At 41.6% G+C, this 127,995-nt stretch overlaps 5 protein-coding genes and 1 long non-coding RNA gene across 25 annotated transcripts; 5 read left to right on the top strand and 1 right to left on the bottom strand.

The window, feature by feature from the left end:
* The first annotated feature begins 14,016 nt into the window (after positions 1-14,016).
* LOC110530810 (ran-binding protein 3) lies at positions 14,017-40,170 on the top strand. 12 transcript variants are annotated; one of them, XM_036986553.2, is made up of 16 exons: positions 14,017-14,344; positions 23,477-23,535; positions 23,695-23,731; positions 24,872-24,955; positions 25,067-25,144; positions 26,296-26,361; positions 26,604-26,806; positions 27,003-27,092; positions 27,269-27,360; positions 27,759-27,834; positions 28,303-28,402; positions 28,541-28,665; positions 32,057-32,177; positions 34,931-35,073; positions 36,074-36,254; positions 39,407-40,170. In XM_036986553.2, the coding sequence occupies exons 1-16, from the start codon at positions 14,323-14,325 to the stop codon at positions 39,448-39,450; spliced, it is 1,521 nt and encodes a 506-aa protein (XP_036842448.1). In that variant the 5' UTR covers positions 14,017-14,322; the 3' UTR covers positions 39,451-40,170. The 12 variants fall into 12 exon arrangements, with proteins under 12 accessions (XP_036842448.1, XP_036842449.1, XP_036842452.1 ...); XM_036986554.2 differs by having other exon boundaries at positions 26,607-26,806; XM_036986557.2 differs by having other exon boundaries at positions 26,619-26,806.
* A 4,466-nt stretch (positions 40,171-44,636) lies between these two features.
* On the top strand, positions 44,637-72,099 carry LOC110530811 (uncharacterized). 3 transcript variants are annotated; one of them, XM_090182885.1, is made up of 12 exons: positions 44,637-45,087; positions 48,110-48,247; positions 48,623-48,760; positions 50,177-50,314; positions 52,525-52,662; positions 53,007-53,087; positions 53,334-53,975; positions 59,163-59,387; positions 59,866-59,908; positions 66,509-66,554; positions 67,942-68,161; positions 68,265-72,099. In XM_090182885.1, the coding sequence occupies exons 2-12, from the start codon at positions 48,182-48,184 to the stop codon at positions 69,903-69,905; spliced, it is 3,378 nt and encodes a 1,125-aa protein (XP_090039011.1). In that variant the 5' UTR covers positions 44,637-45,087; positions 48,110-48,181; the 3' UTR covers positions 69,906-72,099. The 3 variants fall into 3 exon arrangements, 2 of the variants coding, with proteins under 2 accessions (XP_090039011.1, XP_036842461.2); XM_036986566.2 differs by lacking the exon at positions 44,637-45,087 and adding an exon at positions 45,180-45,783; XR_016482689.1 differs by lacking the exons at positions 44,637-45,087; positions 66,509-66,554 and adding an exon at positions 45,180-45,783.
* A 2,213-nt stretch (positions 72,100-74,312) lies between these two features.
* Positions 74,313-81,628, top strand: LOC110530812 (uncharacterized). Of its 4 annotated transcripts, none has more exons than XM_021614088.3 (6): positions 74,313-74,792; positions 78,303-78,338; positions 78,602-78,635; positions 79,026-79,083; positions 79,245-79,446; positions 79,571-81,628. In XM_021614088.3, the coding sequence occupies exons 1-6, from the start codon at positions 74,439-74,441 to the stop codon at positions 80,678-80,680; spliced, it is 1,794 nt and encodes a 597-aa protein (XP_021469763.2). In that variant the 5' UTR covers positions 74,313-74,438; the 3' UTR covers positions 80,681-81,628. The 4 variants fall into 4 exon arrangements, with proteins under 4 accessions (XP_021469763.2, XP_090039013.1, XP_036842462.2 ...); XM_036986567.2 differs by lacking the exon at positions 74,313-74,792 and adding an exon at positions 75,225-75,716; XM_090182887.1 differs by lacking the exon at positions 79,026-79,083 and having other exon boundaries at positions 74,354-74,792.
* A 1,387-nt stretch (positions 81,629-83,015) lies between these two features.
* LOC149982170 (uncharacterized) lies at positions 83,016-85,742 on the bottom strand. The gene is made up of 2 exons (XR_016482690.1): positions 85,393-85,742; positions 83,016-83,786 (listed from the first exon to the last, which is right to left on the bottom strand). It is a non-coding gene; the product is annotated as an uncharacterized LOC149982170 (long non-coding RNA).
* An 8,812-nt stretch (positions 85,743-94,554) lies between these two features.
* Positions 94,555-107,720, top strand: LOC110530814 (uncharacterized). Of its 3 annotated transcripts, none has more exons than XM_090182888.1 (5): positions 94,555-95,022; positions 98,299-99,006; positions 99,206-99,520; positions 99,572-100,084; positions 100,451-107,720. In XM_090182888.1, the coding sequence occupies exons 1-5, from the start codon at positions 94,758-94,760 to the stop codon at positions 101,398-101,400; spliced, it is 2,751 nt and encodes a 916-aa protein (XP_090039014.1). In that variant the 5' UTR covers positions 94,555-94,757; the 3' UTR covers positions 101,401-107,720. The 3 variants fall into 3 exon arrangements, with proteins under 3 accessions (XP_090039014.1, XP_090039015.1, XP_021469768.3); XM_090182889.1 differs by having other exon boundaries at positions 99,674-100,084; XM_021614093.3 differs by having other exon boundaries at positions 99,206-100,084.
* An 8,309-nt stretch (positions 107,721-116,029) lies between these two features.
* lrrc42 (leucine rich repeat containing 42) lies at positions 116,030-121,315 on the top strand. Of its 2 annotated transcripts, none has more exons than XM_021614095.3 (7): positions 116,030-117,067; positions 117,249-117,380; positions 117,884-118,005; positions 118,272-118,357; positions 119,755-119,868; positions 120,318-120,402; positions 120,689-121,315. In XM_021614095.3, exons 1-7 carry the CDS (start codon positions 116,664-116,666, stop codon positions 121,036-121,038), a joined length of 1,293 nt encoding a protein of 430 aa, XP_021469770.3. In that variant the 5' UTR covers positions 116,030-116,663; the 3' UTR covers positions 121,039-121,315. The 2 variants fall into 2 exon arrangements, with proteins under 2 accessions (XP_021469770.3, XP_021469771.3); XM_021614096.3 differs by having other exon boundaries at positions 116,229-117,067; positions 117,887-118,005.
* Positions 121,316-127,995: the final 6,680 nt, after the last annotated feature.

Consider the following 127,995-nt stretch of genomic DNA (forward strand, 5'->3'; position numbering starts at 1 on the left):
TTTTTCCCCCCCCACCTTTCCTTTCCTTGTAAAATAAACAAAGATCTATTTTACAAGGGAGTCCTGCATATACACAATTTACAAAAACAACATAATACAAATATACAAAATACTATCCATAAGAAAGTATAGGTTGCTATAACATGCTACACAGATTTTTGTGCATTTCCACTGAGGATTTACCCCAGTGTTTTACCCAAAATACTTTTCTGAGCCGGCACCCGTGCCTCACTGGGGTAGGGCTCTGGAGGACCTGCTCTGACTTGAAGCCAAGGCAAAGCCCTGGGTATTTTTCAGCTGTCATTTTCATAACAATGGCTTTACTGTGAACTTTAACACCTTCTCACAAAGCAACAGTTTTTAGTTTATAGTGTCACACTCCTGATGGAAACACAATACATTTGCTCTATGCAGAAATCGACTCTGCCCTTTCCTGGTTGCTAAAATTATAATAGTTCACCTAATTTTCAGTTTATGTGACAAAACATAGCAAGCAAGTATAGTGTAGAAAAAACATTCCGAGGAGGCTGGTGGGAGGACCAATAGGAGGACGGGCTCATTGTAATAGCTGGAATGGAATAAATGGAACGGTATCAAACATATCAAACAAATGAATATCACGTTTGACTCCAATTACTCCATTCCAGCCTATATAAGGAGCCCATCCTCGTGTTGCTCCTCCCACCAGCCTCACCTGTAATCATTGTACATCTAAATGTCTGAAAAATATTTGTCCATAACCAAAAATGTAGTATTTCAGCTGTTTGAAGCTGGTGTACAAAACCGAAAATAAAAGACCCCAAAAACAAAACTTCAATAAAAATAAAAATAAACATTTATTTAACTAGGCAAGTCAGTTTTAAGAACAAATTCTTATTTTCAATGGGTTAACCCAAATAGGTTAACCCAAAAGCCACGTTGAGAAATAAGGTGATGAAAGAAATCAGACAGGCCAAGGCAAACTTTTTTATTAACATAATTGGTGAAGCAAAGGGAAATTCTAAATTGATCTGGGAGAATCTAAAAAAAGTTAACAGGGAAAGACCATAGTAAAACTACAAAAAGACTAGAAATCATGGTGAATAACAATCACAACACAGGATGCAGTCGAAATAGCAATAGCCTTCAATTCCTACTTTATTGACTCTGTCAGGGTACTGACACAGAACCACTCCACTGGATTCTTGGGCTCAGTGCTAGTGAATTACACTAAACCTGTCTTCATCATAAGGGAGGTTACTGAGTCAAAGGTGAACAAGGTGATTAGCTCACTAAAGAACTCTAAAGCCAAAGATGTGTTTTGGCTGGACTCACCTTTCTTTAAAAACTACAAAGAGTCACTCATTGGCCCCATTACTAAGGTCACCAACACATCTATTGGTCTCGGTGTGTTTCCAAGGGTATGGAAGTCGGCCAAAATAACGGCCATCTTTAAATCGGGTGACCCTGCTGACGTGAGTAACTACAGGTCCATTAGTACTACTACCTGTGGTGTCGAAGGTTGTTGAAAAGTGTGTAGCAGAACAACTGATTGCCCACCTCAACAACAGCCCCTTCACATTACACTCCATGCAGTTTGGCTTCAGAGCGAAACACTCCACAGAAATGGCCAACTGCTTTCTTCTGGAAAATGTGAAGTCCAAGATGGACAAAGGGGGCATTGTTAGGGCTGTGTTTCTGGACCTAAGGAAGGCTTTTGATACTGTTAACCATGAGATTCTCATCATAAAATTGTCCAAGTTCAACTTTCCCCCAATGCCTTGAGATGGATGAAATCATACCTTGAAGGCAGAACTCAGTGTGTCAGAGTGAGCAATGAATGAGCTGTCGCTCACTCTTAGCTATGATGTGGGCATGCCCCAAGGGTCAATACTGGGGCCCCTCCTGATCAGCCTGTACATTAATGATCTGCCTTCTGTCTGTACTGGGTCTGAAGTTCAAATGTATGCAGATGATACAGTGATATATGTGCATGCAAAGATCAAACAACAAGCTGCACAAGAACTTACTACTGTAATGGTCCAGGTTACAAAGTGGCTCAGTGACTCGTGTTTGCATCTCAATGTGAAAAAAACTGTCTGCATGTTCTTCACAAAGAGGGCAACAGATGCTACTGAGCCAGATGTCTATGTGTCAAGGAAGAAGCTCCAGGTGGTATCTGATTTTAAGTACCTTGGCATCATACTTGATTCCAACCTCTCTTTTAAAAAGCAGGTGAAAAAGGTAATTCAAATAACCAAATTCAACCTAGCTAATTTCCAATTTATATGAAATTGTTTGACTACAGAGGTAGCAAAACTGTACTTCAAATCTATGATACTCCACCACTTAACATACTGCTTGACTAGTTGGGCCCAAGCTTGCTATACAACATTAAAACCCATTCAGTCTATCTACAAACAGACTCTTAAAGTGCTTGATAGGAAGCCCAATAACCATCATCACTGTCACAATGGCCTGTCTCCCCCTCCACTCAGTGTTTTTGTTAAAGAGAAAACCCAAACATATGGCAGCAGATCCACAAGGTCTGCCATGAGGGTTGACGGCATAGTTCCCTTAAGGAAAAGCACCTTTAGTAAATCCGCTTTCTCTGTGAGAGCTTCCCATGTCTGGAATACACTGCCATCAGACACACATAACTGCAACACCTATCACACTTTCACAAAATGCTTGAAGACATGTCTACAGGTCAATCAGATTTGTGAACATAATCCCTAGCTGTGTATTGCCGCTTTCCATGTTGTCTGTAGTCTGTAGCTTGTGAGGTGTGGAAACACTTTGTTGCTTTTATGGATTTTGTCTTGTTGCTTTTTGTGCTATGTTGCTCTGTCTGCATGCTGTGTCTTGCTTGTCCTATGTTGCGCTGCGTGTGCTCACTGCTCAATGATTGTCTGTATTGTAATTGTTTTTAATAACCTGCCCTGCCCAGGGACTGCTGTTGAAAATTAGCCGGCTGGCTAAAACCCGGCACATTTACTGAAACGATGATTAATGTACACTGTCCCTGTAAAAATAAAATAAACTCACTCACTCACTCACTCACTCACTCACTCACAGCCTTGTTCAGGGGCAGAACGACAATTTTGCAACCTTTTGGTTACTAGTCCAACGCTCTAACCACTAGGCTAGCCGCCGCCCTAAATAACAATGACAGATCTATAACTCACATTTCTATGTGAATTTGTTTGTATATAAAACGCTGGCGACACCCTGGTGTGGGATGGAAGTCGGGATGGAAAAGCAGGAATACACAGATATGCCAGAATGTAGAAATATTGAATTACAATTTCTCTCTATAAACTCAACCTAATCTACTTTTAGAGTCATATAGGGATTTAGTGACAGGAATTACATATCGTTGTAAAGAGAGGTCTTGTGCTCACAAATAATTTTCCCTCTGGACATGTTCCGACAGTTGTGACATTCTCATACGTTAAGCAGAGCTATAGGTAGTGCACTTCATAGCGTTTAGGTTGGCATTTGAGACACACTCTATGAGTCTAACTCTGACATTAAAGAGCCTCTGTCAGCATGGCCTTAAATCATATCTTCTTCCATGTTTGGCCTCTCATCTCCTCTTTCCAGCTGAAATACGATTCTATTGGGATATAAACCTTTTAAAAAAAACACACAGATTTTTAGAAATTCTAACGTTAGACTTTAAAAAAAAGGCGCTATATAACGCTCCAGGATTCATTTTGTTCGTTTAAAAAAAAAATCTGAACATAAAACAACATTTATAAAGCAAACATTACCCCTCAGAAAGGATCTAGTGCAGCAAATACTTTGATAGTTTAAGCAAACTGCATGTTGCAGAACAGTGATTACATTTTTTTCAGAATATTGCACAAAAAAAAAAAAAAGATCTTAAGGGGGGGGGGCGACAAGCCACTGGTGGAGTTGAATACAAATACAAAAAAAAATACTTATTTTTTCCCTCAAACAATAGTTCTATACAAACATTTGTAAAATATAGAAAATTATTCATTTGAAAATCTCCAATTAAAACAACCATTCTTTAAGATCTTTCAGCACACTTTCCATTAGACAAAAATCTGGCGGATTTGAGGTTATGCGAAGTTGGCAAAAAATGTAATTTTTCTTATTCATTCCAGTGGTATACAAACTAGTAATTTTGTTTTCCCTCAGTTGCTTATGACTCTAAAACCTAATTAAAATAAACATATTTGAAACTAAATTAAAATCCTATCAGGGAGATGGAGTTGACAGTTTATGGATGTGACCAGGGTGATTTCAATATTGATTGTTTAAATCTATCAAAAGTTGTCACGACTTCTACCGAAGTCGAAGCCTCTCCTTGTTCGGGCGGTGCTCGGCGGTCAACGTCACCGTCTTCTAACCATCATTGATCCATTTTTCATCTTCCATTGGTTTTGTCTTGTCTTCCTACACACCTGGTTTCAATCCCATCAATTACCTGTTGTGTGTTTAACCCTCTGTTTCCCCTCATGTCTTTGTCAGAGATTGTTTGTTATTCAGTGTTGTGTTGGTTTTTGTATTGGTGTGTGACGGGTCCTCGTACCCACTATTATATTGTTACATTTAGTGTTTGGCGTATGTTTAGTTTATTGGTTATTAAATACTCCATTACACTCCGCTTGATTCTCCTGCGCCTGACTTCCCTGCCACCTATACACACGACTCTGACAAAAGTAGAGAACTTTTCAGACCATGAGTTGTCTTGTTGCACTACATGTAATGAGGACATTAATATTAATTTAAGATTTCAGACAAAACTGACGGAGTTCACCAAATTTACAGCCAATTTTTTTAATGGGAACCACCGTTTTGAGATAAATATTCTTTGAGTCAGCGAGACCTATTGCAAGAAACTAAATAAGATCCCGTTTTAATTAATATTAATTATTGCCAGGTTTTAGAATTATAAAACCTTTTGGGGAGAGTTTGTAATTGGGATCCTTTGCTCCAGACATTTCTGGGCATAAAGCCGACATGGAAATGAATAATGTTGAAAATATTTCCAAAATTCCAAAAGAGGGGCAACACCCTTGTCTCTCTAAACTTAATTTTTAAGATCAAATATTTCAACTAAAAATTGTTTTGTTGTTCAACTATAAAAAAATAAAGTTTCCCTGCCAGACAAGGATCGTTTTCATGAATCCCTGACCTATGTTGATGGGAAAGTGTCAGCCCTGAGTGGACGTGTCATCGGATAGCATTGTTCAGTGATGCTCAAGTCACTTTCACAACCAACACTATCACAATCGTGTCCCAAATAAGGCACCCTATTCCATATGGGCCCTGGCCAAAGTAATGAGCTACAAAAGGAATAGGGTGCATCCCATAACAGCCAAATGAGGCATGTCAACAGCCTGCCCTTTCTGTTTTGTTTGCCCTCAGGGTTATTTTTCTTGTCAGTGTTTTTTTGGTGTTATGGTCCTGCAAGTGAGGATATTATTACTACACTGTGGTCTCACTTTGTTGAACAAAACCTTCACACCCTTTTCTGTTTCCACCCAGCATGGCAGGAGAGGAGATAGCTTGAGAGTGAGTTGTTCAAATGTCAAGGAGATGTTATAAATATTTTCTTGCAAAAACAATAGTTCACATAAAATAAGATATATATCTGATTCTGTTGTGATTTACTCACATTGTTTCGGTCATTTTCTAAAAGTTTGACGCGACCCTCGCTGTCTTTTCCTTGTGAAATACAACAGTTTGCTTGTTTCATAATCACCTGCCATAGTTAAAACAGTCATCTGGGAACACATCCTAAACAGGGGACACAAAGTTGGCTAGAGTTGTCCCATTTCCTGGTAATGGTTTCATAGCTACTGATCCTGACAGATTAATGGCACTGAACTCTGAACAATAGCTGAGAAATACCTTGTCATAAAGTCTTAGAAAAAGATAATGGCACACTGCCAAGAGATCCTGGGTATGCATCCCAAATAGCACCCTATACCCTATGTAGTGCACTACTACCTATGGGCTCTGGTCAAAAGTAGTGCACTATATAGGGAATAGGGTGCTATTTGGGACACATCCCATGGATTCAGGTTGCATGAAAGAGACTATGTCTCTCTCCAACTTTCATAGTTTGTCATGTTGCATGCGTTTCGGGAAAAGCAATATCCAAAGCCATTAATCAGTGTTGCTGAATGAAAACTTTACTTTGGCACAGAGAGAAGCCTCAGTATAGGTTCACATACTGACCTGTATATTAAGGAACTGTCTAACACTCTTCCTGACATCAGTGAAGCATCAAGTATGGCCTTGAATTCACAAGAATGTCTGATGGACACTCCAAAGACATTGTGCAAAACAGAGTGAAATATGGACAAGTCACTAATATGAAGCTATTATTAATTAGAGCTTTAACCAACCATTTATAAATAAGATGTACCAAACATGGGAAAAACAAACATTTTGACGGTTATTGATGTACTGTTTGGATTCTCCCACTGAAAATGTCAAGACAGGCATGACCGATAACAGGAATACTTCCCCATCCCTACAGAATGTTTTTTTTAATGTTTGAGTCGTGCATCACACAATGTCAACAAACATTGTAAACCGCAAAAAAAACAGGAAGGTAAGCCTACTGTTTCCTGTTAGAGTATTTTCACGATTTGACTAGTGTTAATGCTATATAAGAGTATTTAACAACCACTGTGTTTACTGTGTGAGTAAGATATATGTATATATCAAATCAAATTTTTATTGTTCACATAAACATGTTTAGCAGATGTTATTGCGGGTGTAGCGAAATGCTTGTTGCAAAGTTTCCTAAGAACTAGAAGCAAGGCATCCCTCTCTGTCGGCACCATCTCAATGTTTTTTATAGTATATATGAGTTGGGGGAGGGGGAGGGGGCATGCATTTGGCTCTTAGATGTGCGTCTCTTGTCAGGTTTAGACTTACCATTGTTTATGGAGCAGCACACTTGAAAAGCTTCCATCTTCCTCCTCTTCTGTCTGCGATGAATGTGGAGTAGGCCTAGAGCAGTTAGCAGTGGGTGGGGGGACATGTATGGGCTTGGTAGTGCCTCAGGAAAATGTTGAACTCAGATTCTGTCTTGGTGTGTGAAAGACAAGAGCTCTCACGTGGTTATCTATAGCAGGGTTTCCCTAACTCTGTCCTGGGGCTCCAATTGTGCAAGTTCTCCCACTTAAAAAGATGAGAGAGGCCTGTAATTCAACTATGACAGACAAAATGACAGACGAAATGAGAATAAAAAAAATCCAGAAAATCACATTGTAGGATTTTTTAATGAATTTATTTGCAAATTATGGTGGAAAATAAGTATTTGGTCACCTACAAACAAGCAAAATTTCTGGCTCTCACAGACCTGTAACTTCTTCTTTAAGAGGCTCCTCTGTCCTCCACTCGTTACCTGTATTAATGGCACCTGTTTGAACTTGTTATCAGTATAAAAGACACCTGTCCACAACCTCAAACAGTCACACTCCAAACTCCACCATGGCCAAGACCAAAGAGCTGTCAAAGGAAACCAGAAACAAAATTGTAGACCTGCACCAGGCTGGGAAGACTGAATCTGCAATAGGTAAGCAGCTTGGTTTGAAGAAATCAACTGTGGGAGCAATTATTAGGAAATGGAAGACATACAAGACCACTGATAATCTCCCTCGATCTGGGACTCCACGCAAGATCTCACCTCGTGGGGTCAAAATGATCACAAGAACGGTGAGCAAAAATCCCAGAACCACACGGGGGGACCTAGTGAATGACCTGCAGAGAGCTGGGATCAAAGTAACAAAGCCTACCATCAGTAACACACTACGCCGCCAGGGACTCAAATCCTGCAGTGCCAGACGTGTCCCCCTGCTTAAGCCAGTACATGTCCAGGCCAGTCTGAAGTTTGCTAGAGAGCATTTGGATGATCCAGAAGAAGATTGGGAGAATGTCATATGGTCAGATGAAACCAAAATATAACTTTTTGGTAAAAACTCAACTCGTCGTGTTTGGAGGACAAAGAATGCTGAGTTGCATCCAAAGAACACCATACCTACTGTGAAGCATGGGGGTGGAAACATCATGCTTTGGGGCTGTTTTTCTGCAAAGGGACCAGGACGACTGATCCGTGTAAAGGAAAGAATAAATGGGGCCATGTATCGTGAGATTTTGAGTGAAAACCTCCTTCCATCAGCAAGGGCATTGAAGATGAAACGTGGCTGGGTCTTTCAGCATGACAATGATCCCAAACACACCGCCCGGGCAACGAAGGAGTGGCTTCGTAAGATGCATTTCAAGGTCCTGGAGTGGCCTAGCCAGTCTCCAGATCTCAACCCCATAGAAAATCTTTGGAGGGAGTTGAAAGTCCGTGTTGCCCAGCAACAGCCCCAAAACATCACTGCTCTAGAGGAGATCTGCATGGAGGAATGGGCCAAAATACCAGCAACAGTGTGTGAAAACCTTGTGAAGACTTTCAGAAAAGTCTGACCTCTGTCATTGCCAACAAAGGGTATATAACAAAGTATTGAGATAAACTTTTGTTATTGACCAAATACTTATTTTCCACCATAATTTGCAAATAAATTCATTAAAAATCCTCCAATGTGATTTTCTGGATTTTTTTCTCATTTTGTCTATCATAGTTGAAGTGTACCTATGATGAAAATTACAGGCCTCTCTCGTCTTTTTAAGTGGCTAAATACTTTTTTGCCCCACTGTATATGACTAGAAATACAAGAGCTCTTATGTGGTTGTCTATATGACTAGAAATACAAGAGCTCTTATGTGGTTATCTATATGACTAGAAATACAAGAGCTCTTATGGGGTTGTCTATATGACTAGAAATACAAGAGCTCTTATGTGGTTATCTATATGATTAGAAATACAAGAGCTCTTATGTGGTTATCTCTATGACTAGAAATACAAGAGCTCTTATGGGGTTGTCTATATGACTAGAAATACAAGAGCTCTTATGTGGTTATCTATATGACTAGAAATACAAGAGCTCTTATGTGGTTATCTATATGACTAGAAATACAAGAGCTCTTATGGGGTTGTCTATATGACTAGAAATACAAGAGCTCTTATGTGGTTATCTATATGACTAGAAATACAAGAGCTCTTATGGGGTTATCTATAGCCAGATTAGGATGAGGTATTTTCTTCAAATACATTTTCAAATGTGTCATAGCATGTTGAATTCCCTTGTACGCTACCCCATCTAGTGGTGGATCTGCAAGCAAGTTACACCTCTTAACCCAGTGCGCAGATCAAATCAATCTTCCACCTACCTATTGCGTCTTGAAACTTCTCTCTTCAAGCCCTCTTGGGCCAAGTTAACTTATTTTTAGATGAAGGAGAGGAGAGGAAGTTAGACCATTGTGATCATGTTGCACCATGAGCACTGGAGTACCATACACCCCCCACAGACCCAGGGGCAGTGGCAGTGGGGGTGGGGGTAGGGGAGAAGGCTCTGGGGACCCACAAAGCCTTAACCAACAATGCAGAAAAACAGAGTTAAGAAAATATTTACTCAATAAACTAAAGTAACACAATAGAATAACAATAACGAGGCTACAGTATATACAGGAGGTACAGGTACAGAATTGAGGTAATATGTACATGTAGGTAGGGGTAAAGGGGCAAAGCAGATGGCACCATTTTCTTGTTTTTAAAATGTATGGAGAGCCAGGGTCCACACTCCAACAATCAGACATTATTTACAAAAGATGCATTTGTGTTTAGTGAGACCGCCAGAGGCAGTAGGGATGACCATCTGTTCTCTTGATAAGTGCATGTTTTTGACCATTTTCATGCCCTGCGAAGCATTCAAAATGTAACGAGTACAATCGATTGTCAGAGAAAAAGTATGGAGTAAAAAGTACAATATTTTCTACAGGAATTTAGTGAAATAAAAGTAAAAGTTGTCAAAAATATAAATAGTAAAGTAAAGTACAGATACCCCCACAAATTACTTAAATAGTACTTTCATGTATTTTTACTTAAGTACTTCACACCACTGCCGCTAAACCCAGATGGGATGGCGTATCGCTGCAGAATGCTGTGGTAGCCATGTTGGTTAAGTGTGCCTTAAATTCTAAATCATCACAATCAGTGTCACAACCAAAGCACCCCCACACCATCACACCTCCTCCTCCATGCTTCACGTTGGGAACCACAAAGACACGGCGGTTGGAAGCAAAATTCTCAAATTTGGACTCGTCAGACCAAAGGAGAGAATTCTACTGGTCTAATGTCAATTGCTAATGTTTCTTGGCCCAAGCAACTATTCTTCTTATTGGTGTCCTTTAGTAGTGGTTAATTTGCAGCAATTCAACCATGAAGGCCTGATTCACGCAGTCTCCTCTGAACAGTTGATGTTGAGATGTGTCTGTTACTTGAGCTCTGTGAAGCATTTATTTGGCCAGATAACTCTAATGAACTTATTCTCTGCAGCAAAGGTAACTCTGAGTCTTCCTTTCCTGTGGCAGTCCTCATGAGAGCCAGTTTCATCATAGCGCTTGATGGTTTTTGCGACTGCACTTAAAGAAACTTTCAAAGTTCTTAAGATTTTATGGATTGACTGACCTTGTCTTATTTTACCCTATTTGGTAAAATACCAAGTCCATAATAACGCAGAAAAGCTCAAATAAGCAAAGAGAAATGACAGTCCATCATTACTTTAAGACATGAAGGTCAGTCAATCTGGAACATTTCAAGAACTTTGAAAGTTTCTTCAAGTGAAGTCGCAAAAACCATCAAGCACTATGATGAAACTGGCTCTCATGAGGAAAGGAAAACCCAGAGATGCCTCTGCTGCAGAGGACAAAATCATTGGAATAACTGCACTTCAAATTGCATCCCAAATCAAGTACAATGTGTCTGTTCAAGTAACAGACACATCTCAACATCAATTGTTCAGAGGAGACTGCGTGAATCAAGCCTTCCTGGTCGAATCGCTGCAAACGAACTACTACTAAAGGACACCAATAAGAAGAAGAGACTTGCTTGGGCCAAGAAACACGAGCAATGGACATTAGACTGGTGGAAATCTGTCATTTGGTCTGATGAGTCCAAATTTCTTCTTTGTGAGACGCAGAGTAGGCGAATTGATGATCTCTGCATGTGTAGTTCCCAACATGAAGCATAGAGGAGGAGGTGTGGGGGTGCTTTGCTGGTGACACTGTCTGTGATATATTTAGAATTCAAGACACACTTAACCAGCATGGCTACCACAACATTCTGCAGCAATACACCATCCCATTTGGTTTGCACTTAGTGGGACTATCATTTGTTTTTCAACAGGTCAATTACCTAACACACCTCCAGGCTGTGTAAGGGCTATTTGACCAAGGAGAGTGATGGAGTGCTACATCAGATGTCCTGGCCTCCACAATCACCCGACCTCTACCCAATTGAAATGGTTTGGAGGAGTTGGACCGCGGAGTGAAGAAAAAGCAGCCAACAAGTGTTCAGCATATGTGGGAACTCCCTCAAGACTGTTGGAAAAGCATTCCAGGTGTAGCTGGTTGAGAGAATGCCAAGCATGTTCAAAGCTGTCATCAAGGCAAACGGTGGCTACTTTGAAGAATATAAAATATATTTTGATTTGTTTAACACTTTTTTTTAGTTACTACGTGATTCCATGTGTTATTTCGTAGTTTTGATGTCGTTACTATTATTCTACAATAAAGAAAATAGTAAAAATAAAGAAAAACCCTTGAATGAGTAGGTGCCCAAACTTTTGACTGGTACTGCATGTATGTGTATATATACAGTTGAAGTCGGAAGTTTACATACACTTCGGTTGGAGTCATTAAAACTCATTTTTCAACCACTCCACAAATGTCTTATTAACAAACTATAGTTTTGGCAAGTCGGTTAGGACATCTACTTCGTGCATGACACAAGTCATTTTCCCAACAATTGTTTACAGACAGATTATTTCACTTTATAATTCACTGTATCACAATTCCAATGGGTCAGAAGTTTACATACACTAAGTTGACTCTGCCTTTAAACAGCTTGGAAAATTCCAGAAAATTAAGCTTTAGAAGCTTCTGATAGGCGAATTGACATCATTTGAGTCAATTGGAGGTGTACCTGTGGATCTATTTCAAGACCTACCTTCAAACTCAGTGCCTCTTTGCTTGACATCATGGCAAAATCAAAAGAAATCAGCCAAGACCTCAGAATTTATTTTTAGACCCCCACAAGTCTGGTTCATCCTTGGGAGCAATTTCCAAATGCCTACCACGTTCATCTGTCCAAACGATAGTATGCTAGTATAAACACCATGGGACCACGCAGCCGTCATACCGCTCAGAAAGGAGACGAGTTCTGTCTCCTAGAGATGAACATACTTTGGTGCGAAATGTGCAAATCATTCCCAGAACAACAGCAAAGGACCTTGTGAAGATGCTGGAGGAAACAGGTGCAAAAGTATCTATATCCACAGTAAAACGAGTACTATATCGACATAACCTGAATGAACGATCAACAAGGAAGAAGCCACGGCTCCAAAAACGCCATTAAAAAAAGACAGACTACGGTTTGCAACTGCACATGGGGACAAATGTTTTGGAGAAATGTCCTCTGGTCTGATGAAACAAAAATATAACTTTTTGGCCATAATGACCATCGTTATGTTTGGAGGGGAGGCTTGCAAGCCGAAGAACACCATCCCAACCGTGAAGCATGGGGGTGGCAGCATTATGATGTGGGGGTGCTTTGCTGCAGGAGGGACTGGTGCACTTCACAAAATAGATTGCATCATGAGGAGGAAAATTATGTGGATATATTGAAGCAACATCTTAAGACATCAGTCAGGAAGTTAAAGCTTGGTCGCAAATGGGTCTTCCAAATGGACAATGTCCCCAAGCATATTTCCAAAGTTGTGTCAAAATGGCTTAAAGACAACAAAGTCAAGGTATTGGAGTGGTCATCACAAAGCCCTGACCTCAATCCTTTAGAAAATGTGTGGGCAGAACTGAAAAAGCTTGTGCGAATAAAAAGGCCTAGATACCAGACTCAGTTACACCAGCTCTGTCAGGAGGAATGAGGCCTAGATACCTGACTCAGTTACACCAGCTCTGTCAGGAGGAATGAGGCCTACAAACCTGACTCAGTTACACCAGCTCTGTCAGGAGGAATGGGGCCTACATACCTGACTCAGTTACACCAGCTCTGTCAGGAGGAATGGGGCCTACATACCTGACTCAGTTACACCAGCTCTGTCAGGAGGAATGAGGCCTAGATACCTGACTCAGTTACACCAGCTCTGTCAGGAGGAATGAGGCCTACAAACCTGACTCAGTTACACCAGCTCTGTCAGGAGGAATGAGGCCTACAAACCTGACTCAGTTACACCAGCTCTGTCAGGAGGAATGAGGCCTACATACCTGACTCAGTTACACCAGCTCTGTCAGGAGGAATGGGGCCTACATACCTGACTCAGTTACACCAGCTCTGTCAGGAGGAATGGGGCCTACATACCTGACTCAGTTACACCAGCTCTGTCAGGAGGAATGGGGCCTACATACCTGACTCAGTTACACCAGCTCTGTCAGGAGGAATGGGCCACAATTCACCCAATTTATCGTGGGAAGCTTAATAAATGTATTTGACTAAGGTGTATGTAAACTTCAGACTTCAACTGTGTGTGTGTATATATATATATATATATATATATATATATATATATATATATATATATATATATATATACGTGTGTGTGTGTGTGTGTGTGTGTATGTACTGCTTGACTACAACAATCTTGGTTTACGAACAATCAACCACTCTACTAATTGAGTTCAGCCCCAGTAGACTGCCAGAAAATTAGCTTTAAAAATTCAAAATACTCTCTGCCCATGGCAATTTGCGTAGAATAGCTGGAAACTAGCTTAAAAACAGCAACATTTTCTCTCATCCTACAATTCTACACATTTTGCCATTAGGCTTTTTATCCCCCCCCCCCCTCAAAAAAATGTCCTTTGTCAGACCTTGAGGGGGCCCCGCAAAACCATGAGATTTCTGAATTGAAACCCAAAGTTTGTTTCACTCAGTTTCTCTCCTAGAGTTGATGGCCTTAGCTTAGCGGTATATCTCCTATTACCTTGGTCACAAATTGATTAAGCGACTTTGGATGGTGCTCTCTCTCTCTGAAAATAACACTTTTGAATTGCTGCTAATGATAGACAAATCACACGTTAATATTTTAAGATATTGATTATGTTATACGTTTCCATTACAAATTCTACTGGTTATCGATATTGAGTGATTTTTGTCTATTTCTGAGAGATTTGTTTCTGTCTGCCTACACGTATTTTGCGTGGTGGATTGTGGGTGTTGAGCAAAGAAGGAAAATGGCGGACTTGGCAAATGAAGGTGAGCAGTGGCCGTGTGAGGAAACGAAACCGTTTGATTATCTACATTACGTTTTAATTATAGTTAAATTACTGTGTGCTAAAAATAGTGATTCGTAGCCTTTCAAGAGAACAGTTGAACGAAAAAAAAAAAAAAAAAGTCAACTCCGGTTGCAAAAACAAAAGAAAACGTTAGCTTTCAGAGCAAGCGTCTCTTTTTAGGCGGGGATGGGACGCTGGCTAACGTTAGCTAGGTAATCAGAAATTATGGTACCATTAACTACGTGTTAGTAAAGTGTTTGTATTTATATATAATCAATTAGTAATGTACGTTAATGCATGTTTGCTTCCTACCTAGCTATGTGGGTTGCTTATTTGTGGTTGTCACATCTGACGTTACTGTCAAACTAGCTAACAATTTCATCAGCTAGCCAACGTTAGCCGGCGAAATGACTCGCTACTCCTTGGCGGGGGCTATGGCTAACTTTAGCAAGAGTGTTATTTGTCAAGGACAGTTAACTAACCAGTAAAACCCCGAATTCTTGAAAGGTTAGCCAACTATCTGTCAACACCCCACTTGCCAGCAATTTTAATGAATGTTGCACATTCGGAACCGGAGAGGACTAGGTAGCTAGTACAATAACTAACAAGTCTGAACCTTATTCTTACGCCAAATCCAGTTATCTAGTTAGAAACGCTTCGTGGCTTGTAAATTCACTGAGTTGTCTGTAACTGTATTTATATTAGTAGCCTATATGATGTAACTAGCTTACTAATTTGTTTTGCTGTATCTGATTGGGAGGTAGGCTAGTGGCTATGTCGTGGTAGGAACGTTAAGGCTGCTGCACAGACGCAATGAAGACTAGTTAAAGATGCACTATGCAGAAATCGCTCCGCCATTTCCCGGTTGCAAAAATTCTAATAGTTCGCCTAATTTAAGTTTGTGACAAAGCAAGCAAGTGTAGACAATCATTGTACCATCTAGACTGCTCATAAGTATTTTACATAGCCAAAAAATATAGTATTTTCAAATGTTTGAAGCTGGTGTAAACCGAAAAGTAAAATATACTTAAAAGAACTGGAAGCATAGAAATAATGCACATTGAAGCTTTCAATTAAAAATGATGGATCTATAGCATGCATTGCTATGTGAATTTGTCTGTCGCCCAAAAAGTTACATATTGTAGCTTTAACTGAAGTGTTTTGTTCACTTTTCCGTGATGGCAGCCTCCCGAAATCAACATCCGACATTCCAATAAAAAATAAATTATACAGTGCCTTTGGAAAGTATTCAGACCCCTTGACTTTTTCCACATTGTTAGGTTACAATAAAATAAAATGTCTACAAGTTTGGCACACCTGTATTTGGTGCGTTTCTCCCATTCTTCTCTGCAGATCCTTTTAAGTTCTGTCAGGTTGAATGGGGAGCGTTGCTTCACAGCTATTTTCAGGTCTCTCCAGAGATGTTCGATCAAGTTCAAGTCTGGCCTCTGGCTGGGCCACTCAAGGACATTCAAAGACTTGTCCCGAAGCCACTCCTGCGGTGTCTTGGTTGTGGGCATATGGGTTGTTGTCCTGTTGGAAGGTGAACCTTCGCTCCAGTCTGAGATCCTGGGCACTCTGGAGCAGGTTTTCATCAGTATTTTGCTCTGTTCATCTTTGCCTTGATCCAGACTAGTCTCCCAGTCCCTGCTGCTGAAACACACACACACCATTATGCTGCCACCACTATGCTTCACCGTAAGGATGGTGCCATGCTTCCTCCAGAATGTGACAATTGGCATTCAGGCCAGAGAGTTCAATCTTGGATTCATCAGACCAGAGAATCTTGTTTCTCATGGTCTGAGAGTCTTTAGGGGCCTTTTGGTAAACTCCAAGTGGGCTGTCATGTGCTTTTTTACTGAAGAGTGGTGTCGGTCTGACCACTCTACGATAAAGACCTGATTGGTGGAGTGCTGCAGAGATGGTTGTCCTTCTGGAAGGTTCTCCCATCTCCACAGATGGACTGTAGAACTTTGTCCGGGTGACCGTCGGGTTTCTGGTCACCTCCATGACCAAGGCCCTTCTCCCCCGATTGCTCAGTTTGGCCAGGCGGCCAGCTCTAGGAAGAGTCTTGGTGGTTCCAAACTTCTTCCATTTAAGAATGATTGAGGCCACTGTGTTCTTAAAGACCTTCAATGCTGCAGAAATGTTTTGGTACCCTTCCCCAGATCTGTGCCTTGACACAATCCTGTCTCGGAGCTCTACGGACAATTCCTTCGACCTCGTGGCTTGGTTTTTGCTCTGACATACACTGTCAACTGTGGGACCTTTTTATATAGACAGGTATGTGCCTTTCCAAATCATGTCCAATCAATTGAATTAACCATAGGTGGTCTCCAATCAAGTTGTAGTGATATCTCAAGGATGAACTTGAGCTCAATATCGAGTCTCATAGCAACAAAAAAATATAGCATGGGGTCTGAATACTTACGCAAATAAGATATTTCTGTTTTTTTCTTGTTAATACTTTTGCAAACATTTCTAAAAACCTGTTTTCACTTTGTCATTATGGGGTTATTGTGTGTTGATTTGCTGATTTGTTACAGCCCTAATCCATTTAAGGATGGGGCTGTAACGTAACAAAAAGTGTAAAAAAGAGATCTGAGTACTTTCCGAAGGCACTGTGTATTCCTTCTACAAGTTCTCATCTAACCAACAATGTGTGAGGTATTTCAAGTTTCCGTGTGGCCTTTGAATCTTGTTAGTTTTGGTTTGAACCTCTCTACACCCCAAATATTTCCCCCCTCTGTTCTATTGATTTCACCGTGATATCCATGGAAGTGATTAACAAAAGAGTGTTGCGGTACACTTAGTGCAGAACTCTTCAAGATGTATCTATCTAGCTGTCTTCTTCTACAACTTGTCCTCTAACCAGGGATGTAAAGCCTACCTGTTATTCCTTTTTCCTGTGTTTTTTTTGTGCTGTGTTAGTTTTAACAGGATGTCCAACCTCATCTCCCCCTCTTGCGCAATTGATTTCAACGTGATATCGATATGCGTGATTGACGAAAGTGTTGCATTTTCTTTCTGTTTGGTGACCCCCTTATCAAAATGCAACATTCCAAAATGTAGCTGCAGGTTGGCCTCTAACCAGTGAGGTAGCTGCAGGTTGGCCTCTAACCAGTGAGGTAGCTGCAGGTTGGCCTCTAACCAGTGAGGTAGCAAAACATCTCCAGTTTTTTGAGTTGTGGTAGTTTCAGCAGCACATATCTCCTTCTTAATTGATGAGTGATTTATTTCCACACATCAAAACAACAAGGGTTTTTGGTGCTGGTGCAGTTTTGAGGTGCTTGTTTATTAAAGAAAGTAGAATGATTACTATTGTTGCACATGCACAGTGTCTTCGAAGTGTTCATACCCCTTGACTTATTCCACATTTTTGTTACAGCTTGAATTCAAAATGGATAGATTCCCTCCTCTCCCCCCCATCATTAATGACAAAGTGTTTTTATTTTTTATAAATGTTTTGAAATATGGAAATCTAATTTGCATAAGTATTCACTTCACACCCCCGAGTCAATATTTTATAGTAGCACTTTTGGCGGCAATTACAGCTTTGAGTCTTCCTGGGTAATGTGTATCAGCTTCACACATCTGGATTTGGGGATTTTCTCAAGCTCTGTTAAGACAGATGGGTGGAGCAGCAGTGAACAGAAATCTTAGTCTTTTGACAGATTTTCAATGGTATTCAAGTCTGGGCTTTGTTTGGGCCACTCAAGGACTTTCACATTCTTGTTCTGAAGCCATTCCGGCATTACTTTGGCTGTATGCTTGGGGTCTTTGTCCTGTTGGAACGTAAATCTTCGCCCCCCAGTCTAAAGTCGATTGCACTCTGAAGCAGGTTCTCAAGGATTTTCCTGTATTTGGCTCCATTCATTGTTCCTTCTATCCGTACCAGTCTCCCAGTCCCTGTAGCTGAAAAGCATCCCTATAGCATGATGCTGCTGCCACCACCATGCTTCACTGTAGGGATTAGAGGTCGACCGATTATAATTTTTCAACACCGATACCGATTATTGGAGGACAAAAAAGCTGATGCCGATAATTCAAACAGTTAAATGTATTTATTTATTTATTTGTAATAATAACAATACTGAATGAACACTTCTTTTAACTTAATATAATACATCAATGAAATCAATTTAGCCTCAAATAAATAATGAAACCTGTTACATTTCGTTTAAATAATGCAAAAACAAAGTGTTGGAGAAGAAAGTAAAAGTGCAATATGTGCCATGTAAGAAAGGTAACGTTTCAGTTCCTTGCTCAGAACATGAGAACATATGAAAGCTGGTGGTTCCTTTTAACATGAGTCTTCAATATTCCCAGGTAAGAAGTTTTAGGTTGTAGTTATAGGAATTATAGGACTATTTCCCTCTATACCGTTTGTATTTCATTAACCTTTGACTATTGGATGTTCTTATAGGCACTTTAGTATCTCCAGTGTAACAGTATAGCTTCCGTCCCTCTCCTCGCTCCTCCCTGGGCTCGAACCAGGAACACAACAACAACAGCCACCCTCGAAGCAGCGTTACCCATCGCTCCACAAAAGCCAAGGGGAATAACTACTCCAAGGCTCAGAGCGAGTGACGTTAGAAACGCTATTAGCGCGTGCTAACTAGCTAGCCATTTCACTTCGGTCACACCAGCCTCATCTCGGGAGTTGATAGGCTTGAAGTCATAAACAGTGCAATGCTTGACGCACATCAAGAGCTGCTGGCAAAACGCACAAAAGTGCCGTTTGAATGAATGTTTACGCGCCTGCTTCTGCCTACCACCCCTCAGTCAGATACTTAGATGCTTGTATACTCAGTCAGATTATATATTTAACGCAGGACACGCTAGATAATATCTAGTAAGATCATCAACCATGTGTAGTTAACTAGTGATTATGATTGATTGTTTTCTATAAGATCAGTTTAATGCTAGCTAGCAACTTACCTTGGCTTACTGCATTCGCGTAACAGGCAGTCTCCTTGTGGAGTGCAACGAGAGAGGCAGGTCGTTATTGCCTTGGACTAGTTAACTGTACGGTTGCAAGATTGGATCCCCCGAGCTGACAAGGTGAAAATCTGTCGTTCTGCCCCTGAACGAGGCAGTTAACCCACCGTTCCAAGGCCGTCATTGAAAATAGGAATGTGTTCTTAACTGACTTACCTAGTTAAATAAAGGTATAAAAAAATATATTTAAAAAAATCGGCAAAATCAGTGTCCAAAAATACAGATTACCGATTGTTATGAAAACTTGAAACCGGCCCTAATTAATCGGCCATTCCGATTAATCGGTCGACCTCTAGTATGGATGATGTTAGATGAGTGATGAGCTGTACCTGTGTTTTCTCCAGACACAGGGCTTTGCATTCAGGCCAAAGAGTAAAATTTGTCTCATCAGACCAAATAATATTTTGCCTTATGCTCAGTCTTTCACGTGCCTTTTTGCAAACTCCAGACGTGCTGTCATGTGCCATTTTCTCAGGAGGGTCTTCCATTGGGCCACTCTACGGTAAAGCCCACATTGAAGTCCTGTAAAGACTGTTGTCCTTCTGGCAGGTTCTCCCATCTCATCTAAAGAACTCTGTAGATCTGTCAGTGGTTATTAGGTTCTTGGGTCACCTCCCTGACAAGGTCCTTCTTGCCCGGTTGATCAGTTTGGTCTGCCAGCCAGCTCTAGGCAGAGGCTGGTTAGTTCCATTTTTATTTTTTTCAATTTCCCAATGATGGAGACCACTGTGCTCTTGGCAACTTTCAACATTCTAGAACTTGTTTGATACCCTTCCCCAGATATAGGCCTCATCACAACTCTTATCTCTGAGATCTACAGACAGTTCCTTGGACTTCGTGGTATAGATTCTGCTCTGATATGCACTGTCAACTGTGGGACCTTTTATATAGACAGGTGTGTTTCTTTCTAAATCATGTCCAAACAATTGAATTGGCCACAGGTGGACCCCAATCTAGTTGTAGTGACGTCTCAAGGATGATCAAAACAAATCGGATACACCTGAGCTCAATTTAGTGTCATAGCAAATAGGTGTGAATACTTATGTAAATGACATATTTCTGTATTTTATTTGAAAATACATTAGCAAAAATATCTAAACGTGTTTTCACTTTGTCATTATGGGGTGTAATCAATTTTGAATTCTTGTTGTAATGCAACTATGTGGAATAAGTCAAGGGGTATGAATACTTTCTGAATGCACTGTATATGTAGATAGTACATTTTTATGTTTTCAATATCACAAACTGTTTCTGCATGTTGGTATTGATTTGGACACTTTTTTTAAAAGTGTGTTTTGACATTGGGGCTATTTATCAAAATGTCTGGTCAACGAGAAGCACCAGCGGTATCATTTAAGGTTTAAGAATAAACATTTAATCAGGTTAAAAACTGCTTAACGAGTCCAAAAACATGTCAGATTTAATTTTTATGATACCCCAGAAATCACCAAATCTGGTTTGCCCTGCCTGGTCATGTTGCGTGTGTCACTGTCGTACACCATGACTGTTTGTCACTTATGACCACAGTTGTTTCAGTCAAGCTAAAAAAATATTGTGGGAGTTGAGCTGGATCACATGTTTATTTACAAAGCAGGACAGTCCTCTCTCTCCGACCCTGGCCTGTAGACGAGCTAGTTGTCCCCTTCGGCTTCAGTTAGGTCATGAGTTTTGATGGTTCAAATCCAATGCTTTTGTTCATAAATGTAGACTACTTGAGCCACTCATAGGGCAGATAAGCATGATATACACTGGAGGATATACACTGGAGGATATACACTGGAGGATATACACTGGAGGATATACACTGCCTTCAGAAAGTATTCAGACCCCTTGACTTTTTCGTTACAGTCTTATTCTAAAATGGATAGAATACACGCTGTACCCCATAATGACAAAGGGAAAACAGGTTTTTAGAAAATTTTGCAAACGTATTAAACATAAAAACACAGAAATCCCTTATTTACTGTAGTATTCAGACCATTCGCTTTGAGACTCAAAATTGAGCTCGGGTGCATCCTGTTTCCATTGATTATCCTTGATGGTTCTACAACTTGATTGGAGTCAACCTGTGGTAAATTCAAATGATTGGACTTGAGCTGGAAAGGCACACACCTGTCTATATAAGGTCTCAAAGTTGGCAGTGCATGTCAGAGCAAAAAACTAAGCCATGAGGTTGAAGGAATTGTCCGTAGAGTTCCGAGACAGGATTGTGTCGAGGCACAGATCTGGGGGAGGGTACCAAAACATTTTTGCAGCGTTGAAGGTCCCCAAGAACACAGCACAGTGGCCTCCATCATTCTTAAATGGATCAAGTTTGGAACTACCAGACTCTTCCTAGAGCTGGCCGCCCAGCCAAACTGAGCAATCGGGGAGAAGGGCCCTTAGTCAGGGAGGTGACCAAGAACCTGATGGTCACCCTGACAGAGCTCCAGAGTTCCTCTGTGGAGATGGGAGAAACTTCTAGTAGGACAATCATCTCTACAGCACTGCACCATTCAGGCCTTTAGAGTGGCTAGACGGAAGCCACTCTTCAGTAAAAAAACACATGATAGCCTGGTTGGAGTTTGCTAAAACGCCCCTAAAGACTCTGATCATGAGAAACAAGATTCTCTGGTCTGATGAAACCAAAATTGAAATCTTTGGCCTGAATGCCAAGCGTCACTTCTGGAGGAAACCAGGCAACGCGGTGATGCATGGTGGTGGCAGTCTCATGCTGTGGGGATGTTTTTTAGCGGCTGGGACTTGGTACAGAGATAAAAGTACAGAGATCTCCTCGATGAAAACCTGCTCAGGACCTCAGAATGGGGTTAAGGTACACCTTCCAACAGGACAACGACCCTAAGCACACAGCCAAGGCAGCACAGGAGTGGGCAAGTCTCTGCATGTCCTTGAGTGGCCCAGCCAGAGGCCAGACTTAAACCCGATTGAGCATATCTGGAGAGACCTGAAAATAGCTGTGCAGCAACACTCCCCATCCAACCTGACAGAGCTTGAGAGGATCTGCAGAGAAGAATGGGAGAAACTCCCCAAATACGGGTGTTCCAAGCGTGTAGCGTCATACCCAAGAAGACTTGAGGCTGTAATCGCTGAATCCTTACATACATTAAAAAAAAAAAAAAAATGTAATAAATGTTTTTTTATATATAAATTCGCAAAAATGTCCAAAATCCTGTTTTTGCTTTCTCATTATGGACTATTGTGTGCAGATTGATGAGGGGAAAACATTTTAAATGTTTAGAATAATGCTGTAACAAAATGTGGAAAAAGTCCAAGGGTGTGAATACCTTCCGAAGGCACTGTAAATAGCTTTTGTTTAATGCACCTTTTTTTGTCCTTGATTTGCTTTAGATGCCGGTTTTTAATATTTCATTCATGTCTCATCTATTCTAGGCTGTGGTTGTCTCTGGTGACTGAACTAATCAGTGTTTGTGTGCCACTTGTTTTAAAATGGACTGAAGGATTACAATGCAAGTTGTTTATTCTCAGATTTTGCATCATGAATGTTTGGCATCTATTCAGAAGTGTCTGAACTGAGTGGTGAGCGTTGCTATGCTTTGTGGGTAGAACTAGTTTAGCGGAAAGTTGGAAGAAGGAGAAAATAAAGTCTGAATCCATGGTTCTTTTTTTGTGTGGGGGGGGGGGGGGGGGCAGAAATACTCACCATGTTTATGGTTTAGCCTCGGCTTATCTAATAAATACAGTATTCCTGAGTTTCCATAAGTGTCACTGAGCATCTTTTGTAGAATTATAAACATATTCCTGTGTTTTAAACAGAGAGAATCAAGTGTGCCAGACATGGGTTGCTCCGATCTAGGCCTTCTAGCTGTTTGCAAAAAAAAAAAAAAAACATTATGGGAGTACTTGTCAACTCAAGACTGCTGCAGGGTGTTCGTTCACGACGCTTGTTTAAAAAAAAAAAAAAAAAGATCACCATGACAAGTGTTTGTTGAAACAAACAACTGATTGACAGGCTGTGGTGTCTTTTAAAACACACATATATATATATATATATATATATATATATATATATATTAGGCCTACACTTCACACAAGTCACTGAAGCATACTCTTCTTCTGTATGATAAAGGATGCTTTCCTTCTTTTGAAACAGAGCAACCTGCCACAGTGCCACCAATGTTTGTGTTCCAAAAAGATAAAGCACCTTCGAAGGTAAGTCACATCGTGTTGTTTCTACCGCCTGACATTCGTTGACATGAGTGAACCTTCTTTATGGAAATTCACTGTAAAGCTTCCATCATTTGATTGGGTAGTTGTTGTTGTTGTTTTTTAGACTGAGAAACACAGATTCAGTACTGCTTTCTATTACAGCGGGCAGCTGATGCATCCAGTGGAGAAGATGGAGAAGGTAAGACTACATCCGCATATCAGATTTGCCTTTAAAAAATAAATAAATGTTTATTTAAATTTATTTTTAAAATACTTTTTCTAATATTCTCCATCTAATCTTAAAATTGATGTCCGTTTTATAAATCTTGTAATTTGTTTACCAGGAGGGGTATTGTATTTCCTAAACTGGAGCCCAGCTGGGGCTCCAGCTGTGCTCAAACTGCCATGTTCTTTGTCAACCCTGAATGCCGATTGGCTGAAATCTGTGTTATATCGGAATGTATACCACGCGTATGACACAATTATTTTTACTGTTCTAATTACGTTGGTAACCAGTTTATAATAGCAATAAGGCACCTCGGGGAGGTTTGTGGTGTATGACCAATATACCATGGCTAAGGACTGCATCCAGGCACTCCTTGTTGTTTTGTGCCTAAGAAGAGCACTTAGCTGTGGTATATTGGCCATATACCACACCTTCTCGGGCCTTATTGCTTCATTAAAGTGCAACTGATTGCAATAAACAACTTCGCTGATAGAAAAGTTTCTCTATTTGGCATCGATATTAGTCAAACATTTATTCTAATGTAAAAATTGAGTACCAAGTGTAAATGTGAACATTTGTCATAACGTCAGTCTCGTCCTAAACTGAGTTTTGTAAGTGAGTTCGTCATGACTTACTCGAGGGTTGGGTTTGGATTTCAACAATGCTCACTTGTCCGCTAACACGGGATACACAGCTGCAGTGATTTGTGCTCTATCCAATCCTACCGCAGAACACAGACCGTGAGACAGACTGCAGAGCAGTCTTTGTTTACATGAGACAACTTCACACTTTTTTTTTTTTCTTCAGAAATACTTCACCAAACACTTAACTAGATTGCGTGACTAAAACCTCAGCAAAAACATGCAGATTTCTTGAGTTCATTTTGACTTTTGAGGAGTGATACTGGCTTTGTTCATATGGCGTCTCACGGGGGACAAACCCTCAGTAACTGCCACATCTAACCACACCCAAAATACTGAAATCTCTTCTTTCTTTTTTCCTTCTTAATGAGCGACAGAGAAACAAATGCGGAATCAGTGCGTTCAATCGCTCTTTAATCATGTGAATTGACGGCTAAGTCTCTTTAATTTTTTTTTTTTTTTTTAACTTCAGATTCAGACAGAGAAGATGGCTATTGTCCTCCGGTGAAAAGAGAGAGGACTTCATCTTCAACACAGTTCCCGTCTTCACATTCTGGTAGGAGAAAACGACATCAGAGAAGCTGACTGTGTTTCAGTTGATTAATGAAGAGTAGGACAGGAATCTTGCCTTGTGTGTGTGTGTAAGGTTTCTTCTTGCTCTCTGCAGTGGCTAGTAAGAACAATGTCTTCATGCCATCAAGTTTCTGGCAGTCTCCCACTGGGAATTCCGAGGACTCGGAGCCAGGTGAGGCATAGTGTTTACTTCCTATGGTTCCTCCTCATTATAAAGGCTTCCCCTCATTTAAGTCTCCAGTATGTGACATGCGTTTTGTAAATGCTTGTGAACTTTAGTCCAGGCCAAAAGCACCTTTTTTAATGCACAAATAAGTTATAGTACAACTCAATGGCAAGGAAAGTTAATAAAAAGGTCTGACCTGGATATATATTTTTTTTAAACTTTGGTTTATGTGCAGTCTCTCACAAATACCTTAATTCAAGATGGGTTCACATAGACAAGAAGCATACATTATAGAAAAAACCCACACGTACCATGGGTTAAACTTGACAGGGAAGAATAGCAGGACAGAGAAATATATAAACATGGTTTTGAATTGTTTTAATGTATTGTTTTAATGAATTGTTTTAATGTAGACATTGAATGAGTCTTACTCACACTACTCCAAATCGGCAAATGAGATGCTGAAGTAAACTTTCACAGATGGTTATTTTCCTCATTAAAAAAAAATGTCTCTGCCACAAAACATCAAGATTTGAAAGACATAACAAAACCACAAAAATACAGAATCTCAGCTCAAAAGCTCCCAAACATATGTAGAATTAGTTTGGAGATCAAGAAAATAAGACTTAATTTAGTCCATTCTGGGGGGAAAAGGGTAAACTAAACACCAGTGTGTGTCATCTCCAAGACCTTAGTGACACACTAGCTTTGAGGTGAGTAGGGAACTTAATTTATGTAGCTTTGAAAATTACCTTCATTCAAGCAAGTTAGTCAAATGTGTCTATCTCTAAATGTGTAGTGCTTCGTTTTAAAGGGATACTAAGGGGATTTTTGTCAATGAAGCCATTTATCTACTTCCCCAGATGAACCTGTGGATACCACTTGGTCCCTGCGTGCTGTTTGAATGAAGTTGACAAAGTCTATGATAACTGCTAGTAGATACCATTCACTGCGCTAACGCTAGTTAGGATTGGCTTGCGAAACTACCTCTTAACTTCCATCATAATGGATGCAGAGACAAACGGTATCTCCATGGGTTCATCTGGGTTCATTTTATGATGGTATTAATGTACCCTCCCCACATGCTGAAAGTGGCCATTTTTGTTTATGGTCTTGTTAACAATTGTACCTCTTGTTTGTTTTTTTTCCCTTGCCAGAAGAGAAGCCAGTTGGGTTTCGTTTAAAACCACCAACTCTTATACACGGGAAGGCACCTAGTTCAGGTGGGTATTGGTGCCTGGGTATTGGTGTGTGTTGATTACAGAAAGCAACTCTAGTCAGGTTAAATGGTCAGGAAAACTCTTAAAACGTAGATGGTGTTACAGCGTGTTAATATGATTGGACGTGCATGGTAATAGTTTTGATATAGTCCCCGCGGTCGTGCATGTTGTAATATAGTACATGGTAGGTGTGATATAGTTGTGAATGGACTAGTTCTGTAAGGCATTCAGATCCAATCCATTAGCAGGTTATGTTCCAGGCGTCCCCAGTCAGAAACCCAAGGAGCAACTGCGCAGTGTCCTCCGGCCAGCCATGCTCCAGGCCCCGCCAGCCAAGACCAACTCCGAGTCCACTAACGGGGTGAAGAAGTCAACCGACGGGACGTCAGAAGGGTCGACCATCTTCCGTAACAACACTGAGCAGTCAGACGGCCTCGCCAGGTCACCGGTGAGGACAAGGCGTCGTGGTCCCGTTTTGTAATACGCAGAAGCGTGTGTAAAGTGACAACGGTGCAGCAACTAAATAATTTTAAAGTGGAACGATAATTTTAATGCGTCTCTATGGCAGCGACTTATTTTGCCTGTAGTTGCATGGCAACAACAACAACACATTTAAAATTGAATTCCATATATGTTTCATCTAGAAATGTGACAAAGAGGAGGATGGGATGAGGGACGACTGTCCTGCAGAGTCCTCTTTCGTGTTTGGACAAAATATCAAAGACAGAGCAAAGGTTCATATTTTTGTAGGATGCTGATACTCTTATTTAATTCACTAAATAGGCTGTTTTCAATATTTTATTCATTTTTTTTTTTATCACTTTCTCAAATGAAGTGGATTATGATCTCAGTTTCTTTGGTAACCTCTCTCTATTCCTCTGTCTGTGTCTCTCTCTCTCTCCGTCTCTAGTTGGAAGAGAGCTCTAAAGACTGCAAGTTGTTACCCCTGGCCTCTCAGAAGGAGGGAACAAACTATTTCTTAGAGTACATTGCCACCCCCAGGTAATGCAGTGTCCTCAAGAGTAGAAATACTCATATTACTGGCTTTTCAGACCACTTTATACTCTTTTTCACTATTTTGAAGGTTGAACTTTATAATGCTCGTAATATTATGGTTTCAGCTACCTTAGTTTTTTTAAGAAGCGGTAATTGTAAGTTGCACTGGATAACTGTCTGCTAAATGACTGGCGTATTGATAACTTCACCCACGAAGCATCGTTACCCATCGCTCCACAAAAGCCGTGGCCCTTGCAGAGCAAGGGGAACTACTACTTCAAGGGTCTCAGAGCAAGTGACGTCACCGATTTGAAATGCTATTTAGCGCGAACACCGCTAACTAGCTAGCCGTTTCACATCCGTTACACTCACCCCCTTTTTGACCTTCCTCCTTTTCCTTCCAGTTCAAAGAACGCCGCAAACAATACGGACAAGGGGGCCAAATTTGTCTTCGGGCAGAACATGTCAGAGAGGGTTCTGGTGAGTAGTGGACTGTTTTAGCGGGTGGTGTTGTCCTTCGGGCCATGACAAACAGTAGAGCTGGTGGGGGAGATCGAAACCCAAATCGATACAGCTCCATGAGAAATGGATCAACCTGGAACTGTTATGAAAGCTTGTAGCAAATCCAATCATGCAGGACAATGTGTTTTTGAATTGGGACTAGAAAATCACACGTATATTATGAGTGACCTTATCAGGGGTGGACTTTATTATTGCACTGTTGAGACACTGTGGTTGACTGGCTGCCTCATGTGGGGTTGACTGGCTGCCTCATGTGGGGTTGACTGGCTGCCTCATGTGGGGTTGACTGGCTGCCTCATGTGGGGTTGACTGGCTGCCTCATGTGGGGTTGACTGGCCGCCTCATGTGGGGTTGACTGGCCGCCTTATGTGGGGTTGACTGGCCGCCTCCTGTGGGGTTGACTGGCTACGTACTGTGTGTTTTCAGAGTCCTCCTAGAGGAGGTGAGGCATCAGAAGAGGACTGTAAAGACTTACCGGCTCCCCCTGTGTCTGAACCGTCCTCAAAGGAAAACACACCAGAGAAGGGTAAGAGAGAGACACACACGTCTCGCAGTATAAATCTTGAGAGACTGGCTTTCTCTATCTTCACTACAGACTAGTGCTGGCCCCAGTGTGTTAATTAGTTAGGTGTGCGTCATTGTGTGTGTGTGTGTGTGTTCCCAGGTAACAACGTGACAGAGTCACTGGAGGAGTCTGCAGCAGCGTACACCAAAGCCACAGCCAAGAAGTGTATCTTAGAGAAAGTAGACGTCAAAACTGGAGAGGAATCAGAAAGTAATGTTTTACAGGTCGGTGACTAGTCTCTATTGCTGACTATGTTGGAATACATCAAGGTGCATAGTCTTAGGTTCTAAATAAACAGAGTAAAACTATGGGACCACTAGGGAAAGCTCAAACCAAGTTTATTCACTCAATGGGACAAACGGCTAAACAGACAGACATATTTACATAAGCACTTGGTCCTAGGTTTTACATAAACCTTCATCCTATGCTGTCTCTCCTCCTTACACATCTGGACAGTCAATAGATCTCTGCTGCTAGACAGGACTTTAAAGATGCCCGTTTTCTCTTTCTTCATCTGACCTGACCTCGGCCCAAATTCCTCACTCCTCTCTAACTCACGGCTGTCCTGTTGACTTGTACCAGACGGTGGCCCTTCTCCTTTCCATAGGATACCTGATGTCTAACAATAACACGTTCTGACGGAATGTAAACGTGCTACGTTCTCCCTTTAGTGACCTGAAATACGGATATTTCATATTTTCAAGTTTAGTAGTCAGAACCCATCAATAGTCACTAGGATCAGTTTTCAGATCATAATGTATTAGATTAGGTGGACAGGGAGGCGCTGATCTAGGATAATGTATTAGATTACATGGACAGGGAGGAGCTCGTCTAGGATAATGTAGTAGATTGCATGGACAGGGAGGAGCTGGTATAGGATAATGTATTAGATGGACAGGGAGGAGCTGATCTAGAGCGGTACTCACACTCTGAGACACTTGATACATACACCCCGCCGATCAGTAATGTGTGGAGACAAAATCAGCAAGCCCTTTTTTGAGGAGAAATATCTTAATTTTCTTTATACAGCATTTCTGCTAAATATACATTTTACATACATGGTACTTTTTTTATATAAAGCAGTCACATAACAATAATACATTACCAAACATAAACTCTTTAATCCCACCCCTCAGTCCATCCCACCTATCACCATAGACCTCAACTCTTTAATCCCACCCCCTCAGCCACTCTCAGTCCATCCCACCTATCACCATAGACCTCAGCTCTTTAATCCCAACCCTCAGCCACTCTCAGCCCATCCCACCTATCACCATAGACCTCAGCTCTTTAATCCCACCCCCTCAGCCACTCTCAGCCCATCCCACCTATCACCATAGACCTCAGCTCTTTAATCCCACCCCCTCAGCCACTCTCAGCCCATCCCACCTATCACCATAGACCTCAGCTCTTTAATCCCACCCCCTCAGCCACTCTCAGCCCATCCCACCTATCACCATAGACCTCAGCTCTTTAATCCCACCCCCTCAGCCACTCTCAGCCCATCCCACCTATCACCATAGTCCTCAGCTCTTTAATCCCACCCCCTCAGCCACTCTCAGCCCATCCCACCTATCACCATAGACCTCAGCTCTTTAATCCCACCCCCTCAGCCACTCTCAGCCCATCCCACCTATCACCATAGTCCTCAGCTCTTTAATCCCACCCCCTCAGCCACTCTCAGCCCATCCCACCTATCACCATAGACCTCAGCTCTTTAATCCCAACCCTCAGCCACTCTCAGCCCATCCCACCTATCACCATAGACCTCAGCTCTTTAATCCCACCCCCTCAGCCACTCTCAGCCCATCCCATCTATCACCATAGACCACCCTCGTCTAGTTTTCATGTGCCATATATTTTTTTGTTCTGTGAAGTTTTACAAACATTTTGAACCTTTCTAATCGTATAGTATCCACAGATTGTGAACTAAAGATGAACCTTTTGTATGAGTATTTATTGACTATGGCTTTCCAAATCGCCCAAAACGACTATTTGTAAGGTTCATTTTAAGTGAATTTTTTTTTTTTTTTTATTTTCTTTACCATTTCTGAACCTGTGATCAGAAACGAGCTATATAGAATAAATACCAGAATACATTTTCTAATGATTCTGTGTGTGTATATATATATATATATATATATACATACATACACACACACACACACACACACACACACACACACACACACACACACACACAATCATTAGAAAATGTATTCTGGTATTTATTCTATATAGCTCGTTTCTGATACATATAGATAGATGTATATATTTAAAAATATCTATCTATATATAAAATCGATCTATCTATATGTATATGTGTATGTGTGTGTAAACAAGTTCCCTACCTTCTCCCTTTTCCACTTGCCGCCTCCATGTTTGTGGTAATGCTGCAATCAGTTGGTTGTTAGTTTATATTGAACAGATATTCCCATATATTTTCGATAGCTGCATATGTGACACAGCTCCACTGTTTCTATTGTTAGGGTCTTATTTTTGAGAGTAAATAACTCCCAGACATTAGAGAAGCTTAACCAAGTTTAATTAGATTATTTCTGCCCAAAGGTTATTTTACAGCTGTAATTCAGACCGCCAAACATTTCTCACAATCATAGGTGTATATATATATCCCACTTAAGACACTCCTCCTCTCCAATCCTTACATCTTATGGTTCCACAGGAACCTTATAACTCCCTTCAGGGGATCTGACCTCAACCACCTGACCTCAATCCCTCCTTCGCCTAATCCACAGATGTCCATCTGCCTCCCCTGTAGCAATCCTTTGATCTCCTCCCGTCCACCCAGCACATTCCACAGCCACTCTTGTCTTTCTACAGATCTCACTCCTTTATATACTATGCATCTCATCTATCATGTCTTTTAATATCTCAATGTTAAACATTTTGAATTTTGAATCCAACACTATTCATAATATCATTAGTAAATATAGTAAAATAAATGTTTTAATAAATCAGTATATTTGAGTTTGACCATAACATTTGATGTAATATTTGTTCTATCATTTTTCTGGAGGATAAAACTGAAAATGTACCCAGCTTTGTACGGCTTGTTTTAAGAAAGGGTGATACTTTAAACAACATTTCATTTTCAATTAGTCGGCAATGAGAAGTTGTAATCTGTATGAAGGTAAAAAGGCCATTTTTGAACAAAGGATGATTCTTCCTTAATAATCTACTGGAGATCCATTTTGGGTTTAAGTATAACTTATGTATGAGTGAAGCTTTTAGTGAGCTGTTTAAAGCTTTAATATTTAATAATTTTAGCCCCTAAACTCATATTTTTATATATATATATTAAAAAATATATTTTTTTTAAAACTAGGCAAGTCAGTTAAGAACAAATTCTTATTTACAATGACAGCCTACCCCAGCAAAACTCGGGCGACACTGGGCCAATTGAATTGTGCACCACACTATGGGACTCCCAATCACATCCAGATGTGATACAGGCTGGATAAATAAGCACATTTTAATTTTGTCTAGCATTCCAAATAAAATGAAATTGTTTTTTTCTCATATGATAAAAAAAAAAAAAAACGAGTCGTCTGGGGTATTTGTTGTTGATTTGTTGTTTTTGTTGTCCCTCTTCAGGTCCAGTGCAAGTTGTTTGTGTTTGACATGACGGCCCAGTCGTGGATAGAGCGAGGTCGAGGGCTGCTCAGGCTTAATGACATGGCATCTACAGATGACGGATCATTACAGTCACGCCTAGGTAGGTACACGAACGCACAAACCTGTACACATTCATGAATGGTTGTTTGTCTCGGTAACTTACAGGATAACTCGCAATGCCTTCCTAACCGACCAGTCATTTGGATTGAACATTCCAAAAAGGATTGAAGGAATACAATGCCTTCCTAACCGACCAGTCATTTGGATTGAACATTCCAAAAAGAATTGAAGGAATACAATGCCTTCCTAACCGACCAGTCATTTGGATTGAACATTCCAAAAAGGATTGAAGGAATACAATGCCTTCCTAACCGACCAGTCATTTGGATTGAACATTCCAAAAAGAATTGAAGGAATACAATGCCTTCCTAACCGACCAGTCATTTGGATTGAACATTCCAAAAAGAATTGAAGGAATACAATGCCTTCCTAACCGACCAGTCATTTGGATTGAACATTCCAAAAAGAATTGAAGGAATACAATGCCTTCCTAACCGACCAGTCATTTGGATTGAACATTCCAAAAAGGATTGAAGGAATACAATGCCTTCCTAACCGACCAGTCATTTGGATTGAACATTCCAAAAAGGATTGAAGGAATACAATGCCTTCCTAACCGACCAGTCATTTGGATTGAACATTCCAAAAAGGATTGAAGGAATACAATGCCTTCCTAACCGACCAGTCATTTGGATTGAACATTCCAAAAATAATTGAAGGAATACAATGCCTTCCTAACCGACCAGTCATTTGGATTGAACATTCCAAAAAGAATTGAAGGAATACAATGCCTTCCTAAAGTAATCATAAAACCATGACTTATTCCACATTTTGTTGTTACAGCCTGAATTCAAAATGGATTAAATTTATATATTTTTTTCTCACCCAACTACACCCCATAATGACAAAGTGAAAACATGTTTTTAGAAATGCTTGGTAATTTATTGAAAAATGGAAAACAGAAATATCTCATTTACATACAGTACCGGTCAAAGGTTTGGACACACCTACTCATTCCAGGGTTTTTATTAACTTATTAATTGTAAAATAATATTGAAGACAAATAACATACATGGAATCATGTAGTAACCAAAAAAGTGTTAAACAAATCAAAATATATTTTATATTTGAGATTCTTCAAAGTAGCCACCCTTTGCCTCGATGACACCTTTGTACACTCTTGACATTCTCTCAACCAGCTTCATGAGGTAGTCACCTGGAATGATTTTCAAATAATAACAGGTGTGCCTTAAGTTAATTTGTGGAATTTCTTTCCTTAATGCATTTGAGCCAATCAGTTGTGTTGTGACAAGGTAGGGGTGGTATGCAGAAAATAGCCTGTAACCTAACGAAATGTGGAAAAGGTCAAGGGGTCTGAATACTTTCCGAATGCACTGTATATGTGTTCCTCAGTGATCTGTCTAATTACCCTGTGTATATATCAATCAATCAACCGCAAACAATGCAGATGTAGAAGCGCGGTGGCTAGGGAAAACTCCCTAGAAAGGCAGGAACCTAGAAAGAAACCTAGAGAGGAACCAGGCTCTGAGGGGTGAGGCAGTCCTCTTCTGGCTGTGCTGGGTGGAGATTAGAAGAGTACATTGCCAATTTAAAGGCCAGATTGTTCTTCAAGATGTTCAAACGTTCATAGATGACCAGCAGGGTCAAATAATAATCAGTGGTTGTAGAGGGTGCAGCAGGTCAGTACCTCAGGAGTAAATGACAGTTGGCTTTTCATATCCAAGCATTCAGAGTATCTCTACTGCTCCTGCTGTCTCTAGAGAGTCTAAAACAGTAGGTCTGGGACAGGTAGCACGTCCAGTGAACAGGTCAGGTTCCATAGCCGCAGGCAGAACAGCTGAAACTGGAGCAGCAGCACGACCAGGTGGGCTGGGTACAGCAAGGAGTCATCAGGCCAGGTAGTCCTGAGGCATGATCCTAGGGCTTAAGTCCTCCGGGAGAGTGGGAAAGAATTAGAGGGTTCACACAGGAAACCAGATAATGCAGGAGAATTACACCAGATATAACAGACTGACCCTAGCCCCCCGGCACATAGACTATTGCAGCATAGATACTGAGACGGTGGGTTGGGGGACACTGTGGCCCTGTCTTGACGATACCCCCAGACAGGGCCAACCAGGCAGGATATAACCCCACCCACTTTGCCAAAAACAGCCCGCACACCACTAGAGGGATATCAACAGTTACTACCATGAGACTAGGCTGCGTATAGCCCACAAAGATGTCTTCCACACTGTGTTCCCCAGTGATCTGGATATAACTACCCTGTATATCTGTGTTCCCCAGTGATCTGGCTGTAACTACCCTGTATATCTGTGTTCCCCAGTGATCTGGCTGTAACTACCCTGTGGTATCTGTGTTCCCCAGTGATCTGGCTGTAACTACCCTGTATATCTGTGTTCCCCAGTGATCTGGCTGTAACTACCCTGTATATCTGTGTTCCCCAGTGATCTGGCTGTAACTACCCTGTGTATCTGTGTTCCCCCGTGATCTGGCTGTAACTACCCTGTGGTATCTGTGTTCCCCAGTGATCTGGCTGTAACTACCCTGTGGTATCTGTGTTCCCCAGTGATCTGGCTGTAACTACCCTGTGGTATCTGTGTTCCCCCGTGATCTGGCTGTAACTACCCTGTGGTATCTGTGTTCTCCAGTGATCTGGCTGTAACTACCCTGTGTATCTGTGTTCCCCCGTGATCTGGCTGTAACTACCCTGTGGTATCTGTGTTCTCCAGTGATCTGGCTGTAACTACCCTGTGTATCTGTGTTCCCCAGTGATGCGGACCCAGGGCAGTTTAAGGTTGATCCTGAACACCAAGCTGTGGCCCCAGATGCAGGTGGACAAGGCCAGCGAGAAGAGTGTCCGCGTCACCGCCATGGACACAGAGGACCAGGGGGTCAAAGTGTTCCTAATATCGGTACGACACCATCCCCTAGCCTGCATCACACATACAGCACCATCCCCTAGTCTGCATCACGCATACAGCACCATCCCCTAGCCTGCATCACGCATACAGCACCATCCCCTAGCCTGCATCACGCATACAGCACCATCCCCTAGCCTGCATCACGCATACAGCACCATCCCCTAGCCTGCATCATGTTATGTCATCACACATACAGCACCATCCCCTAGCCTGCATCACGCATATAGCACCATCCCCTAGCCTGCATCACGCATACAGCACCATCCCCTAGCCTGCATCATGTTATGTCATCACACATACAGCACCATCCCCTGTAGTGGGTGTGGCCAATGGTGCAGTTTTAGGGGCCCTATTGGCTGCTGAGGCTATATTGCTGTTTTTACAGCAAATTTCCTGTAATTCTACACATTTTGCCATGGCTGCTGCAGTGTCTGAGTGACTCAAACATAACAAAGTCAATGGGATCCCCCCCCATGCCATGACATTCTCCCTGACTATCTAGTTTTTATTCCAGTGCTTGATAGATCTCAAAGATGACCTTGCTAACATTTATCTTTCCTACATACTTTTGTATCTTGTTTTAGTAATTTAAGTTCACACTGAGAACTTTTTACAGTCCGGGAAAATGTAAATAAAACAATTAGAAAATTAGAACTGCGTCACTGCTAAATGCATATAGGGGAAACAATGATGTCTGTTTATCTCTTGTCTTTGTGGTCCCTTATGGATCTGGCCATAAATCTCCACCCAGCACAGCCGGAAGAGGACTGACTACCCCTCAGAGCCAGGTTCCTCTGTAGGTTTCTTCCTAGGTTCCTGCCTTTTTCTAGGAAGTTCCTAGCCACTGTTCTTCTGCGTTGCTCACTCTTTGGTGTTTTTGGCTGGGTAATCAGTAAAGCACTTTGTGACGACTGCTAATGTGTAAAAAAAAAGGGCTTTATAAAATAAATGTGATTTCAAAAAATATATATATATATTTGTTGGTTTCCAGGCCAGTTCTAAGGACACAGGTCAGCTCGCTGCAGCGCTGCACCATCGTATCCTGGCCTTGAAGAGCCGTGCGGACCAGGAGCCCCATGAGGCCTCGGCTACAGACTGCGTCCCTGAGGCTGACCTGCCCCACTCTGAGGGGGACAGCGATGAGGAAGACCAGGTCAACAACACAGCAGCAGGTCTGTACCTAGCTACCTTTCTAGTGGTATTAGTGGGTGGGTGTGTCATTCAATCACTTTTTTGTGAGACTTCAAGGTTCTTCAACTGCCTTTGTGGTACTTTGTGTACTTTTAGTCAGTATGTCTACCCATATCTCTCCAGTTACTATTACTAGTGTGTCCAGTCATCAGACCCACCGACGACAGGGTGGCCTAGTGGTTAGAGCGTTGGACTTGTAACCGAAAGGTTGTCAGCTCAGGGATTTGATCTTGCAAGGTAAAAATCTGTTGTTCTGCAGACACAGCACCATTCCCAATCTGTCGTTCTGCCCCTGAACAAGGCAGTAAACCCACTAGGCCGTCATTGAAAATAAGAATTTGTTCTAAACTGACTTGCCTGGTTAAAGAAAGAAAGAGAGAATAAAAACCTACACGTGTTCTGCGTACCATGCACTCAATCTGAGAGGAAAGCATGCAGGTACAAAAAAACTGGCACATTCTGGTGTTTGACTCAACCATCTGAAGTTGGAGCTGAGCCAATCAGAGGACTGGTTTCTTCCCTCCAGCGTGATGGCAGCTCCCCGCATTGCCCCCTGTAGTCATGGTTTCCTTTCTCCAGCTGGATGGCAGCTCTCTTGTTTGTTGACATCAATGATGTGTGAGGGGGAAAAAAGGCAAACGAACTGATTTGCCAAATACATTTTCCAAAATTGTATCTAAGTCAGGCGCACAACTACTTTCTTAATTGTCTACTTAGCTAAGGTCGTCATTACGACAAAGGTAATTAGCTACAGCGCTTAGTCAACTAAAATAACACTTTCTTACCGGCGCATGCTTTGATCTCCGCAACGGTAGTAGGCGGGAGCACATTGACGAGCAAGGAAACGTGTGTGTGTGTGTGTGTGTGTGTGGTACTGAGATAGTTCAGTGCGAGTGGATGGAAACGGACAGGGCAGAGAGAGCTTTTCCGCTAAGACCGTCGTTAACGTAACGCTATGTTGGACTGTTAACGATTAGTAGGCCTATGTTAATTAAACAGTTCTTGATCTGTAGGCTGCTAAGTAGTGATAATAGTCAGTTCACCAATGACAACAAGGCATATTGAATACTAGGTAGCCTAGTAGTCAGACCTAACTTGGAGGATTATGTCAGGGATGGAGATCACCAACAAGCTCCTATAGGTCTAGTTCACTTGTTTCATATTACCAAATAGCCTACAGTAAACTAGACTACTACATTGCATCCAGTAATTGAATTATTCTGAATTTTCTCCCCAAACAAAATGAAAAAAAGTCAGTCTACATTTGCACTAGACTATCCACATAGACACCTATTCATTAGAAAAAGCATTACTCCTAAATTGAACCTAGAAGCATTTGAAAGTGTCATAGAGACCACCTCCATTTCATTTAGGATAAAACACAAGACTTCTGTGTTAGCTACATTGTTTGATATCATTTAAGATCTAGGTTTCAGGAAATGGCATTTCCTGGTTAAAAAATTATAATCTAAATGCTCGGACTTCCTGAGGGGGAAGTTAACTTTGGGAAAGACGTGCCGCTAGCGGGACACCTCAACAACATCCGGTGAAATTGCAGAGCGCGAAATTCAAACTACAGTATTATAAATATTTAACTTTCATAAAATCACAAGTGTAACATGTCAAAATAAAGCTTAACTTCTTGTTAATCCAGCCGCTGTGTCAGATTTAAAAAAAAAAGGCTTTACGGCGAAAGTGCACCATGCGATTATCTGAGGACAGAGCCGCATACAAAACCATTGAAAACTAAAGTCAGAAATAGTGATATAATAAAAGCCTTACCTTTGATCTTCTTCTGTTGCCACTCCAAAAGGTCCCAGTTACATCACAAATGGTCCTTTTTGTTCGATAATGTCTTTCTTTATATCCATAAAAACTCAGTTTAGCTGGCACGCTTCAGTCAATAATTCACCCAGTTTCCCTCCATCAAAATGCATACAAAATAAATCCCAAACGTTACTAATAAACTTCTCCAAACAAGTCAAACAACATTTTTAATCAAACCTTGGGCACACTAATACGTAAATATACAATAAAATTGAAGACAGAATTGTTATTGTCTTTACCGGAGAAAAATACCAAAATGCGCTCTCTTCCACGCGCTTGGAAACACTACAGCCAATCATTTTTCATTATGACGCTTACTGGTAGTCCCTAGTCACGTGACGTTTCCCTGCACACGGCGACGAGATACCGGAGCCTTGAGTCACTGAGTGTTTCGCAGTACAGCACACGCCAGGTGATGTAGTTACAGTATGGAATTCACAACTAAATGTTTGCCAGCTAGATGTCTTTGTACCCATTAACTGTCAAATGTGCTAAATGCGCTGCAGTTGCTTTGCTAATTTAGTAGCTAGTAAGCTACATTCAAAATCAAGCTTTGCTTGGTAATAGCAGAGAATCCCCTCCTGGATCAAGAGCTGTGTAATATTTGTTTTGTGCATGCAGCAAGCAAACTGTGAGTAGCATTTTCGAGTTACTTGTATAACTTTATTAGCTGGGATGTCTGTTCTGCAAATACTTTAGGTTCAGAGACTGTATAAAAATGTTAGCAATGCGCTCGTTAGCATTTATTTAGCATTCTCGATGGGATTTTACATGTACTTGTTAGCATTGCTAACCTTCGGATTACAGAGGATCAGTGGGGTTTGAAAATAGAGCTCATTGTGTTCAGTGCCGGTATAAAGTTATGACAACCAGGATACCGCCCAAACCTACAATTCTAGTTTGTCCAGTCACTGTTCGGCTGCTCTGCAATTTTACTGTTTTAAAGCTAATTTCCTGCAATTCTACACATTTTGCCATGGCTTATGCCTTGTTCTTATGCTAGCAAAATGACTCAAACATTACAAAATCAATGGGGACTCCATTACATTTTTGGAATTTCCGATTCTCACCGACGGTGTAGTTTTTATTTTCGTGATTGTTAGATCTCAAATATCTTATTTAAAAAAAGATGTATAAAATAACATTGCTCCATTCTATTTTCTACATTCTTAATATCTTGTTTTAGTCCTTTTTAAGTTCCACTGAAAACAATTTACCATCCAGAAAATGATTCCTGTGTGCCAATGCTAAATGCATATAGGGCAAACCCTTGATTGTATTATATTAACAGTGTTCTGTCCTGCAGGTAACTCCGAGGGAGGGGAGACCCTGGCTGCTGGGAACACATAGCGTTAGTCGCCCTAAAGGACTGCCTGTCAGGATACTGCTGCTGTTTAAGGGGCATTTTACTGCAGGCATCCCCACGGACACCCCACCCTGACCAACATGGGTCCTTCAGACCAGTACTTTTGGATATTTAGAATTCTAGCTCCAGGATTAAAAATAAAAAAAACCTGTGCTGGAGTCTCTCTCACCCTAACTCGTGCAGTTCATTTTTTCCCTTTGCATTCAAAAAAAGTAAACATCTGGACTTATTTTTATTATTTTATTTTTTTCTCGGCTGCAATAAGAAACAACAGCTTTTGGGGGGAGGTTTGTGACTTGGCTTCTCATCATATTGATGAGTGTGAGGGTGTTTTTCCCCTCTGACATTTTAAGGTATGACACATGTTTTTATGAATGCAGTTTCTACTATGGGACCTTTCTACTCACCCACACGTCTTGGACCCACCCAACCAGCCCCGGCTCCAGAGGAACTCATGGCTGTCACCGTGTTCTGCTCTGACTCATTTGACTGGTCCTTCATCGGCTCACCATCCCCATCCATCCAGCTCTCACATGTCGAATAGTTTCCGGATATGTCATTCATTTGTGGTCATCAATTTTCGTGAGCTATCTAACGCATAATATGCACTGTTTCTAGTGTTCACGGCTAGTCCGCATCACTCGGTCTTCAAATGATAGCAGTTTCTTATATTTCCTATTTAGTAAATAAATGACTAAAACCAATGCAACTCTTGTGGGTTAATGCTCCAAGGATAACCAACGGAGCAGGCAACAAGGCGCATGTCCCAATTAATATCTTGTTTGTCCTGAAAGTGTGTACTCATTCAGTCTGAGCAGGTTCGACCAGAGCCTAGTGAGATACGATACTTCTCACACATCTAAAAGCATTGGATTGGTGGCGTCCATCATTTTAACCACATTTCCATTCAAATCAGTGAAGGAAAATGAACAAGTGCACACTTTTTTTTGGAGCAAAGAGAGTTGGGACAAAACCAAGGATTCACCTGGAAAATGTCTCTAAAATGGATGACTTTGCATCATCTAGTCATTGACCCTGTTATGCATCTCAAGAAAGTAACTCAACAAAATCTTATCTACATTTTGTATGTCATGGTTTTCAGTTCTGACATTTGAGAGTTTTATTGTGTTGATACAGTATTATTTGTTGTTTGATACATATAAACATTTTTTATCCATTTTCAATTCATTTGGAGAGAAAAAAAAAACTGCTGGAATGAAGATTTATTTTGTCTGTGAAAAAAAAAAAAAAACGGGAGTTCATTCAAACAACCGTACTACCCTTGAATGTCATGTACATTTGAATATAGGCCGTGGCTGCGGAGTAGACTTTTCTGGGATCTAAAGATCCCGAAGCGTCTGTGTATGTGCGGATGACTTTCTACTATGTTCTGTTATTTAAAATATAACAATGATCTTGCAGACATTGATTCATCTCTTAATCTAACTTTATTAAACGAGCACCATTCGTCTGAATAGGTCTGTTCTCTACGACGAGCAGAGAATATACACATGTACAGAACGTGATCCGCACAGAAGCAGATCCTAATAAAGGAGCATCCGCAACCACGCCGTTTGAATATATTAATTATCCTTTAGTTAGCGATCCGCAACCACGCCGTTGAATATATTAATTATCCTTTAGTTAGCGATCCGCAGCCACGCCGTTGAATATATTATTCTTTAGTAATCGTTCTCAACTCTTCTCCCTCTTTACAAAATAAAACATTTTGGACTGATTTATGTATTTTTCATTATGAAACCTTCATCAAACACATCAATAATTTCTCCCATATCGCAAAGAGCTGAAATAGGGGCTGCAGATTAATGTACCTACAAAAGCAATGACACTCACTCATTCACAATGGACAGTGGGAAGGAAGCTTGAGAAGTTTCCGTTAAATGTTTACTTCAAACTGAAACCTTTTTAGTGACATAATGGGTTCACAGTATGTTATGTGATAAGGCAGTGTTGCCAGGTCGAGCTAAAATTTCTAGCACAATGACCACTCAAAACCCACCCACAAGACCTGAATACTAGCCCACATTTTTGTTCTAGCAGCAAGAGAGGAGTTTGTACATTTATCCAGTAGTTGTCTCCACAATGACAATCTAAATATTTATGGTCAAATTGTTTCTCTGCATTTATCACTTTATTACTGGTTCATCACACCAATTGATTTAATCTGAATTTTAAACTGGGTGGTTAGAATCCTGAATGCTGATTGGCTGACAGCCGTGGTGTATCAGACAGTATACCACGGGTATGACAAAACATTTTTTTTACTGCTCTAATTATGTTGATAACCAGTTTATAATAGCAATAAGGCACCTAGGGGGTTTGTGGTATATTTGTTAATATACCACGGCTAAGGGCTGTATCCAGGCACTCCGTGAGGTATATTAGCCATATACCCCCCCCCCCCCCCCCCCCCCCCCCCGCCTTAATGCTTAACTATAGAAGTGATTGATAGTGAATGTTTAAGCCATATATTTTTTTCAATAAAATATTGTGAAATAGTGTTGAGTCACATTGCTCTAAAATAATCCTATTCCTTTAAACTGTAGGCCGTCATTGTAATTAAGAATTTGTTCTTATCTGACTTGCCTAGTTAAATAAATAAATCATAATAAATAAAAAAAATGGAGTATAAAAATCTAAAAGCCCCAACAGTTTGTTTTTTTGGGCTTCTTTTATTTGATAATAAATGTCAATGTGTAGAGATAAGTACTCACCAAAACAGTAGTGCTGGTTTGCTAGTAGCTCTCCATCTAAAGCAGGCCTGGGCAATTCTTTTCCATGGAGGGCCACATTATCATATCTTTTTCCTATCGCGGTCCAGAATCATATTACAGGATTATACATCATGTGTATGACTGTGTTGACAGATATTTCTACAGTAAATCTCGTCCAGATATGCTACTTATTTTACTTTTTAACATGCACAGAAATAAACCACATCCATATTCTCCTTTTGGTAGGTATTTTCATTATTAAACATGAAATGAACTACACGGAGGGAAAAGTCTATTCTGCATTCAGCACCACGGACGGGGATGCACAAAAACAAAGAGCTCAACATTACTATTAACTACTCAAACAGTGTGCGGAGTGACGTCTGATGGGAATTGACTAGAGCAGTGAAGTCATGTATACTTTCTGACGTCGCTATTCGCAGGATTGCTGAGGTGAGAGTCAGTCAGAGATGATCTGTGCCTTGACTTGTTATATTTCATCACTGAAAATGTCTGTTCACATAGGTAGACCCAAACAGTACAAACATCTTCTGAGCATGACTCCTAATCTTTGGAAAGTTTTGTTCATCGAAAGATGCATAGAACCTCGTCAGTGACATTGTTTTGAATAGTTCTCCAATCACTGCATCAGACCGACTGAAGATCGATAAACTCAAGTTGCAGGTCTGTGGGAGCGTTATCCCCATTGAAGGTGAAAGGAGAGGAAACCAACAGCGTGTCATTTTCCAACACTTTGAAATCCTCAAAACGACGAGAAAACTCACCGTTAAAGCACAGCAGCGAAGTATACTTCTCCCTCTGGTCATCTGATAGGGAACAGACTGGTAGTGTCGGAAGGTGGGTGAGATTGTTGGCTTCTATTTGGCGGGTCAGGAGAAGTAATTTTTTATTTGACAAGGATGTACATCTGATGTGCAAAAAGGCCATTCCTTTGTAGTTTGGAATTCAGTTCCTTCATGAGGGCCACAGTGAAGGCCAAATCAGCCAACCATTCTTTATCTTGCAGTTGAGGGAAATCCACATATTTTCCTTTCATTTGCAAAAACTCAGCGATCTCCGACTTCAGGTACAGAGCACCTCCTGATGAATAATGCAATGCAAAATAATAATGATGCAAAAATTCTGATCTGGGTTCAGCTCAGCTACTTAATCTTGTATCCTTTTCAAAAGGCCAATGTTTTTTTCTGTCAAGTTTGGGCACCCATCAGTGGTCACACTGGATAACCTTTCAAAACTCAGTTCCAGCTTTGCCACACAGTTATTAACCTCCTCCAATAAATATTTCCCTGTGGTTGTGCTCTTCATTGAATTCACTGAAGCAAGCTCCTATGTAATTTCATAGTCTGCAGTTATGTCTCGTAAGAATATCAACAACTGCGACGTGTCACATGCATCACTACTCTCATCTAGGGCCAATGAGAAATATGTGAAATCCTTTACCTTGTCTTTCAACTATCTTTCAATATGTGTGGATTTCACATATTTCTCATTGGCCCTAGGCCAACCGGGAGCCCCACTAGCAGGTTGAAGTGCTGGGTTAGGCCAACCAGGAGCCCCACTAGCAGGTTGAAGTGCTGGGTTAGACCAACCAGGAGCCCCACTAGCAGGTTGAAGTGCTGGGTTAGACCAACCAGGAGCCCCACTAGCAGGGAGGACCTTAGGGGGCACTAGGAAACAAGGGTTCCAGCCAGGGAGAGGCCAAAGGAGGTACATGCTAGTGATCCCCATACAAGTTGGTACTGCTGCCACTTCCTTCTGTCATTTGTCTGTAAAGTTTAACTCCTCGTTACTCACCCTGCTTTTTTCTTGTGTTTGTGTGATTTGAGAGTTTCTTCTTCACCCACACACAGTTGCTTCTTGGTCGTGACATCAGTACTTTCAACAATAATCAACGAGTAAGACTCATTCCCAATATCATTTATTTCCTCATGCACTGCAGGCCCTATAACTGCATCTATGAGCGCTGTGCATTTTGTTCTGTGGATAATTGATTCCTTTTTCATCTGTGTAAGTCTGATTGTTCTCCTGTGATGCTCTTTATCCATTTCATCTGTGTAAGTCTGATTGTTCTCCTGTGATGCTCTTTATCCATTTCAATTTACTCTGTTCTCTTTCCTGGTATTTGCAACATTTTCACCCATATTCTGTCCATTTCTGACAGTAGAACCGTGTCCAGCCAGTAAACTCACTCACTCACTCACTCACTCACTCACTCACTCAGCAACAGCTGCCTGACAGTCAGCAGCAGGTCACAGTGAAATGAATAGATAATGACAATTTAGAAGATGAGCAATATCATTTTCACCCAAGACATCTTTTTGAAAGTAGCCCAATTTGACTGGAAATTGACAACCCCGGTGATAAGACTACTACTACTACTACACACACACACACACACACACACACACACACACGTTGGCCGATGTTCGAGAGCATCAAAACCGTGCTGTATCGGGTACATTTATGACGCGACTGACTGATCTACAAATAATATTGAGGAGTTTTTTTATGATGCAAGGTGTTTGGTAGATTAGTCAATCTCGCCTTTAAAGGGCGCTGCAATGTCGAACGCGCCCATTGTGTCCGGTAGGGACGTTTACACATGGGGTGTATTCATTACGTCTTGCAACGGAAACGAACGAACGAAACGGGGCGGGACCTGTCTGTATTTGTCCAATAGACACTCTTGTTTTCTTTGCAAAACGTTTTCCGTTTGGAGTAAATGCTAAGGCACTGCAAACTCAGTGTTAGAGGCGTCACTACAGACCCTGGTTCGATTCCAGGCTGTATCACAACCGGCCGTGAATGGGAGCCCCATAGGGCGGCGCACAATTGGCCTAGCGTCGTCCGGGTTAGGCCGTCATTGTAAGTAAGAATTTGTTCTTAACTGACTTGCCTAGTTCAAAATAATACAATTTTAAACGTCAGAAATAGCGTGTGTACGTCCCAATGACCCCATATAGCAATGAACGAAGTAACACAGCGGATATCCTGCGCGCACAGTTCCGTCTCTGAGTATACCAAACGGATGTTTGCGTTCAGATATTTATATCCCTTATAATATCGTTGTGTTGTATCTGTGCAGACCTATGCTGAAACATTATTAATGTGACAGGCCTCACGTCTACAGAGTGAGACTACCCGAAAGGTCGGCTCGTTAACGTTAGTTTACCAAAGAGAGTCGACTAAAACTGACTTGATAGCACGGTGATAATGGTGGGTTGGTGTGCTGTACCGGGTTGTAACACACAGGAAGATGAAGATATTCTTTATCATTGCTTGCCGGCGAATGATGTGCAAAGATGCAGACGATGGTTAGCAGCCATACAAAAGGATGTAAATTTACCAATGGAAAGGCATAAATATTTCTTAGTGTGTGAACACCACTTCAGACCAGAGGAATATGAAAAGGATTTGATGGCAGAGACGATGGGCGCCAAACATAAGAAAAAGCTCAAATCCACCGCGATTCCCACCATATTTCCATGGAATGATTACATTTTGAAGAGAATTCAGCCACACAGAAAACATTTGAATGCGGCCGGAAGTGAAATGTTTCTGGTAGGTTTGCGAAATCCCCTGAGAAACCTTTCCACCAAAACGGGACGTTAGTGCTCCCATTACGGAAAATTCGGCTTGCTAAACATACAAGTTTTGTTTATTTTTTTCCCCCCAAAGACTCAATTTCCCAGTATTTTGGTCCAATGAAAATGTATCATCTGTGTCATAGTTTTCATAATCAAACATGCCAGCGCGGTTTATCAACTACAACGCTTGCAATGTAGTACTTGCAAATATACTAGTGCAGTGTTGTGATGCAGGTCTGATACATATGCTTAAACTTTTAGCATCATACAATTAGGAATTAGAACACCAGAATGGACAAACTACATTACATTGTCAAAAGTATGTGGACACCTGCTTGTTGAACATCTCATTCCAAAATCATGGTGCTTAATACAGAGTTGATTTTTTTTCCCGGTATAACAGCCTCCACTCTTCTGGGGAAGGTTTTCCACTAGATGTTGGAACATTGCTGCTATAACAGCCTCCACTCTTCTGGGGAAGGTTTTCCACTAGATGATGGAACATTGCTGCTATAACAGCCTCCACTCTTCTGGAGAAGGTTTTCCACTAGATGTTGGAACATTGCTGCTATAACAGCCTCCACTCTTCTAGGGAAGGTTTTCCACTAGATGCTGGAACATTGCAGCAGGGACTTGCTTCCATTCAGCCACAAGAGCATTAATGAGGTCGATCATTGATGTGGGGCGATTAGACCTGGGTCGCAGCCGGCGTTCCAATTCATCCCAAAGGTGTTCAATAGAGTTGAGGTCAGGGCTCTGTGAAGGCCAGTCAAGTTCTTCCACACCGATCTCGACAAACCATTTCTGTATGGACCTCCCTTCATGTTCTAGGGCATTGTCATGCTGAAACAGGAAAGGGCCTTTCCCAAACTGTTGCCACAAAGTTGGAAACACAGAATCGTCTATAATGTAATTGTATGCTGTAGCATTAAGATTTAGCCTGCCAGTTTCAATGGAATCATTGCACACATCTTTTCAAATTAATTGCCAAATGTGCCAACAATGCAGTCAATCCACAACTATACCAGAGAGGAAGTGGCTAAACGAGAGGTTTCACTCGCCTCAATCTGCCCAGAATGCATGTAAACCCAATGCCTATGGGCTTATTTTTGAACCTAAGCTTGTTGCTTTTGGGACAACAACTCCCATTGTTAGGGCGGAGACATGAGCATTTGGTCACCAACGTCATTTTTCAGTGGGGCAAAAAAGTATTTAGTCAGCCACCAATTGTGCAAGTTCTCCCACTTAAAAAGATGAGAGAGGCCTGTAATTTTCATCATAGGTACACTTAAACTATGACAGACAAAATGAGAAAAAAAAATCCAGAAAATCACATTGTAGGATTTTTTATGAATTTATTTGCAAATTATGGTGGAAAATAAGTATTTGGTCAATAACAAAAGTTTATCGCAATACTTTGTTATATACCCTTTGTTGGCAATGACAGAGGTCAAATGTTTTCTGTAAGTCTTCACAAGGTTTTCACACACTGTTGCTGGTATTTTGGCCCATTCCTCCAGGGCCTGGACATGTACTGGCTTAAGCAGGGGGACACGTCTGGCACTGCAGGATTTGAGTCCCTGGCGGCGTAGCGTGTTACTGATGGTAGGCTTTGTTACTTTGGTCCCAGCTCTCTGCAGGTCATTCACTAGGTCCCCCCGTGTGGTTCTGGGATTTTTGCTCACCGTTCTTGTGATCATTTTGACCACACGGGGTGAGATCTTGCGTGGAGTCCCAGATCGAGGGGGCTCCACGCAAACATCACTGCTCTAGGGGAGATCTGCATGGAGGAATGGGCCAAAATACCAGCAACAGTGTGTGAAAACCTTGTGAAGACTTACAGAAAACGTTTGACCTCTGTCATTGCCAACAAATGGTATATAAAAGTATTGAGAAACTTTTGTTATTGACCAAATACTTATTTTCCACCATAATTTGCAAATAAATTCATAAAAAATCCTACAATGTGATTTTCTGGATTTTTTTCTCATTTTGTCTGTCATAGTTGAAGTGTACCTATGATGAAAATTACAGGCCTCATCTTTTTAAGTGGGAGAACTTGCACAATTGGTGGCTGACTAAATACTTTTTTGCCCCACTGTAGCACGGCCTTGACTGCGTTCATTCCTATTAGACTGGTTTGGATTTCTCCCCAAAATGGCTTCTATTATCATACCATTCTGAAACTTTGAAGGTTTATGACACAGCCCCTCTAGTAATTTAATATACAATCTCTATGGGTTGCACACATGGAGAATGTTATGACATCTCTCCCTCCTTTTCTCTTGTCCCCATTGTAGAGTGCAGTTGGCAGACTTGGTGCCAAACCAAAATGTGAGCCTGGTACAACAACAACAGGAGCAGCATCCCAGATGTCAACATCGGTGGTCCAACAACCTGCTGTAGTTCCTGTTGCTTTTTCAACACAGACTGTGAAGGTCAGACAGCAACCTCTTGCTCGTATGCATTTGCAATACGTCCCCCAATAATATGCTTAAAATGAACAGTGTTGTTGCAGGTCTGATATCCTTAAAGCATGGCAGTGTAGCATATGGGGAACTGCGAAACTCACTCCTAATCCTGTAGTGTCACCCCTTGCTCCGTTGAAGAAGGCCTTTTTTGGTGGCGCATGGATTGTAACGCATCACAAAGGCGACCACGTGTTCGTGAGGAAGAGGTCCTGACTTCCCCCTGAATTAGGGGGAAGCGGTACTCACTAAGCAAGCAGCGTGGTATTTTTACAGTAGCATGCATGGAGAATGTCCGCTGTGTTATCACAACTCTCCCTCCTTTTTCTATTGTCCCCATTGTAGAGTGCAGTTGGCAGACTTGGTGCCAAACCAAAATGTGAGCCTGGTACAACAACAACAGGAGCAGCATCCCAGATGTCAACATCGGTGGTCCAACAACCTGCTGTAGTTCCTGTTGCTTTTTCAACACAGACTGTGAAGGTCAGACTGCAGATTCTTGTGTATATGCATTTGCAATGAATTGCCCAAAAATATGCATAGAATGCACAGTGAAAAACTGAAATAAGGGCAATAGGAAACATAAAAAATAATAACTCACAATCTACAGCAATCCTTTAAGTGGAGCACAATTTTTTTTTAAATACTTAGGATGTTTAATAAGTGACAACATACAGAACTTTATTCCATTACTCAACAATATGAAAGCAGATCTAATTAAATGTAATAATCTTACAGGTCAAATTCAACCTCTTCATAATGGCATGGCTGACAAAGGTTTAGTATTTATTTGAGATATTGCCAACTACCCCATCAAAGACATTCTTTAAAAAGTATACTTGGTCATATTTATATGGGCCAATCAAATGCATAGAATAAAACATTTTTTATAAATCTTCCTAAGTTTGAAGATGGGTTTAACCTTTCAGAATTGTATCAGCTCTCCACCCAGGGCTTTTACTTGCTGCATACAGTATAGTTAAATGCACTAACGTGGAACAATGGGTACATATTGAAGATGGGTTTAACCTCCCAGACTTGTATCAGTTCTCCACCCAGGGCTTTTACTTGCTGCATACAGTATAGTTAAATGCACTAACGTGGAACAATGGGTACATATTGAAGATGGGTTTAACCTCCCAGACTTGTATCAGCTCTCCACCCAGGGCTTTTACTTGCTGCATACAGTATAGTTAAATGCACTAACGTGGAACAATGGGTACATATTGAAGATGGGTTTAACCTCCCAGACTTGTATCAGTTCTCCACCCAGGGCTTTTACTTGCTGCATACAGTATAGTTAAATGCACTAACGTGGAACAATGGGTACATATTGAAGATGGGTTTAACCTCCCAGACTTGTATCAGCTCTCCACCCAGGGCTTTTACTTGCTGCATACAGTATAGTTAAATGCACTAACGTGGACCAATGGGTACATGTTGAACATGCTCATTCTCACCCCCAGAATCTTTTCACGTGTCTGTTTTCAAAGGATAAAGCTAAGAACATTAACAACTTCATAGTTAAGAAAACTATAACAATATGGAAGAAAATGAAACGTATTCTACATTAACCAATATCACTTCCTAAAAACGCAACCTTATGGAACAGTCCTTCGATAGCTTTTCCGATTTCAAAGATAAATTGGTCCACATAGAAAACTAAAGGCATAGAAAGCGGAAATGCCTTGGTAACAGGAAATACATTTATTTCCATGACAAAACTAATAAGTCATTTTGGACAGTAGATAGTTTAAACTTAAAAATTACATATTACAACATTTTGATTTGACATTTTTTGGACATCAGAGCAACCTTGAGGGAATCTTATTTGAGTCAGAAAATGATGAAAATGATGTACGACATCTCTCCCTCCTTTTTCTCTTGTCCCCATTGTAGAATGCAGTTGGCAGACTTGGTGCCAAACCAAAATGTGAGCCTGGTACAACAACAACAGGAGCAGCATCCCGGATGTCAACATCAGTGGTCCAACAACCTGCTGTAGTTCCTGTTGCTTTTTCAACACAGACTGTGAAGGTCAGACAGCAACCTAACCATTTAAAAGATTTGACTGAGTTACAGTTCATATACAGTGGGGCGAAAAAGTATTCAGTCAGCCACCAATTGTGCAAGTTCTCCCACTTAAAAATATGAGGCCTGTAATTTTCATCATAGGTACACTTCAACTATGACAGACAAAATGTAGGATTTTTAATGAATTTATTTGCAAATTATGGTGGAAAATAAGTATTTGGTCAATAACAAAAGTTAATCTCAATACTTTGTTATATACCCTTTGTTGGCAATGACAGAGGTCAAACGTTTTCTGTAAGTCTTCACAAGGTTTTCACACACTGTTGCTGGTATTTTGGCCCATTCCTCCATGCAGATCTCCTCTAGAGCAGTGATGTTTTGGGGCTGTTACTGGGCAACACAGACTTTCAACTCCCTCCAAAGATTTTCTATGGGGTTGAGATCTGGAGACTGGCTAGGCCACTCCATGACCTTGAAATGCTTCTTACGAAGCCACTCCTTCGTTGCCCGGGCAGTGTGTTTAGGATCATTGTCATGCTGAAAGACCCAGCCACGTTTCATCTTCAATGCCCTTCATTCATTCTTTCCTTTACACGGATCAGTCGTCCTTGTCCCAAAGCATGATGTTTCCACCCCCATGCTTCACAGTAGGTATGGTGTTCTTTGGATGCAACTCAGCATTCTTTGTCCTCCAAACACGACAAGTTGAGTTTTTACCAAAAAGTTATATTTTGTCATATGGTCAGATGAAACCATTCTCCCAATCTTCTTCTGGATCATCCAAATGCTCTCTAGCAAACTTCAGACGGGCCTGGACATGTACTGGCTTAAGCAGGGGGACACGTCTGGCACTGCAGGATTTGAGTCCCTGGCGGCGTAGTGTGTTACTGATGGTAGGCTTTGTTACTTTGGTCCCATCTCTCTGCAGGTCATTCACTAGGTCCCACCGTGTGGTTCTGGGATTTTTGCTCACCGTTCTTGTGATCATTTTGACCCCACGGGTGAGATCTTGCGTGGAGCCCCAGATCGAGGGAGATTATCAGTGGTCTTGTATGTCTTCCATTTCCTAATAATTGCTCCCACATTCGATTTCTTCAAACCAAGCTGCTTACCTATTGCAGATTCAGTCTTCCCAGCCTGGTGCAGGTCTACAATTTTGTTTCTGGTGTCCTTTGACAGCTCTTTGGTCTTGGCCATAGCAGAGTTTGGAGTGTGACTGTTTGAGGTTGTGGACAGGTGTCTTTTATACTGATAACAAGTTCAAACAGGTGCCATTAATACAGGTAACGAATGGAGGTCAGAGGAGCCTCTTAAAGAAGTTGTTACAGGTCTGTGAGAGCCAGAAATCTTGCTTGTTTGTAGGTGACCAAATACTTATTTTCCACCATAATTTGCAAATAAATTCATAAAAAATCCTACAATGTGATTTTCTGGATTTCTTTTCTCTCATTTTGTCTGTCATAGTTGAAGTGTACCTATGATGAAAATTACAGGCCTCTCTCGTCTTTTTAAGTGGGAGAACTTGCACAATTGGTGGCTCACTAAATACTTTTTTGCCCCACTGTATATGAACTGTAACTCAGTGAAATCTTTTAAATTGTTACATTTTGCGTTAATATTCTTGTTCATTGTACAATAAGAAGAATTTTAGATTTGTGTTTACAAAACGCAGTAAGATATTTATTATGTGCTTTTATTTAGTTTTTTTTCCTGCATGTGTACTAAGCCGGTAAAACCGTAAATCCCGGGATGAGAGAAAGACGGTTAGAGGATCTGTATACTGCCCAACCCTAATCAGCTTCCCCAATCTTAACCTTAACCATAATTGTGGAAAATGTATAACTTAGGAAATATCAGCTTCCAGGGACAACTTTAACCCTACACCCTCTTGCTCATATGCATTTGCCACCATTCCTCTAAAAATATGCTTAGAATACAGTGTTAAAAAAAGAAACAATTATTTAACCTTTATTTAACTAGGTAAGTCAGTTGAGAACAAATTCTTATTTACACTGACGGCCTACCCCGGCCAAACCCAGATGAACCAGGGCCAATTGTGCGCCGCCATATGGGACTCCTAATCACGGCCGGTTGTGATACACCCTGGAGTTGCAGTGTTGCAGGTGTGATCTGAGTAAACCATGGTAGCATGCATGGAGAATGTCCGCTGTGTTATCACAACTCTCCCTCCTTTTCTCTTGTCCCCATTGTAGAGTGCAGTTGGCAGACTTGGTGCCAAACCAAAATGTGAGCCTGGTACAACAACAACAGGAGCAGCATCCCAGATGTCAACATCGGTGGTCCAACAACCTGCTGTAGTTCCTGTTGCTTTTTCAACACAGACTGTGAAGGTCAGACAGCAACCTCTTGTGTAAATGCATTTGCAATGAGTCCCCAATAATATGCTAAGAATTATGGTAGAAAATTCCCAGGTTTTCCAGAAATCCCGGTATGAGGTTTCCAGGATTTTCTGCTTCTTCTCCCTCTTGATTCTGTAAATCTTCCACCTTCTGGAATTCTGATTTTCTGGAAACCCAGAGAATTGGGGAAAGTTCCCAGAAGTTTGCAACCCTTCTTAGAATATACAGTTGTTGTGTTGCAGGTCGAATATTCTTGACACATGGTAGCATGCATGGAAAATGACAGCTTGTGTTGTTGTGAAAATTCCCCCCTCCCTTTGTTCCTCTCATTTTAGAGTGCAGTTGGCAGACTTGCTAGTTGGCAGACAACAACATCATCAGGATCCCGACGGTATCAAACTTATAAAGAAGCAAAAGTAAGTAACAGTAACACTGTAACAGTATAACTTTAGACCGTCCCCTCGCCCATACCCGGGCGCGAACCAGGGACCCTCTGCACACATCAACAACAGTCACCCACGAAGCATCGTTACCCATCGCTCCACAAAAAATCTATTAAATGACAAATTCCAGCCACAATCCTTTTTACCTTTTGTCTGTTCTGTGTGGATGGAAAATACGCAACTACACATTTTCTTATGGCTCTTTTTATTCTAATGTAGGTCAGTCTTCGTGTCGGCCTATCGCTACGAACAAGAGTACTTACCGGACCTTGGGAGACAGTTGCAGATAATTTAGCGCGAGGTCGTTTCAAAGCTATCCCTAAAAACCTAATGGCAATCCCTGGCCTGGGCCACGCCATGTTGGAGGAAGTGCTGAAGCTGGTAACTAAAGAATGCGTCACTTTAGTTTCTATGCGTTTCAACTCAGTATTACGTCAGACTAGTCCCCTTTCAATTAAAACCTTCAACTGGACCACTGTGACCGATGAGTGGAGGAACTCGGCTCCGACCTTCTTCCGGTTTCTATCCACTAGTTCAGCTACAGCGGGCTTGAATCCAAACTCAACCAAATCAGCAAAAAGTTCTATGGTGGCCATGGCTGGTGCCTTATTACTCAGGGCTCGTTCAAAGAATATGTGTGCAGCCGTGTACAGGACCTCAATGTTGCTACGGCAACGACGAACCAGGACGAGATGCCAAAACAAGCTTGCAAAAATGGGAGTTTGCGTTTCAAGTCACAGTAGCTTAACGAAGAGGAGAGACATTACACTGTCTTATGATAAAGACTTAGCTGCCTGCCATACCCGAACCGCAGTTGAAGACCAACCAATAAGCCTACTGACCAGCCCAGCCCATTCAATGGTGAGTAGAGATTACCATTCGGTATGTTTTCCTAAATGTGACTACATACAGTGTCTGAAGAAAGTATTCACACCCCTTGAATTTTTTTTGGTCTCTACATTTTGTAGTGTTACAGCCTGAATTTAAAATGGATTCAATTAAGATTGTGTGTCACTAGCCTACACACGATACCTCATTATGTCAAGGTGGAATTATGTTTTTGAGTATTCAAACCCTTTTGTTATGGAAAGCCTAAATAAGTTCAAGAGTAAAAATGTGCTTTTAACAAGTCACATAATAAGTTGCATGGACTCACCCTGTGTCCAATAATAGTGTTTAACATGATTTTTGAATGACTACCTCATCTCTGTACCCCACACATACAATTATCTGTAAGGTCCCTCATCTCTGGACCCCACACATACTGTAAGGTCCCTCATCTCTGGACCCCACACATACTGTAAGGTCCCTCATCTCTGTACCCCACACATACTGTAAGGTCCCTCATCTCTGTACCCCACACATACTGTAAGGTCCCTCATCTCTGTACCCCACACATACAATTATCTGTAAGGTCCCTCATCTCTGTACCCCACACATACAATTATCTGTAAGGTCCCTCATCTCTGTACCCCACACATACTGTAAGGTCCCTCATCTCTGGACCCCACACATACTGTAAGGTCCCTCATCTCTGAACCCCACACATACAATTATCTGTAAGGTCCCTCATCTCTGTACCCCACACATACAATTATCTGTAAGGTCCCTCATCTCTGTACCCCACACATACTGTAAGGTCCCTCATCTCTGTACCCCACACATACTGTAAGGTCCCTCATCTCTGAACCCCACACATACAATTATCTGTAAGGTCCCTCATCTCTGTACCCCACACATACAATTATCTGTAAGGTCCCTCATCTCTGTACCCCACACATACAATTATCTGTAAGGTCCCTCATCTCTGTACCCCAAAACATACAATTATCTGTAAGGTCCCTCATCTCTGTATCCCACACATACAATTATCTGTAAGGTCCCTCATCTCTGTACCCCACACATACTGTAAGGTCCCTCATCTCTGTACCCCACACATACAATTATCTGTAAGGTTCATCAGTCGAGAAGTGAATTTCAAGCACAGATTCAACCACAAAGACCAGGGAGGTTTTCCAATGCCTCGCGAAGAAGGGCACCTGTTGGTAGATGGGTAAAAAAATAAAAATAAATTGACATTGAATATCCCTTTGAGCATGGTGAAGTTATTAATTACACTTTGGATGGTGGGATTTCACCATGAGGCCAATGGTGACTTTAAAACAGTTAGAGTTTAATGGCTGTGATCGGAGAAACCTGAGGATGGATCAACAACATTGTAGTTACTCCACAATACGAACCTAATTGACAGAGTGAAAAAAGGAAGCCTGTACAGAATAAAACATTCTAAAACATGCATCCTATTTGCAATAAGGCACTAAAGTAAAACTGCCAAAAATATTGCAATTAAATTAACTTTATGTCCTGAATACAAATGTTATGTTTGGGGCAAATCCAATACAACACATTACTGAGTACCACTTCACATTTTCAAGCATAGTGGTGGCTGCATCATGTTATGGGAATGCTTGTCATCGTCAAGGACAAGGGAGTTTTTTTTAGGATAAAAGGGAAACGGAATGGAGCTAAGCACAGGCAAAATCCTAGAGGAAACATGGTTAAGTCTGCTTTCCAACAGACACTGGGAGATGAATTCACCTTTCAGCAGGACAATAACGTAAAACACAAGGCCAGTTGGTTACCAAGACAACATTTGAATGTTCCCGAGTGGCCTAGTTACAGTTTTTACTTAAATCGTCTTGAAAATCTATGGCAAGACTTGAAAATGGCTTTCTAGCAAATATCAACAACCAATTTGAAAGAGTTTGAAGAATTAAAAATAACATAATGTACAAATATTGTACAATCCAGGTGTCCAAAGCTCTTAGAGCCCGGTGTCCAACTCAATCCACAGAGGGCTGAGTGTCTGGGTTTTCACTCCTCCCTTGTACTTAATTTATTAATTATGGTCACCGATTAGATAGGAACTATATAGGTCTTAATTGGACACATTAAAAGAAGAAACCAAAAACCAGCAGACACTCAGCCTTCCATGGAAGGAGTTTGACATCCCTGTCTTAGAGACTTACCCAGAAAGACTCACAGCTGTAATTGTTGCCAAAGGTGATTCTAACATGTATTGACTCAGAGGTGTGTACAAGTGTAAATTAGATTTCTTCATCTTATTTTCACTAAATTTGCAAACATTTCTAAAAACGTGTTTTCAATTAGTCTTTGAGGGATTGTGTGTAGATGGGTGAGAGAAAATCAATGTAATCCATTTTGAAATCAGGCTGTAACACAACAAAATGTAGAATAAATCAATGTAATCCATTTTGAAATCAGGCTGTAACACAACAAAATGTAGAATAAATCAATGTAATCCATTTTGAAATCAGGCTGTAACACAACAAAATGTAGAATAAATCAATGTAATCCATTTTGAAATCAGGCTGTAACACAACAAAATGTAGAATAAATCAATGTAATCCATTTTGAAATCAGGCTGTAACACAACAAAATGTAGAATAAATCAATGTAATCCATTTTGAAATCAGGCTGTAACACAACAAAATGTAGAATAAATCAATGTAATCCATTTTGAAATCAGGCTGTAACACAACAAAATGTAGAATAAATCAATGTAATCCATTTTGAAATCAGGCTGTAACACAACAAAATGTAGAATAAATCAATGTAATCCATTTTGAAATCAGGCTGTAACACAACAAAATGTAGAATAAATCAATGTAATCCATTTTGAAATCAGGCTGTAACACAACAAAATGTAGAATAAATCAATGTAATCCATTTTGAAATCAGGCTGTAACACAACAAAATGTAGAATAAATCAATGTAATCCATTTTGAAATCAGGCTGTAACACAACAAAATGTAGAATAAATCAATGTAATCCATTTTGAAATCAGGCTGTAACACAACAAAATGTAGAATAAATCAATGTAATCCATTTTGAAATCAGGCTGTAACACAACAAAATGTAGAATAAATCAATGTAATCCATTTTGAAATCAGGCTGTAACACAACAAAATGTAGAATAAATCAATGTAATCCATTTTGAAATCAGGCTGTAACACAACAAAATGTAGAATAAATCAATGTAATCCATTTTGAAATCAGGCTGTAACACAACAAAATGTAGAATAAATCAATGTAATCCATTTTGAAATCAGGCTGTAACACAACAAAATGTAGAATAAATCAATGTAATCCATTTTGAAATCAGGCTGTAACACAACAAAATGTAGAATAAATCAATGTAATCCATTTTGAAATCAGGCTGTAACACAACAAAATGTAGAATAAATCAATGTAATCCATTTTGAAATCAGGCTGTAACACAACAAAATGTAGAATAAATCAATGTAATCCATTTTGAAATCAGGCTGTAACACAACAAAATGTAGAATAAATCAATGTAATCCATTTTGAAATCAGGCTGTAACACAACAAAATGTAGAATAAATCAATGTAATCCATTTTGAAATCAGGCTGTAACACAACAAAATGTAGAATAAATCAATGTAATCCATTTTGAAATCAGGCTGTAACACAACAAAATGTAGAATAAATCAATGTAATCCATTTTGAAATCAGGCTGTAACACAACAAAATGTAGAATAAATCAATGTAATCCATTTTGAAATCAGGCTGTAACACAACAAAATGTAGAATAAATCAATGTAATCCATTTTGAAATCAGGCTGTAACACAACAAAATGTAGAATAAATCAATGTAATCCATTTTGAAATCAGGCTGTAACACAACAAAATGTAGAATAAATCAATGTAATCCATTTTGAAATCAGGCTGTAACACAACAAAATGTAGAATAAATCAATGTAATCCATTTTGAAATCAGGCTGTAACACAACAAAATGTAGAATAAATCAATGTAATCCATTTTGAAATCAGGCTGTAACACAACAAAATGTAGAATAAATCAATGTAATCCATTTTGAAATCAGGCTGTAACACAACAAAATGTAGAATAAATCAATGTAATCCATTTTGAAATCAGGCTGTAACACAACAAAATGTAGAATAAATCAATGTAATCCATTTTGAAATCAGGCTGTAACACAACAAAATGTAGAATAAATCAATGTAATCCATTTTGAAATCAGGCTGTAACACAACAAAATGTAGAATAAATCAATGTAATCCATTTTGAAATCAGGCTGTAACACAACAAAATGTAGAATAAATCAATGTAATCCATTTTGAAATCAGGCTGTAACACAACAAAATGTAGAATAAATCAATGTAATCCATTTTGAAATCAGGCTGTAACACAACAAAATGTAGAATAAATCAATGTAATCCATTTTGAAATCAGGCTGTAACACAACAAAATGTAGAATAAATCAATGTAATCCATTTTGAAATCAGGCTGTAACACAACAAAATGTAGAATAAATCAATGTAATCCATTTTGAAATCAGGCTGTAACACAACAAAATGTAGAATAAATCAATGTAATCCATTTTGAAATCAGGCTGTAACACAACAAAATGTAGAATAAGTCATCGGGTATGAATGCTTTCTGAAGGCCCTGTATATAGTTGTAGCATTAATCCACAGTGTATTCTTCCCCAGTCGTTTCAGCAGACAGACCCTTCCATCATGACTATACTTTATGTATACTATACTTTACTAGAATGGTGGTTTTAGGGTTGTGGCGATATCGAGATATATGATTATTTATTTATTTTCCCCGAAAGAAAACACGAAGCATGCCAAACTCTTTGGTCCTTTTAAAACCTGCTTTATATCAAAATGTGTGCTATAGCTTGGAAAATAAACATCTGACTCTTAGTGACAACATAATAATATTTCCAACATTAGGACTGATTTCCTCAGGAAAATTAAAACCGCTTCAATCTTTTGTTTCCTTGCCACGATACCTCGGAGTATCGCGATACTGGTATCGTCACAACCCAAGTAGCTATTTTTAGACCCGTTGACAGTGACTGAGAAGTGCTCCATTTTTAGTTTGCACTTTTCAGTTTGCACTTTTGGGACTATTCCATTGGTTCTTTCCATTGCACTGGTTAATAACTGCACGTATGTTCTACATGTATACAGGTGCCACCTTTGCCACTGGAGGATGGCGATACCGGTTGGTCTGGAGAGAGTGTAGCAGAGACTACTGTTGTGTTGCCGGGCAGTGACGATGAAGATGCCGCTGCGCTGACGGATGAGGAGTTCTGGCAGTTCTCCAGGGAGCAGGATGAAGATGAGGATGATGAGGATGAAAAGGAGAACAAGACTGCGTACAGGAAGTCAGTCCAGCAGAAACAGGGAAAACGGGTGAGATTTTTTGATGGAATGAATATCTGGAATGCAACCAAATCAGTAGACAGTTGTAACTGGTCATTACTATACAGAGGGAGGGAGGGTGTATCAGGGAGGGAGGGTGTATCAGGGAGGGAGGGTGTATCAGGGAGGGAAGGAGGGAGGGTGTATCAGGGAGGGAAGGAGGGAGGGTGTATCAGGGAGGGAGGGAGGGAGGGAGAGGGTATCAGGGAGGGAGGGAGGGAGAGGGTATCAGGGAGGGAAGGAAGGGGGGGTATCAAGGAAGGAAGGAAGGAGGGAAGGGGTATCAAGTAGGGAGGGAGGGAAGGAAGGTGGGAGAGGCTATCAGGGAGGGAGGGAGGGAGAGGCTATCAGGGAGGGAGGGAGGGAGAGGCTATCAGGGAAGGAGGGTATATCAAGGGGGTTTGGTTGAGGACTAACTATTTTATGATGTTCAGAATGATTGAAATTGACTCCAGATCTGTCCACACAGCTCTCTGCGAAGAAGTTCTTCAAAGCGCAAAGGAAAAATAAAGGTTTGTGAAACAATTTAACTAATGATATTCGTTAGTAGTGTTGTCACGATAGCAACATTCTACTAATGATACGATAACAGGCCAAGTATCACAGGGGAGAAATTCAGTGGCAAAGACTCCTGTTCGCCCTGTCCCTCGGACGCTTGTTCCCGTTTCCTAAACGTTACGCGAACGTGCTAAATGAAAAACCTGGCACTGATATTCACACTTCTATTGAATACAACACGTTTTAAATGTAACTTCACACTGTATACTGAATACTGCATGGAAGGGCTAATTTGTTCATATTTGCAAAGGCCTACCTGTGATTTAGCTGGAGGAATGGGAGGAAGGAATATACACTGCATAATGATCTGTATGTCATTGTGTCAGTCAGGAGACAACACTACATAATGATCTGTATGTCATTGTGTCAGTCAGGGGACAACACTACATAATGATCTGTATGTCAGTCAGGAGACAACACTACATAATGATCTGTATGTCATTGTGTCAGTCAGGAGACAACACTACATAATGATCTGTATGTCATTGTGTCAGCTAGGGGACAACACTACATAATGATCTGTATGTCATTGTGTCAGCTAGGGGACAACACTACATAATGATCTGTATGTCATTGTGTCAGCTAGGGGACAACACTACATAATGATCTGTATGTCATTGTGTCAGCTAGGAGACAACACTACATAATGATCTGTATGTCATTGTGTCAGCTAGGAGACAACACTACATAATGATCTGTATGTCATTGTGTCAGTCAGGAGACAACACTACATAATGATCTGTATGTCATTGTGTCAGTCAGGGGACAACACTACATAATGATCTGTATGTCATTGTGTCAGTCAGGAGACAACACTACATAATGATCTGTATGTCATTGTGTCAGCTAGGAGACAACACTACATAATGATCTGTATGTCATTGTGTCAGCTAGGAGACAACACTACATAATGATCTGTATGTCATTGTGTCAGTCAGGAGACAACACTACACAATGATCGGTATGTCATTGTGTCAGTCAGGAGACAACACTACATAATGATCTGTATGTCAGTCAGGAGACAACACTACATAATGATCTGTATGTCAGTCAGGAGACAACACTACATAATGATCTGTATGTCAGTCAGGAGACAACACTACATAATGATCTGTATGTCATTGTGTCAGTCAGGAGACAACACTACATAATGATCTGTATGTCAGTCAGGGGACAACACTACATAATGATCTGTATGTCATTGTGTCAGTCAGGAGACAACACTACATAATATCTGTATGTCATTGTATCAGTCAGGAGACAATACTACATAATGATCTGTATGTCATTGTGTCAGTCAGGGGACAACACTACATAATGATCTGTATGTCATTGTGTCAGTCAGGGGACAACACTACATAATGATCTGTATGTCATTGTGTCAGTCAGGAGACAACACTACACAATGATCTGTATGTCATTGTGTCAGTCAGGGGACAACACTACATAATGATCTGTATGTCATTGTGTCAGTCAGGGGATAACACTACATAATGATATGTATGTCAGTCGGGACAACACTACATAATGATCTGTATGTCATTGTGTCAGTCAGGAGACAACACTACACAATGATCTGTATGTCATTGTGTCAGTCAGGAGACAACACTACACAATGATCTGTATGTCATTGTGTCAGTCAGGGGACAACACTACATAATGATCTGTATGTCATTGTGTCAGTCAGGAGACAACACTACATAATGATCTGTATGTCATTGTGTCAGCTAGGGGACAACACTACATAATGATCTGTATGTCATTGTGTCAGTCAGGAGACAACACTACACAATGATCTGTATGTCATTGTGTCAGTCAGGAGACAACACTACACAATGATCTGTATGTCATTGTGTCAGTCGGGACAACACTACATAATGATCTGTATGTCATTGTGTTAGTCAGGGGACAACACTACATAATGATCTGTATGTCATTGTGTCAGTCAGGAGACAACACTGCATGAAACCTACTCTTCAGTTGGTCAACTAAATTGACGTGAGGACAATATTAACATTACATGTAAGTCAGTTTTTACTAGAGGTCGACCGATTAATCGGAATGGCCGATTTCAAGTTTTAATAACAATTGGAAATCGGTATTTTTGGGCGCCGATTTAAAAAAAAAATATATATTTATTTATTTATTTATACCTTTATTTAACTAGGCAAGTCAGTTAAGAACACATTCTTATTTTCAATGACGGCCTAGGAACGGTGGGTTAACTGCCTCGTTCAGGGGCAGAACGACAGATTTTCACCTTGTCAGCTCGGGGGATCCAATCTTGCAACCTTACAGTTAACTAGTCCAACGCAATAACGACCTGCCTCTCTCTCGTTGCACTCCACAAGGAGACTGCCTGTTACGCGAATGCAGTAAGCCAAAGTAAGTTGCTAGCTAGCATTAAACTTATCTTATAAAAAACAATCAATCATAATCACTAGTTAACTACACATGGTTGATGATATTACTAGATATTATCTAGCGTGTCCTGCGTTGCATATAATCTGACAGCATACAAGCATACAAGTATCTGACTGAGCGGTGGTTGGCAGAAGCAGGGGTGTAAACATTCATTCAAACAGCCCTTTTGTGCGTTTTGCCAGCAGCTCTTCGTTGTGTGTCAAGCATTGAGCTTTTTATGATTTCAAGCCTATCAACTCCCGAGATGAGGCTGGTGTGACCGAAGTGAAATGGCTAGCTAGTTAGCGCTCGCTAATAGCGTTTCAAACGTCACTCGCTCTGAGCCTTCTAGTAGTTGTTCCCCTTGCTATGCATGGGTAACGCTGCTTCGATGGTGGCTGTTGTCATTGTGTTGCTGGTTCGAGCTCAGGGAGGAGTGAGTTACACTGGCAGCTATGCTGTTACACTGGCAATACTAAAGTGCCTATAAGAAAGTCAAAGGTTAATGAAATACAAATGGTATAGAGGGAAATAGTCCTATAATTCCTATAAATAGTTATAGTCCTATAATTCCTATAATAACTACAACCTAAAACTTCTTCCCTGGGAATATTGAAGACTCGTGTTAAAAGGAACCACCACAGCACTTTTACTTTCTTCTCCAACACTTTGTTTTTGCATTATTTAAACCAAATTGAACATGTTTCATTATTTACTTGAGGCTAAATTGATTTTATTGATGTATTATATTAAGTTAAAATAAGTGTTCATTCAGTACTGTTGTAATTGTCATTATTACAAATACATTATTATTATTATTTTTTTTAAATCTGCCAATTAATCGGTATCGGCTTTTTTGGTCCTCCATTCGGTATCGGTATCTGCGTTGAAAAATCATAAATCGGGCGACCTCTAGTTTTTACCATGTCCTCTTTGGTCTCTATGAGAGTTCCACATGTTGTATCTGAAAGTGGTGACATGCCTAATGGTGCTAACCAGAGAAATGTCATTGCTATTCCGACTTTGTGTTATTTTCCTAATTGGTATAATTCAATCTTTGAGTCTCCTGTTGTTCTGAAATCTCAAAGTAATCTGACTTGTATTGAAACTCTGTATGATTTTAAATGCAGAAAAGGTTTGACATTTTTACATTTTAATATTCGTAGTTTATTACCTACAATGGATCATGTCAAGATCTGGGCCTCTCAGGCAGACCCTGATATTTTTTAATAGTATCTGAGACCTGGTTAACTGATAAAACCCTGCACTCTGAGGTTTCTATGGATGGTTACAATGTGTTTAGGGCTGGTAGGAAAGGTAACGGTGGTGGTGTTTCTATGGATGGTTACAATGTGTTTAGGGCTGGTAGGAAAGGCAACGGTGGTGGTGTTTCTATGGATGGTTACAATGTGTTTAGGGCTGGTAGGAAAGGCAACGGTGGTGGTGTTTCTATGGATGGTTGCAATGTGTTTAGGGCTGGTAGGAAAGGCAAAGAGGTGGTTGTGTTGATATTTACACAAGGAATCTTCTTTCTGTGTCTCTGTTAAAGGCTACCAACAGTCCTAAACTATATTAATTGTTGGCTTTAAGTCTTCAGTTGGGTTTAAACTAAAAAATAACAGTTATAGGAATCTTATCGTCCACCATCTGTACTAAACTAACTCACTGATTTAATTGCCATTTTTACTACCCCAGAGGTGTTGATCGCCAGAGATTTTAATCTTGCATGGGGAATGCAGGATGCTGTTTAAATGATATTTGTACTAATCTAAATTTGACCCAGCTGATTACAAAGCCCACGAGTCCAAACATAAAGGCCCCTACAAAATTGACTTCGATTGACTTCATATTTACAAATACTCCAGAGAAATATGCTGGGAGTGGGGTATTTGCTTTGGATATTAGTGACCGCTGTCCCATTGTATGTGTCAGGTATATACGGATGCCTCGATCCAAACCTCGTTTTATCAAAAAGGAATTTTTAAGATTTCAATTGATAGGCCCTTTTTTTTTTTTTAAGACCTTTTATTTTGGTGACTTTGATTGCATTACACCTATACCTGACCCAGAGTTGGCTCTGAACCACTTCTCAAAGGTTTTCAACTGTGTTGTAGATTAACGTGCTCCCTTTAAAAAAAACAGAGAATTAAAAATCAGTCTTGCCCTTGGTTCAGTCCAGAGCTATCTGAAGTCATACACAACAGAGATGCTGCCTGGGCCAAAGCTAGATTCACTGACTCGTGGCCCAGACTGGCAGTCTTTTAGGCAATTGAGAAATCTGTGCGTCAAAGTGGTTAAATAAATCAGATTATCATGTTGATTATCACTATCTGAATGTACAGGGAACTCGGCTACATTTTGGCTGTTAAAATCACTGAAGGGTTGTGTCTCCTCTTCACTCCCCCCAATAAATTGATTTAGATTCTGGCCCTATTACTGACCAAATTGATATCATTAATGCATTTAATCACCATTTGATCTCTGCAGGCTTTATATTTGAATGTATTTCAAAGCCAGCTTTTGAAAAGAGTAGTTCGGATAATAGACGGTGAAAATCTATTGAATGATACTGAAAATGCCCGTCAGGAGTTTTCTTTTCGGGAAATGCACTGATAAAGAAGTCCTGGAGGCTTTGTTAACATTGTTAACAGGAAGTATTCCAAAATAAAATCCACACATGTGCTGACACTCCATGAGGGTAGGAAAAAAAAATGATCGTGACAACTATCAAAACACACACCTCCCTCTCTCCCCCTGTCAGGAGCACCAGAAAGAGATTGTTTTATATAGTTAGCCCAATATGAATCCTACCTTTTTGAAGTTACCGGTATACCATGCAACACACACGTCTTTACAATACAGTGCATTCGTTAAGTATTCAGACCCATTGACTTTTTCCACATTTTGTTACATTACAGCCTTATTCTAAAATGTGTTTTAAAATGTTTTTTTCCCCCTCGTCAATAACTATATTCATAATGGAAAAACACGTTTTTAGATTACAAAATGTCACATTTACACAAGTATTCAGACCCTTTACTCAGTACTTTGAGGAAGCACCTTTGGCAGCAATTACAGCAGAACGACAGATTTTTACCTTGTCAGCTCAGGGATTCGATCCAGCAACCTTTCGGTTACTGACCCAACGCTCTAACCACTTGGTTATCTGCCGCCCCTATGACGCTACAAGCTTTGCACCCCTGTATTTGAGGAGCTTCTCCCATTCTTCTCTGCACATCTTCTCAAGCTCTGTCAGGTTGGATGGGGAGTGTCGCTGCACAGCTATTTTTAGGTCTCTCCAGAGATCGGGTTCAAGTTAGGGCTCTGGCTGGGCCACTCAAGGACATTCAGAGACTTGTCCGAAAGCCACTCCTGCGTTGTCTTGTCCATGTGATTAGGGTCATTGTCCTGTTAGAAGATTGAACCTTTGCCCCAGTCTGAGGTCCTGAGTTCTCTGGAGCAGGTTTTCATCAAGGATTTCTCTGTATTTTCCTCCGTTCATCTTTGCCTCAATGCTGACTAGTCTACCAGTCCCTGCCGCTGAAAAACATCACCACAGCATGATGCTGCCACCTATGCTTCACCATAGGGATGGTGCCACGTTTCCTCCAGACATTCAGGCCAAAGAGTTCAATCTTGTTTTGATCAGACCAGAGAATCTTGTTTCTCATGGTCTGAGAGTCTATAGGTACCTTTTGGTAAACTCCAAGCGGGCTGTCATGTGCATTTTACTGAGGAGTGGCTTCCGTCTGGGCACTCTACCATAAAGGCCTGATTGGTGGAGTGGTGCAGAGATGGTTGTCCTTCTGGAAGGTACTCCCATCTCCACAGAGGAACTCTAGAGCTCTGTCAGAGTGACCATCAGGTTCTTGGTCATCTCCCTGACTGAGGCCATTCTCCCCCGATTGCTCTGTTTGGCCGGGCGGCCAGCTCTCTTGCTTTGTCATTATGGGGTATAGTGTGTAGATTGCTGAAAAAAAGTAGATATAGAATAAGTAATGTAACAAAATGTGGAAAAAGTCAAGGGGTCTGAATACTTTCCGAAGGCATTGTACCTTACACCTTTTAAATAATATAATTGTTTATTAATGTGTTCACAGTGAACCCTGGGCAAAATATCAGCGTGAAACAATGTATCTCATTTTCCACAGCTGTGCAAACACGTCCTCATGGAACCCGCGTCGATGTTTCTCCTGAGTAAGTCCACATTCACTTTCACTGATGATTCCACATACAGGAAATACATCAACATGTCTAAAGGGGATCGTAACATAACCGGGAACTCACTACCTTTTGAGACAACCATCTTTTCTTAAAACTACACTGAACAAAAATATAAAACATGTAAAATGTCCCGTGTTTCATGTGCTGAAATAAAAGATCCCAGAAATGTTCCATACGCACAAAAAAACATATTTCTCTCTAATTTTGTGCCCAAATTTGTTTACCTCCCTGTTAGTGAGCATTTCTCCTTTTGCCAAGATAATCCATCCACCTGACAGGTGTGGCATATGAAGAAGCTGATTAAACAGCATGATCATTACACAGGTGTACCTTGTGCTGGGGACAATAAAAGGCCACGTTAAAGTGTGCAGTTTTGTCACACAACACAATACCACAGATGTCTCAAGTTGAGGTAGCGTTGCAATAGGCATGCTGACTGCAGGAATGTCCACCAGCGCTGTTGCCAGAGAATGTAATGTTAATTTCTCTACCATAAGCCGCCTCCGTCGTTTTAGAGAATTTGGCAGGACGTCCAACAAGTGCATAAATGAAAGATCCAGGACGTCCAACAAGTGCATAAATGAAAAGGTGAAAACAAAACACAAATATTTCGGCCTCAGGCCATCATCAGTGTAAATCGTTGGAACACACACCTGGCTTTTACTTCAATGATAATTGCATATGTCACATGATCAACATCTTTATTTTGCATTCAAGCGTCAGTTTTGGATTTATTCCTTTTTTTCGACAGTGTGCGGGTCTCCATCTCTTCCAACCATACTCACCAGCAGTCACCCATTGAGCATGTTTGGGATGCTCTGGATCGATGTGTATGACGGCATGTTCCAGTTACCGCTAAGATAATAATGCACGGCCCCATGTCGCTATGATCTGTACACAATTCCTGGAAGCTGAAAATGTCCCAGTTATTCCATGGCCCTGCATACTCACCAGACATGTCACCCATTGAGCATGTTTGGAATGCTCTGGATCTACGTGTTCAACAGCGTGCTCCCGTTCTCACTAATATTCAGCAACTTCGCACAGCCATTGAAGAGGAGTGGGACAACATTCCACAGGCCAAAATCAACAGCCTGATCAACTCTGCCCCTACTTTTTTTGTTTTTATAGCTGTCTGTGACCAACAGATGCATATCTGTATTCCCAGTCATGTAAAATCCATAGATTAGGACCTCATTTATTTATTTAAAATTGACTGATTTCCTTATATGAACTTCAACTCTGTAAAATCTTTGAAATTGTTGCGTTTTGTTTTTATTTAGTCTTAAGTGGCTTTTACATTAACAGCACTTTGTGATGAGCACCATTTTGTTAATTGTCACTTCACCTCCATCCACAGGAGTGGTGACCTGTGTGTGAACAGAGACTGTCTCCTGCAGCTCTTCCGGTTGTGTAGGAGGTGTGGATTTGAGTGCAAGGTCAGCTTGCAGGGTCAACAGAGGAGCTTCTCTGTCATTCAGATGTGCCCAATATGCAGTCACACCAGGAAGTGGATGAGCCAGCCTTTTGTTGCTGAGGAAACCTCTGGTGAAAGAGAGACAGAGCTACTGGATGGAGAGGTGGGTATTTAGTTATTTACCTCAGTGACATCATCACAGAACCTTTTTAGAGAATGATGCAGACATGCTGATAGTAAAATGTGTTTTTGTTTGTTTTCGTGAGGAACCATGTAAGGACAGAGACCAGGATGACAGTTGTTCGTTGACGATGGAAATCACTGAGGAGATGTGTGACTATGATGAAGAAGTCTGTCCTCGGAGGAAAAGGGGAAAGCAGAGATCAGATGAGAGATCAGATGAGAGATCAGATGAGACCGAGTGGGAGCCGTCTGACGAGGAAGACATTGTAATGGACTCTGATTCTTCTGAGGATTTGGAAACGGCAGGTTCCTCTGGTCTAACAGAAAAGGCCAACGTTGATAATTGTCAGAGCGGAATAGAGAAAGAAGAGAGATTTGTGGAGTGGTGCACTGACTGTGTAGCCGAGCCTGTACTCGCCTGCACCACACAGCGCCATAAGAAGCTGTACGCCTGTGGTGTGTGTGTGAGTGAGGTCCAACAAGCTGTTGGATTTGACCGATTCTACATGCAGTTCGAGGACCTGGCCAGCTTCAAGGAACATGTACGACGTGAACACAACACACAACCTCATAGGTTTCTCTGTACAGACTGCGCCAAGCGTCACATCAAGAAGGATAATTTGTGTGTGTACAAGATTAAGAAGCTCCGCTGTCGAGATTGTGGTAAACACGGTCTGAGTGAGCAGGGTCTGTGGAGTCACAGACGTCTCCATCAGAAAGGCTGCGTTTACCCATGTAAGTTCTGTCTCAAGCCATTCAGGACCAAACAGGACAAGTTTACCCACGAGGAGAACCATCGGCATCCTTATCATTGCTCAGAATGCTCAGAAAGATTCAAGAACATTAGACTACGGAACAGACACCTTCAGAGCCACAGAGGTCCAACGACAGCCGTCCACAGTGGCCAGAAGCCCCACAAGTGCCAGCTGTGCCGACGCTCGTATGCCCAGCCGAGCCACCTCAAGTCCCACATGCGCCTCCACACAGGGGAGAGGCCTTTCAAGTGCCATCAGTGTGAGAAGTTTTTCAATTACAGCGTCAGTCTGAAGAACCACATCCAACTCTATCATGGCCCCGGCTCTCAGGAGCAGGAGAGCCGGGAGACAAACTGTGGGGCGGCGCAGGAGAAAGAGGAGGAGAGAGAGCACAAGCGTCACTTTAAGGAGGATAATTTGTGTGCGTACAAGATCAAGAAGCTCTGCTGTCTAGACTGTGGTAAACGCTGTCTGAGTGAACAGGGTCTGAAGTGTCACAGACATCTCCACCAGAAAGGCTGCGTTTACCCATGTAAGTTCTGCCTCGTGCCATTCAGGACCAAAGAGGACAAGCTTATCCACGAGGAGAACCATCGGCATCCTTATCAGTGCTCAGAATGCTCAGAAAGATTCAAGAACATTAATCTACGGGACAGACACCTTCAGAGCCACAGAGGTCCAAAGAGATATATTTGTGACATCTGCGACAAACGTTTCTTCCAGTTTAAACACCTACAGAAACATACATTCGTCCACAGTAGGCAGAGACCCCACACGTGCCAGCTGTGCCAACGCTCGTTCACTGAAAAGAAACACCTCAGGGCCCACATGCGCTCCAAATGCCAGCAGTGTGAGAAGTGTTTCAATCGCATAGTCCATCTGAAGATCCACATCCAACGGCATCATGGCACCGGCTCTCAGAAGCAGGGAGAGAGAGTAGGAGGGGGAGAGTCAGGAACCAAACTCTAGTACTGAGCAGGAGAGAGAGAGTAGGAGGGGGAGAGTCAAGAACCAAACTCTAGTACTGAGCAGGAGAGAGAGAGTAGGAGGGGGAGAGTCAGGAACCAAACTCTAGTACTGAGCAGGAGAGAGAGTAGGAGGGGGAGAGTCAGGAGAGATTGGAACTCTATAGCATCATTATAATGATGTAAAAAGTCTGTCGTTCTGGCCCTGAACAAGGCAGTTAACCCACTGTTCCAAGGCCGCCATTGAAAATAAGAATTTGTTCTTAACTGACTTGCCTAGTTAAATAAAGGTGAAATAAAAAAATATATAATGGGAAAATAAACGATGATGATCAACTCAAAGTTTGCTGGAGTTTGTTAAACACTGCTCCAAAAAAAATAAAGGGAACACTAAAATAACACATCCTAGATCTGAATGAATGAAATATTCTTATTAAATACTTTTTTCTTTACATAGTTGAATGTACTGACAACAAAATCACACAAAAATGATCAATGGAAATCAAATTTATCAACCCATGGAGGTCTGGATTTGGAGTCACACTCAAAATTAAAGTGGAAAACCACACTACAGGCTGATCCAACTTTAATGTAATGTCCTTAAAACAAGTCAAAATGAGGCTCAGTAGTGTGTGTGGCCTCCACGTGCCTGTATGACCTCCCTACAACGTCTGGGCATGCTCCTGATGAGGTGGTGGATGGTCTCCTGAGGGATCTCCTCCCAGACCTGGACTAAAGCATCCGCCAACTCCTGGACAGTCTGTGGTGCAACGTGGAGTTGGTGGATGGAGCGGGACATGATGTCCCAGATGTGCTCAATTGGATTCAGGTCTGGGGAACGGGCGGGCCAGTCCATAGCATCATTGCCTTCCTCTTGCAGGAACTGCTGATACACTCCAGCCACATGAGGTGGACATTGTCTTGCATGACATTGTCTTGCATTAGGAGGAACCCAGGGCCAACCGCACCAGCATGTGGTCTCACAAGGGGTCTGAGGATCTCATCTCGGTACCTAATGGCAGTCAGGCTACCTCTGGCGAGCAGAAATGCCACCCCACACCATGACTGACCCACCGCCAAATCGGTCATGCTGGAGGATGTTGCAGGCAGCAGAACGTTCTCCACGGCGTCTCCAGACTCTGTCACGTCTGTCACATGTGCTCAGTGTGAACCTGCTTTCATCTGTGAAGAGCACAGGGCGCCAGTGGCCAATTTGCCAATCTTGGTGTTCTCTGGCAAATGCCAAACGTCCTGCACGGTGTTGGGCTGTAAGCACAACCCCCACCTGTGGACATCGTGCCCTCATACCACCCTCATGGAGACTGTTTCTGACCGTTTGAGCAGACACATGCACATTTGTGGCCTGCTGGAGGTCATTTTGCAGGGCTCTGGCAGTGCTCCTCCTTGCACAAAGGTGGAGGTAGCGGTCCTGCTGCTGGGTTGTTCCTCCACGTCTCCTGATGTACTGGCCTGTCTCCTGGTAGCGCCTCCATGCTCTGGACACTACGCTGACAGACACAGCAAACCTTCTTGCCACAGCTCGCATTGATGTGCCATCCTGGATGAGCTGCACTACCTGAGCCACTTGTGTGGGTTGTAGACTCCGTCTCATGCTACCACTAGAGTGAAAGCACCGCCAGCATTCAAAAGTGACCAAAACATCAGCCAGGAAGCATAGGAACTGAGAAGTGATCTGTGGTCACCACCTGCAGAACCACTCCTTTATTGGGGGTGTCTTGCTAATTGCCTATAATTTCCACCTGTTGTCTATTCCATTTGCACAACAGCATGTGAAATGTATTGTCAGTGTTGCTTCCTAAGTGGACAGTTTGATTTCACAGAAGTGTGGTTGACTTGGAGTTACAATGTGTTGTTTAAGTGTTCCCTTTATTTTTTTGAGCAGTGTATATTCCATCTTCTCTGCTACAGTGCTGTGAAATCAGCGAGATTTACCGGGGATCCAAATCTCACAAAAAAAAAAAAAAAAAAACGAAAAAATAAAAAGACCTCCATTTATTGGACCCAATAATCCCAAATCGTAGTTTATTATTTCAAGATGTGTTCTGTTTCTCCGACCCTCCCCATTTCATGCTATTTTAGGAGGTATTGAGGCTTATTGTTGAGTAGTGGTTATTTGTAAGTAGGTACTCTGTCAAGGTGTGTAAATGAAATAAATATGCAATCCATTTTAAAACAAATCGTTATGAACATTGTGTTACTAAGGGGACATCGAAACAACAACGCTAACGATTAATGAGTTGAAAATGTATATTTGAAAGTTCAATATTATACATAAAATAATATCTGCAATACTGGTTTAATTCCCATTCCACTATAAGGCACTGTTCCACATGCTGCTCCCAATTCAGGGGTCTGAGGATTCAGAAGCAAAATAGTTGATGCTCTTGACACACATCCGTGCATTGGTAGATGTGCTGTACATTGTTATAAATAGTTATGTTATAAGTCTATAGCAGGGTTAGTACTGTTGATAGCTGTTGCAGTGCTGTCATAGAGGCCAACATTTGTCAGCGGTGGAAGTAGATTTTTGCTGGGAAAAAAAAAAAGCTCTACTTGGTGGTATGACACTGCATCCTATTAGTAGTCTGGGGATTCCAAATCACCCCCATTTTTTTGGTAGGAAATACCTTTTTATAGTTCCTACAGTACAGTTGTATAGTGCTTTCATGGAGACCTTCAATGATAATCACAAGTTTCGACAGCGGTGGCCGTAGCTTTCTGCCTTAAAAATGGGGGGAGGTGTATTTGTCTGTAATGAAGCCCTTTCGTAGGGAATAACTCATTCTGATTGGCTGGGCCTGGCTTCCCACTCATTGGGTAGCCAATGAGAATCCATAGATTAGAGACTACTGAATGTATTTTTATTGACTGATTTCCTTATATGAACTGTAACTCATCAAAATCGTTGAAAATGTTACGTTTATATTTTTCTTCCATATATAAAATGTGAAGCATCGTGTTGGCGTTTCCACTCACTACCAAATATGGTGAAGCCCACGGGCCGGCAGTGGGAGATGATGGAGCGAGATGGATTTTTTCTCATCGAAGCAACATTTGATCTCAATATAGTTTTCTATTTCCAAAACTGGAATCTGTTACGAACAGAGTGGACTAAATTTGGTAGACTTTGCCTTTTGTTCTTTAGAAGGAATGCAAGGTCGAATTTAAGTATTGCACCAGCACTTCACAGCGTAGGCGTTCCCTAACAGAAATATGCAAATACATGCTGGAACGTGCCTATAGGATCTCGCTAGCTCGTGTTTGGCTCTGCCCACATCCTTGCTTGTTTTGCCCACTATGATTCATTTGCTCCCATTGGAAATGACAGGCTGTGGTCTATCTTGGGTTACATATATAAAAAAATCTTTGGTATGACACAGGGTCCTATTAGAAGGGTGTCTGAGGATTCCAAATCACACCCCTTTATTGGAGACAACTTCTATAGAATGAACAGTACAGTAGCAAATAGCTGTATAGTGATAACTTCAGTTTAAATGGTACAGAAGCAAACAAGTAGATCAACCAAATGTATTTTATAAAGCCTCTTTACAGTGCTCTACAGATACTCAGCCCCCCCCAAAAAATGAAAGGGCAATCAATTGAGATGCAGAAATACAGAGGCTAGAAAAAACTCCCCAGAAGACAGGAACCTAAGACGGGAACCTAAGAAGAAAGATTAGAGAGGAACCAGGCTCGGAAGGGGTGGCAAAGTCCTCTTCTGGCTGTGCCTTGGGGAAACGTTGAGTACATGTGGCCATTAAGTCAAGATGGTTATTCAAGATGTGCATAGATTACCAGCAAGGTCAAGAAATAACCCCAGTGGATATAGAGGATGGAACAGTTCCAACACCTCAGGAGTCCGTGTCAGTTGGCTTTTCAGAGAGGACTGTGCCACCACAGCAGCAATATTTGTTGACCTGTTGCCACTAAAAAGGGAGACCAGTGGAGCACAAAAACCATTCCATACAACCTATATTTATGTTTATTTTCCCTTTTATACTTAAACTATTTGTTATACTTCAACTATGTTACAACACTGTACATAGACAATGTAACATTTGAAATGTCTATATTATTTTAAAACTTTGAGTAATGTTTACTGCTCATTTCTAATTGCTTATTTCCTTTCTGTTTATTGTCTATTCCACTTGCTTTGGCAATGTAAACATATATTTCCCATGCCAATAAAGACCTTAGAGAGAGATTGAGCGCGAATTTGCCGAGTTGAATAGGGTACACGCAAATAAGAGCGTTTCTGCATCTCACCTGTGGAACGGGATATCTAAATTTACTGGTTGTAAGCTAGGTCGAAATATATATATATATATATATATATATATATATATATATATAGGCATAAGGTTATCAGTGTGGTGAAGGTAAAAAAATCACATTTTATGAGAAATGGAAATGGGCGGGGGTTAGGACTTTGTGGCTGTGGTAACAACCAAGTGGATCCAGTTAACAATGGGCAATCAACAGTTTTTATTTTTGTGTCGACAACTAAAGTCTAGTCATGGTGTGGTGCTCAGTACCTGGATGTGCGAACTACAAGCAAGCACAGGCTGCTGGGGTAACGTTTCATCGGTTACCTGTCAGAGATATTACTCGTAGTCGACAGTGGCTGGCGGCAATAAAGAACGCAGCCTATGATGTGAATACTGCACTGGATAAATATCCAAATGTCCGTGTTTGTAGCCAGCACTTTCAGCCAGAGGACTTCGAAACGGACCTGAGGTCTCAACTGATGGGTTTGCCAGGTCGTCGCACGTTGAAAAGTGAAGTTATTCCATCAATTTTCCCCTTCACTTCAAAGAGGAAGGCATCCGATCAGCCAACATCAGAGCAGCAAAAAACAAGTCGAGCTGAGGTAACTACAGTAGCTATCGAACAGTTATTTATCTAGCTAAAACCAAAATCTAACTCGTTTTCATAATACGCTGGCTAATCATACCATCGCATAACCAACGTAATTAGTTAGCTGCTACCTAACGACGTGATTTGTAACTTTGTAAACTACGTTAAGTTACAGAGTCGTTGTGTTGTCGCGCTTCAACCAGGCTACTCTGCTCCAGCCTTGCAGGTTTGTCACTACACTAGTTACCACAGCCACAACGTCTGCATGGTATATATATCGTAAACAAAAAACGAGTTTATTGGTCTTCATTTATGATTAGGCATAAAGTTAGCAGTGTGGTTGAAGTTAGGTTTAACATCCGATTTTAAGAAGATATATTTTAGAAATACGCGGGGTTTATTCATTTTGTGGTTGTGATAACTAGTTGACGACCGAAAATTTGGGGATATGACCCGGAAGTGGAAATGGCGTTTACTTGGGCTAGTCCAAAAACTCGCTCGCCAAGCAGTTACGAACAACGCGTTGAGAAGTCAAACCTGTAATCTCATACTTTCTCTAGACTATATTGTTGTTGTCATCATGCCCGTGTGGTGTTCTGTACCACACTGTGCTAATTACAAACAAGCGCAAAAAGAAGGAGTAATCTTTCACAGTTTGCCTACCGGAGATATACCCCGATGCCGTAAATGGCTCGCGGCTATCAAGAATAATATTTACAATGTCAACACACCAGTGGCCAAGTATCAAAACATCCGCGTCTGTAGTCAACATTTTCGTCCCGAAGATTATTTGAGGGATTATCAATCTGAATTGATGGGGAAGCCAAATCGACGGCAGCTAAAAAGGGACGCGATACCATCGGTGTTTTCCTTCACAACAAAACGGAAGACATCCGATCAACCAACACCAGCACAGAAGAAAAGATCTCGATTAGAGGTAACCTAGCCTTACCTAGGCTAAATTAACTAGTTACAGCAAACACTGTAGTCCTGTATTTAATGAATCGGCCAAATCAACTGAAATCAACTCAGTTTGCTGAAATTTGTATTGTAAACTTGTTCAATTTCCCGGTAGTCAGACGTTACTTCAGACGATATTCTCTGCAATGTTTCAGCCATGAAACCCTGAACATCCAATAACCGTTTAGCTGCTTTCAGAATAATTTCAAAATTCTTAGATTTTTTGTTGTTACTTTGAATTTTACAATGAATCACCTGCGCAATAAACAGCTAAATCAACCTTCTTTACGATTAGTGTTTCAGGATCTCTCAACTGACTGACATCCACATCCTGTTGGGCATCCACTGACATAGCTTCATCATCTCTACTTGTTTGCGTTGAACATTTTTTACTGCCTCTGTATAGGACACCTCAATTTCTACTGCCTCTGTGTAGCTGATGTGAAATGGCTAGGTAGTTAGCGGTGGTGCGCGCTAGCGGTGGCGTTTCAATCGGTGACGTCACTTGCTCTGAGACCTTAAAGTAGTGGTTCCCCTTGCTCTGCAAGTGCCGTGGCTTTTGTGGAGTGATGGGTAACGATGCTTCTTCGAGGGTGACTGTTGACGTGTGCAGAGCGTCCCTGGTTCGCGCCCAGGTCGGGGCGAGGGAACGGACGTAAATTCTATACTGTTACATCTGCAGGACACCTTCTCAATTTTTACTGCCTCTGCAAAGGACACCTCGACAGCCCTGATCCTTCCTACTTTGACCTCCTTCACTAACAGGCCACCCAGGGAACTATGGAACGTGATTCCCATCACAATTGGAACACCGTCCACCCTCAGTTTTCAACAATGCATACTTTGTTGTCCTGCATACCACTGCTGGCTTGCTTCTGAAGCTAAGCGGGGTTGGTCGTGGTCAGTCCCTGGATGGGAGACCAGATGCTGCTGGAAGTGGTGTTGGAGGGCCAGTTGGAGGCACTCTCTCCTCTGGTCTAAAAAAATCTCCCAATACTCCACGGCAGTGATTGGGGACACTGCCCTGTGTAGGGTGCCGTCTTTCGGATGGGATGTTAAACGGGTGTCCTGACTCTCTGAGGTCATTAAAGATCCCATGGCACTTATCGTAAAAGTAGGGGTGTTAACCCCGGTGTCCTGGCTAAAATTCCCAATCTGGCCCTCAAACCATTACAGTCACCTAATAATCCCCAGTTTACAATTGGCTCATTCATCCCCCTCCTCTACCCTGTAACTATTCCCCAGGTCGTTGCTGTAAATGAGAACGTGTTCTCAGTAAAATAACGGATAAATAAAAAAATATACCCACTTGGGTGATTGAAAGATGAACTGAGGTCCAGACTCCAGTCCAGTTGGTGGTGGTAATGCACCTTAAAGTTGGTTTCCAACCGCCATATATGAAGTTCGATGAAGAAGCCTGAAGGAGAAGAGATTACTAGAAACTAACTTGGTTTACCGTGGATTAATTGTTGGAATAGAGGACCTTGTGCATTTCAGGTAAAATAACAACCCAATGTCTGATATAGAATTTTATTATCAATGTTTATAATTTTCAATTATCCTAATCGGTCTGCAACCCAGAGTGTGTAAATGAAACAGACAGAATTCCCAGCTCACAATTAGTCAAATCAATGTTTATTCACCAGAGCTCTCCCGTTCATATACAAAGATGTTCCTTTTCTAACCTACGCACACACATGCACACTAACATTAAGAGAGCTATCTTCTTCTTCAGAATTTTCACCACAGTTTATCACTATCCAGTTGACAGTTCCATTCCCCCCCAGATAAAGGAAACCTGGAGGGGTACTTACTCCCTGTCCTATCGTACATTCTCAGAGTTATAGCCGGGTCGGTTCAACCATAGTTTAATTGTTTCTAGGTGTTTTCTTAGGCATACCCACACATCACTCTCTCCCCAGTCCAACCTAGTTGGATTTATGTTTAATAATTTTAGTTACTCTTTATCCATGCTACATAACCTGTAATCCCTAATGGTTAAGTTTCCGGGTAGAATTATTTAATCCTTTATCTTAAACGTTATAAATTATTTTATCAATATCCCAGGACAAATTAGCTAGCAACAGAAAACTAACTAGCTAAATTGCCATAAATGTTTAATGCTTTTCGACCTGTCCCCAAATTAATAAAGCCGGTTCAGAGTTAGTTTTGATATTTTAACCTGCATGTCCTGATCGCGTCTGGTGTGGGTGGTCAATATCAAAATACGGGCGAGCGGCGTGCGTCGTTTTGCCTTCCTGCGTCACTTCATACACCGAAGATCTCCGCTGAACAAAAAAAAGTTAACTACAAATTCAAAACTTGCCAAATGTCTTTGCAATTGATTACAAACAATCCACGTATAATGAGATGCTTCAAACGAAAGCCCGAGATGACTGTATTAAAATATAAAACAGTAGGCTATATGTCTATATCAATCATATTGAAATAAATTTAATGTTTAATCAATTGAGTTCTATTTTGTTACTTGTTGGCTACGGTCTGTAATTTGTCTCAATATATTTCATGATGTGTAGCCTAACATTTTGTATTTTCTTTACAGTATCTGAAGAGTATTGAAGCTCTCATCACACCAGAGGTGAGTCGGTACAATATCAACCACTACATTTTTACAGTTTAATATAACTAGCCCTACCTCATTACTGTAGAGACTGATGAATGGTGCCATCCCTGGTTGAGGTCGTGTTGAATGCGTTCCAAATGCCACCCTATATAGGGCAGGGCAATACTTTTGATCAGAACCCTATGGGCACTATAAAGGGTTCCATTTGAGATGTGGACATTGACATGTTAACTGGGATGTCTTTATAATGAAAAGTGATCACAGATGTGTCTATACAGGTGGCTCCAATATTGCCTGGAAGGAAGAACAAAGGTCAGTATAAAGTAACTCTGCGTTATCCACATTCTTGTCAGTGGGAAACAGCACTCACGTTTTCATCATGTTTTTCTGTCTTGTATATATATTTTTTTGCTAATATCTTTGAATAGTTAACTAAACGTTTTCTGCATTGTACTGGTCACCGTTTTGTCTCGTTTTTGGATTCTACCTGCCTTCCTTCCTCCGATCTTATCTCACCCCATATTATTCTAAAATATCAACACTGGTGTCTGGTACAGGCATCTTTTTCATTCCACTTCAAGAAATGGTGGTAAATTGGCCATGACTATTCCACTTAGTTTTCTAATTAGACTGTAACAATGAAGACGGGTAGAATTTCTGTCTCATAGAATGACAGTGATGTTCCAATGTGAATGTTCACAGGTGTTCTGACTCGACCCCGTGTCCAGGATTCTGGAACCAGCATTGACATTACACCTGAGTACGTTCAAATAATCCCACCACCTCTTTGTTATCGGTACTTAACAATCCTACAGCCCAGATGTATTTGGTCATTGACTGTCAATTTTTGAAGTGTTTAGAGATTGTAAGATTGTGGTACGATTTAAAAAAAAAACTCTGTTTCTTCCCCTCCATCTACAGGAGTGCAGATGTGTGTGTGAACAGAGACTGTCTGCTGCAGCTCTTCCTGCTCTGCGAGAGGTGTGGCTGCGACTGTGATGCCAGGATCCAGGATGAACTGGGTTGCTTCTCTGTCGTTCAGAAGTGCCCGTTCTGCAGTCACCACAGGAAATGGATGAGCCAGCCCTCTTTTGCCCAGGAAACCTGTGGATTGAAGGAAGAGGTGGGTATGCACTGGATACAATGTAGTGGACACGACGAAATACAAACTCTGTACACAACATTCTTAACAAGATTCTGACATGCCTGTAATCCATAATAATGACATTTTGTTTTCCTTTCCTAAGGCGATTGGAGGGACATGGTCCCAGCCATGTGAAGACAGAGACCCAGACCTAGAGAACATTTGCTTGACTATGGAAATCACTGAGGAGTTGTGTGAACATGATGCTCGGTCCTCGGACGAGGAGAGTGAGGAGGACGAAAAGCCCAAGAAGCGGAATAAGCAGGAGAGATCAGATGAGACCGAGTGGGAGCCGTCTGACGAGGAAGACATTGTAGTGGACTCTGATTCTTCTGAGGATTTGGAAACGGCAGGTTCCTCTGGTCTAACAGAAAAGGCCAACGTTGATAATTGTCAGAGCGGAATAGAGAAAGAAGAGAGACTTGTGGAGTGGTGCACTGACTGCGGAGCCGAGCCTGTACTCGCCTGCACCACACAGCGCCATAAGAAGCTGTACGCCTGTGGTGTGTGTGTGAGTGAGGTCCAACAAGCTGTTGGATTTGACCGATTCTACATGCAGTTCGAGGACCCGGCCAGCTTCAAGGAACATGTACGACGTGAACACAACACACAACCTCATAGGTTTCTCTGTACAGACTGCGGCATCTTTCCTCACAAGAAGGACCATTGGTGTGAGCACAAGATCAAGAAATTCCACTGTGTAGACTGTGGTAAGCGCTGTAGGACTGAAAACGGTTTCAAGATTCACAGGCACCTCCACCACCCTGACCATGTTTTCCCCTGTAAGTTCTGCCTGCAGCCATTCAAAACCAGGTCAGACAAACTGACACACGATGAAAGCCATCAGGGTGAGATCTCTCCCTACCAGTGCTCAGAATGTTCCGAAAAATTTGATGACCTAATGGCAAGGAACAGCCACCTACGAACCCACAGCAACCTGAATAGAAACATCTGCCACACTTGTTACAAAGAATTTTCTAACAAAAATCATCTGGAGAGGCACATGATTATTCACACAAGGCAGAAGCCCCACATGTGCCAGGTCTGCCAACAGTCCTTCAACCAAGCGAGCCACCTTAAGTCCCACATGCGCCTCCACACAGGGGAGAGGCCCTTCAAGTGCCAGCAGTGTGAGAAGTGCTTCAATCACAATGTCAGTCTGAAGAACCACATCCAACGCTATCATGGCCCTGAGAAGAGTATCACAAGCTGAGGAAGAGGAGAGTTACACAGGCTGAGGGAGAGGAGACTACCGCAGGCTGAGGGAGGGGAGACTACCGCAGGCTGAGGGAGGGGAGACTACCGCAGGCTGAGGGAGGGGAGACTACCCCAGGCTGAGGGAGGGGAGACTACCGCAGGCTGAGGGAGGGGAGACTACCCCAGGCTGAGGGAGGGGAGACTACCGCAGGCTGAGGGAGGGGAGACTACCGCTCAGCCTGCGGTAGTGGAGACTACCGCAGGCTGAGGGAGAGGAGACTACCGCAGGCTGAGGGAGAAGAGACTACCGCAGGCTGAGGGAGAGGAGACTACCGCAGGCTGAGGGAGAGGAGACTACCGCAGGCTGAGGGAGGGGAGACTACCGCAGGCTGAGGGAGGGGAGACTACCGCAGGCTGAGGGAGGGGAGACTACCGCAGGCTGAGGGAGGGGAGACTACCGCAGGCTGAGGGAGGGGAGACTACCGCAGGCTGAGGGAGGGGAGACTACCGCAGGCTGAGGGAGGGGAAGGGAGAGAGAGAAGGTGAGGCCCAGAGGGACATCTAGAACCGCTGGGGAAAGAAATGTAGCTGTAGAAAACTTAGATTGATCACACCAGGGTTGTGTTCATAGGGCACACCGTAGCAAAACGTTTTTCAACAGGAAATTAAAATGAGCTATTTACTACTACTTTAACTTTTAACTTAGTTTGTGTTGATGTTATATATCATGTATTGATTACTTTCTACATATTTTAAACATTTGGAATTCCAGTTGTTTTAATAGTTGTTGAAATATCATATTAGAAAATAGTTATATTTATATAGAGGATTTTTGTATTTGCTGTCATGAGGATGATTTAAAGTTCCATTTTGAAATACTGCCTTTATAGATTTCCGTGCAACTTTTAAGATTTGAAGTCGATGTAATATTCAAGCTCAATATAATATCCAACTATATCACTGATTCATAGTCCGCTCAGTTCTGTGACGTAAACAGAGTTGTTCAACAGAGTGGTTAATTGTACAATTCATTATGCACGTGCTTCTCATATGAATGCAGAAATGTATTTGTATTTATTATGGATCCCCATTAGTTCATGTCAAGGCAGCAGCTACTCTTCCTGGGGTTTATTATGGATCCCCATTAGTTCCTGCCAAGACAGCAGCTACTCTTCCTGGGGTTTATTATGGATCCCCATTAGTTCCTGCCAAGGCAGCAGCTACTCTTCCTGGGGTTTATTATGGATCCCCATTAGTTCCTGCCAAGGCAGCAGCTACTCTTCCTGGTTTATTATGGATCCACATTAGTTCCTGTCAAGGCAGCAGCTACTCTTCCTGGGGTTTATTATGGATCCACATTAGTTCCTGTCAAGGCAGCAGCTACTCTTCCTGGGGTCCAGTTAAATGAAGGCAGTTTTACCATTTTAAAAACATTACAACACATTCATAACAGATTTCCCAACACACTGTGAGCCCTCAGGCCTCACAGCCCTCAGGCCTCACAGGCCTCTACCACATATCTACAGTACAAAATCCATTTGTAAGTGTGTGTATAGTGCTTATATTATCGTGTGTGTATATGCATGTGTCTGTGCCTATGTTTATGTTGCTTCACAGTCCCCGCTGTTCCATAAGGTGTTTTTTTAAATCTAATTTTACTGCTGCATCAGTTACTTGATGTGAAATAGAGTTCCTTGTAGTCATGGCTCTATGTAGTACTGTGGAATAGAGTTCCATGTAGTCATGGCTCTATGTAGTACTGTGGAATAGAGTTCCATGTAGTCATGGCTCTATGTAGTACTGTGGAATAGAGTTCCATGTAGTCATGGCTCTATGTAGTACTGTGGAATAGAGTTCCATGTAGTCATGGCTCTATGCAGTACTGTGGAATAGAGTTCCATGTAGTCATGGCTCTATGTAGTACTGTGTGCCTCCCATAGTCTGTTCTGGACATGGGGACTATGAAAAGACCTCTGGTGGCATGTCTTGTGGCGTATGCAGTACCAGTACTTCAAACAGACAGCTCGGTGCATTCAACATGTCAATACCTCTCATAAATACAAGTAGTGATGAAGTCGATCTCTCCTCCACTTTGAGCCAGGAGAGATTGACATTCATATTATTAATATTAGCTCACGGTGTACATCCAAGGGTCAGCCGTGCTGCCCTGTTCTGAGCCAATTGCAATTTTCCAAAGTCCCTATTTGTGGCACCTGACCACATGACTGAACAGTAGTCCAGGTTCTCGACAAAACTAGGGCCTGTAGGACCTGCCTTGCTGATAGTGCCATTAAGAAGGTAGCGCAGCGTTACTCCAAGCAGTTTAGTCACCTCAGTACTACACAACTTGCTCAATTTCCACATTGTTTATTAAAATATTTAGTTGAGGTTTAGAGTTTAGTGAATAATTTGTCCCAAATACAATGCTTTTAGTTTTAGAAACATTTAGGACTAACTTATTCCTTGCCACCCTCTCTGAAACTAACTGCAGTTCTTTCTTAAGTTTTGCAGTCATTTCAGTTGCTGTAGTAGCTGACATGTAAAGTCTTCAATCAAATTTATATATAAAGCCCTTCTTACATCAGCTGGTGTCACAAAGTGCTGTACAGAAACCCAGCCTAAAACAGCAAGCAATGCAGGCACAGTGGCTAGGAAATACTCCCTAGAAAGGCCGGAACCTAGGAAGAAACATAGAGAGGAACCAGGCTATGAGGGGTGGCCAGTCCTCTTCTGGCTGTGCCGGGTGGAGATTATGAACCAGGCTATGAGGGGTGGCCAGTCCTCTTCTGGCTGTGCCGGGTGGAGATTATAACAGAACATGGCCAAGATGTTCATATGTTCATAGATGACCAGCAGGGTCAAATAATAATAATCACAGTAGTTGTCGAGGGTGCAACAGGTCAGCACCTCGGGAGTAAATGTGAGTTGGCTTTTCATAGCCGATCATTCAGAGTATCTCAACAGCTTCTGCTGTCTCTAGAGGGTTGAAAACAGCAGGTCTGGGACAAGGTAGCACGTCCGGTGAACAGGTCAGGGTTCCACAGCCGCAGGCAGAACAGTTGAAACTGGAGCAGCAGCACAACCAGGTGGACTGGGGACAGCAAGGTCCTAAGGCTCAGGTCCTCCAAGAGAGAGAGAGAGAAAAAAAAGCGAATTAGAGAGATCATACTTAAAATCACACAGGACACCGGATAATACAGGAGAAATAATCCAGATATAACAGACTGACCCTAGCCCCCCAACACAAACTATTGCAGCATAAATACTGGGGGCTGAGACAGGAGGGGTCGGGAGACACTGGCCCAGTCCGACAATACCCCCAGACAGGGCCAAACAGGCAGGATATAACCCCACCCACTTCCAAAGCACAGCACCCACACCACTAGAGGGATATATTCAACCACCAACTTACTATCCTGAGACAAGGCCGAGTATAGCCCATGAAGAACTCCCCCATGGCACGAACCCAAGGGGGTGAGCCAACCCGGACCGGAAGATCACGTCAGTTACTCAACCCACTCAAGTGATGCACCCCTCCTAGGGACGGCATGGAAGAGCACCAGTAAGCCAGTGACTCAGCACCGTAATAGGGTTAGAGGCAGAGAATCCCACTGGAGAGAGGGGAACCGGCCAGGCAGAGACAGCAAGGGAGGTTCGTTGCTCCAGTGCCTTTCAGTTCACCTTCACACTGGGCCAGACTACACTCAATCATAGGACCTACTGAAGAGATGAGTCTTCAATAAAGACATGAAGGACTTGACCGAGTCTGCATCTCACATGGATAGGCAGACCATTCCATAAAAATGGAGCTCTATAGGAGAAAGCCCTGCCTCCAACTGTTTGTTTAGAAATTCTAGGGACAGGAAGGAGGCCTGCGTCTTGTGATCGCAGAGTACTTGTAGGTATGTACAGCAGGACCAAATCGGAAAGATAGGAAGGAGCAAGCCCATGTAATGCTTTGTAGGTTAGCAGTAAAACCTTGAAATCAGCCCTTGTCTTAACAGGAAGCCAGTGTAGAGAGGCACTGGAGTTATATGATCAAATGTTTTGGTTCTTGTCAAGATTCTAACAGCCGTGTTTAGCACTAACAGAAGTTTATTTAGTGCTTTATTCGGGTAGCCAGAAAGTAGAGCATTGCATTAGTCTAACCTAGAAGTGACAAAAGCATGGATTCATTTTTTTCTGCATCATTTTTGGACAGAAAGTTTCAGATTTTTGCAATGTTACGTAGATGGAAAAAAGCTGTCCTTGAAACAGTCGATATATTCGTCAAAAGAGAGATCAGGGTCCAGAGTAACGCCGAGGTCCTTCACAGTTTTATTTGAGACGACTGTACAACCATCAAGATTAATTGTCAGATTCAACAGAAGATCTCTTTGTTCCTTGGGAACTAGAACAAGCATCTCTGTTTTGTCCGAGTTTAAAAGTAGAACGTTTGCAGCCATCCACTTCCTTATGTCTGAAACACAGGCTTTCAGGGAGGGCAATTTTGGGGCTTCACCATGTTTCATCGAAATATACAGCTGTGTGTCGCCCGCAGAGCAGTGAAAGTTAACATTGTTTCTGAATGACATCACCAAGAGGTAAAATATTTATAGTGAAAACAATAGTTTTATAGTGAAAACAATGTCGGAAAACCGACATTTACAGTTGATTTGTCAGAGGACAAACCATCTACAGAGACAAACTGATATCTTTCTGACAGATAAGATCTAAACCAGGCCATACCTTGTCCGTGGAGACCAATTTGGGTTTCCAATCTCTCCAAAAGAATGTGGTGATCGATGGTATCAAAACCAGAGCCTCGGTCTGATGCCATTAAAAGGTAATTTATCACTTTCACAAGTGCAGTCTCAGTGCTATGATGGGGTCTAAAACCAGACTGAAGCGTTTCGTAATCATTGTCTTCAGGAAGGCATTGAGTTGCTGCGCAACAGCTTTTTTCCATTTTTTTTGAGAGGAATGGGAGATTCGATATAGGCCGATAGTTTTTTATATTTTCTGGGTCAAGGTTTGGCTTTATCTGGAGAGACTTTATTACTGCCACTTTTAGTGAGTTTGGTACACATCCGGTGGATAGAGAGCCGTTTATTATGTTCAACATAGGAGGGCCAAGCACAGGAAGCAGCTGCAGCACTACTCTGTTCCTATGGCCCAGATAGCCCCGGCAACAACTGACAAAGCTCCTATAGGCCAGATACCTGTAATGACTACAAATGTCTTCTATCGGTCCTACGGCCAATCACAGATAGACGAGTAGACCCTGTCCATTGATAGTTCGTACTAAGTCTGTTAAAGGGCATGGACTGAAAAATAGTAATATACCGTGGAAAGTATTCGTTAAGTATTCAGACCCATTGACATTTTCTACATTTTGTTACATTACAGCCTTATTCTAAAATTGATTAAATAAAAAAAGATCCTCAGCAATCTACACACAATACCTCAATGACAAAGTGAAAACAGGTTTGTAGAATTGTTTGCTAATTTATTAAAAATAAAAAACAGCAATACCTTATTTACATAAGTATTCAGACCCTTTGCTATGAGACTCGAAATTGAGCTCAGGTGCATCTTGTTTCCATTGATCATCCTTGAGAAGTTTCTACAACTTGATTGGAGTCCACCTGTGGTAAATTAAATTGATTGACATGATTTGGAAAGGCACACAGTTGTTTATATAAGGTCCCACAATTGACAGTGCATGTCAGAGCAAAAACCAAGCCATGATGTCGAAGGAATTGTCCATAGAGCTCAGAAACAGGATTGTGTCGAGGCACAGATCTGGAGAAGGGTACCAAAAAATGTCTGCCACATTGAAGGTGCCCAAGAACACAGTGGCCTCCATCATTCTTAAATGGAAGAAGTTTGGAACCACCAAGACTCTTTATGGTCAGACGGAAGCCACTCCTCAGTAAAAGGCACATGACAACCCGCTTGGACTTTTCCAAAAGGCAGCTAAAGACTCTCAGACCATGAGAAACAAGATTCTCTGGTCTGATGAAACCAAGACTGAACTCTTTGGCCTGAATACCAAGCGTCACGTCAGGAGGAAACCTGTCAACATCCCTACAGTGAAGCATGGTGGTGGCAGCATCATGCTTTGGGGATGTTTTTCAGTGGAAGGGACTGGGAGACTAGTCAGGATCGAGGCAAAGATGAACTTAGCAAAGTACGGAGAGATCCTTGATGAAAACCTGTTTGAGAGCGCTCAGGACTTAAGACTGGGGCGAAGGTTCACCTTCCAACAGGACAATGACCCTAATCACACGGCCAAGACGATGCAGGAGTGGCTTCAGGACGAGTGGCTCAGCCAGAGCCCGGACTTGAACATATCTGGAGAGACCTGAAAATAGCTGTGCAGCGACGCTCCCCATCCAACCTCACAGAGCTGAGTGGATCTGCAGAAAAGAATGGGAGAAACTCCCCAAATACAGGTGTCCCAAGCTTGTAGTGTCATACCCAAGAAGACTTGAGGCTGTAATCGCTGCCAAAGGAACTTCAACAAAGTATCCATCTAGGCTGGGTTTAAGTTCTATTTTTCAGGAAGGGAGCAAGTAGTAGAGGTTAATGGTTACATGTCTTAGGCAAAACCAATGAGTTGTGGCGTTCCGCTGGGGAGCGTGCTTGGGCCTCTGCTGTTTTTATTGTATATTAATAATATTGAAGATGCTTGTTCTTGCCATCTTTTTCTTTATGTGGATGACTACACTTCTGGTGTCTCACAAAAGTAAAACTATGTTGGAGAGCATACTTAGCACAGAGCTTACTAACATTAGCAAATGGCTTGGAGATAATAAGCTATCTCTGCACTTAGGGAAACATGAAGCAATTATTTTTGGATCCAGACCTAAATTGTGTAGGTTGTCTGAAATCAGAGTGGAGTTAGGGGGTGAGGTGCTGACTACTAAAACCTCTGTTATCTACTTGGGATGTATCCTTGGTGGAATCTTGGGAGGTGTGAGCATGGCCAATAAGTTGCTAGGGAAGGTTAATGCCAGGACTAAGTTTTTGGCTAGAAAGTCCAAGCTGCTTGATAAGGACTCCATGAAAGTGCTAGCTACTGCCCTCATTCAATGCTATTTTGACTATGCTAGTACTTCCTGATTTGGGGGCTTATCTAAACTTATGAAGGGGAAGTTCCAGATAGCCCAGAATAAGCTGATCAGGGTGGTATTAAAGGTGGGTCCACATACTCACATAGGCAGGAGCTGCTTTCAGGAACTAAACTGGCTGCCTGTTGAGGCTAGGGTGTCCCAGATTAGACTAGGTTTGGTTTACAGGGGTATTTATGATCCTGCGCCCAGATATTTAAGTGATTACTTTCCTCGCTTTCGGGATGCACACAATCACAGCACCAGATCAGGTGTTGCTTATGTGTGCTTATACAGGTTCAGGAGTAATGCTGGGAAAGGTAATGTCTTGTATACTGGAGAACTCAGAATGGAATGAGTTGCCTCTGCCTATAAAAACAATGTCCTCTCTTGGCAGCTTTAAAAATAAGGTAAAAATATGTTTGATGTCCTCTGTGCCCATATGAATAACCCCTATGATGTAACTGGAATGTTGAGATTGATGTTCTTCTTCTATGTTTTTGATGAGATAGATGTTCTTCTTCTATGTCTTTGTTTTATTATTTCACTGCCATTCTGTGTTCCATCTTGTCCAGCCATCTTGTCTCAAGAGGACCACAATGGAAGTAAGTCACAGACTTTATTGTGTGTTGTCCTCTATGATTTTATTCATGTGCATGTATGGCTTTTAAGTTTTATGTGTGCTTGTTTTTTTAAATGGTCAAATTAATAAACTAAAGTAAAGGGTCTGAATATTTGTGTAAATGTGATATTTCCCTTTTTTAATTTTTTTATAAATAAATTTGCAAAAAAAACAGTTTTTGCATTGTCATTATGAGGCATTGTGTGTAGATTGATGAGTAAAATATATATTTTGAATCCATTTTAGAACAAGGCTGTAACCTAACAAAATGTGGAAAAAGTCAAGGGGTCTGAATACTTTTCTAAGGCACTGTTTCGACCCAAGATTGTTCTGCTAAGGGGACAAAAGTTCTATAATTGTTTTTTTCAGAGAGTGTAGTGGTTGAAACATGCCCTACAACCGATTAGTAGGAAGGAAGTTACGATTCAAGGGGCTATGGGTCTATCTATGATTGACTGTATGACTATTATAGCCACATAGCCCGGTTCCTCTCTAGGTTTCTTCCTAGGTTTTGGCCTTTCTAGGGAGTTTTTCCTAGCCACCGTGCTTCTACACCTGCATTGCTTGCTGTTTGGGGTTTTAGGCTGGGTTTCTGTACAGCACTTTGAGATATCAGCTGATGTACGAAGGGCTATATAAATACATTTGATTTGATATTATAAAAACACATTTGTAGTGTGTTTAGGAGCAGTGGTCACCGTCCATCCTCTTGAAGATCTCCGATAGGTTTTCCCTCCTCATCACATATCACAACAGATTCCGCCAAGCAAGTTCTTGTTGAGAAGCTAAGTGTAGTTGAGAAGCTATGTGTAGTTGTGTGCGTGAAATACTAACTCTTCTACCTTTCCTACCACAGGATATGTGTATTGTCAATGTTGGAGAAAGCTGGTGATGACAATGTAAATAAAACCACTTGTTTTTTTTTGTACTTTATACCATTGATGACTACTCCGATGCCGCTCTAGACTTCTTATCTGATCATGTTTAGCCAACACACTCTTACTTTCACCATCATCTGTTTTTCTTCTCACAGGAACACCTTACAGAGCTTGTGCACATGTAAAACAACCACTTCTAAGGAAGATACATAACCTTCACTATAACCTTGTTTACTATCGGTTTATTATCTTATGTAAATAACTGATGATAATTTATGAAGAATGACAACCTTTCATTGCAGTCTGGTTGCTTTGTTTACCTTTAACAGCAGAAAACATTCCCAAATGTATAAACAGGTTGTTGTGCTCCTGCACCTATTGAAAACGATACAACAATGACATAAGAGGCATTATGTAATGTTTGTTTAGATGACAAGACAAAGTAGCCTGCGCACCTGTGGAAGATGTTCACTTTCAGGGTCCAATTCCAGCTACAACTGACAGGTTGAATACCTTGTGCCCCTTTTTTTAAGAGTAAGGGGAGTGGGCTCTAGACCATCCTATCAGCCAATCAGGACTGTGTATGTAAATATCTAATTTCATATTCAAATTTGTTTCCTAACAATCACATGATCAGACTGAGTGGCCCAAGGAGGCGCAGTGAAAATAAATTATAAAAACACACACAGTAATTGATTAGACATAAATTGATGATTTAAAAACTAAATCCAAAGACTGCATGGGGGCTTTAATAATTTTAAGTTTCACGTTCCATGGGCAGATGTCAGAGTTCGACGTCCCAAAGATTCCAGAAAGCAGGGACCCTTTTTAAATGAACGTTAAAAACATCCAATCACACGTTTATAGCTTGCTGGTAGCCAATCACTGGAGTCCATGTGTTATGACATTCGTATCATGTTGGTGACATGATTATAGCCACAAGGCAAAGCCTTGTACTCACTCAGTGGTTGATTTGGCAAAGCCGGTTATAACACATGGACCGTGCTCGAGAGGATCAAAACCGCAATGTATCATTGGTAAATCGTGACTGACTGTCTGACCTACAAATATAAATTAGTTTTTATTTATGATGCAATGTGATTTGTAGATCAGTCCGTCGACAGTCACCTGAAGTCGTTTTGATACTCTCGAACACGTCCACGTCCTGCCCACAGCCTAAATAACACATTTCCAGTTCTTGTATTTTGGGATTCAAAATAAAGTAAACCGGAAATATTGTCCAACTGTACTGAGAAGGTTTTGGTTTCCAAAATATGAAGTATTAATATATAAAATATTAAAGATGTTGAACCTGTTGTCATGTTATTTGTCTTTGCTTCGTCTAATTAAAAAAAAGAGAGATCTCAAATTCATTTGCGCATAATCTCCCTTATTTACGGTTGACTACTTTCATCACTTGCGGTCATAATTCCCCCTATTTTACTTTGTGGCGTGGATGAGCTCTGAGGCGCTGAGAAGCCAGCAAAAATAAGCAAGACCTAGCAAGAATAAGGCGTTTAACTCGGCGATTTCCCTTCGAAATAAAAGTCCCACAACTAAGCTTTTTCTTTTGTAACATTTTTATTAGGAAATGTTAACAGACTTAGAATTTTGTTTGACTATATAAACATTTTAGTGGCACAAATAATATTATAGCATTGCCGATATTGTAAACAGTATTGGAAGTAATGATCACTAGATAGTTATAGTTATTATGGTAACACCAGTAATTCAAACAAAACTCTTCTTTATAATGCCACTGTTAATAAATATTATTATATAGTAGGCCTATAGTCCGCTAAGGTCATACATAAAAAAAAAATATATAATAACTATAATTGTACTAAAAATTGTATAACATAAATATTATAATAATAATAAATGTTTAATAATATCCCAGTGTTATTTAGCCCATTCTTATTGAATGATGTTCAGTACGTTTTTCATATTAGACATACATATGGCACCATACATAATTGCCTGTACATTGTGTCGCAGTAAAAGGGGGGTCCATTCTACTCAGGAGCACCTCCAGTTTCCAAATCCACAGGTTTTAAACACCCATCATCATTGGTGCTCATTTTGCGGCCCTTAACGAGTGGCCAATCGGCTTGAATCCAATCATTTTTTTTCTTCATATTGAACATACCACATTGCACCATAGACAATTTCCTGTACGTTGTGTCACAGTTAAAAGGGGGATTTATTCTAATCAGGAGCACTTCTAGTTTCCAAATCCACAGTTTACACCCAGAGGACGTCACTGATCATTTTGTGTCCCTTAAAAAGTGACGAATCACATTTAAATGCAGTACTTTTTTCATTCCGGACATAAATATTGCACCGTACATAATCGATTGTGTGTCCATAAAACCAGGGTCCAGCCTACTCACTAGAGTCCATAGCATACAAAACCGATGAACCAGGGTCCAGCCTACTCACTAGAGTCCATAGCATACAAAACCGATGAACCAGGGTCCAGCCTACTCACTAGAGTCCATAGCATACAAAACCGATGAACCAGGGTCCAGCCTACTCACTAGAGTCCATAGCATACAAAACCGATGAACCAGGGTCCAGCCTACTCACTAGAGTCCATAGCATACAAAACCGATGAACCAGGGTCCAGCCTACTCACTAGAGTCCATAGCATACAAAACCGATGAACCAGGGTCCAGCCTACTCACTAGAGTCCATAGCATACAAAACAGATGAACCAGGGTCCAGCCTACTCACTAGAGTCCATAGCATACAAAACCAATGAACCAGGGTCCAGCCTACTCACTAGAGTCCATAGCATACAAAACCGATGAACCAGGGTCCAGCCTACTCACTAGAGTCCATAGCATACAAAACCGATGAACCAGGGTCCAGCCTACTCACTAGAGTCCATAGCATACAAAACCGATGAACCAGGGTCCAGCCTACTCACTAGAGTCCATAGCATACAAAATCGATGAACCAGGGTCCAGCCTACTCACTAGAGTCCATAGCATACAAAACCAATGAACCAGGGTCCAGCCTACTCACTAGAGTCCATAGCATACAAAACCGATGAACCAGGGTCCAGCCTACTCACTAGAGTCCATAGCATACAAAACAGATGAACCAGGGTCCAGCCTACTCACTAGAGTCCATAGCATACAAAACCAATGAACCAGGGTCCAGCCTACTCACTAGAGTCCATAGCATACAAAACCGATGAACCAGGGTCCAGCCTACTCACTAGAGTCCATAGCATACAAAACCAATGAACCAGGGTCCAGCCTACTCACTAGAGTCCATAGCATACAAAACCGATGAACCAGGGTCCAGCCTACTCACTAGAGTCCATAGCATACAAAACCGATGAACCAGGGTCCAGCCTACTCACTAGAGTCCATAGCATACAAAACCGATGAACCAGGGTCCAGCCTACTCACTAGAGTCCATAGCATACAAAACCAATGAACCAGGGTCCAGCCTACTCACTAGAGTCCATAGCATACAAAACCGATGAACCAGGGTCCAGCCTACTCACTAGAGTCCATAGCATACAAAACCAATGAACCAGGGTCCAGCCTACTCACTAGAGTCCATAGCATACAAAACCGATGAACCAGGGTCCAGCCTACTCACTAGAGTCCATAGCATACAAAACCAATGAACCAGGGTCCAGCCTACTCACTAGAGTCCATAGCATACAAAACCAATGAACCAGGGTCCAGCCTACTCACTAGAGTCCATAGCATACAAAACCGATGAACCAGGGTCCAGCCTACTCACTAGAGTCCATAGCATACAAAACCGATGAACCAGGGTCCAGCCTACTCACTAGAGTCCATAGCATACAAAACCGATGAACCAGGGTCCAGCCTACTCACTAGAGTCCATAGCATACAAAACCGATGAACCAGGGTCCAGCCTACTCACTAGAGTCCATAGCATACAAAACCGATGAACCAGGGTCCAGCCTACTCACTAGAGTCCATAGCATACAAAACCAATGAACCAGGGTCCAGCCTACTCACTAGAGTCCATAGCATACAAAACCAATGAACCAGGGTCCAGCCTACTCACTAGAGTCCATAGCATACAAAACCGATGAACCAGGGTCCAGCCTACTCACTAGAGTCCATAGCATACAAAACCGATGAACCAGGGTCCAGCCTACTCACTAGAGTCCATAGCATACAAAACCGATGAACCAGGGTCCAGCCTACTCACTAGAGTCCATAGCATACAAAACCGATGAACCAGGGTCCAGCCTACTCACTAGAGTCCATAGCATACAAAACCGATGAACCAGGGTCCAGCCTACTCACTAGAGTCCATAGCATACAAAACCGATGAACCAGGGTCCAGACTACTCACTAGAGTCCATAGCATACAAAACAGATGAACCAGGGTCCAGCCTACTCACTAGAGTCCATAGCATACAAAACCAATGAACCAGGGTCCAGCCTACTCACTAGAGTCCATAGCATACAAAACAGATGAACCAGGGTCCAGCCTACTCACTAGAGTCCATAGCATACAAAACAGATGAGTTTGAACAAAGCACCTTCAATGGAGAATCATCATTGAACAAGCTTTTTAGTTCAGGACTAGGCTTAATATCTGTCTGGGAAACTGGCCCTCAATGGTACAAATATAGCACTGTCCAGGAAAAACTAGCGATTGTGTCCATAAAACCCAGTGTCCAGTCTGCACTTTAGTACTATCACTTTAACACTCTGCTGATTGACTAATTCAGGACTATATCTTAATCACAATGGAATACATTTGATCATTTTAGCTTACTCTTTGTTTGTTTCCAGTATGACATTAAACTCCATTCCATAGCAGACTTGCACTCTTGGATTTCCTTATAATGGAGGTGCCAAATTCCGACTATTAGCATGTGATTAGGTGAGAAGCTAAATGCTTAAGCGAAACAATAGAAGCAATGTGATCTGTAGATGACGTGTTAATGTTAAACTGACGGCATACCTGTAAATTATCTACATGATCCTAATGATGATTATTGGATCTTAAAGGGCCTCAAAATGAGCACCGATAATGCTCTGGGTGTGAACTCTGGGTGGATTTGGAAACTAGAAGTGCTCCTCAGTACACACAAAAAAACATTGTTGACAATTTCGGGTTGAAAAAATAAACAAAGAAATCACATATCTAATATAAGTATTTTTAATTACTCTTTGTATGATAACAATAATAAGATATATAGATAATTCTGGAGAGTTTCCATAATTTTCGTCCTAATTATTAATTCACAAAGTAGACATGACAAGACTCTTATTCTGAAGGATTCCGAGAATCCGTGATCCGGAAGTACTTCGTTATCCTTGCCTGCTTCACAGCGGTGCATGTAGCTATCTGCTCACAACTGCACGGATCAAATTGTTGCTAGCAAATGTACCATTTTCAAAACGTTATTAGCATATTACTTAGACACGAAGTTTAAATCTTCTGCGGAAGTCAGACCGATCTCTGTTTAGTTTTCGCAAACGTTTGAAAATGTTGAGCAGTGTTTCTCTCCGGGCTCAGATCGCTTCCATCATAGAGGTACTTTCTAAAGCTGCGGTTTCAGAAATTAGCAAAGTAGTCGACGATGGCATAGTTGTGTTACGTGTGGAAATGTGTCGACGGGAAAATGAAATCAACGTCCTGAAAAATAATGTACAACAACTTGACAGCGAGCTTCGAAAAGCTCGAGGGATTCAACCTCGAAAACGCATTCATCATGGTCGATCAGTCGCTGCTGAGAATCTTGGGAGAGAAGGTGGGTCGAAGTAGTGGTACTAACTCACTTTTACTATCAATCAATTATCAATAGTTAACTGTGCAAGTCACATCAGGGTTCTAGCAATATTACATTACCATTTCGTTGGTAAACAATGTAACTAGGCTTATTTAATCAGCCTACACACGTTCTCACGGCATTTAGCCTTGGGCTAAAAAAATGTGCAGTTTGAAGGCCTCATGTCCTCCAGTCATATCTCAGACTGCCCAATGGGATGGGAGAGGAATATAGCAATGACTATCATTATAACCAACTCCGTGGCCTTGTGGTTAGAGTGCAGGCCTACGCCCTGAGATTGGATGGTTGAGGGTTTGAACAAACGATATATATAAATCTTGGATTGTAAACGCTATTAATTGGCCATTGAGAGGCTTTGAAGCCACCGGTCGGCCATATTGGCTCTCCTCAGTAGGAGCAGTCCTCCATAGCAATGAATGGAATTCTACAGTATTTCAATGAAATGTTTCAAGGACAAAATTACATTCATTTAAGTATTTTTATTGTTGTAAAAAGGAATGTAGACATTAATAAATGCGTTTTCTATGATTTCCAAAATATTTCTTTACAATGGTGGGGGAGAGCCAAGATGGAGGCGCGATGGCTTCAACACAGCACCCCCTAATAGTCATCTATAGTGTGTATATATAAATCATTGATTTGAACACAGATTGTTTAGCACTCACATTAAGGAGATGGATTGGGAGTAAGGCCCTACAACAGACAAGAATCCTGTCCATGGGTTGTACTCAGTGGTTGATTTGGGAGATAGGGGGTTCCTAGTTTGGGGTTGCGGAAGAACCTAACAGTTTTTTTTTGGGGGGGGGGGGGGGGTGACTGTGAGAAAGTCAGTTCTGGTGACCTTTTTAGAAGGAAATCCTACTCCAACATAACAGGATGCTGACATCTCAAATATAATTTCCCCCTCAAGAAATGAGCCCAATATAACGTTGGTCAATATCCGGTAGCCTAGTGGTTAGAGGGTTGGATCGAATCCCCGAGCTGACAAGGTAAAAATCTGTCGTTCCTCCCCATGAACAAGGCAGTTATAACCCACTGTTCCAAGGCCGTCATTGTAAATAAGAATTTGTTCTTAACTGACTTGCCTAATTAAATAAAGGTTCAATTAAGTAAATCAAGCAGCTGTGCTATTTAGCAATAAGCATTATGATGTAGACCAACTGATTTTAAGTATTTAAAAAATATATATTTTATTTCACCTTCATTCACCTTCATTTCACCTTCATTCATTGGCAAGAAAAAAATAGGCGGAAAGTTTCCCATCTGCATTTCCACCACTGGGATCATTTTTTTTAGCTAGATCAAAGTCTAAAGTCTAAACATAGGATCTCTTGTTGCTAGTTATAGCAACATATTGATGATTCGAATGTCCCCAAAAAAGTGTTCCGCTGGCGCACAGCCAACCCAAGGATCATGTACTGTGAATATATTGTAGGCTTCTCTGTTACACCTGACCCGTGTCTCATTTAGCCCTTTGTATTCAACGCCCGTTGGCGCCTGCTAACGACGCTGCTGTTCATAAAATGGTGCATTTGACACCATTTTTATTGGGATTTGAGAAATAAGTGTAGCCCAATAGCACCAGAAAGGCTCCGTGATCATCGTCTTTTAACTTCTTGGCGCACCCATCCCGTTAGCGGGATCATTTTCGTCAACATCCGCTGAATTGCAGAGCGCCAAATTCAAATTAAATTAATAAAAATATTTAATTTTCATGAAATCACAAGTGCAATATAGCAAAACCAGCTTAGCTGGTTGTTAATCCACCTGGCGTGTCAGATTTCAAAAAAGCTTTACAGCGAAAGCAAACCAAGTGTTTATGTGAGGACATTTCTCTCAGCAGACAAAACATTACAAACAGCTAGCAGCAAAGTAGATTGGTCACGAAAGTCAGAAAAGCAATAAAATGAATCGCTTACCTTTTATGATCTTCGGATGTTTGCACTCACGAGACTCCCAGTTACACAATAAATGTTCCTTTTGTTCGATAAAGATCATTTTTATATCAAAAAAACTCAATTTGGTTGGCGCGTTTTGTTAAGAAATCCACAGGCTCGTGCAGGTCATGACGGGCAGACGAAAATTCCAAATAGTCTCCGTAAAGTTGGTAGAAACATGGCAAATGTTTTTTATAATCAATCCTCAGGTTGTTTTTACAATAAATAATCAATAATATTTAAACCGGACCGTAGCTTTTTCAATAGGAGAGAGAGAGAGAGTGTCTGCTCCAAGCTGTTGCACATGCAAAACTCTGGGGACACACAGCCATCCACTGACGCGATGTGATCGTTCTCGCTCATTTTTCAGAATAAAAGGCTGAAACTATGTTTAAAGACTGTTCACACCACGTGGAAGACATAGGGAAAGGAATCTGGTTGATATCCCTTTAAATGGAGGGAAGGCATGCAATGTAACAGGGAGCTTTCAAAATAAGAAGCATTTCCTGGTTGGATTTTCCTCGGGTTTTCGCCTGCAATATCATATACTCACGGACAATATTTTGACAGTTTTAGAAACTTTAGAGTGTTTTCTATCCTAATCCGACAATTATATTGCATATTCTAGATTCTGGGCCTGAGAAATAGGCAGTTTCATTTGGCTACGTTTTTCAGCCAAACATCAAAATACTGCCCCCTGCAACTGTATTAAGATTGTAGGCTACAACGACTGGGCGTATTTCTCTCCCTGTGCCGCACTCGCAATTTGAAGGAGCCTTAGAGGAACATTCTATTGTCTCATAGAATGAGACGGTCTGAACAATTGAATAAGTAAACTATTCTACTGGGGGGGGGGGGGTTGCTGTGGAAAATTCTATGTGCCCCCTAGCTGTACTTGTACATCCCACTATAGGAACAGGACGCTCTTGCCCTATGGGCCGTCCTGGCTCGGACGAGGCTTACTCACTATCATGATAGTAGGATTGTGAAGTCAAATAATCTATTCTTACAAACCATTACAACCCTTGATCCCAATCGCCCACAGCCTCAAATCAAACTTTATTTGTCACGTGTGCCGAATACAACGGGTGTAGACCTTACCGTGAAATGCTTACTTACAAACCCTTAACCAACAGTGCAGTTTAAAAAGAGTTAAGAAAATATTTACCAAATAAAGAAAAAAAAGAACACGATAAGAATAACAATAGTGTGTGTGTGTGTGTGTGTGTATAATCCAAATCCATTTGGATTACTGTTAAAACAAACAATGAAGGATATTGATGACTGGATATTTCCACAGGGCCTGGTAAAAATGGTACCACTTGTGTGAGGAGGACCTCCGTTGAGAAACTGCAGCCTGGGGGAGACGGCAATGGAAAGGATGAAGGCGTTGGACCTGCGGATGAGACTCTGGTCAAGATTGAGCCGGGAGGGGAGGGTGAACAGGAAGAGCAGACCTCAAGGAGAAAAGACGAGGATCGTCTTGATGCTGAACTGTCAACGTACGAGAGAGACAGCCAGCTGTGGATGCCCGGTACACAAGAAGACAATGATATGGAGACAAACTCACTGTGTCTCCCTGATCACTCTCCTGAACCTTCCGGAATGACGGCAGCTTCATGCAGCAGTGTTTCATTACCAGGGAAACCATATTTGGAGTCAAATGTCAGAGAGGATATGATTTTACAACTCCGACAGCAACAACGTCATAGGCAGTCAGAAGCGCTCAGGAGAACAAGCGACGGCACGGTAAAGTCAAACCCAGACCCTCAAAGTGAATTCGGTTTTGGCCCGAATTACAATACGGCAAGGAGAGCGAGGACCAAGAGATTTTTCCAGGTTAATAAACACTTCATTTGCACACTGTGTGGAAAGAGTTTTGAACGTTACAGCCATCTTGAAAGACATCTACGAATTCATACGGGTGAGAAACCGTACAGTTGTGACCTATGTGGAAGGTGTTTCAACCAGAAGGGTAGCCTCAAAGGACATCTGAAGACTCACAGAGGTAAGAGACTAGAATCACTAGCTAATGACAGCAGATAGCACACAATTATACAACAGATCATTCCCATGTACATGCCAAATGATACCCTTTTTCCTACGTAGTGCACTACTTTTGACCAGACCCTCTATAATAGGATGTTAATGTAGGACATGACCGATGCATCAATATTTTATCAATCAAATGTGATCTTTCCACACAGTATCGATGGACGGGCTAGCTAACAACGAAGAGAAGCCTCTCCTGGATAGACGTCAGTCTGAGGAAGAGCGTTGCAACGGAAAGTACGAAGTTTTCCAAACTGCTCCTCAGATGCCCATGAAGTCTGAGCCAGGGGAGGAGAAGGATGCATTCCAGACACTAGATCATAAAGCAGGAGAACAGACTGCAGGAAGAGCAGAACAGCAACTGGATGATGACTTGTCAACGTACGAGAGAGACGGCCGACCGTGGATGTCCAGTTCACAAGCAGACAACGATATGGAGACGAGCAATTCAGAATATTTCATCAGTTCAGGTCAGAACTCCCAGTGTCTCACTGATCACTCTCCTGTACCTCCCAGTTCAGGTCAGAACTCCCAGTGTCTCACTGATCACTCTCCTGTACCTCCCAGTTCAGGTCAGAACTCCCAGTGTCTCACTGATCACTCTCCTGTACTTCCTGTCCTAGGAAGGGTGGAAGCGTCATGTAGCAGTGCTTCATCTCCAGGGAAACCATATGTAGATGTCAGCGAGGATATGATTTTACAGCTCAGACAGCAACATTATGGACCTTCAGACACACTCTTGATAGCAAGTGACGGTACAGTACAGCCAAACTCGCAGGTCACGGACGGGGCTTCTCTGAACCATCCTCCCATCTTCTCCAGTTTTCCGGAAAGGAAGGTGAAAACCTTCCAAGGAGTCACCAAGGACAAGAAGTGCTTCATCTGCTCATTCTGTGGGAAGGTTTTTGAGCGTGTTGGTCATCTGGAAAGGCACCAGCGAATTCATACGGGTGAGAAACCGTATAGTTGTGACATATGTGGAAGGTGTTTCAACCAGAAGGGTAGCCTCAAAGGACATCTGAAGACTCACAGAGGTAAGAGACTAGAATAATATTAATATTTTTTTAAATGCATGAAAAACTAACTCTCTTAAGAGTGTAAATCAGTCAATTATTCTGTAATTAACAGACAGTATGCCCGTTATATCATTAAATAAGGCTTAAATAAGGCTGCACATCCTTAATGGATCCCTATTCCCTTTATAGTGTACTACTATTGACCAGGACCCAAAGGGCTCTGATCAATAGTAGTACACTACATACAGAATAGGGTGCCATTTTGGGATGGATACGAAGTGTTTTCCTGTTCTTTATCAGTGGTTTAAGATGACGTTAAACAATTCATTGTTTAAATTGCCATGTTGTTAAAATACTCCATACTTTTTTTCTCCTGTCAAACAGACGGCGCTGACATGCTAACGGGTCTACCTCCGCTAGATGATAAAAAGCCTGACGTTTATCCTAGACCCTCGGAGAACCCAGGGGAACCGAGGGATCAGCCCTCACCTGGTGAAGCACAGCCTAGCTCCGGGCACAGTGAGGAGGAGGAGGGCAGGGGGCAGGGGTTGGTGGGGGGAGCAGAGAAAGAGAAGCAGTTTGAATCCCAGATACTCAGTCAGTCAGGACCTCCACACCAACAAAGCACAGAGCGACCAGGTTACCAGGACGACCCAGAGTATGTCATGGATGAGAGGGAGAGTCAGCTGTGTAGATCTTTCACAGAGAGGCACAGTGATATGGAGTCTGGATCACTAAATCCAGGTTGCTCCTCCGATGCGACAAAGCAGCAGAACTCCCATCCTGTTTCACCCAGTGTCAAATACCATCACAGTCCTTTTGATGGACTGCACCACCACCACGGGTTCTATACGTCAGCTTCTAGAGAGGTGGAACTTCAACACTTGTCTTTTCAGGATGAGAAATACAAGTTGGATGTGATTGAGCAAGAGCAGTATGCAGGGGTGGTTCTACATGCAAGGAACAGGGAGGATGGTGATGGAACAGTACTACCTAGGTTTCAGGACCGGGTACCACCGTCACCACTACCTGTAGAGGAGGAAACGGCAATGAGAGCGTATATCACAGAACCAAACTACAGTCAAGAGGGGATTTTATTTGCCCTTGGCATAGACAGTTTTGACAGTACAGAGGGAACCAGTGCCACTACAGACGACACAAGAAATAGATGTTTCATATGCTCCTTTTGTGGAAAGAGTTTTGATCGCCATAGTCATTTTGAAAGACACCTGCACACTCATACTGGTGAGAAGCCCTACAGCTGTGAGATATGTGGTAAGAGTTTCACTCAGAAGAGCAGCCTGAAAGCTCATCAGAGACTTCATACAGGTTAATCAAGGGCCAAAGTGTATTTGTTTGCATTTCAAATGGCATCCTATTCCCTATACAGTTGCAAGAAACAGTATGTGAACCCTTTGGAATTACCTGGATTAGGGTCATAAAATTTTATCTGATCTTCATCTAAGTCACAACAATAGACACAGTCTGCTTAAACTAATAATACACAAATTATTGTATTTTTCTTGTCTATATTGAATACATAATTTAAACATTCACAGTGTGGGTTGAAAAAATTATGTGAACCCCGAGGCTAATGTTTTCTCCAAAAGCTAATTGGAGTCAGGAGTCAGCTAACCTGGAGTCCAATCAACGAGACGAGATTGGAGATGTTGGTTAGAGCTGCTCTGCTATTCACTAGAAGCTGTGAACCACGCCTCGAACAAACGAGATCTCAGAAGACCTAAGATTAAGAATTGTTGACTTGCATAAAGCTGAAAAAGGTTACAAAAGTATCTCTAAAAGCCTTGATGTTCATCAGTCCACGGTGAGACAAATGATCTATAAATGGAGAAAGTTCAGCACTGTTGCTACTAGAGGTCGACCCGATTTAATTAGGGCAGATTTCAAGTTTTCATAATCAGTAATCGGCATTTTTGGACACCGATAATTGCCGATTACATTGTACTCCAGGAGGAGACTGCGTGACGGCTGACTACCTGTTATGCGAGTGAAGCAAGGAGACAAGGTAAGGTGCTAGCTAGCATTAAACGTATCTTATAAAAACAATCAATCTTCACATAATCACTAGTTAACTACACATGGTTGATGATATTACTAGGTTAACTAGCTTGTCCTGCGTTGCATATAATCGATGCGCTGCCTGTTAATTTATCATTGAATCACAGCCTATTTCACCAAACTTAACAAGCGCATTCGCGAAAAAAGCACTGTCGTTGCACCAATGTGTACCTAACCATAAACATCAATGCCTTTTAAAATCAATACACAAGTATATATTTTTAAACCTGCATATTTAGTTAATATTGCCTGCTAACATGAGTTTATTTTAACTAGGGAAATTGTGTTACTTCTCTTGCGTTCTGTGCAACAGAGTCAGGGTATATGCAGCAGTTTGGGCCGCCTGGCTCGTTGCGAACTGTGTGAAGACCATTTCTTCCTAACAAAGACAGCCAACTTCACCAAACGGGGGATGATTTAACAAAAGCGCATTTGCGAAAAATCACAATCGTTGCACGACTGTACCTAACCATAAACATCAATGCCTTTCTTAAAACCAATACACAGAACTCTATATTTTTTAATCTGCATATTTAGTTAAAAGAAAATGGCAAATTGTGTCACTTCTCTTGCGTTTTATTGCACTCAGAGTCAAGGTATATGCAACAGTTTGGGCCGCCTGGCTCATTGCGAACTAATTTGCCATAATTGTACTTAATTACGACATAACATTGAAGGTTGTGCAATGTAACAGCAATATTTAGACTGATGGATGCCACCCATTTAGATAAAATACGGAACGGTTTCGTATTTCCCTGAAATAATAAACGTTTGTTTTTCGAAATTATAGTTTCCGCATTTGACCATATTAATGACCTATGGCTTGTATTTCTGTGTGTTATTATATTATAATTAAGTCTATGATTTGATAGAGCAGTCTGACTGAGCGGTGGTAGACAGCAGCAGGCTCTTAAGCATTCATTCAAACAGCACTTTCCTGCGTTTGCCAACAGCTCGTCGCAATGCTTCAAGCATTGAGCTGTTTATGACTTCAAGCCTATCAACTCCAGAGATTAGGCTGGCAATACTAAAGTACCTATTAGAACATCCAATAGTCAAAGGTATATGAAATACAAATGGTATAGAGAGAAATAGTCCTATAATTCCTATAATAACTACAACCTAAAACGTCTTATCTGGGAATATTGAAGACTCGTGTTAAAAGGAACCACCAGCTTTCATATGTTCTGAGCAAGGAACTTAAACGTTAGCTTTTTTACATGGCACTTTTACTTTCTTCTCCAACAGTTTGTTTTTGCATTATTTAAACTAAATTTAACATGTTTCATTATTTATTTGAGACTAAATTGATTTTATTGATCTATTAAAATAAGTGTTTGTTCATTCAGTATTGTTGTAATTGTCATTGTTTTATATATATATAAAAAATAGTCAGATTAATCGGTACCCGCTTTTTTGGTCCTCCAATAATCGGTATCGGCATTGAAAATCATAATCGGTCGACCTCTAGTTGCTACTCTCCCTAAGAGAGTGGCTGTCCCTGCAAAGATGACTGCAAGAGCACAGCGCATTATGCTCAATGAGGTTAAGAAGAATCCTAGAGTGTCAGCTGAAGACTCTGGAACATCTGATAACATCTGAGTCTACGATATGTAAAACGCTAAGCAAGAATGGTGTTCATGGAAGCACACCACGGAAGAAGCCACTGCTGTCCAAAAAAAAACATTGCTGCACGTTTGAAGTTTGCAAAAGCGAACCTGGATGTTCCACAGCGATACTGGCAACATGTTCTGTGGACAGATGAAACTGCAGTTGAGTTGTTTGGAAGGAACACAACACTGTGTGGAGAAAAAAAGGCACAGCACAGCACACCAACATCAAAACCTCATCCCTACTGTAAAGTATGGTGGAGGGAGCATCATGGTTTGGGGCTGCTTTGCTGCCTCAGGGCCTAGACAGCTTAAACTTGCAAAATCATTTTTCTGTTGATCAATACATTTTGCAGGAGAATGTTAGGCTATCTGTCTGCCAATTGAAGCTCAACAGAAGTTGGGTGATGCAACAGGACAATGACCCAAAACACAGATGTAAATCAACAACAGAATGGCTTCAACAGAAGAAAATACACCTTCTGGAGTGGCTCAGTCAGTCCTGGTCTCAACGCGATTTGAGATGCTGTGGCATGACCTCAAGTGTGGTTCACACCAGACATCCCAAGAATATTGCTGAACTGAAACAGTTTTGTAAAGAGGAATGGTCCAAAATTACTCCTGACCGTTGTGCAGGTCTGATCCACAACTACAGAAATGTTTTTGTTGCCAAAGGAAGGTCAACCTGTTATTAAATCCAAGGGTTCACATACTTTTTCCACCCTGCACTTTGAATGTTTACACAGCGTGTTCAATAAATACATGAAAACATATCATTTTTTGTGTGTTAGTTGAAGCTGACTGTGTTTGTCTCTTGTTGTTGACTTAGATGAAGATCAGATGACATTTTATGACCAATTTATACAGAAATCCATGTAGTTCCAAAGGGTTCACATACTTTTTCTTGCCACTGTAGTACACTACCACTGTAGTACACACACTACCACTGTAGTACATACACTACCACTGTAGTACATACACTACCACTGTAGTACATACACTACCACTGTAGTACACTACCACTGTAGTACATACACTACCACTGTAGTACACCACCACTGTAGAGACCATAGGTCAAAGTAGTGTACCCTGTAAGAAATGGATTCTAATTTGGGATGCACCCTAACTGAAAGTTGTTTCGTCCTCATCAAAACCGGTTAATGAGTATGGGACACTTGGCTGCTATTGGTAACAGTTTAGAAGTCCAACTAAATTGTGATAAGATGTCATATTTGTTTCCAATACATTTTGTGTGTTTTTAAAAAAAAAACTTTATTTAACTAGTCAAGTCAGTTAAGAACAAAGTCTTATTTACAATGACAGCATACCCCGGCCAAACCTGGACGACGCTGGGTCAATTGTGCGCCGACCTATGGGACTCCCAATCACGGCCGGATGTGATGCAGCCTGGATTCGAACCAGGGACTGTAGTGACGCCTCTTGCACTGAGATGCAGGGCCTTAGACCGCTGCACCACTCGGGAGCCCAAAGGATGTTAAAGATATTCAAATGCTGGGGCTATGGAAAAACGAACATTTTTAGTAGTTCTTAGTTTATAAAGTTGTCATCAGGTATCTCTCCAATAATGTATATAGAAGGGAGGGGGAAAAAAAGGTGTTTTTAAGGAAAAACAATTCAACGACTTTCTTTTCTTCCTGCATCAAACATATGGATCAATGATCCAATTTAACATGTAGGCTACATATCTTATTTGTTTTGTATGAAGACGTTGATGGTTGGGTTGTTTATTACTCAATGGGTATGTTTACATGCACAGTAATAATTCAATATTAAACTGATTGTGTCAGTAAGCATATTATGCAATAGTCATGTAAGCAGAGTAAGGCGTTTATCTTAATCGGCGTAAGGTCAAAATCGAAGGCATACGCCGATTAAAACACATGGTTTTCTGAGTAATCGTTCTAATTATTAGAATGCCTTAAAAGGATCGGACCCTTTTATTTTCAATTTTTTTGCCTAAAATGACATACCCAAATCTAACTCCCTTTATTTAGCTCAGTACCTGAAGCAAGGATATGCAAATTCCTAATACCAAGTTTGTGGAAATGTGAAATTATTGAAGGAGAATATAACACATTAGATCTGGTAAAAGATAATACAAAGAAAAAAAACTTTTCTATTTTTATTTTTTGTTCCATCTTTGAAATGCAAGAAAGAGGCCATTATATCACTTAGCAGTGTAGGAGAAATTTAGATTTTGGCCACTAGATGGGAGCAGTGTATGTGCAAAGTTTTATACTGATCCAATGAACCATTGCATTACTGTTCACAATGTTGTATCAAGTCTGCCCAACTGTGCCGAATTGGTCAATTGATACATTTTCAAGTACATAACTATAGACAAAATACAAAAATGATATGGCAATACGAAATTTAAGTTTACACACTCCCAGGAATGTCATAAATGATGGATAATTAGCTTCCCTACAGAAACACTAACCTTCACACATCTAGATGGTGGGGAACCCAGTTCCTACATTTTAATATAAAAATGGATTTTATCAAACAGAACTATACTACATTTAATCTCTGGGGCTCTCAGGGTGACATATCAGAGCAAGATTACAGAATGTAAGTACATTATTTACCTTCAGAGGTGAATGTATCAAACCAGTTGCCGTGATTAATAGTTTTGTTGTTGTGCACTCTCCTCAAACAATAGCATTATGTTTTTCACTGTAATAGCTACTGTAAATTGGACAGTGCAGTTAGATTAACAAGAATTTAAGCTTTCTGACCATATAAGACATGTCTATGTCCTGGGAAATTTTCTTGTTACTTATGTCATGCTAATCATATTAGCGCACGTTAGCTCAACCGGACATGCATCAGTCATTTCAAAGCTCACTACATTGAATTACACAATTTCCAAGCCCATTTCATAGAGAATGTTACAAAACTGTACTTCATTTAGTAACTTACTTTGAAGAGATGAGGATTGGGTCTAAATAGGGTTTTGGTGTTTGGTAATCTTAATTCATTGTACTCATCTTTAACTGCCATTTCCTGAAAGTCAGACTCTTACCACATGCCAACTCCTTTTCAGCAGCATCAGCATTCACCACTTTGTTTGGTTATCCGTAGATATATATTATCCAGCCTTGCCCAGAGGGAATTGTTGATATGCTGTACATTTTTTATTTTAAGTAACATTTTATTTGTAAAAATGTAAATGTCTTTATTTTACTGATAGAAAGATAAAAAAAAAATATTTATCCACAATCTGCTCTGGACAAGTCTGGTGCTGGACTGTCTTAAAATTAAATGAAAATATTTAGGCTGACTTCATTCAGTGTCCAGAAAAATTAATTGATGTTGTATGCGCATATTTAATTATGTATTGCCTCATTTGCATATTAGTAAAAAATAATAATTTGGGGCTACATTCAACTAGTAAAAGTTGTTTTAAGTGTAAAAAAATAAATCTCTGTTAGGGTGTGGTTCCTGGACTTAATCAGCATTCTACCTGTGTATTTGATCTGCACATGAGCTTGCGCCAGCCGAGCGAGCCTCACTCTTTAGTGAAGTGAGTTCGGAGCAACGGGTCTTAGAAGTAGTTTTCACAAACTTTTATATGTCCGAACTCGAATCAAATATGCCTCACAAAAATAACATGGTCACTGTGGTAGAATGTTTATTTTAATTGGCAATTTTCTGCATTTATCAGTGCCATCGGGTAGCCTGATTTTAAGATGTCCATGTAAACAAGATTATTAGGGAAATGGCTCTTCTTGCAAAGCATGTAAACGTTTTAATCAAATTATTATATTAATCAGACGATCAACAATCGCATTATTGTGTGCATGTAACCGTACTCGTTGAGTAGTTCAAATGATAGATTTTTTTTTTTGACTCCTATGTTCAAAAACGCACTCTTTAAGTTTGCTTTGTTGTTTCGTATCTGCTGGTGTATTCTTTAATAAATGTAAAATTCTGAATGCAAATCTTGTGGGTTCACTGTTTTACTTGTTGACAGTAAAAAAAAACATATGAGATTCCTATTTCTGCCCATGCAAATATGGTGCTCACTTCTCTAATATTTACAGTAACAAAAAATTGGACAATTAGCTTGGAGCCAAACCTTTGACTGTAGCCCCAATAAGGATTAGCCACAATAGTGTTGTTTGCGGTTTGCCTTCAAAATAAAAGTTCCCCATTGAAACTGATGCAAATTGATACAAATAGTGGAATAATGTCACATTTTGGACTAGATGCTAAACAAGGTTGGAACGTTGTTATATACAGTGGGGCAAAAAAGTATTTAGTCAGCCACCAATTGTGCAAGTTCTCCCACTTAAAAAGATGAGAGAGGCCTGTAATTTTCATCATAGGTACACTTCAACTATGACAGACAAAATGAGAGAAAAAAATCCAGAAAATCACATTGTAGGATTTTTAATTAATTTATTTGCAAATTATGGTGGAAAATAAGTATTTGGTCAATAACAAAAGTTTATCTCAATACTTTATTATATACCCTTTGTTGGCAATGACAGAGGTCTTCACAAGGTTTTCACACACTTGTGGTATTTTGGCCCATTCCTCCATGCAGATCTCGCTGAGTAACAGGAATGAGCGCTGAGTAACAGGAATGAGCGCTGAGTAACAGGAATGAGCGCTGAGTAACAGGAATGAGAACTGAGTAACAGGAATGAGCGCAGGAATGAGAACTGAGTAACAGGAATGAGAACTGAGTAACAGGAATGAGCGCTGAGTAACAGGAATGAGCGCTGAGTAACAGGAATGAGCGCTGAGTAACAGGAATGAGAACTGAGTAACAGGAATGAGCGCTGAGTAACAGGAATGAGCGCTGAGTAACAGGAATGAGCGCTGAGTAACAGGAATGAGAACTTGTGTGTGATAATAACTGGATGTCACAGAACTTCCTTCAATTAAACAAAAGATAAAACAGAGGTCATTCTATTTGGCACAAAATATCTTAGTCTAAATAGCAACATAAAAGCAGTAACCATTGTTTGTGCGTGTATGTGGTTCCTGCCTCTGCACAGTATGGGTTCTCCATCTTCCTCTACAAAAGGCAAGAAAGACAACAAATACTAAAAGATTAGCATATTCCTTCAACAACAAAAAAACCTTCAACATATTCCTTCAATTAAAAAAAACTAATTTAGGAGAGTAATAACCTCCCCACTTAATGGTATTCTGCTTCAGACAGGGAATGTTTACTAGGATTAAATGTCAGGAATTGTGAAAGACTGAGTTTAAATATATTTGACTAAGGTGTATGTAAATTTCCCACTTCAACTGTACACTACCATTCAAAAGTTCGGGGTCACTTTGATATTTCCTGTGGCCCCGTCCAACGATACCCTTGACATGGCCAATCAGGTAGGATATAACCCCACACACTTTGCCAAAGGCACAGCCCCCACACCACTACAGGGATATCAACAGACCACCAACTTATTACCCAACAGACAAAGCTGAAAATAGCCTACCAAAATCTCCTCCACTGCCTGAGGGGGGAGCAAAACCGGACAGGAAGATCACATCAGTGACTCAACCCACTCAAATGACGCACCCCTTCTAGGGACGGCATGGGAGAGCACTAGTAAGCCAGTGACTCAGCCCCCGTAATGGGGTTAGAGGTATATAATCCCAGTGGAGAGAGGGGAACGGACTAGGCAAATCAAATCAAATCAAATCAAATTTTATTTGTCACATACACATGGTTAGCAGATGTTAATGCGAGTGTAGCGAAATGCTTGTGCTTCTAGTTCCGACAATGCAGTAATAACAAGTAATCTAACTAACAATTCCAAAACTACTGTCTTGTACACAGTGTAAGGGGATAAAGAATATGTACATAAGGATATATGAATGAGTGATGGTACAGAGCAGCATAGGCAAGATACAGTAGATGGTATCGGGTACAGTATGTACAAATGAGATGAGTATGTAAACAAAGTGGCATAGTATAGTATAAAGTGGCTAGTGATACATGTATTACATAAGGATACCGTCGATGATATAGAGTACAGTATATACGTATGCATATGAGATGAATAATGTAGGGTAAGTAACATTTATATAAGGTAGCATTGTTTAAAGTGGCTAGTGATATATTTACATCATTTCTCATCAATTCCCATTATTAAGGTGGCTGGAGTTGAGTCAGTGTCAGTATGTTGGCAGCAGCCACTCAGTGTTAGTGGTGGCTGTTTAACAGTCTGATGGCCTTGAGATAGAAGCTGTTTTTCAGTCTCTCGGTCCCAGCTTTGATGCACCTGTACTGACCTCGCCTTCTGGATGATAGCGGGGTGAACAGGCAGTGGCTCGGGTGGTTGATGTCCTTGATGATCTTTATGGCCTTCCTGTGACATCGGGTGGTGTAGGTGTCCTGGAGGGCAGGTAGTTTGCCCCCGGTGATGCGTTGTGCAGACCTCACTACCCTCTGGAGAGCCTTACGGTTGAGGGCGGTGCAGTTGCCATACCAGGCGGTGATACAGCCCGCCAGGATGCTCTCGATTGTGCATCTCTAGAAGTTTGTGAGTGCTTTTGGTGACAAGCCGAATTTCTTCAGCCTCCTGAGGTTGAAGAGGCGCTGCTGCGCCTTCTTCACGATGCTGTCTGTGTGAGTGGACCAATTCAGTTTGTCTGTGATGTGTATGCCGAGGAACTTAAAACTTGCTACCCTCTCCACTACTGTTCCATCGATGTGGATAGGGGGGTGTTCCCTCTGCTGTTTCCTGAAGTCCACAATCATCTCCTTAGTTTTGTTGACGTTGAGTGTGAGGTTGTTTTCCTGACACCACACTCCGAGGGCCCTCACCTCCTCCCTGTAGGCCGTCTCATCGTTGTTGGTAATCAAGCCTACCACTGTTGTGTCGTCCGCAAACTTGATGATTGAGTTGGAGGCGTGCGTGGCCACGCAGTCGTGGGTGAACAGGGAGTACAGGAGAGGGCTCAGAACGCAACCTTGTGGGGCCCCAGTGTTGAGGATCAGCGGGGAGGAGATGTTGTTGCCTACCCTCACCACCTGGGGGCGGCCCGTCAGGAAGTCCAGTACCCAGTTGCACAGGGCGGGGTCGAGACCCAGGGTCTCGAGCTTGATGACGAGCTTGGAGGGTACTATGGTGTTGAATGCCGAGCTGTAGTCGATGAACAGCATTCTCACATAGGTATTCCTCTTGTCCAGATGGGTTAGGGCAGTGTGCAGTGTGGTTGAGATTGCATCGTCTGTGGACCTATTTGGGCGGTAAGCAAATTGGAGTGGGTCTAGGGTGTCAGGTAGGGTGGAGGTGATATGGTCCTTGACTAGTCTCTCAAAGCACTTCATGATGACGGATGTGAGTGCTACGGGGCGGTAGTCATTTAGCTCAGTTACCTTAGCTTTCTTGGGAACAGGAACAATGGTGGCCCTCTTGAAGCATGTGGGAACAGCAGACTGGTATAGGGATTGATTGAATATGTCCGTAAACACACCGGCCAGCTGGTCTGCGCATGCTCTGAGGGCGCGGCTGGGGATGCCATCTGGGCCTGCAGCCTTGCGAGGGTTAACACGTTTAAATGTCTTACTCACCTCGGCTGCAGTGAAGGAGAGACCGCATGTTTTCGTTGCAGGCCGTGTCAGTGGCACTGTATTGTCCTCAAAGCGGGCAAAAAAGTTATTTAGTCTGCCTGGGAGCAAGACATCCTGGTCCGTGACTGGGCTGGGTTTCTTCCTGTAGTCCGTGATTGACTGTAGACCCTGCCACATGCCTCTTGTGTCTGAGCCGTTGAATTGAGATTCTACTTTGTCTCTGTACTGGCGCTTAGCTTGTTTGATAGCCTTGCGGAGGGAATAGCTGCACTGTTTGTATTCGGTCATGTTACCAGACACCTTGCCCTGATTAAAAGCAGTGGTTCGCGCTTTCAGTTTCACACGAATGCTGCCATCAATCCACGGTTTCTGGTTAGGGAATGTTTTAATCGTTGCTATGGGAACGACATCTTCAACGCACGTTCTAATGAACTCGCACACCGAATCAGCGTATTCGTCAATGTTGTTATCTGACGCAATACGAAACATCTCCCAGTCCACGTGATGGAAGCAGTCTTGGAGTGTGGAGTCAGCTTGGTCGGACCAGCGTTGGACAGACCTCAGCGTGGGAGCCTCTTGTTTTAGTTTCTGTCTGTAGGCAGGGATCAACAAAATGGAGTCGTGGTCAGCTTTTCCGAAAGGGGGGCGGGGCAGGGCCTTATATGTGTCGCGGAAGTTAGAGTAACAATGGTCCAAGGTCTTTCCTCCCCTGGTTGCGCAATCGATATGCTGATAAAATTTGGGGAGTCTTGTTTTCAGATTAGCCTTGTTAAAATCCCCAGCTACAATGAATGCAGCATCCGGATAAATTGTTTCCAGTTTGCAGAGAGTTAAATAAAGTTCGTTCAGAGCCATCGATGTGTCTGCTTGGGGGGGGATATATACGGCTGTGATTATAATCGAAGAGAATTCTCTTGGTAGATAATGCGGTCTACATTTGATTGTGAGGAATTCTAAATCAGGTGAACAGAAGGATTTGAGTTCCTGTATGTTTCTTTCATCGCACCATGTCACGTTAGTCATAAGGCATACGCCCCCGCCCCTCTTTTTACCAGAAAGATGTTTTTTCCTGTCTGCGCGATGCGTGGAGAAACCTGTTGGCTGCACCGCTTCGGATAGCGTCTCTCCAGTAAGCCACGTTTCCGTGAAGCAAAGAACGTTACAGTCTCTGATGTCCCTCTGGAATGCTACCCTTGCTCGGATTTCATCAACCTTGTTGTCAAGAGACTGGACATTGGCAAGAAGAATGCTAGGGAGTGGTGCGCGCTGTGCCCGTCTCCGGAGTCTGACCAGAAGACCGCCTCGTTTCCCTCTCTTTCGGAGTCGTTTTTTTGGGTCGCTGCATAGGATCCACTCCGTTGTCCTGTTTGTAAGGCAGAACACAGGATCCGCGTCGCGAAAAACATATTCTTGGTCGTACTGATGGTGAGTTGATGCTGATCTTATATTCAGTAGTTCTTCTCGACTGTATGTAATGAAACCTAAGATGACCTGGGGTACTAATGTAAGAAATAACACGTAAAAATACAAAAAACTGCATAGTTTCCTAGGAACGCGAAGCGAGGCGGCCATCTCTGTCGGCGCCGGAAGTACAAGAGACAGCAAGGGTGATTTGTCACTCCAGTGCCTTGCCGGGCCAGACTACACTCAATCATAAGACCTACTGAAGAGATGAGTCTTCAGTAAAGACTTAAAGGTCTGCGTTTCTCACATGGATGAGCAGACCATGCCATAAAAAATGGAGCTCTATAGGAGAAAGCCCTGCCTCCAGCTGTTTGCCTTGAAATTTTAGGGACAATAAGGAGGCCTGCGTCTTGTGACCGTAGCGTACATAGGAAGGACCAAATCAGAGTGATAGGTAGGAGGAAGGCCATGTAACGCTTTGTAGGTTAGCAGTAAAACCTTGAAATCAGCCCTTGCCTTATCAGGAAGCCAGTGTAGAGGCTAGCACTTGAGTAATATGATCAAATGTTTTGGTTCTAGTCAAGATTCTAGCAGCCGTGTTTAGCACTATTAAAGTAAAAACTTTAAAGTTTGGCAGGTAGCCAAGTAGCAACAAGCAGCACAGCAGCATGGAGATAAGTCCGGAAGTCACGATGTCACAATATACCCTTTAATTCTTGAAGAAAATCATTTATGAACGCCTCATGAGCTTTGTCCATCTGTCATACCCCATCAGAACTCAACTTATAAGCTTATTTAACTGCATTGTCTTACAGGTTCAGTTGGTGTTAATGTTATATAATGACTACATTATATCAATTGATGACTTTCAACCTCCCTTTGGAATTCCAGTTTGTGATGCTAAGAATTTGTGTCGTTTTTAAAGTAGGCCTATAACATTAGAAAGTATTGTTATTTTATTCTCATTCAGGATTGTTTAAATTTGCTGCCATGATAATGATTAAAGTTCCATTTAGAAAAAGTGTGTATTTCCTTTAATGTTCAGGAACTTTAAGATTTAAAGTCGATATAGTCGTCATGTTCTGATTAATCTATACAAAATGTATTTCCATTGTTAGAGCGGTCACTCGAATATCTTGTCAATAAAATAGATAATCTTTGGACCGCTACTGATTGAAAATTCCGTCTCAACATTAGGATGTTTAAGAGTCTTCTTGGCGATAATATCCACTTCCTCATTCCCCTCTACTTCCACATGAGTTGGTACCCAGAGAAACATCACAAATTCCCCCATCTGTTTCACCCTATACAAGCACTGAAAAACCTCATACAATAGATCCTGTCTGCCCTGGGACACACATGACTTTAAGCTCATCAGTGCTGTACAGGAGTCAGAGCAGATGCCACACCTCCTCCACCCACTCTGCAGCCAATAGTAAAGGCCGACAACCTCATTGTGTAAACAGCTAAATGATCCGTTGCTCTTTTTGCCACTGCCACATTAAACTCAGGAACACTAAACGCTACTCCTGCCTTTCCTGTTTTAGGGTCCTTAGATCCATCTGTGAATATATTAAAGAAAGCATAGTTACTGTGTTCTTAAATGTTCACTTACAACTGAATCTACTCCTTCCTCAATAGCTCTTAGCCTCTCAAGCAACTCTAGGTCTATCCTTGGTTGAGGGAGAAACCAAGGTGGGATAGCAGGAAGAACCACAGAGGGGTTAAACAACCCCATCTCTCTCGCCATGCAATTGCCTATCCACCCAAAGATTGTATTCAGATTTTGTTCATGTTCCCAGCACTCTAGGAGCAACTTTTTGTAGGATGTGTAACCTTATGTCCTTGTAGATTTACGTAATATGTCATGGCTAGCTGTTGCCTTCTTAACCTTAATGGCATCTCTCCCAACTCTACCTGCATCGCTGCCACCAAAGAGGTCCTAAGTGCTCCACAACATATTCTTAGGGCTTGGGGCTGGATAACATCTAGCTTTTTTAAAGATGTCTGAGCTGCTGATCCATATCCTATACTTAATCCATTGATGATAACAAATAGATAAATAAATAGAAAAAAATAGATAAATGGAAGATTTAAAAAAAAAAGTGGTGGTGCTTTTCTCTTTTTTTTGGGGGGGGGGGGGGGGCTCCCCGAAGTGTGGGTTTGTGCTCCCTGATTAACTCAAAGTTAAGTTGTTGGCCACCGACAAGTATTGTGATTCTACATGTAGAATCGGTAGGTTCGTCACTACTGGATCCGCAACAATGATGTATATAAACCCTGAACTGCTGATGCGAGGTATTGGCCATTGAGAGGCTTTGAAGCCACCGGTCGGCCATATTGGCTCTCCTCAGTAGGAGCAGTCCTTCATAGCAATGAATGGAATTCTACAGTATTTCAATTAAATGTTTCAAGGACAAAACAACATATATTTTTAGTTGCTGTAGTGGGGACAGTAACATTAGTACAAAAAAAAATGTTTTTATATTCATGTTTATGTTTAGCTTACATAATATAGTTTAAAAGTATGCATTAATGTGTATGTTCTATAACAAACGTGTTAAAAAACGAATGTAGACATCAATAAATGCATTTCTATAGCTATATATACATATACATACAGTACCAGTCAAAAGTTTGGACACACCTACTCATTCAAGTTTAAAAAATATAGTTTTTACTATTTTCTACATTGTAAAAATAATAGTGAAGACATCAAAACTATGAAATAACACATGGAATCATGTAGTAACCAGAAAAGTGTTTAACAAATCAAAATATATTTGCGATTCTTCAAAGTAGACACCCTTTGCCTTGTTGACAGTGATGCAAACTCTTGGCATTCTCTCAACCAGCTTCATGAGGTAGTCACCTGGAATGCATTTCAATGAACAGGTGTGCCTTGTTAAAAGTTAATTTGTGGAATTTCTTTCCTTCTTAATGCGTTTGAGCCAATCAGTTGTGCTGTAGGTGTGGTATACAGAAGATAGCCCTATTTGGTAAAAGACCAAGTCCTTATTATGGCAAATAAGCAAAGAGAAACAACAGTCCATCATTATTTTAAAACATGAAGGTCAGTCAATCCGAGACATTTCAAGAACTTTGAAAGTTTCTTCAAGTGCAGTCACAAAAACCATGAAGCGCTATGATGAACCTTGCTCTCACGAGGACCGCCACAGCAAAGGAAGACCCAGAGTTACTTCTGCTGCAGAGGATATGTTCATGTTTTTGTGGCCCCACGCCCATCAAAGTTCCTCATCCCTGATCTAGTCCAATGTTCCTCTTAGTTTTCATACATTTTCTTTTGTAGATATAGCAAACTTCACTTGAGGTCATGTTTAGCTATATTACCTATTCTCAGTTATATTAAAAAAAACGTTATAAGAATCTTTCTGTTTGGACGTTAAATGACGAGGCAGAGACATTGATGCGAGTAACCAGTTCAGTACATTGCAACACTTCCGGGTATCGCAGTAATTAACGTTTACCAACAGGCGGCATCACTGTGCCATCTTACACCCATAACACTTTTTTTTCCCAATGACTGTTTAATCTTTCAACTGACTTTTCTACCTATTACTGAGTTTATAATACAACTTTAGTTTATAGTTAAGTCCTCTTTTATTTGTTGTCTTTAGTAACTTATCTATTGTCTTTTGCGAGTTTTGTTGGATGTTGAAATATTGTTGTACTAAATTGACGGAGCAAAATATATATATTTTTCTTCATGGATTGTAGGTTATCAACGTGAGGGACCTTTATTGTGAAGGACGAATGAATACCCAAGACGTCGTTTTAGACAGGCCCAGTTCAGCCAGAATTATTAACGGAAGCTGGCGGCAGAATCGAACATCTCCTTAGTTAACACGATTTGATGGTTAGCTACTGTAGCTAGATGAATGCTGTGGAAAGACGTTAATTCGTAGTAAAGTCTTATAAAATGGGCGACCTTGACTCTGGCATAGTATATGTGCGCGAGAGAGGACAGCTTCGTCGCGTCAATAACATTGTGCTCGCGGAGACGAAGCCGCCTTCATCATCATCACACAGAACAACAAACCCTCTGGCGTTGAAAAAGGAGCATTTCGTCTTCACCTATAACAAAGAAGGCAGTTTGAAGTACACTGCCAAATCCCTCTACGACATATCTCTGCTGTTTGTGGCGTACAACATCAACCATGTCGATTCTCTCGAAGGATTTCCTGAACAAGTAGGGGACAGACTCTTCGCCGCCGCGGAGGAAAAACAGATATTTTCAGATCCTGATGCAGCCCCCAAGGCTCTGCAGTTGTTCAGTGATGCATACGGGGACATAGTGCTCGGGTCACTTTGTTTGCGGCATAGGTAAGGACAGAGCTTGGTTATAAACACCTTCCATGTCACATTGTAGTTAGCCTACATACCCCACCTTGTAGTACCACCAACATTATGTAACCTTCAACCTACAGCCAATTTAGGAACTTGCGATGCACTTCATTGACAGTTCATACATGGGCTGGCTGCCTGTTGCCTTGTTTCCGTACAGGTTTCCTTTGCTGTCTGAAAAGCTGGAAGAGATAAAAACGTTTCATAGTCTGAAGTGCCTGGATCTCTTTGGCTGCAGACTGGGAGACAGCCACGACATCTTCCAACATCTCACATCAGATGCATTGTCCAGGTATGAATATATTGTGTTGTTGTTCTATCGTACAGTACAATGCCTAATTAATTCACTGAGGCTGAGCTGCACGTGTGTGATTGACCCTGATGTGTCTTTAGCAGGCAGATTTAAAATGGTTCTGGGTGGTGGTTCGCCTAACCATATTGGGCTCCCGAGTGACACAGCGGTCTAAGGCACTGCATCTCAGCGCTAGAGGTGTCACTACAGACCCTGGTTAGATTCTGGGCTGTAATCACAACCGGCCGTAATTGGGAGTCCCATAGGGTGGCGCACAATTGGCCCAGCGGCGTCTGGGTTAGGCTGTCATTGTAAATAAGAATTTGTTCTTAACTTGCCTTTTTATAATTCAAATAACCCCCAATCGTAACCTCAACCAATTTAGGTCTCTAGGCCTAAGCTTTTGATGTGTGTGCCGAGTATCCACTTCCTTGTAAAGTTAGTCCTGTGTCTGTCTCCCCATCAGCCTGGTCCAATTGTAGTTCTCCTCTCCTTTTTCTCAGTAGCCTGGTCCAGCTGTCCCTGGGTGGTAACAGCCTGTCAGACCAGGGTCTCCAGAGACTGACAGCCCCTGTCAGGATGATGAGGAGGGGGCTGAGACACCTACATATACTGGACCTGTCCTGTGAGTAGTCTGTTATGGGGGCATCTCAATAGTACAGCATGGCTTCCTAGTCCCATCTTTAGTTATTTGCACAGCTAGGAAGGAAATCTGAATCGTGAAAGCAGATTCTTCTTAGTGATGCCATATATGTTTTGTGATTTTTAATCTGTCCTGTTCTGTTCCAGCTAGTGAAGATGGGAGGGGAGACAAGGTCAGGAAGTCTTAGATGGTCCAGGGGACACACAGCATAGCTCTAAACCGGATGTTTTCACTTCTCTTTCCAACAGACAACCCGATCACTGAGAAGGCAGTTGGATATCTCACATGCCTCCCAAAGTTACAAGGTCTTGATGTATCAGGAACTAACATAAAGGTGAGAAGGTTTTGACTCTGTACTTCTCCCTGTCACAAGACCAGGGTTCCAGACTAACATTTTCCCCTGGTGGTACTGGTGCCTCTTTAAGTTTTTCAGTTGGGTGGCACCAACCTATGCACATAAATAACATTTTAGTATATAAAGTAATTCAGTGCTTTATTAAAAAGTGTAGTAGACCACAATAAATACATTTAGTCATATTTTCATGTTGTGATTTTAAAATATTTGAATGTGCAACATAATCCAGTGATTTGTAATACATTTTAAATTGACAAATTAGACAAATTATATTTTACTGTTAAAATAGAGCTCCAGAAATGTCTAATTATTTTAGTTTTTTTGCTTCAATAGAGATGAATTAGCCTGCATCTTAATGTGCACTAATATCGTAGACTCATTTTAATTGGGGCTAATTCACCACCTGATTAAGTGAAAACTCAAAAAACACATTAGTAAGATCGCTGACGCTAACTCTAAAGATATTACCCACTGCTAGTAGCCATGTATTCATCTAACAGTACATTTTGAATGGCTCAAATGTTGTAGCCTATTGCCCAGTGAGGCCTATGTAATCCCAGTAGGGCCTATGCAATCCCAGTGAGGACTATGCAATCCCAGTGAGTCCTATGCAATCCCAGTGAGTCCTATGCAATCCCAGTGAGTCCTATGCAATCCCAGTGAGTCCTATGCAATCCCAGTGAGGCCTATGCAATCCCAGTGAGGCCTATGCAATCCCAGTGAGGCCTATGCAATCCCAGTGAGGCCTATGCAATCCCAGTGAGGCCTATGCAATCCCAGTGAGGCCTATGCAATCCCAGTGAGGCCTATGCAATCCCAGTGAGGCCTATGCAATCCCAGTGAGGCCTATGCGGATTTCACATGGTCCGTATCTCAAAGCCATATCAAATATGTTGGTTGTAAAAAATAGTTGCCATTGAGAGCTGAGTAAAAAAAATAACCTACAGAAAGCTGAACCTCCTTTCTTCAACGGTGACAACATGATAGCCGTGTTTTCCGTAGGATAGGATTTTGAAATGTTATACAATCAGAACACAGAGCATTTTATTTCCCGGGAGAGGGAGCGTGTCTCGCTCGGTACACAGCAGCAGGCACCAGTGAAAAGGGACAGACAGACACTTTTTCATTACAGGAATAATGTACCACTTTACTCGTTTGACCAAATCCATGTTTTTAGCTTTCTATAAAATAAGATGTTTTTTGAGTGAGGTGACCGTGTAGAATGTGCGGCTGGCACCGTCTGGAGCCCTGCACCAGACCATAGCTAAGATTCTATCCTGACCCCTTTGTTTCCAATCTGTAACATGTCTTCCACAAGATGGCACCGCTGATCCCTAACAGAACTGAGGGTGAAATGTATACTATTTGATTCCCAGGTTGGCCCGTCATTCAAGCAGACCGTGAGGAACACCATGGGGTTGGTCCTGTCTGAGAAACTACTGGAGGCCTTCGACCACTCCTGTTGTAAAACACAAGGCTGGGCAGAACAGGTAACACCTGTTGTAAAACACAAGGCTGGGCAAAACAGGTAACACTCCTGTTGTAAAACACAAGGCTGGGCAAAACAGGTAACACTCCTGTTGTAAAACACAAGGCTGGGCAGAACAGGTAACACTCCTGTTGTAAAACACAATGCTGGGCAGAACAGGTAACACTCCTGTTGTAAAACACAATGCTGGGCAGAACAGGTAACACTCCTGTTGTAAAACACAAGGCTGGGCAAAACAGGTAACACTCCTGTTGTAAAACACAAGGCTGGGCAGAACAGGTAACACTCCTGTTGTAAAACACAAGGCTGGGCAAAACAGGTAACACTCCTGTTGTAAAACACAAGGCTGGGCAGAACAGGTAACACTCCTGTTGTAAAACACACATTTGTGGTACTAAAGTAGTTTATTGATAACTTGTTTTATTTGTATGGCATGTATGTTTGTGACAGGTTGTAAACCAGTGGGAGTTGAGTGCAACAGAACTGCCCAAACTAAAGAAGATCCAAGAGTCAAGAACATCAGCTATTCGCTTTTGTAAGTGTTAACATCCTTTTGTATATACACATCACTATTTTAATGAAAGACCATTTTAAAGCTGACCAGGTCGGGATCTGTCTGTTCTTTAGCCCAATCTTAGCCATGCCATACATGTCAGAGGTTAGGGGAATTGGCTATAAGCACATTCCCGATCTGAACCGGGCTATTTTCTAAGCTTGTCTGTCTCTGCAGTGGCCAGTTTGGTGGTGTTTTTATATACAATATATGGCTGTCAATACAGGTGCTGTTGTTGTAAACAAGACAATTACTATTTGCTCTTCAGTTGGCAGAGAGAAGTTTGTCAGAGGAATCCTGAGCGCATCACCTCTGGTCCAGGATAAAGAACAAGACAAAACCAGGGAGAGGATACATTTGTATAAACCAGCAGCAAGCACACACACACATCAGACCCAATGCACAGGGACTAAAAGTGGACAAATTAAGACCTCGTCACTCGACAGCGTTGAAATCGCAGGGTCCACCAACGGACATGTAAAACCCTGTTCACAGAACAAGAAGAGGCCTCGTAAACACCAGGTCGGGGACAGTGGTCATCACAGCCCTCCTGTTAAACGCGCTTCTTCATCACCAGCTCTCACAGCAGGCGATTTGGATCTACTCAACAGTTACTGATGCTTCGTCTCCTCCGTAGCCGAGGTCCACAGTCTCCAAATGTGTGTGTGTGTGTGTGTGTGGGGGTGTGTTTTCGTGTTTTTCGACAATGCACTGCTCAATTTGAACTCTTCCTGATGTCATGCATCCAGTAGAGTTCAGCTTTCACCTCTAGGTTAGCTTTGGTTTTTAGTTTTTGTTTTAGCTGGAGGAACATTTAGTGTTTTCTTCGTCAATCTGCTGCTTATTTACGTTTTAAACTTTTTACAAATAAAAGTATATTGTTTTATTATTGTAACTGTTCCAAGATTCTGATCATTGGTGTGGATCCGGTCTCTGATGACAGAATGTTCACATAGCCAGAGTACACACCTTCGATTTGGTTCAGAGATTAGGGGATGGATGTGGCAGTCAGTCTAGCATAGGGTGACCAGACGTCCCCGTTTTCCCGGGGACAGTCCTTGTTTTTGGTGGCCTGCCCCCGGAAATGTCCCCGTTTTTAACTGTGCGTTTAAAAACAGACTGCAAAGTGAAATAATATTATACGTGGCAAGACCGGGCAGCAGAGCCTACCGGTTGACGTCTCAATCGCGTTGTGCTTGTTTCGTCCAGCAGAGGGGGCTGCTCACTATAGTAGCTTCACTCACTCTTCTTCTAACTACTTGCTCGCGCTAGTTGTAGAGAGAACTGCTGTGGAAAACTCGGCCAGAAGTTAGCAACTGTCAAGTGAATCCACAACATCACCACAAACAAACAAAGTTACACTTGTTTGGGATACTAACTAATGATGTTATAATGTCACTATTATATAGATAGATGCTCTGCTTTATAAGGTTTTACATAGGTTATGTCGACTAAGTTATCTAGCTAGCCAGCTACTGTCATGGTAACTAGGTAAAAGAAAAACGTTCACATGTAAACATGCAGTGGACGAGCTATTTTGAAAATATGATTATATTAAATTAATGCACAATTAATTATGATAATATTTATTTGTACATTACAATTTTAATGGTTTGGCATTATAAGTAGTGTGAAAATATATTTAGACATTTTCATGGAAAACATCATAATGTTTTCTGTTAGAGTGAAGAAGAGTGAAAGAGAGAGGAGGAAAGGTATATGATTACAGAGACTGCCAATTTATTATTGCAAACCATTTTTATAGATAAAATACAAAAATGAGGCAAGCAATGGGAATCTGTTAACCAAAGTATTTTATCTAATAGTGTACTATTTATTATTAATTGGAGAAGGAAAAATTAAGGGAGTAAAAAAGAGTGAAGCGAGGAGAGTGTGGAAGAGTGAGGTGGAAAGGTGAAGAGCAGGAAGACGAGTGGAGAAAGATTGGAGGAGAAGAAAAGGTTAAGAGAGTAAGAAGAGTGACGACACAAGGAGAGTGAAGAGCAGACCGGAGGTACAATGGCTCTTTCCCAGAAACGGAAATGCTATTTTATTGACAACATGAGAGAATTTCCATTTATACGCTCAGGTCAAGACGATAGAATGGTTCACTGCACCCTTTGTAATTCCTCTTTTTCAATTGGCAGTGGGGGAAGAACAGCAGTGGTAGAACATCAGCAGACAAAAAAGCTTAAAGCCTCTCTGATTGGCCGTGTTGGTTTGCCCTCTGTCACCACATTCTTCAAGAAGGTAGCGCCTTCCCAAGAAGAATATGATTTAGCTGTGCAGGAGGGGTGTCTTTGCATGCGACACAATCATAGTTACAGATCTGTGGACTGCACAGCACAACTGACACGAAAGCTTTATGAGCCGAAGTTTACATGTGCTAGGACAAAATGTGACGCCACAGTGAGTAGCGTGTTAGTACCATGGCCAACTACTTTGGTAACACAGGACCTAGATCAGGTTGAATTTGTGTCCCTGTCCATTGATGTGTCCAATCATGGACATGTAAAGCTGCTGCCAATAGTAGTCAGATAAATGGCGGAAACACATCTGTGGAAACAAAACTGCATGATTTTATTAAATTGAAAGGAGAAACAGCAGAGGAGATCGCAGCTGAGGTCCCGGTGGTCATCCCAAAATGTAACCTGGAAAATATTCTCTGCCCACAACACAAATACCTTCTTTGGATGACTGAATAGGCTGGGGAGGGTCAATGTCCATACCAAAGTTGAAAATGCTCTGCAGCAGGAGGTGATTGGCTTGTCCTGCCCACATCATTCATTACACGGCCAGAACAGCTTTGGATATGATTTCCCTTGATGTTAAGTACCTGCTCACAAAGATATTTTCATATTTTTACCGTCAAAGTAGAAAGACTGAAGGGCTTTGTGAGTTTGTTGGCCAGGAGTACCATAACATTTTAGGACACAAATGTTCGCTGGATGTCCCTGCTCTAGAAAGAGTGCTGAAAAGGTGCCATTTGAAATCCTTTTTCCTTTCTGAAGACAAATGCCCTGTTGTCCTGCGAGCAATGTTCGGAAATCCACTGACTGAACTTTGGCTGGCCTTTGTCCATGGAAACCTGACCGTATTCAGTGACATGATCAAGATGCTTGGAGGCCAGGACCACTGTGCTGTGGAGTCCACTGCAATTCTGAGAAACGTTGAGGCAAAATTGACTGCAAGACATGATGACAACTTCATTCCCGTTTTGGTCAGAAGACTTCTGAGAGAGCTGGAGGACAATGGAGTCATGTCTAAAGAGAGCTTTCTCAAAACATCCCAATCATTCTTCACTACGGCTGTGAACTACTTGCAAGCATTGGGGAGAGCACACAGATCATCTAAAATATTTACATGGTCTCCTTTTAAAAGGTAACCTCAGCGTGAAGAGATCCAGAAGGCAGCAGGCACACTGCAGGAAAAATGCCCCAATGTGACCATCAATGAGGATGCATTGTGTGACGAGGTTACTGGCCTGCAAGAGTTCCTAAAGGGGGGCTCGCTTGAAGAATGGAAAACATCTGAGACACCGCTTAGTCAGAGATGGAGCACGGTGGTTACCCACTTCAAAGAGTACGACATCCCGCACACTAACCTGGCTAGATTAGCGTCTGTTGTCATGTGCTTACCTGGAAGTAACAAGCCCAGCTTCGGACGCAATCGCTAGGCAAGGGTAATTTCAGTGTAGGAAAGGCTGAAACAGCGTCTGTGCCACCAGTAAGTACAGATAGTAGTATAAATCCCCTGGCACAGTCCCCGCAGCCGGACAACTTTCTCACGGTTTCTGGAAGGAAATGCTGTAGGAACGCTCAACCGGTGTCGCTCATTCAGCCGACAGAAACTTTCAACCGGTTTTCCCCATTAAGCAGCGGGTCGGAGTCAGAGGCCGAGTCTTCTCTGGTCTCTACTCCTCCCGTTACGGGGTCTGAGACGCCGAAGCTTCCCACCATTAGCTCTGACAAATTGAAAACTCTAGTCATTGGCGACTCCATTACCCGCAGTATTAGACTTGAGAATCATCCAGCGATCATACACTGTTTACCGGGGGGCAGGGCTACCGACGTTAAGGCTAATCTGAAGATGGTGCTGGCTAAAGCTAAAACTGGCGAGTGTAGAGAGTATAGAGATATTGTTATCCACGTCGGCACCAACGATGTTAGGATGAAACAGTCAGAGATCACCAAGCGCAACATAGCTTCTGCGTGTAAATCAGCTAGAAAGATGTGTCGGCATCGAGTAATTGTCTCTGGCCCCCTCCCAGTTAGGGGGAGTGATGAGCTCTACAGCAGAGTCTCACAACTCAATCGCTGGTTGAAAACTGTTTTCTGCCCCTCCCAAAAGATAGAATTTGTAGATAATTGGCCCTCTTTCTGGGACTCACCCACAAACAGGACCAAGCCTGACCTGCTGAGGAGTGACGGACTCCATCCTAGCTGGAGGGGTGCTCTCATTTTATCTACCAACATAGACAGGGCTCTAACTCCTCTAGCTCCACAATGAAATAGGGTGCAGGCCAGGCAGCAGGCTGTTAGCCAGCCTGCCAGCATAGTGGAGTCTGCCACTAGCACAGTCAGTGTAGTCAGCTCAGCTATCACCATTGAGACCGTGTCTGTGCCTCGACCTAGGTTGGGCAAAACTAAACATGGCGGTGTTCGCCTTAGCAATCTCACTAGGATAAAGACCACCTCCATTCCTGTCATTATTGAAAGATATCATGATACCTCACATCTCAAAATAGGGCTACTTAATGTTAGATCCCTTACTTCAAAGGCAATTATAGTCAATGAACTAATCACTGATCATAATCTTGATGTGATTGGCCTGACTGAAACATGGCTTAAGCCTGATGAATTTACTGTGTTAAATGAGGCCTCACCTCCTGGCTACACTAGTGACCATATCCCCCGTGCATCCCGCAAAGGCGGAGGTGTTGCTAACATTTACGATAGCAAATTTCAATTTACAAAAAAAAAAATGACGTTTTCGTCTTTTGAGCTTCTAGTCATGAAATCTATGCAGCCTACTCAATCACTTTTTATAGCTACTGTTTACAGGCCTCCTGGGCCATATACAGCGTTCCTCACTGAGTTCCCTGAATTCCTATCGGACCTTGTAGTCATAGCGGATAATATTCTAATCTTTGGTGACTTTAATATTCACATGGAAAAGTCCACAGACCCACTCCAAAAGGCTTTCGGAGCCATCATCGACTCAGTGGGTTTTGTCCAACATGTCTCTGGACCCACTCACTGTCACAGTCATACGCTGGACCTAGTTTTGTCCCATGGAATAAATGTTGTGGATCTTAATGTTTTTCCTCATAATCCTGGACTGTCGGACCACCATTTTATTACGTTTGCAATTGCAACAAATAATCTGCTCAGACCCCAACCAAGGATCATCAAAAGTCGTGCTATAAATTCACAGACAACACAAAGATTCCTTGATGTCCTTCCAGATTCCCTCTGTCTACCCAAGGACGCCAGAGGACAAAAATCAGTTAACCACCTAACTGAGGAACTCAACTTAACCTTGCGCAATACCCTAGATGCAGTTGCACCCCTAAAAACTAAAAACATTTCTCATAAGAAACTAGCTCCCTGGTACACAGAAAATACCCGAGCTCTGAAGCAAGCTTCCAGAAAATTGGAACGGAAATGGCGACACACCAAACTGGAAGTCTTCCGACTAGCTTGGAAAGACAGTACTGTGCAGTACCGAAGAGCCCTTACTGCTGCTCGATCATCCTATTTTTCTAACTTAATTGAGGAAAATAAGAACAATCCGAAATTCCTTTTTGATACTGTCGCAAAGCTAACTAAAAAGCAGCATTCCCCAAGAGAGGATGACTTTCACTTTAGCAGTGATAAATTCTTGAACTTCTTTGAGGAAAAGATTATGATTATTAGAAAGCAAATTACGGACTCTTCCTTAAATCTGCGTATTCCTTCAAAGCTCAGTTGTCCTGAGTCTGCACAACTCTGCCAGGACCTAGGATCAAGAGAGACACTCAAGTGTTTTAGTACTATATCTCTTGACACAATGATGAAAATAATCATGGCCTCTAAACCTTCAAGCTGCATACTGGACCCTATTCCAACTAAACTACTGAAAGAGCTGCTTCCTGTGCTTGGCCCTCCTATGTTGAACATAATAAACGGCTCTCTATCCACCGGATGTGTACCAAACTCACTAAAAGTGGCAGTAATAAAGCCTCTCTTGAAAAAGCCAAACCTTGACCCAGAAAATATAAAAAACTATCGGCCTATATCGAATCTTCCATTCCTCTCAAAAATTTTAGAAAAGGCTGTTGCGCAACAACTCACTGCCTTCCTGAAGACAAACAATGTATACGAAATGCTTCAGTCTGGTTTTAGACCCCATCATAGCACTGAGACGGCACTTGTGAAGGTGGTAAATGACATTTTAATGGCATCGGACCGAGGCTCTGCATCTGTCCTCGTGCTCCTAGACCTTAGTGCTGCTTTTGATACCATCGATCACCACATTCTTTTGGAGAGATTGGAAACCCAAATTGGTCTACACGGACAAGTTCTGGCCTGGTTTAGATCTTATCTGTCGGAAAGATATCAGTTTGTCTCTGTGAATGGTCTGTCCTCTGACAAATCAACTGTACATTTCGGTGTTCCTCAAGGTTCCGTTTTAGGACCACTATTGTTTTCACTATATATTTTACCTCTTGGGAATGTTATTCGAAAACATAATGTTAACTTTCACTGCTATGCGGATGACACACAGCTGTACATTTCAATTAAACATGGTGAAGCCCCAAAATTGCCCTTGCTAGAAGAATGTGTTTCAGACATAAGGAAGTGGATGGCTGCAAACTTTCTACTTTTAAACTCGGACAAAACAGAGATGCTTGTTCTAGGTCCCAAGAAACAAAGAGATCTTCTGTTGAATCTGACAATTAATCTTAATGGTTGTACAGTCGTCTCAAATAAAACTGTGAAGGACCTCGGCGTTACTCTGGACCCTGATCTCTCTTTTGAAGAACATATCAAGACCATTTCAAGGACAGCTTTTTTCCATCTACGTAACATTGCAAAAATCAGGAACTTTCTGTCCAAAAATGATGCAGAAAAATTAATCCATGCTTTTGTCACTTCCAGGTTAGACTACTGCAATGCTCTACTTTCCGGCTACCCGGATAAAGCACTAAATAAACTTCAGTTAGTGCTAAATACGGCTGCTAGAATCCTGACTAGAACCAAAAAATTTGATCATATTACTCCAGTGCTAGCCTCTCTACACTGGCTTCCTGTCAAAGCAAGGGCTGATTTCAAGGTTTTACTGCTAACCTACAAAGCATTACATGGGCTTGCTCCTATCTATCTCTCTGATTTGGTCCTGCCGTACATACCTACACGTACGCTACGGTCACAAGACGCAGGCCTCCTAATTGTCCCTAGAATTTTTAAGCAAACAGCTGGAGGCAGGGCTTTCTCCTATAGAGCTCCATTTTTATGGAACGATCTGCCTACCCATGTCAGAGACGCAAACTCGGTCTCAACCTTTAAGTCTCTACTGAAGACTCATCTCTTC

The sequence above is a fragment of the Oncorhynchus mykiss genome, chromosome 8 (assembly GCF_057628025.1).
Source record: "Oncorhynchus mykiss isolate SJ-2025 chromosome 8, ASM5762802v1, whole genome shotgun sequence".
NCBI classification, from domain to species: Eukaryota; Metazoa; Chordata; class Actinopteri; order Salmoniformes; family Salmonidae; genus Oncorhynchus; species Oncorhynchus mykiss.

Bases quoted from the DNA above. Each gene is read 5' to 3' on its own strand.
- LOC110530810 (XM_036986553.2), top strand. From the start codon at position 14,323: ATGGCGGACTTGGCAAATGAAG. The intron at 26,362-26,603 runs GTGGGTATTGGT...CCAATCCATTAG, and splicing joins CGGGAAGGCACCTAGTTCAG to CAGGTTATGTTCCAGGCGTC. The intron at 27,835-28,302 runs GTGAGTAGTGGA...GTGTGTTTTCAG, and splicing joins ACATGTCAGAGAGGGTTCTG to AGTCCTCCTAGAGGAGGTGA.
- LOC110530811 (XM_036986566.2), top strand. From the start codon at position 45,436: ATGGTGGGTTGGTGTGCTGTACCGGGTTGTAACACACAGGAAGATGAA. The intron at 53,976-59,162 runs GTGAGTAGAGAT...ACATGTATACAG, and splicing joins CCAGCCCAGCCCATTCAATG to GTGCCACCTTTGCCACTGGA. The intron at 59,909-66,508 runs GTTTGTGAAACA...CATTTTCCACAG, and splicing joins AGCGCAAAGGAAAAATAAAG to CTGTGCAAACACGTCCTCAT.
- LOC110530812 (XM_036986567.2), top strand. From the start codon at position 75,228: ATGACCCGGAAGTGGAAATGGCGTTTACTTGGGCTAGTCCAAAAACTC. The intron at 75,717-78,302 runs GTAACCTAGCCT...TTTTCTTTACAG, and splicing joins AGAAAAGATCTCGATTAGAG to TATCTGAAGAGTATTGAAGC. The intron at 79,084-79,244 runs GTACGTTCAAAT...CTCCATCTACAG, and splicing joins AGCATTGACATTACACCTGA to GAGTGCAGATGTGTGTGTGA.
- LOC110530814 (XM_021614093.3), top strand. From the start codon at position 94,758: ATGTTGAGCAGTGTTTCTCTCCGGGCTCAGATCGCTTCCATCATAGAG. The intron at 99,007-99,205 runs GTAAGAGACTAG...CTTTCCACACAG, and splicing joins ACATCTGAAGACTCACAGAG to TATCGATGGACGGGCTAGCT. The intron at 100,085-100,450 runs GTAAGAGACTAG...CCTGTCAAACAG, and splicing joins ACATCTGAAGACTCACAGAG to ACGGCGCTGACATGCTAACG.
- lrrc42 (XM_021614095.3), top strand. From the start codon at position 116,664: ATGGGCGACCTTGACTCTGGCATAGTATATGTGCGCGAGAGAGGACAG. The intron at 117,381-117,883 runs GTATGAATATAT...CCTTTTTCTCAG, and splicing joins ACATCAGATGCATTGTCCAG to TAGCCTGGTCCAGCTGTCCC. The intron at 118,006-118,271 runs GTGAGTAGTCTG...TCTTTCCAACAG, and splicing joins ACATATACTGGACCTGTCCT to ACAACCCGATCACTGAGAAG.